General features: G+C 36.4%; 1 protein-coding gene across 10 annotated transcripts; it reads right to left on the bottom strand.

Moving 5' to 3' along the window:
• Positions 1-8,236: 8,236 nt before the first annotated feature.
• EFR3A (EFR3 homolog A) lies at positions 8,237-109,486 on the bottom strand. 10 transcript variants are annotated; one of them, XM_039464555.2, is made up of 23 exons: positions 109,257-109,486; positions 72,222-72,367; positions 67,810-67,937; positions 66,075-66,225; positions 62,701-62,822; positions 58,469-58,618; positions 56,529-56,666; positions 54,109-54,187; positions 51,042-51,177; positions 48,826-48,993; positions 46,487-46,601; positions 45,553-45,604; positions 42,974-43,146; positions 42,585-42,660; positions 37,836-37,997; positions 37,072-37,203; positions 35,725-35,792; positions 34,310-34,437; positions 22,997-23,088; positions 17,488-17,536; positions 16,633-16,736; positions 16,044-16,093; positions 8,237-10,689 (listed from the first exon to the last, which is right to left on the bottom strand). In XM_039464555.2, the coding sequence occupies exons 3-23, from the start codon at positions 67,914-67,916 to the stop codon at positions 10,584-10,586; spliced, it is 2,358 nt and encodes a 785-aa protein (XP_039320489.1). In that variant the 5' UTR covers positions 67,917-67,937; positions 72,222-72,367; positions 109,257-109,486; the 3' UTR covers positions 8,237-10,583. The 10 variants fall into 10 exon arrangements, with proteins under 10 accessions (XP_039320489.1, XP_039320488.1, XP_074243246.1 ...); XM_039464554.2 differs by having other exon boundaries at positions 72,291-72,367; XM_074387145.1 differs by lacking the exon at positions 109,257-109,486 and adding an exon at positions 108,985-109,144.
• Positions 109,487-124,198: the final 14,712 nt, after the last annotated feature.

Here is a 124,198-nt window from a genome sequence, read left to right as displayed (position 1 = left end):
TGGCAGGATTTTCTTTTTGTGGGTATAGCTGAACATTTCATTGTGCATGTATACACATTTTCTTTAACCATTCATCTCTCAAAGGATATTTAGGTTGTTTCCATATGTTGGCTATTGTGAATAATGCTGCAATGAACATAGGAGTGCAGATAGCTCTTTGAAGTCTATTTTTCAATGCCTTTGGATATATATGTGGACCAATATATATGTGTGATATATATATATATATATATATATATATATATATATATCTGTGTGTATATATACACACACACACACACAAGTGGGAGTGCTGGATCATATAGCAGTTCTATTTTTAATATTTTGAGGAATCCCTATACTGTTTTTCATAATGGCTGTGTCAATTTAAATCCCACCAAAAGTATAAAAGAGTTCACTTTTGTGTACATTGTCACCAACACTGCTTTGTCTGTTTGATACTAACCACCCTAACAGGTTGGAGTTGATATCTCCATTGTGATTTTGATTTGCATCTCCCTGATGATTGCAAATGTTGCACACTGTTTAATATGCTTTGTTGACCATCTGAAAATCTTCTTTTGAGAACTGTCTATTTAGGTCCTTAGCCCATTTTTAAACTAGATTATTTGTATTTTTGGTATTGAGTTACATGAATTCTTTATATATTTTGGGTACTAACCAAAATATATAAAGATACATATATTTTCTCACATTCTGTAGGTTGTCTTTTCACTCTGTTGTTTACTTTGGTATGCAAAAGCTTTTTCATTTGATGTAGTCCACTTGCTTATTTTTGCTTTTGTTGCCTTTGTTTTTTGGATCAGCTCCAGAAAAATATTGCCAAGACCAATGTCAAGAAAGTTTTTCATGTACTTTCTTCTAGTTCAGTGTCAGGTTTTATGTCTAAGTCTTTAACCCATTTTCAGTTGACTTTTGTGTATGGTGTGAGATATAGGTCTAATTTCTTTCTTTTTTTTTCAGTGTGGATATCCAGTTTTCCAAACATCATTTGTTGAAGAGGCTCTCCTTTCCCCATTGTATGTTCTTTGTACTCTTGTAAAAGATCAGCTGACCATTAATTTGTACATTTGTTTCTGGGCTTTCTATTCTGTCCCTTGGTTTGTGTCTGTTTTTATGTCAACACCATACTGGTTTATTAAATGAAGCATTTATTTCTAAGCTTTCTATTCTTTCCATTGGTTTGTGTCTGTTTTTATGCCAACCTCATACTTGTTTATTATAGCTTTGTAATATACTTTGTAGACAGGAAGTGTGATGCCTCCAGCTTTGTTCTTCTCAAATTGCTTTGGCTATCTGGGATCTGTTGTGGTTCCACATGAATTTTAGGTTGTTTTTTCTATCTCTGTAAAAAAAAAAAAAAAAAACCAAAGGATTCACATAGGGATTGCATTGAATCTGTAGATTACTTTGTGTATTATGGACATCTTAGTATTATTTCAATTCATGAAGAATGTTTCTCCATTTATTTGATTCTTTTTTAGTTCCCTTCATCAGTGTCTCATAACTTTTATTAAATAGGTCTTTTACCTCTCTAGTTAATTCCTAAGTATTTTATTTTCTGTTACAGATGTAAATAAGATTTTTTTCTTAATTTCCCCTTAGGATAGTTTGTTGGCTGGAGTATGCTAAAGGAAATGTACTGAAGGATGTAAGAGGGATTGGTCTATGTGATTAGCCATCTGGGTTTGTTAACTGGTGGTTATCTGAAGGCAAAACAAATTTCTCACATGTTTAGGACAAGAGGCAGTTTTGTAAATTGGAGCAAGGTGGGAGAAAGCTCTTTTGTAAATTAGAGCAACGTTCAGGGACATAGCTCTCCTATCTCAGTTCCTGAGGGTGGGTGGGCTAAGGAACTGATACAGAAGAGCTATCTCCCTCAACGCTGGCCAATCAAAGAGATGGCTCCTAGGTCCTTGAGGAGACATTTCAGCATGGTAGAAGATTTATGTCTCAAGAAGGCAGGGAAAAGATTTATAGCTGCTAGTTTTGTAAAGTAAATGCTCTAAGAAAATGGAGGTCGGGGCCTAAATTCAGGTTTTGGCTGGAATGAAGAGTAAATTATTTTGTCAGCATTGAGCTTTCTCAGACAAGGACTAAAGTGGGGCTGGCGTCCTTACCCTAAGGATGTGGTCTTGAGCTGTTAGGAGCTATACTGGTGTTTGCTCAAGCCTCTGAGCGTGGGGAGTGGACGACACTGGTGGTGGTGAGAGTTGAAGTTCTCGTAGGCCTAGTCTGAGGCCTCCTTGAGAAGAGGACTCAGAGGAGCCATACTTGATCTCTCTGACCAAAGAGTCTTTATTCTTTCTTTCTGAAACCTACTGATGATTTCCATATTTATGGCTAAAACACCGGCCTTTTTCCGTGACTCCAAACTCGTATATTTTAATAGTCGCTTGGATTTTTTCTTGATAGTCTTTAAACATCTGAAAATTAACTTGGCCAAAACAAACACCTTGATTCCTAGCCCGATGCATCCTCTCCCACTCTGAACTTGCTCTTTCACAGTCTTCCTGCCTTAGTGAATGACACAGCCAATCATCAAACTTAATGTGGACTAACACCGCAGAAACTTTTCCTGTATCTTCTTAATTCACCCCATCAATACACTCTCCTGGCTCTACCTCCCTTGGTCTACATCTCACCAGCAACAACCGGCTGCTCAGGTACGAGAATGAAATAGATCTAGATTCCTGAAAAGTCCTGCCTGGAAGAGCAGTATTTGGACTAGAAGGACTTTACGGAGAGCTTTTTAAAGAGGTGTCTTGCAGTGTCTGCCACGTACAGCTTAAAGTGGTAGTTGGCTTTCTATTTACAGCCATCGCCCAGCTATCTGTAGTTTTCCTTTTTGTGGTTTTAGTTACCTGTGGACAATTCAGGTCTGAAAATATTAAATGGAAAACTCTAGAAATAAACAATTCAGAGTTTTAAAATTGTATACTCTTCTAAGTAGTGTGACAAAATCTCTCACTACCCCACCTCATCCCACCCAGGATGTGAATCGCTCCTTTGTCCAGGATATCTGTGCTATAGACACTACATGTCCATTAGTCACTTAGAGACCATCTCAGTTATGAGATGGACTTCTGCAATATTGCAGTGCTTGTGTTCCAGTCACCCTTATTTTTTGTCTATAGAAGTATATTGTTATAATTTTTCTATGAGCTTATTGTTGTTAATCTCTTACTGTGCCTAATTTATAAATTAAACTTTACCATAGGTATGTATAATAGGAAAAAACACAGTGGTATATAGAGTTTGGTAGTATCCACGGCCTCAGGCATCCATTGGGGGTCTTGGAATATATCCCCTGTGGATAATGGGGGAATAAAGTACATTTGTTTTATGTTAATAGCTTATCAAGAAATTCACCCTGGTTGGCTGACTGGTAAAGGCAGGATTCAGGCATCCCAGATCCTTGGTAAAGATACCGTCTTATAAAAAATTCTGAGTTTATGCTAAATAATCTGCAAGGTAGGTTTAGACTGTGAAAGGCCTTGAGTGTCTGTCTAAAGAGTAAGCATACTGGTTCTTTTAAAACACATTACATTCGCTACTTCTGCTTAACAATCTTTAATGGTTTTCCCTATAAATATTGTTAAGCACAAGTAGTGAACTTATGTTTTAAGAGAAGGTTCTGACAGTTCTTAACTGAATTGGAACTTAAAAGTTCTGCCATGTCCCATTCCCTGCTGTGTCTTGGAGTAAGCACCCACCTCTATCCTGCTTAGCCTCTTCAGTCACTTTTCCTTTCACATCGTTTCCCTTGGGCCTGTCTTGCTAGCTGCATAGGGAAGGGAGGGAACAGTTCCATTCTGCTCCAGAAAGCCAGAGTAAAAGAGTTAGATTTGATGACTTCTAAGGATTATTCCAGGTCTGACATGCTACGACTCAGTGAAAATAGTCTTCATAGCACTACACTATAGACAGAATTTCAAAAAGCTAGAGCTAGCAGGGAATTTAAAGATGATACTTTCCCTGAGATTACAGGATTCTGATGGTAATTTCTCCTCCTACAGTATAAATCAATAATGGGTGGGGAGAAAGACTTTTTTCCCCACCTTAGTTTATATGGTTTCTAGGACATTTTTAGATGTCAAATCCTAATAGTTTGAAAAAGGGAATGGGCAAACGTGAACAAGTAGCTCTTCTAACTTCTTGTGTCTTTCTCTTGGTCCCTTACGCAGCCTCTCTTTCTAAAGCTATGTGTTCTCAGGTGTCTATTTGGGGCCAGCACTTTTCAGAAGTCACAAACTCTCTCCCCCTTGGGATACGCTTACTCATTTTCAGTTTTAATTATTGTCAATATGCTTTTGACTTCTGAATCACTACCAAATCTTTGATTTCCAGGCCTGAATATTCAACCTCATGCTAGTTTCTGTTACTTGGATGCTCCCCAGGTACCTTAAATTTAACACATCCAAAACAGGACTCATGTTAGTCACTTCCTCAGGAAACAGAACGACTGGTGTTATAACAAGGACGGAAGCCCTATAATGTTGGGGAAGGAAGTCTGGCTTCTATTGGGTATAGAAAAGTCTGAGAAGTATTTTAAGTAATGCTTCCTACACTTCAGAAAGATCAATCTGGCAGCAAAAGAAAAAATTGGAAAGGGTGCAGGCTAGGGATGAGAGGCTACTGTAATGTAAAAACGATAAAAAGACAACCCATAAAAAATGGGTGAGAGATTCAGAATACGTATTTTCCACACAAGATGTGCAAATGGCTAATGAGCATGTGGAAAGATGTTCCACATTAGTCACTCGAGAAATGCAGTTGCCAGGGCCTGTGGGGAAGGGAAAATGAGTGACTGGTAAGGAATATGTGTTTTCTTTTTGGTGACTTAAGTGTTCTGGAATTAAATAGTGGTGATCAGTGCTTAACTTTGTGAATGTACTTAAAAGCCACTGAATTATACACTTTAAAATGTGAATTTTGTGGTACGTGAATAATAGCTCAGTAAAGTTTTTCTTTTTAAAAAGGGCCTACTGTAGACTAAGTTGAATACCTCACATCCCTAATTTCAATTTCTTTACTTAGATGATTTATAATTGCCATATTTGAGATGATTACTTTTTATATTTTCTTGCTATCTTAAGGTATGGAATGGGATTCCTAATTTTCAGGTATACTAAAGTTGATTTTATAATCAGAAGTTTACTAGTTTAGGTTAGTTTGTGAATGAGTACTGTCAGCTTTCAGTCTTTTCACTGTTCTCATTTGTTAAATGTAAGCTTTGAATGAACTTGACTCTAGATTCTTTCAGCCCTTAAGTCTCTTCAATCGGGAATTCTACAAGTGCACAGCTATAACATACAGATAAAGTAGGATAAGAAAAGCAAAGGGTCAGCAAATAGAATGGTGCAGGAGGTATCACAGCCAAAACCCGTGAGCAAGATGGAGAAAATATGAAATTATAAACCAAATGCTCCTGGATTTAGTCTTGTTCTTAAATACCAGACTAGATGGTGCTATCTTCACATCCTCTAGTCCCCACCTATCCCTTCAGACCCTGCTGTGATAACTAGTTCCACACAGACTCCAGCTGCCTCATGGAGGCGGAATGACAACACCCACCTGTTTGCTGTACTGCTGTACTTCCCGACTTCTGGCACACGACTTCCCCAAGAATAGGAAGTGTTTCTGAGACGGGGTTGAATGGGACACCTGGGGTAACAGCTCAGCACTCAAGCATATAGTCAAAAAATATGGCAGAGTTAATGACCACAGGGCCACCTTCGACCATGAACAGAAGCCAACTAATAAATGCTTTCCCAATTTTTCATCCCCCGGGTAGTTTTGAGATTATTTTTATGAGACTCCTTAGAATGTCCAGTGGAATGGCTAGTCGGGAGCTCAAGTGATAGACAACCAAGAAATCCTCTAAATTGGCTATTTCTGCTTCCATGTTAGATCAATTCCCAAAGTAATACCTACACACACATTGTCTCAGGGTCTGCTTTAGAGAAACCTAGGCTAAAACCTAAGACAGAGCCTTTCTGATAGTCTGCCTCTGATTCAAATACAGGTAAAAGGCTGACTGGCGCAATACTAAGAGGCAGAGTTTGATGTTCCATCTTGCCTCTGCTTTTTCCGTCATTTGAACTTGGTACTTGAGATAAATAATTTTATGAGAGAACAGGTAACAGGATCACAGCAACTTAGAGTTGGAAGAAAATTATACAGGATGGCAGAGTGCTAAGTTTATACCCATGGCAACAGGTTCAGAAACGTGGAATGGCTGACCTAAACTACAGAGCTGAGAGCTGCCCAGGTTGCTTATGTCCCAGTGTGGTGAACACAAAGATGATTATTATTAATCATTTATTGAATGCTTACTCTGTGTCATGTAGGCATGGCACAGGGAAACTCAGTTATAAGTGATTCACTTACTCACAGCTAACCTTGTAGGGCAGAACTTACCATACTCATTTTACAGATGAGGACTTCAGAGATCAAAGTTCACTTATTGGCCTAAGGTTAGTAAGGTAGTGGTGGTGCTGAATTTGTGAACAAGAGGCTGAGCTCCTCACTGCCATGCTACATTGCTAACAAAGGAGGTTCCTGAACTGCATTCAGGCTACGATGCACATCTTTGTAAGTGATAGAATAAGCAAACTGGGGGGATAGGGTACTGAGAGTATATATGTATAATATATTATATATATGTAAATAAAATAATTATATATGATATATATTTTACATTTTGTAAATGTATATATATATACATATATATACATATATATATATATTTTTTGTTTGAGACGGAGTTTCGCTCTTGTTACCCAGGCTGGAGTGCAATGGCGCGATCTCAGCTCACCGCAACCTCCGCCTCCTGGGTTCAGGCAATTCTCCTGCCTCAGCCTCCTAAGTAGCTGGGATTACAGGCACGCGCCACCATGCCCAGCTAATTTTTTTTTGTATTTTTAGTAGAGACGGGGTTTCACCATGTTGACCAGGATGGTCTCGATCTCTTGACCTCGTGATCCACCCGCCTCGGCCTCCCAAAGTGCTGGGATTACAGGCTTGAGCCACCGTGCCCGGCTGTAAATGTATGTATTATAAAATATATAAATTTACAAAATAAAAAATATATATTTACAACATATATAATGTATATTAAATATGTATTTTTATTTATATTTTACATATATATTATATATGTAAAAACATATTATATAAATAAAAAATACAAATATTTATATATAAAATATATATAAAGATGCTTTTTATTTTTTTTGGAGACAGAGTCTCACTATGTCACCAAGGCTGGAGTGCGGGGTGATTTTGGTTCACTGCAACCTCTGCCTCCTGGGTTCAAGTGACTGTCCTGCCTCAGCCTCTCGAGCGGCTGGGATCACAGGCACATGCCACCACACCTAGCTAATTTTTGTATTTTTAGTAGAGATGGGGTTTCACTATGTTGGCTAGGCTGGTTTCAAACTCCTGACCTCATGATCCACCTGCCTTGGCCTCCCTGCCTGGCCTCTTTGTGTAATGTATAGGGCAAGGAGGTAGAATTGAAAAGACAATCATTAAGACCGATGCAGAGATGGCAACTACACTTTCACAAGCACACACTATGAACTTTACCTTACTACATCTTGTCATGACCAACAGTTATCGTTCTCATACTTTCAATGTATAGGGGAATGAATCCACTTGGTAAATTAATTTTTACTAAAGCTCTTCATTTTTTGTTTTTGAGATGGGGTTGTGCTTTGTCATCCAGACTGGAGTCTAGTGGCATAATTCTAGCTCACTGTAGCCTTGAACTACAGGGCTCAAAAGAAGCTCTTCATTTTTAATTTAAGCAAATATTGAATAAATTTAATTAAATGTAATAATGGCTATTATAAAAAATGAACTTATATACAAGTAATCTGATTTATGTTTTATTGCTTACATATGAATTGGACAGTGAATTTTTACATTTTAAAAAACTAACTTCATTACATTTAATACAGATATGGGTATTGAATAAGACAAATTAGTTCCATTTTCAGACATTTGGGGTAGAGAGAAGTTAATTGCTGGTAAAGTGTAGTATTATTCTAAAAGATAATGAGTTCAGAAGTATTAAGGAAGTATGTGTGTGCGCACGCATATGTATTCAGGTAAACTCCAACAACAGCAAAACTGTATATAAGTGGTCACAGTCAACACAAGTACGGGAAGAACATTTAAATGTTAACTGTTCAGTGTCATGAAAGAAAGAGTGATACAAACAACTCTATACAGCAAAAAGAGAATGATTAACAATTTATTTAAGCACTTTATATATAATCTACAAAAATATAGCAATACAATGAACTTCAACAAATCCTAAATGTTCAGTACCTGAACTGGCTACAACACCGTGTGCAAACCCAGTTCCTGCAGAATCTCCTGCAGACATGGGAGAGTCAGCCAGTGAAAAGATCCATTTCTTGGGAATCCTTGTCAACAAGACCAGTTCAGAAATCCATATAGAAGCCTACTGTGATTTCAAAACAGTAACACAAACCCCAACAAAACTCAAATCAACAAAGACCAAGGTAAAGGTGTGATAAACATTAATTGTAACGGTTTTTCTTTACATGCAGTACATGCATTTTAAAATCACTAAGAAACATGAAATTTTGTAGAGCAAAGTTTGTGTTTCACATGAGTGCAAATGAATATATATTTTATTTTTTATACTATTAAATTATATATATTTTTTCCATACAAAAGCACACAGTGTTAATCTATAAAATGACATCCAACTGGATGATGATTGTTTTTGCATGTCCCCCTGCTTAGATTTTTTAAAATATATATTCAAAAATTAACATCCTTCTTTAAAAATATAGAAGGAAAAAGGGGAAATTTAAAAAAAAAAAAAGAAAAGAAAAAAAACCAACTTGACTTTATTGATTGGTGAAGCATTTTACCTCATCAAGAGGCAAAGTTCCAGTGACAACTGTGACAGGGCCCTTCAGTTCTCCAGTGACGACGACTCCTCCGTCATTCTGAAACAAGTCTTGTTGATCCACATTAAATAAGCAGCCCAGGATGTTTGGGTGTCATTTCATAGGTCTCAATGACCAGACTGTTTTTCAAGATGTTCCACTTTTGTTTAAGTATTCAAAAATTTTCAAGTATGCTTGTCCTATTATCATTTCTCTACTTTTTTCTGTTCCTACTAAAGGTGCCCAAATAACCATAAACACAAACATCCCATTCTTCACTGCAATTTTTTTAAACAAAAACAAAAATTAAAAATTAAACTGTTTTCTAGGCTACAGTTTTTGGTATGTAGGCTGTTTCATGTAAAAAAAAAAAAAAAAAAAAAAGGAATCTGAAAAGATAGAACTATAAACAGGTGACTTTATAAAAATGTCCTAAGAGAATTTTATGAGTTACAAAGAAAGCTGTTCATTTTACCATGTGATAAATTCACTAAGATGTACCTAATGTTATGGGGCTGTCAGTGTATGTGTAGAGTGCACCTGTGATCTTGGTAGCTGAAATCAAAAGTAGCTTAAATTGACGAACTTTAGCACACTTGATTGTTAAAACACAGGCAGTTTTTCAAATATAACTAACTAATTCTAAACAGATGCATACAAGTCAGTTCAAATCTTACAAATTAAAATTCCACCTGCAGAACTTTTTGACTATGAGGATTTAAAACAATGCACAATATACAAATGTAAATAAATGTGCTCTTAATGGAAATCAAAAAGTACAGACTCTTCACAGGTGAACTAGTAGCTGTTTTAAATGTCTTTTTTTCTGTACTAAATATATATCTCATTTAATTTATGGAGCCACAGCAAAATACTACAATTTCAAAGCACAGCCTGTAAACTAATACATCTTATGATGTGAAAATATTGCACGGTTTGGTACTCCAAGAGTAAGCTCTACAGTTCTCAAGCAGAATGGTCAAACTCTTGGCAGGAAACACAGTATTACAAGAACCGGACAATTTAAAGTATGGCGTTTTCAGGGTCATGTTCAAGGAATGCTATACAACAGATGTCCTCTTATTGTGAACAAGATGAGGAATGCCTATCACATATTATTATAGTAAATGAATAGCAAGGTGCCTATCCCAGCTTATCTAAAGCATGGGGACAAAAAGCCACCAAACAGTTTTGCAGCCCCAGGACTAGGAATATATTTGAATGTATCTGTCTTTGCAGAAAACAACAAAATTTCTACATCTAAGCAGCTGTGTAGACGTTTAAGAAATAAACAATTTACACAGTCTCAATCCTCTGAAGGCTTACTTTTTTTTTTTTTAAATTACCTTTGTGAAAAGTTTAAAATATACTACTTAACAGTGGAATACAGTGAAATCAAAGCATGTTCAACTTTAAAAGGCAACAGGAACCTCAAAGCAAATTAACATGGCATAAATCTATCTTCGAAAGTACTCAAAATTATATATAGCTCCAAAACTTCTAATACAGTATGCCAAGCATTTGGTTAAAGATAAGTGCCATCATTATTTTCATGAAGTATGTTAATACACATTAAGTAAACCCTGAAAGCTCAGCTTGGCCGTGATTTTTAGGCTTTACAAATCATATGTTGAAGTCTTCATAAGCCCATCAGTACACACACAGATCTGGAAACTTCATCTCATAGACTGGGACAGATTGGTATTGGGCATGCCCAGAAGTGATGGTCAGTGTTCCTGATGGACTGGGAGGAGGACTGTAAAAGAACAAAGAAGCACTGTCAGCAGATGCACTTACAAGCTGTTCATTCACTGAGTACTCTATCTACTATCTGCAAATATCAAAGTCAGACTCCTTAATTGCAGAGACCAATGCCACTGTAGTTGCTGGCCAGCTACAGGCTGTATGGGAAATAGACCACAGTAGTGTCAAACTGTTTTTAAGTCTAAGCACACATTTTCCTTGGAAAATACGTATTTACAATTTTAAATGTGATTATACTCTATCTGTTTTGGTGAGCTGCTTTGTTTCATTAGTAAAAAGTTATTTCATGTATACAGATATCATCTTTTTAGATGACATTATGGTATTTCATTATATAGATATATCATACTTGATTTAATCCAGTGGACAAAGGCAGGTTCATTTCCATTTTTCATTATGATAATGTTCACAAGTCTATTCTTATACATACATAATTTTATTCTGACCGGTGCCTTCTTGGTTTATAGTCTTACAAATAGAAATTCTGCATCAAAGTGTATTCAAAATGTTGACTTTGGTACATACATATTGTCAGAATACCAGCAATTTACACTTCAGCACTTCATTGTACCTTTTACATTGTAATAATTATTAGATACAATAAATATTTTTTAAAAAATCTTTGCCAATCTGAAAGGCAGAAAGGAATTCACTTCTTAATTTTTATGTTACTATTAATGGTAAGTATTTCATCCTGAAATCATCCCTCCAACCCCCACCCATGGAAAATGTAAACTGCCTATTTAAGCCCACTGCTTCTAATTCTACTCAGGTATTTTTTTCTTATCAGTTTGGGAAACTAACTTTTTATCATATAATACAAATGCTTTCCTCCAATTGATCATTTAATTCTCAACTTTTTTTGCTGCCGAATGCTTAAACACCTTACCCAAACAAGCAATGACTTTTTTAAAATAATTTTTAGTGTTTGAGTTTTGCTAAGAAAACCTTTTCTCCCAAATCAAGATTACAAAAAATACTCCTGTATTAATTCTAGTGTTTTTATGTATTCTTCTAATGAGTTGTCTATCTTGGTAAAGGAAGTGAAGTGGAAATCTTCCCTGGACCCTCCATCACTGGTCAATAGTATTTAGTTGTTCAAACCAGATTAACTGAACAGTAACTCTTTTCCTTGAAAATCTGAAATCTTACCTTTACCACAGTTACCTTCTATACTTGAATTTTCCTCTCTTCTACTTATCCATATACAGGTCCAATTTGATGTAAGTACCAAAGATCTGTCATATGTTTTCCTACTAAGCAAGGCAAATACTCCCTTTTTTTTTTCTACAGCATTATCCTGATTGCTCTTGTATGTAGATCCTGTCACACTGCCCTTAGCATCATTTGTTCAAATAAAAAAAAGTTGATCTTACTAAAATGATAGCTCAATCTACAGAAAACTGATATCTATATTAACTTCCTATTCAAGAATAAGATTAGTTTCCATTTATATAAATATTCTTAAGCATATTTCAGAAATGTATAGTTTCTTCATTTAAGTCTTACATAGTTCTTTGAACTTATTACTTCATGGTTAAGAATGTTTTCATTTTAATTAATAAATGCACAGATACTGATTTCATATAATTATTCTTTAAACTGTGAGAGTAGACATCCTTGACTTGTCCCCAGTTTTAGGTAAAAAGCATCAGACTTTAACCATTACACATAACATCAGCAATAGATTTTCTGTAATTACTCTTTATCAGGTTAGGTTCCCTTCTATTTTTAATTTTCTGTAATTTTTGTCTTAAATGAATGCTGAGCTTTTTCAAACTCTTTTTTTTCCTGCAACTACTGGTGTGATCATGCAACTTTGCTCTCTTATTATGTCAATGTGGTGAATTTTGCTGACTGATCAATTTTCTCATGTAAAACTGATCTTGCTTTCTTCATAGTGACTCCATTTATTTAGGCCATCCATATCATCAGTTTTATACATTTGTTAATATTTTGATAAAGATTTATGTGACTATATTTATGAGGGGTATTTGTCTATAATTTTGTTTTTCTTAAAATATCGTCTTATTTTAGTAGTGAGGCTATGCTGGCCTCATGAGTTAGAAAACATTTCAACCTTTTTTGTTTCCTGAGTATGTATAAAACCAGTATTATTTCTTACCTAAACGTTTGATCAAAGTAAGCAGTAAATTTAAATGCATTTCCTTGCAGGATGCTTTTAAATTGCAAATTTATTTCCAGTTGTAGGGTTATTTGGATGTTTTACTACTTCTTGTGTCAATTTTAGTTAAGTTGTGACTTTCAATGATTTTTGCCCATTTCATCTAAATTGTTGAATTTATTTTTATAAAATTGTTTATAATATTTATTTGTTATCTATAGAGATGATCCTTTTTTCATTTGTAATATTGGTAATCTGTGTTTTCTTTTTCTTCCTTAACACTGTTACTAGAGGTTTACCAATTTTATCAACCATTTCAAAGAACACACTTTTAGGTTTGTTAATATTTTCTATTGTTTGCCTATTTTCTGTTTCACTGACTTCTGATATGCTTAGTTTAGCTTCTGTTGCTCTTCTTTCTCTAATGTCTTACCAGAATTTGTTAATTCACTGCTTTTAGATCTTTCTTCTTTGCAAGCAAAAGCATCTAAAGATATAAAATTCTTCCTGAGCACTATTTCAGCTTCATCTTACAAAATTTGGTATGTGTTTTCAGTTTAAAATATTTTCTAATTCCTCCTGTCATTTCTTCTTTGACCTATGGGTATCTTATAATTTCCAAATATTTGAAATTTTCTAGATGTGTTAATGAATTATAATTTCTTTTGTGGTGAGAGAACATACTCAACTTGGTGACTTAACATGTCAGTTTCCTGACATTTACTTACACTTGTTATATAGTCCCACATTAGTCTATTTTGTGAATATTGTATATGCACTTCAAAAGAATCCATATTCTGTAGTTGCCTAGAATTGTGTTTTTGAAAGGTCACTTAAATTGATTGAGATGGTTCAAATCTTATATCCTTTCTGCATTTTTGTTTTCTTATTATGTTTTAGTACTCTTATGAGAGGAACATTAAAATTTGCAATTATAATGCAAAGAAACAAGAAATTAGGGTGAGAATACGCAGCTGCCACACACATTTCTCTCCAAACTATATGTATCTTGTCCTTTAAATTCTTTGACTTTGTGTGTGGGGCCGAAGAGGGGGTGAGGGAGTGTAGTGTTTTAAGGGCTTTTTCTACTAATTCGAATAAATTGGTTTTCTGTGAGGCTACTTATTCTCACTGCATATTACTGCTTCTTTGCCTTTCTTGTGTTTTTAACCATACTCAGGTCAGAGTAAAAGAAAAACAGTGAGAGTGAAGCGTAATATTGTGGTTTTGTTTCTTTTATGAGGAATACAAACTCTTTCCTCTGTCTAATGGTTAGGGTGAGATAAATTAACAAGAGGAAATGTAACAGATAGGACCTGAAAACTGTGAAGGCACATTTCTATAATGTCTGTTTACTTTCTCCACAAGCTACTACGTACTAAATAGGTGACCCAGTATAAGTTACCTAACTTCTATGTATCTCTGTTTATAAACACGTGAAATGAGAATCATCACTATCTGTTTGTTAGGATCTGCTGCAGATATTAAATAAAAAAACACATTTAGCACAGTGCTTGGAACAACATAGGTGTTTAATAAATGTTAATTAGTAGTAGTAACTGTTCAGTGAAGGCTATTAGTAGTAGTTGTGGTACCAATGAAACAAAATTAGTTATAATACTTATTCTAAAATATTAAATTCATATAGTTATGCTAGTCTGACTACAAGTAACATGGTGATCTCTAGCAACATTCCTTTTAAGAACATCAAGTTATGGTTTTGAATTTTGACTTTGCCACTCACTAGTTGTATGACCTTCAGCAAGTTATTTTACTTTTCTCTAAGCCTTGGTGTCTTCACCTAAAAAGTGAAAAAAACAGTGTCTACCTACCTTTCAGGACTATGGTGAGGATTAGCAAGAATAACAGATATAAACCATGATCATAAGATCAAGTACACAGCAGACATTTAGTATCAAATGTTTGACGTTTAGACATCAAAAGAAGTAAATGTCCATACCCAGCAATTTTAACTGAATCCTAAGTCTAGCACAACAGTCCCCGACCTTTCTGGCACCAGGGACGAGTTTTGTGGAAGACAGTTTTTCCACAGGTGAGGGTTGGAGGGATGATTTCAGGATGAAACTTCCACCTCAGATCAGTTCACAACAGGGTTCTTGCTCCTATAATAATCTAATGCCTGCTGATCCGACAAGAGGTGGAGCTCAGTGACGTTCGCCTGCCCACAGCTCACCTCTTGCTTTCAGGCCTGGCTCCTAACTGGCCATGGACCAGCACAGGTCTACAGACTTGAGGGTTGGGGACCTCTTGTCTAGCACATATTGAGTATTTTTGTCTGATTTTCTGTTCTTAAATTTTGTAAATGAGTGATTCTCAACTTAGAGAGTGTAGCAGGAATGAGGGGGAAGTGTCTAGAGTAAGATATATAATGACAAAAATGTGCCTTGCTTATGAAAGCAGAAAAAAGACTAAAATAAAAAAGCAAGTGGAATAGAGCATTTATCTTTCTCTAATGTTAATACAGGGTTGAAGCAAAACAGAATTAATCCAGTTAAAAATACAAAAGATACAGCTGATATACAAAATATTTCCAGAAGCATAGCTATCCCTACTGGCCAACTGTCATAAAGGTGGGTTTCCACACTGAACTCAGTATAAGACTATGTAAAAATTCCTTCTGTAGATGGAACCTAGAGTTTGCCTCCCCTTCCTTCAGGTGCTACATTTCTTGTTAATGTATAGACAAAGGATAATCAAAGAGCATAATAATTCACAACAGAATGCAAATGAATATTATGTAAAAAAAAAACTAAAGGAAAGTGTAATAATTGAAATGAGTCATCTGTATAGCGAGACTTATTACTGCCCTGAAAAGAACCATGAGGCTGACATATTAAAATGCATTGTTTTGCAGATCAAAATGATTCAATATGAGCATTTTCTTAATTAAACATAAGATTAGAATATGGGTCTTTCAAATTACCCAGATGTCCTTATAAGATCATCAGGAAGAAATGAATAGTCTAAAAAAGATGCTAGAAAAGCTAGGAGACAACTAGTCAAGAAAGGGTATCAGACTCTGCCTAATAAACAGAAATGACTACTAAGCAAAGGATTACCTACATGATCTTATGTTAATCCTAAATAATAAGCATTACTTAAACATAATACCTTAAAATAATGAACCACAAATTCATAAGGGTCTGACAGGTTCTATTAGTGTGTGTGAGTTATTGCTATTATAGTAACAAAACCCTTACCGTATGGTGAGTTCCAATATTTGAGCAAGTCTATCATGAAGCAAATTTGCCTGCAAAAAAGAAAATAATGTTAAGGATTATTTTCTAAGTATCTACATGTAATAATACCAATGTAATTTAAGAAACAAAGGACAAAGTGTAACTGTGACTATTAAGCTGATTAATTATTAAGTATGCAATGCTTTAATGTTTTGGTTTGATCTGTCTTATCTATTAGAATTTAATATAAGGGTTATCTTTTTTCACCTTTCCTAGTCTCACTGTTAAAAACAAATAAACACCCACACAAAATAAAATACCTGCAGCAAGATAACGGAAAACCACTGCAAAAAAGACTATCAAATCAATAACAATCACCAACACTTAATTTGGGGAAACAGTTCTACCATTTATATCAGCTTACATCACACAAAGAAATTATTTAGGCCTCAAAGATATACCTTCAGAGTTTTCAGTCCTTGTCTGATATATTTTCCTATGTTCTGTTGATTTGACTAAAGCTTGGAACTTAGTCAAATCAACAGAACCAAGTAAGAGTTGCGATAAAACCACAGTCCACCTACAATCCCTTCACCATTTGTTCACTTACTTTGGATTCACACTGTGCTGCTATTTCTTCAAAAGGTGCTTTCTGAAATCTCTCTATCACAAGACGCCTCTTTTCCTTTTCCTGTTCTTCCATTCCACTGGTATCTATATAAATGTTCATACTCATTAAAAGGAATACAGAATTTCACAGAACCAGTCAATGACCATTAAGAGCTAATGATATATCATCCAAAAATAAGGGCAATTTACAGGGCTATTTTTACAAGAAAAGAAATCTGTGAAATGCCTTGTTTAAGGCACACACACGAAAGAAAAACTCTAAGGGTTAAAACTCTATCGTATAAGATTCTCTTTCATAGAATACCTTTGTCTCTCTGACCAAAACACAGCAAGGAACAGGAGCTTCCTACAAGTCGAATTACTTCAAGGTCCTTCCTGAGGGACTCTTTTATATAACTATGCACTTGCAGAGGTGAGACACTAAATAAAATACCTGTTAAACTGAATCTTGGTATTCAGTGGAATAACTGAAATACTAATGGGGTCCTTTGGAACTGTGTTATTGTAGCCTTTTCCATTTATTCACCACAATCTCAAAAGGGATTGTTTTGATCTTATGATGATGTATGATCTAGACAAAGTTTGTGAGAAAGTAAATTAATAAATGCCTTTTTTAGTATCACTGCTATAATTCTGTCTTTTCAAGAACATGACCGTGATGGGACAAGACAATTTTTAAGCCTAAAGATTGTAGTTTAAATGATACATTTATATAAAAATCAACAAGTTTTTTTGGTTTTGTTTTTGTAATGCCACCTCTGCTTACTCTGTCACTGAAAAAAGTACCAAATAAAGGTAAGTTAAATATTGGACTAACAAGTGCAAAATATCTCACCAATTGCTTTCTTCAATGCTTCAAAAGTGATTTCCTCAGTGTTACTAACCTAGAGAAAAGTGATTTTAAGTGAAATCCAGAATTAAAAAGGGTCAGTATAAATCACACCTTTACCTAGTTACAAGTTATCTAAGAAGTTTTTCAGATTTGTTTTCTTTGTTGAGTTGGTCTGAGTTTTCATTATATGCCAGAGTACCAAATAATCTACACTTTTTCATTGGTTCTAACAATGGCCTACTGCAGTGGTTCCCCAAAATAAGTCTATAGATTAGCATTAGACTGGAATAATTAGCATACCCTAGACAACAAAACCACCCTTGAATTACAGAACTCAGTCTCCAGTACCGTGATATACAAGAAGATTTGAGTCCCACTGACTGAACACTGTGCTGTAAGTAAACAATGCTCTGAGATAACGAAGGCTTAGATTACACATAATACATTTTTAGCCATGTGATTAAAAAAGAACTAAGTACTCTACAGCCTCTATAAATTTGGTACCACACACAGTTTACAAGTCAAAAGTAAAACTAAGATTTTAAATGATTTAAAAGTTAAGAACCTCTACTTTGGGAAGTATTTCTCTAACGTCAATCACCAATTTATAATCTTTGAAACTATCCTTTTAACTTGCATCTTCCAAGTCTCTTTTGCTTTGAGATATGTAAAAAGGGATGAAATCAACTACTTTATGACAAAAAAGTCAATAATACATTTTATGGCATCAGCACATTTTCAGGAGAAATAATATATCCAGTTCCTATAGTATGTCTGAATAAAAATTAAGAAATGAAATGTGAGTACTTGCCTGGAACTCTTGTCATCCCTAATTTTAGCTCATGAGCTTCTGTTGCTAAGTCTAAGAAGGCAGCGAGACTAACGAAAGCAAAAGACTTCATCCTCTGCACCTTAGCTTCTCTTTAAATCAAAGGCTTTAGCTGGCTGGAAATCAAGCAGCAAGAGTTCCACTCCCTCAGTTTTGCTACTGAGGGTTCGTATTTCTAGTTGAAGTCAGATTAAACTTGGGAATCTTCAGTTGTTTTGTTCTAGATATTTGGAGCAGACATAAGATTAGGCTCTGGCTGGTTGTACTTAGAAGCATTCTAGTTCCCAGTGAAAAAAAAAATTTGCTGTTGTTCTTAGAATTCGCTAGGAGCTTCTGACTTTTGAGAAACAATTACAGTATAGGAAAAAGAACATGGGAGAAGTTGGAAGGCCATCATTCTTATTACATATAATTTTTACTTATTACCTGTCAATCTCAGATAAGCGCTAAAGTACCTTACCCTATTAACTCTTCTCTATTTCTCCCTTTGCTGTAATTCAGAAAATTATGATACAGCTTCCTAAAATCAAGAACCCCCAAGTCATGCCATCAGTGTCTTTTTTTTTTTTAACATCTTCTTTCTTTAAATCCCTTTAAGTCGTTTGTTGGTCCTATTCATTCTACTTTAGAGTAGAGTACTCTTGCCTTCCTGTCCATCTTTGTTACCTCTAGCCTGGCTACTCTAGATCCTCATTCCATCAAGTATGGACTATTAAAAGGATCTCCTGACTGGCCTCTACCTCTAGTCTCTTTTTTCCAATTTAATCTTGTCACACTTGAGAGATTCCTTTTATGAAAGCACAACTCTAATAATGACACTATCTAAATTTCAGTGTTTACCTACTTCCTACTAAATTACATACAAAGCCATCAGCCTGGTATATAACTTTCTATAATTTTGCTTCAATCTTATCTCCCACTCTTCCCTTTTGTGAAATCTTTTTTTTTTAAACTGCTTTATGCTACCATTTAATGATTGACATTTTATACACCACAGCTAGCAAATACCAGCTATGCACATTATTTGGTGATCTACCAAACTATAATCTGTTCCAACTCTAGAGGAAAAACCAGTTATGTTGGAGTTATGGAGAAGTGGTACGAAGGCACCATTCTAAAAGAATCTCAACATTCCCTTTATAATTTGTGACTTTTGCTTTATCTACGATCTATTACCTAGACTATATAATGCCTTTGGGCCTACATAAAATCTGCCATTCATCTTTTTCTAATTATAGTAGTTGCTATGTCATTTCTACTAATATCATAGTAATTTGATAGCACCTAGCACCACAGGGTGTGACTAATATTGACTAGATGCTAGCACACACCCAAGTTTCTCCCGTTATATCTGGAGAAAAAGGCAGGAGTACATGTACATAAAACAAAGATCTCTTATTTGCTCTAGAATAAGTAACAATCTTTTGCAGTCAACTGGTGACTTAATTTTGTATTAAAAATTTAACATATGTTCAAAATTCAATATATATAACATCCTATCCATGCACTTAAATAACCAAGCACTAACAATCAGCTTACAGCTTTTTAGTGTGGTGATTTCAGGTTTTATTCATGTCCATTATGCATATATAAGGAAGCCAAAAATCATTCCTATAGTGCTTTATTCTATTAGTCAAGCTGACAATTTTATCTCAGGAGGCAGAGGTGCCTCTATTCTATTTTAGTCATTTATCTTCTTGAATGTTAATTTAAATTAGGCATCATTATTAAAAATATGTGTATGTACACCTATTTTATGTATGTGTGTGTGTGTGTGTGTGTGTGTGTGTGTGTGTGTGTGTGTGTGTGTAGTATGCATATATATGCATTGGGAAGTATTCCTCTAAAGTCAACCACCAATTTATAATCTCTAAAAATACCCTTTACCTTGAGTCTCTCAAATCTCCCTCTAGCTTTGAGATATGTAAACGATATGAAATCAACTGCTTTATGATAAAAACATTAATAATACCTTTTATGGCATCAGCAAATTTTTAGATGAAATAATGTATTATTTAGAAGAAATAATAATATACATCTTTTTATATATGGCAATTTTTAGAAAAAGTTCACCAAATGATTCTAAGTAGGCCGAGGTTGGAATTGTAATATTAGAACTGGCACCTCTCAAGTGGACCAGGTATTTCAATAGACTACAGTAACAGTTTCAGGTTATCTAGGGAAACAAAAGTTTGTTATGGTCTCCATCTAAACAACCTGACTCTTTTTTCAAAAAAAATAATGTTTAAAAAGCAAAAGCAAATATATTTGAGGATAAATAGGATTATACATATAAAATTAGAAATAATTTTGATCAAATAAAAAAGTAATTTTTATGAGCAATTCTCTTATCTGATTTATTATAAGAAAATAGTTTGATATTTTGCTGCACCATTAACTGGTGAATATCCACCTGATGTGAATTCTTCCTGTCCATCACATGAAAGTAATTAATTAGTTTTAGTCTAGAAGGTGGTATTATTCTGTCTTCTGGTATTTGAACAAACGTCTCTAATATACATACAAAAGCAGATTCCACAATGGTAAATGAGTCTGAAACCCAAATGTGCTCAAGTAAACGTGATACTGAACTGTTTAACTTTTCAGATGCTTGTTGTCTGGCATATTTGACTTATAACTTACAGTAAATGAAAAACAACAGGATCTTTTAAAAGTTAATACAAATATTTACAAACTTTTAATGTAAAGCTTATGTCAAGAATCTTTCCCCTGCATTGAGTCTTTATGCAAATGTTTTTTCAGTTGATTTTATCAAAACAGACTGACTCTTTCCAACAGTTTCAAGTGCTCTCTATACAGTTTTGAAAGAAGAATAGTTAACAAAAGGAGAAAGGTGAAAACACCAGTCAACAAAACATTGTACTTTTAACAAAATTAAGTTTATAAACTAAGGCTTTGGATGAATTTCTTCCCCAGAAAGGTAATAACAGCAAATTCATAGTCATTATAAGACAGAACTAGCAAGATACTCTTCTTATTTGTAAGGAGTGTATAAATTAAACAAATCTGAAGAGGTAAATTTAGGAAACATTGCTATCGAGCCTTAAATTGTTAAGAAACTTTAAACCAGCCTTAATGCAAATGAACACTAAGTACTTCTTCAACTACTCTTGATGCCGGGCTGATAATTTCTTAATAAAACTGATAAATTCTAAATAATGGGAAGCTGGGCAGGGCGCGGTGGCTCAAGCCTGTAATCCCAGTACTTTGGGAGGCCGAGGCGGGTGGATCACGAGGTCAAGAGATCGAGACCATCCTGGTCAACATGGTGAAACCCCGTCTCTACTAAAAAATCCAAAAAAAATTAGCTTGGATGGTGGTGCGTGCCTGTAATCCCAGCTACTCAGGAGGCCGAGGCAAGAGAATTGCCTGAACCCAGGAGGCGGAGGTTGCGGTGAGCCGAGATCGCGTCATTGCACTCCAGCCTGGGTAAAAACCGAAACTCCGTCTCAAAAAAATAAATAAATAAATAAATAATGGGAAGCTGAATGGCATAGAAAACATGTCAGTTAGCTGTACTCTGGCCACCAAATAGTTTTAATACCTGAAGACAAATAAATCAATAGGAATTGGAAGCAGGTAGGAGAGAGGCTGAGAAAGCATAAATTCAGGCAACTTCCTTTCCCTTTCTGTATATGGGTATTCTTTTAATTATGCATATTATACCACTGAGAAATAATAAAATACCTAGGAAGGTAAACAACAGATAAACCACAAAGTGGAGGATGACTTGACATACTGATATTTTGGCATTTTTACTTGACTATGAAAAAATTCTCTGGTGATTTGTGTAGAATAAGTCCTAGAGAATAATGGCTGCTTTTTTCCCTATAACTCAAGACAGCTACACTCTTGTGCTCTTTTCAAACAGGAGGACAGCATTAAATCTATGATGTTTTAAATAAGTCACAGTCCATACAGAGAACACAGTTCACTGACACAGCCTACACTACATCCAATTCATTATATTTATGATCCAAAATGATTAAAATATTTTCCCTCAAAGATGAAGTTTTAAAACCTCTTAAAGGTAGTGAGCATTTGGTTTCATGTGAGGATGTATAGTTCTGTTTCTGTAATTTGCATTTCCTAAACTTTTAAAAATAAACAGGATCTAGAGCAGGTGTCCCCAAACTGCGGCCCCCTGAGGCCATTTATCCAGCCCCCCGCCGCACTTCAGGAAGGGGCACCTCTTTCATTGGTGGTCAGTGAGAGGAGCACAGTATGTGGCGGCCCTCCAACGGTCTGAGGGACAGTGAACTGGCCCCCTGTGTAAAAAGTTTGGGGACGCCTGATCTAGAGGGCCCACTAATTTAATGACGCCTTCTATAAAGTTTCCTACAAAAAAAAAAAACAAAAAAAAAACAAAAAAGAAACAAAACTTATACTTTACAGTTATTTTAATTACACTAAATTATAATGTGAAATCCGATAATATAACATATAATGTTAGGTTTATATATCTTTACAGACAGCTGAAATGAGTTCAGTAAAATAAATTATAAATAAATTCAAAGCTAAATCAGATTAATTTCTACTAATAATTTAGTTGAGGATAATTTAGAGTTGTATTTTCTCCTGTTTGAAAGTGTGGAAGGCAAAACATTCTTTTAAATGATGTTCACTAAGACAGTACTCTACCATAAACTTAAAGTAACTTACCACATCATCAGAAGGAACATTGTTGGATAAAATATCCACCTGAATGGATACGGTGTCCACAATGCTTTTTCTTCTAGAAAGTCGATCTTCATCTAAAATAAAATTGTTTTCCATTATTTGTTAGAAATGTTATGTTGGTTGTCATTTATAAACTCTACTTAACTTCAGATTTCAAACACTGACAAAAATTTAAGACAGTTTGTCTTTTTTCATTCCTTCTAAATACATAAAGTAGTGCGTTCTCAGGCTCTTACATTTTGTGAAGCAGATTAAAAAGTAAAACTGATGGGATGAACTGAAATAAGGTTAATGGTTTTTTATTTTTCAAAAAGGGGCATTTAGAACAGCAACAACAAGAACCATTACTGAACAGTTTAATTTAAAACAGCAAGTCAATGTAACACCAAATGAAGGAAGTACATAATCTAAACTGAATACATTTAGCCTAACTGAAAACATAATATTGCCCTTATATCTCTATTATTTTCATGAAACAGTGAAAGCTGTTAACTAACTCTGGTTCTAGAATGATAGTTTGGGAAGCAATGTCTAAAGGTGTTTATAGTGCATTACAATTTGTGGAGTGAAAGAATTTGCCGTTTCAATTAATATCTCCTTCTCCAGCATTATCCATTCACTCATCTCCATCAGCTGTTGTTCTTTTGCTTTATAATTCGACCACTTCTCCAGACAGACGCTCTCTTTACCTCAGTGCTCTTCTAGCTAAGTTACTTTTCTGCCCCAACTCATTTGTATAGTCTGAACAAATTGCTTTGATTTTTCACTACTGACTGTTCTGAAGTCCTGCAATTATAATCCCAACCCTAACCACTCTTCTGACAGTGCTTTTTAATAAAATTCCATGATCTCTCAAATCACTAAGTTTAATAGCTATTCCTGGCCCATTTCTGCTTAACCACTTCATGAAAATTTGAATTTGTTGATCAAAATGTCCTTCCATACATTCTTTTCTATTTCTGCTTTTCTACTTTAGCATTCAATACTCAACAAATCTAGGAAGTGGTTAGAGACCAAGTTAGGTGTTAGGGACAGTTTGCTGAATAGATATTATACATCCCATGAAGCTTACAGTTTAACAGAAAAAATACAAAATAAAATTACACAAATTATAAAAGTGTGATGGAGAGTACAGGATGCTAGGAAAATATCAAATAATCATGATTACAACTGAAAAAAGGAAGTCACTTTGTATACTCCAATTGATACAATTAGAAGCTTATTCAACCCTTGGAAAGTTCAGTGACTAAGGTTAGCAATCAGATATTCTCAGTCTGCAGCATGGAGATGGTAATTCTTAAGAAGCTTCTAGAAGCTTCTAGTCTGATGTCCACCCATTTGAATGCTACACTGTCAACGATAATAGTTTCTCCTCTTGTAGAAACTATTGCAAAATTTTCTGAGTGCTTTTTATTGTCAGTCTTTGATTCTGAAAAAAACATAGCTCCTAATTTTTCCTCTACGATGCAGAAGAGAATTTAGGAAAGGTGACAATAATGCCAAGTTGGCTACTGTTTAACTCCCAGTCCTAAAAGAAATTTATTCACCCAGGTCACATCCCAGGACCTCTAACTCTCTCAGAGTTCTCAGATACTATTAGGATTACAGTTGGCAACTAGTAGGTGCTCTGTAAATACTTGTGTGACTGAGCAGCATTCTAGCACCTCATTTTCTGAGTTCAACATTTCTAATTTCTTATTAATCAACTCTATTTGACATATTATAAATCCAATTCCACATCTCTAAATAAATCACCTTTATCTCCACATCATCCTATTTATTTTCAAGAGTGCTGTAATTCAAAATCTTCACCTTTTCTTACCTAAACCCTTAGGATAGCTTTCAGGTGAGTCTTCCTTCTACACCATGGATAGAGTTGTTTCTAAAATAGATAATTTTCAGTCCTAACTGTAACTGTTAAACAGACGCAGCCCACTGCTTACTGCGGAGTTCCCAAGGTTTTCGGCCTCACTGACATATTGAATTACAATACATGCAGGGTACACAGAGATCAATGGAAGCTCCTGCTCATATTGCAGGTTCAGAGTGTGCCAGGGCCTGGCCAGCTACCTGAACAGCTAAGGAGAACAATACCCAGACAAACCTATAATGTTCCCCCAAAACTGAAGGGGAGCTCAGGTCTAGAATCGGCCTAACAGCACAGAATTACTGTACCATCTGGCAACATTTCATCTTTTTCTCTCTCTCTTTTTTTTTTCTTCTTGACAGCATCTCTTCTCTGTCATCCTGACTGGAGTACAGTGGTGTGATCACAGCTCACTGTAGCCTCAAGCTCCTGGGCTCAGGTGATTCTTCCACTTCAGCTTCCTGAGTACCAGGACTACAGGCAGGTGTCCACCATGCCTGGTTAATTTTTTTTTAACTTTTAAGTTCAGAGGTACATGTGCGGATTATACAGGTAAATTTGTATCATGGGGGTTTGTTGTACAGATTATTTCATGACCCACATAATAAGTCTAGTATTCTTTAGTTGTTTTTTCTGGATGCTCTCCTCTCTCCACCCGCCACCCTCCAACAGACTCCAGTGTGTCTTGTTCTCCTCTATGTGTCTGTGTGTTCTCATCATTTAGCTCCCACTTGCAAGTGAGAAAATGTGATATTTGGTTTTCTGTTCCCGTGCTAGTGCACATATATGCTCATCATTGCAGCACTACTCACAACAGCAAAGACATGGAATCTACCGGCTAGTATTTTTGTTTTAATTTTTTGTAGAGACAGAGTCTCTTCTTTTTTTCTTTTTCCCAAGCTGGTCTCGAACTCTTGGCTTCAAGCAATCCTCCTGTCTCAGTCTCCCAAAGTGCTAGGATTACAGGTGTTAGCCACTGTGCCCAGCCTGTGCTCCATCTTTCTAATCCCATTCTGTATATACAGTGATTTTACTTTACTGAAGGGACAAAAATTGAAGAATTAAAAGCAATCAGTGAGAAACTGGTTTCTCTCTTACTGACTACTTCTCTACTCCAAGGTAGCCTTCCATGGTTTTAACTAATGCTGTTAGTCAATATTACAGTTTGACCCTTTCTGGAGATGTGAAAGGATTGCAATTACTGTCCTCTCTGTGGTTAGGAGGGGTTCTGTCACAAGTCCTGGCCAATACAGTGTGAGTAATGTGCCAGACAGTGGTAGCCATCAGCCTGGATTCCAGAATGTGGATGATGTATAGTTATGTACAGCAAGTCCAAGCAATAAATAAATCTTTACTGTTTCAAACCATTAAGAACTTGAGGTTGTTTGTTACTATAGCATAACCCAGTAGGGTTTCTTAACCTTGACACTATGGACATTTTTGGCCAGATAACTCTTGCTGTGGGAAGCTATCCCTTGTATTATAAGATGTTCAGCAAGATCCCTAGCTTCTATGCACTAGATGCCAATAGGCCTATCTCATCTCTCTCCGCCCCATTTGTGACAACTAAAAATGTCTCCAAGATTGCAAAATTCACCTTTAGTTGAGAACCAGTAACTCACTCCATCCTAATGACAGAACGTTCTACAATTTTACCTGTATGGCACCACCAAGTTAACTAAGCTTTTTAAAAAACTACTAACTGCATAACTCCCCAAGCTATGCTCCCCTACAGCTTGTGAATTAAAAGGACATTCTAGGCTCTCTAATTAGATCTTATCAACAGTAACTTCAATCTTCCCTAATTAATCTAGTGTTCAACCCAAAGATGCCCGTTTTCTATCTCTGAGCATGCTGTGGGATACCTGCTTTCTAGAAACACATCATTACCTGTCCTTTGCCATCCTCCTCTCTATAAAGATTCTTATCTTTTAAAGCCTATTTGAACATCACATTGCTTCCTTAAAGTGTTAAATATCACTCCAATTATTTCTGCTTGTCCCTCTTTCTTCTGAGCTAAAAAATTACTACCAGTTATTAATGAACTTTCCTTCTATCACCCTCAGCCTTGTACTACTATAGTTATGCACACTGATGTCTGACCTATATATCCATGCACAAAATTTAGTGAGACTCTGGGTTTTGCATGTACCAAACAAAAGTCACTCAGGTTCTGCTGCATGAAGAGTGAAGGTACAGAATCAATACATACTAAACTGCAACAAAACAGGATACATTGTTTTGCAAGAATCTTCAGGACAGGAGTACTTTATATCCTGCATGTGGCTACTGCTGAGTTAACCTAGACCCTGTATCTTTTGTTTTTCCTTCATAATCACATGCTCTGATATAAATAACTAAACATAAAGACATCAATGGAATTGCTACAAGGCAGTATGTGGTCATCCATGCTGATCTGCTTTTAGCATCTAGGCAGATTAACTTTCAAGGTCTCACTGGAAGTAAAAGTAAGGAATGAAGTATAGCCTGCCTCTCTCAAAGGAGACTATGAAAGAATTTCTGGGTTAATTTATAAAAGTTGAGGGGTTGTAGAAAGTCATGTTGAAGCCAATAATAAAAAAGAAAGGGGAGGTATGAGGCAGGAAAGGGGTCAATGAGTAGCAAAATCATTGAGAACAAAAAGGAAATATAGTGTTGTCTCAAAGGCCATCAATAATCGCCTTCCAGGAAAATCCAGAAAAATGCCTTAATCAATTCTCAACTTCTCCGAAGCTTTAGCAATTTGTGCCGAGTGACCTTTCCCTTTTTGGAAGCTCCTCTACCTGCCTTCTCACTCCTGAGCCTACTACCACTCACATTCCAACATTACCTTATTCTCCTTTCACATTCTTGAGACTTTCAGCTTTGGGGCTTTACGTTCCTTCCCAACATGGCCTCTCCTCAGGAAAAGAGAACTCTCTAAATCAGGCGTCCCCAGACTTTTTACAAAGGGGGCCAGTTCACTGTCCCTCAGACCACTGGAGGGCCGCCACATACTGTGCTCCTCTCACTGACCACCAATGTAAGAGGTGCCCCTTCCTGAAGTGCGGCGGGGGCCGGGTAAATGGCCTCACGCCTGCTCTAAATAAAGCCATTCCAACCTCTTTCTTTCCACGCCTTCACTGTGAGAAGTCATCTTCCCTGAAGGCTTTAGCAAAATCCCCTATGTTGCTGCTTTCAAAATTTTCATTATAACTTCCTAACCCTCACACAAAACCCAGTCCTAACTCCTAACTGCCTACAGGATACTTTTTTATTTTATTTAAAAAAAAAAAAAGAGAAAGAGAAAGAAAGAATAATAATAATAATAATAATAATAATAATAAAAAGAATGAAAGAGAGAAAGAAAGAGAAAGAGAAAGAGGGAGAGAGAACGGGGGTGTTACTTTATTGCCGGGGGTAGAATGCAGTCTAAAAATGGGTATGCCTATAACTGTGCTTAATAATGGAGACACGAAAAAAACGAGGGAAGAAAATAACAAGCAGCCAACCAATATTTCATTTAAACCTGTAAGTAGGTGTGATGTGGTACTGATAGGAATGTATCTTTTGTGTATTTAAAGTGGAAAGTTCTATAAATATTAATTAAGTTTACTTGTTCCGGATCTGAGTTCAAGTCCTGGATGCTGTTGTTAATTTTCTGTCTCATTGATCTGTCTAATATTGATATTGGAGGCTCCCACTATTATTGGGAAACTTAATAATAATATATGTGAGTTTAATACTGCCATTTAATGTTAGCTGGCTGTTTTGCCTGTTAGTTGTTATAAATTCTTCATTATGTTGATACTCTTTACTTTTTGGTATTTTTGGTATTTTTTAGAAAGGCTGATACTGGTTGTTCCTTTCTATGTGTAGTGGTTCTTTCAGAAGCTCTTGTAAAGCAGGCCTGGTGGTGATGAAATCTCTGAGTGCTTGCTTGTTCACAAAAGATTTTATTTTTCCTTCGCTTATAAAGCTTAGTTTGGCTGGATGTGAAATTCTGGGTTCAAAGTTCTTTTCTTTAAGGATGTTGAATATTGGCCCCCACTCTCTTCTGGCTTGTAGGGTTTCTGCTGAGAGATCTGCTGTAAGTCTGATAGGATTCCCTTTGTGGGTAACCTGACCTGTCTCTCTGGCTGCCCTTAGTATTTTCTCCTTCATTTCAACCCTGGTGAATCTGACGATTATGTGCCTTGAGGTTGGTCTTCTTGAGGAATATCTTTATGGTGTTCTCTGTATTACCTGGAGTTGAAAATTGTCCTGCCTTGCTAGGTTGGGAAAGTTTTCCTGAATAATATCCTGAAGCGTATTTTCCAGCTTGGATTCATTCTCTTCGTCACATTCGGGTACACCTATCAAACATAGATTAGGTCTTTTCACATAGTCCCATATTTCTTGGAGACTTTGCTCGTTCCTTTTTATCCTTTTTTCTCTAATCTTGTCTTCTCATTTTATTTCATTAAGTTGGTCTTCAACCTCTGATATCCTTTCTTCTGCTTGATCAATTCTGCTGTTAAAACTTGTGCATACTTCACGAAGTTCTCGTGTTGTGCAGCTCCATCAATTCCCTTATATTCCTCTCTAAATTGTGTACTCTTGTTAACATTTCGTCAAACCTTTTTTCAAAGTTCTTAGTTTCTTTGCATTGGGTTAGAACAAGTTCTTTTAACTCACAGAAGTTTCTTATTATCCACCTTTTGAAGCCTGCTTCTGTTAATGGAACACACTCATTCTCTATCTGGCCTTGTTCCATTGCTGATGAGGAACTGTAATCCGCTGTTGAGGGAGAGGCATTCTGATTTTGGGTATTCTCAGCCTTTTTAGGCTGTTTTCTTCCTTTCGTTGTAAATTTATCCATCTGTGGTCTTTATAATTATCGTCTTTGTAATTGGGTTTCTGAGTAGACGTCCAACTTGTTGATTCCCAGTGCCCGGAATCTGAGCAACCCACTGTGCCGGCTAAAACAGTGGTGTTAAGATTGATGGTGCTTCTATGGAGGCCAAGGTGGGTGGATCACCTGAGGTCGGGAGTCCAAGACAAGCCTGACCAGCATGGTGAAACCCCGTCTTAAAAAAAAAAAAAAAAAAAAAAAAAGATTGATGGTGCTTTTCTGACTCTGCACTAAGAACCTCCGCACGGAGGCAAAACCGCCTCGCCGACCACAAGAGACGTGCTGGCGACCCGTGGGGCTCCTCCGCTGGGAATCTCCTGGTGCATGAGCAACAAAAATTTGTCTGAAAGTGTGGTGTCCTCTTGTTCTCTGTGCTTTCACTGGGAGCTACAATCCCGAGCTGCTAGTGATCAGCCATTTTGGTTCTCTCTCCGCCTACAGGATACTTTACTTGCATGTTCCACTTTCAAAGATACTCAACAAGAGGCTTATCTCCAAAACCCACTACTTTTTCCTATACCCCAGATTCAAAACTACTTATAGAGAGTTTCGGTTGAAATAAGTACTTCTTTCCTTCTTCACTTGAACTCAGCTGATATGGCTGGCTATGTCCCCACCCAAATCTCAACTTGAATTGCATCTTTCAGAATTCCCATGTGTTGTGAGAGGAACTCAGTGGGAGGTAACTGAATCATGAGGGCCAGTCTTTCCCATGTTATTCTCATGATAGTGAATACATAGTCTCACAAGATCTGATGGGTTTATCGGGGGTTTCCACTTTTGCTTCTTCCTCATTCTCTCTTGCTGCCACCACATAGGAAGTGTCTTTCCCCCTCTGCCATGATTGTGAGATTCCTTCCCAGCCACGTGTAACTGTAAGTCTAATTAAACCTCTTTCTTTTGTAAATTGCCAAGTCTCTGGTATATCTCTATAAGCAGCATGGAAAAAGACTAATACACCAGCTATATTACTCATCTCCCTCCTAGAAAAACAAAAAACACAAACAAAAAAAACCAAGCAAATGAAGTGGTAAGTAAATCCTATGTGTCCTCTCAGTTTTACACCATCCACTCAAGTGCCCAAGCCAGAAACCTGGACAAAATCCCTGGCTTTCTCCTTGTCTCTCCATGTCAACCACAAGCCTATAAATTCTCTCTCATAAATTTTTCTAGAATCTATCTACTCCATATTCTCACTGATGCCTCTTTATTATGGGCCATTCTCATTTTTCCTAAGAATAATTAACGAGCCATCAAAATAAAGTCACCCCATCTCTGGTTTGCAAAACTATAAGCAAAGTAATACTTCTTTTTTTTTTTCTTTTCTTTTCTTTTCTTTTTTTTTTTTTTGAGACGGAGTTTCGCTCTTGTTACCCAGGCTGGAGTGCAATGGCGTGATCTCGGCTCACCGCAACCTCCGCCTCCTGGGTTCAGGCAATTCTCCTGCCTCAGCCTCCTGAGTAGCTGGGATTACAGGCACACGCCAATATGCCCAGCTAATTTTTTGTATTTTTAGTAGAGACGGGGTTTCACCATGTTGACCAGGATGGTCTCGATCTCTTGACCTTGTGATCCACCCGCCTCGGCCTCCCAAAGTACTGGGATTACAGGCTTGAGCCACCGCGCCCAGCCTGCAAAGTAATATTTCTAAAATGTAACTCTGATCATGTTATCCTCTGATTAAAATCACTCATGCTTCCCCATTGCCTTTAGAACAGAGTTCAAACTAGTTTACCTTGCTTTACAATTCCTAACTCCACTCCCTGAAGTCTATCTTCACTCTGTATTAATTACCAGAACAAATCCTGTTCTTGCCTGCCTCGTTCCTTCACATGTGTCATTTCTGTCATATGAAGCATTTGCCTAACATCTGTTTCAAGCTCAGCTTAGAGACTTTTTCCTCTCGAAGATATCCTTGGCCTGCCAAACCTGGATTAAATAATTTTATGTGCTATCAGGTTACTAAACATCCCTAATCATAGCCATACAGTCATTTTACAATTGCCTGGTTATTTATCTTCTTAGAGAAAAATTATATAATGAAATTAACTTATTTCCTATGCACCTAGAATAATACCAAATCATCTCCTGTGTTTTGTGGTTCAAGTGAACAATATATTTGGGAGAAACTAGGAGCTTTGTGAAAGTAGAGACCTACCCATCTTGTTCATTCCGGCTTTTGCTCGCACAGCAGCTGGCACACTGAGGTGCTCGCTTAATACTCAAATAACTGCTGTATGCGTTGACTGAAGCCACTGGTACCTCTGAATGGGTCAGATGGGGGGATACTACTGTTTCCCTCTCATAAAGCAGTACTTGGCACAGGCCTAAACATATACTATTCGTTTGAATTCTAGGTTGATTAGAGATAAGTAAAATATAGTAATCAGCTAACATTTATCAATCACATTATTATGATGCCAGGCATCAATAGTTCAATAAACTTTAGGCATATCATCGTTCTTTCTCTAGATCTAGTTATCATTGTGTTTCAATAATTCATCTGCTTTTCCCACTAGATTGTATTCTTTGAGGATAGAAATTGCATCTTAACATCTTTCCACCCTATGAAAGTTCTAACAGTGTCTGATATATATTAAGTAGTAGGCAATCAGTAGAAGTTTGAAAAATAAATGATAAAAATAAATCTGGATTTTTCTGGAGCTTGAACAATTGTTGAGCTCCTGAAAAACAGCAAAATCAAATAATTTATGCAACTAACTGGAAAAGCTGTTAGTGGTGTCATCTAATCATTTAATTCAGTTTTAGCCTCACTATCCTCATTTGTTAACAAAGATAATGCTACCTTCCTCACCGAATCATTATAAGAATTACATAAAGAAATGAATACAAAGCACTTATGACAGTGCCTGGCACACAGTGCGTAATAAATAGTAGCTACTATTGTGACGATGATGGGTATTGCATAATACACAACAAACTAAATATGTTCTGCTTTTTCTTTTAATATATTGTTCTTAAATCCCTTGCATTTTTTAAATGAATATCTGATGGATAGACAGCAAAAGGAAATTTAATTACAGATTCAGTATGCCATAAAATATCACTGTTTATTCTGTTTCTGCATTAAGGTAGGATACACATGCCACAGACAGGCACTAAAGTATCAGACTTTACAAATCAGAAAAATCTAGTAAGTTTTCTATGCAGTTATACAATTAAGTAGTCACTAAAATATTCAGAATTATTCCAGTCAATGATAAAGATGCATTATGAGAGAATACATCTTTTTAAGGGGTGGGAGGAATCAGGGAAGTGCAGACCATTTGTTAAAAATTTAAAAAGTGCCAAAGCTTTCATCAAAAACTGTTAAGAGTTAAAGGAACAGGATAAAAAGAAATAACGGGTAAAAATAAACTATGGCTACAAGGAAGAGAAAGGAAAACAATAACTAATAATTATAGAAAATAAGCAGGCCACTGGCTCCATTTTCTAAAAGGCACATTTTTATTAAGCTATTTTCTTAGAGGACAGGTGAGGGAAAGGGCAGGTCAAACTGACAACTGGATTTACCTTTGTACTTGTGCTTGGGTTTATGAGGTTTTTTGCTTGAAGGAAAGAGAGCTAAATCCAAATTATAAGAGTAAAATATTTTAACTGTTTTAAAAAAATCTTTTAAATTATAAATATCTAATAACATTTTATTCTTAGCTCTTGTATTTCCTCAAATAATTCCTGAGGAGCACAATCTTTTATAGTATAAAATTTAAAAGAAAATGGAAAAGCACTCATTAACATCTCAGACTGTTATGAACAACTATTACTGTCCTAAATTCATATATTTTGGATCCATGTTATTTAAAAAAAAAAAAGCCATTTACAAAGACTGTGCTACTTGTAGTGACTAACCCAGAAATCTAAGTGAAATCAAATGGTTCTCTTGTAGAACAGAGATTTCCCCAAAGAAAGAACTAATTCACTTACCAAATTTAATATTTATATAGTCATGACATGAAAATGAGAGCATAAGATATAAATTCTTTGATTTTAGTTTTTAAAGTAAAAATTGAATAAAAGACACTATGCCATTTTGCCTTCAAACAGAATTATTTCAGGCAATAAAAAAATAGAAGGAAATATATAGTTCACAGAGAAAAAGAAATTCCTAACTCAAAAAGTTTGCAGTTTTCTTTGTATAACAATAGTCTGTACTCAATAGCAAAAGTTGCCTGCTTCATTAAGCTCAATAATCACTTATCATTAATCAATTTTCACCAATTCCCATGACTTACATAGAATATCATTTAATAAGATCTCACTTTATAATACTAAATAAAATATTAAGTATATAACCATAAATATTCAAAAACTTGATTTACTTATGGTAAAATCCTATCTATGTCCTTAGATATTTTCTAAAGTTTTCAATAGCAAAATTTAAAAACAGAAGTAAATACTCTTAAGCATCTGAAAATCACTGGGCTATAACAAGTACACACATCAGAATTAATTTTTATTGCTAGTTGGGTAACAAAAAAAATTACTATAACATAAACAATCATTGGAGTAAGAGTTCTAATTATCCTCCTCTTACCTGTTACTTGCGGTACATATGGTACTGACAATCTCTCAACACTATATCCGCTTCCACCTAGTGACTCCGCAATCTTGTTGGTCAGAAAGTACAAATCTTTCTCATGCTTCTCTAAAGATTTTGGAAGCCTGCCAAATTCATCAAAACAACAATCATTCAGCATTTTATTGAGCAAAAATAAGTTACTATGCAAAACACTGCAGAGCAAAAGCCTCAATATTCTAAATATAAACACAACATAAACTGTAGTTAGTAAGAGAAAAATCAGTATATTTTAGGCAACGAATGAATTTGACTCTAAAAACACATAGCATGTGGTCCCATATGCTAACCATTCTGCAGTGCTGCTTCTCCCAGTAACGTTCCAATAGCGAATTGAGCCTTATATTACTCTGTTGATCTCCACTCCTTAAGTCACAAAGAACACTAAATGTAGCTTTTATTGTCATGTTAATTAAAAGGTGTACTGAAAAATGTAGGTCACTGATCGTTAATGAAAACCACATTAGCCAGCTAAGTGTTAGGAAGTACCTGGCCACTCACACTGTTTCACTTTCCTTTCAAACTGCTTGATATTATCTTACGATAATGCTTTCAATACAAACTGCTTTTACAGCGCTAAAGTTCAAATAAAGTATTATTCATATATATACTTTTCTTTAGAGAATAAGGAATAATGCAGCAAATATCATTGATTTTTCCCTAATACATTCTTTCTTCTACCATATTATGAGTATTGTTACCTATTACTGAAAGGGTCTTCAACAGGATACTGTACTCTCTTAAAGGTTTGATCATTTACATATGAGAACATAAAATATGCTATATTTAAGAGACCTATCCCACATTTTTTAAAAAGTGGGGTAAGTGTTCTTATTCCTTTTTTTTTTTTTTGAGATGTCTTGTTCTGTTGCCCAGGCTGGAGTGCAGTGGCGTGATCTTGGCTCACTGCAACCTCCACCTCTCATTGTCAGGTGATTCTCCAGTCTCGGCCTTCCGAGTAGCTGGAATTATAGGTGTGTGCCACCACATCCAGCTAATTTTTGTATTTTTTTAGTAGAGATAAGGTGTCACCATGTTGGCCAGGCTGGTCTCAAACTCCTGATCTCAGATGATCCATCCGCCTCAGCCTCCCAAAGCGTTAGGATGACAGGTGTGAGCCACTGCGCCCTGCCAAGTCTTCTTATTCTTAAAAATTTTTTCAAGATTGACTCTATGTTGTGCATGAGTCTACATCCACAATGTGCAAGGCTTTTTATAACAAAGGAGATAATTAAATGAATTAAATGACAGACACAAAATGAAGATTAGCTTAAAGCACCAGGAATTATTACAATAGTTTACTCGTTTATAATTATTATTGATGGGTTTATGACATAAGTACTGTATCCTTAAAATGTAAAGAATTAACATACATGCACTTATCTCTGAAGATATGCTCTGGTAGAAAATAAGGAGCTTCCATAGTTCGAATTTCAATAACCTGAAAAAAATATTCAAAAATAAAAATCAAAAACTCCCACCCTCAGGACCCTGATATAAAACTTTGTAAAACAGCTTAAAAACAAAAAACTTTGAACACTTATAAGCAATATCATCACGTTGCTTTTGAATTTAAGCTAAGTTTACAGCCTAAATATAAAGTTTATTTTGTTTTCACATCTATTAATTTTAAAAGTAGCAGATAAAACTGACAAAATAATATATAAAGCAAAAAATGATGACACATTACATTCGATTAAGCCTAGTACGATAAAGCAAGAATATCTATTTTCTCAAATACACTATTTTGGGAATCGCTTTACAAATCACCATCTTCCACCTGCTGCATTACCTTTGCAACCCGTGTAGAAGGTGTCAAGGCACTCGTGTGGTCTGGCTCCTCCAATGAACTGTGAGCAGAGGTAGTCTGCTTTTGTAATACTTATTTCTTTAGTGATGGGCATCAAATATTCAATCAAATGTTTGATTTAATGAATGGATGAGTTTGTTTCTTAGACTACACTAAAAGCCTACATTTTATTAAGGACTAAATGATGTGCTTTCAATTTAAGAAAAAGAAAGTTCTCTCACAAATGTCTTTAAAGGTGGACTTTTTCTGCTAGGTAAGTTAGGGGCTTTGAAATGTTTATTAAGTCAGGCAAATCACGATTTAAGAGTTGCTGCTGAAGAAAACAAATATATTTGAAAGACATAGGACAATTCTCTGAGATGTACATTAGTTATTCAACTTTTGGGATCTGCCTCAAGTAGTTTAGAATAAATGACAACAAAAGAGTATAATTTAAGAAACTTTAGATACTAAGATTCATAATGGCTCAAAGGAAAAAACGTCATAGAACAAATCACATGAGGTATTCTAGGAGAAAACCGTATATTCCATTCAACCACTACATTTAAAAATTCTAATAAAACAACAGGCATCTAAGAAAATATAAAAACAGTAGCTACAGTTTTAGCTGTAGTTTCAATTTACTGGCTGAATATTTTTTTTTCTTTTTGTCTTTTTATTTTTTTTTAGTAGAGACGGGGTTTCACCATGTTGACCAGGATGGTCTCGATCTCTTGACTTCGTGATCCACCCGCCTCAGCCTCCCAAAGTGCTGGGATTACAGGCTTGAGCCACCGCGCCCGGCCTGGCTGAATATTTTTATAGAATTATCTTAATTTGATAATCACCAAAGTTAAAAATAATCATCATTGGAATAAAATTAGCCATGTTGTACAAAATTCAAGTTTAAGAACTTTTCTAAATACATTACCTTGCTAACATGCTGGCAAAATGCAGGGACAGCTATCATCTGACTGACAAAGTTGAGATACGCTGCAACCAGTGCCATGATCCCACAACGATGGAACATTGGCAAATTATCCTCATTGATAATTGCACTGTCCTTTAATAAGAAACAAACACATCAGAGATCAAGTTCTTATGCTGTACCAGCATTTTCTCTGATTATACCGGAAAACTGCAGGTAGTCTGGAATGCTAACGAAAATGCCACTTTATCAGAAATTATTTTCTAAAAGAATTCTGAAAGGAAAATAAATGTTTATTTACAAGAGTGTTAAATTTTTCAACTTAAACTCTCTTCCTTAGGAAACTTTTCCTGTTCTCATATACATACACACACATGCATATATAGCCACTGCATACTGTCCTTCTACTATATAACACTTACACAACTCTATTTAAACAACTGCCTGTATGTAATTCTTATTTAATGACTATCTTCCCCACTATACTAAGATTATCTTCCACACTAAGAAGTGAGGGTACAGAAACTGGTTTTTCTTCTTCATCACAGTAACCCTGTGACCTTGAAGGATATTTAGCATACAAATTGATGCTCATTCAACATATGTAAAAAGAATCAATGAAGAATGTGATCATAGTGTTGTATACTTTAGATTAAGAAGTAGATATCTTCCTTTTAAAATTCAAGTCCTTAGATAAAGACAACACTTCAAAGATGGTGTCTGCTTTACAAAAAACTTTTCTGCAGTGATTAGTTATGAAAGCATACCTGTAAAGCAATGGCCAATCGAATGAGATCAATAACTACTTCTTCATTAGCAAGTTCAATAGTTATAAGAGCAAGAGAAGTATAAAGTAGTTCATAGTTTTTCTGAACGTTGTCTTCCTCTTTACAACCCAAATATATGTGACGATATAGCTGTTGCCCATTCTGAGGAGAAAGGACAGAGGAAAAAGGTAATTTTGCTTAAAATATAGAAAAGGCAGAGTTCACGTGCATACACTTTTACAATGGAGCTATATTATTATATAGCTTAACATGGAAATGAAATTTAAGTTGATGATCAGATGGTCAAATTCCAATGACTAACATCAATCAATATGCTAATATACAACTATAAACTAATGTTAGAATTGAAGACAAACCTTAAATAAAAATAACAAGTAAAAAATAGTTCCTGTGCTAACAATGAAAATGTTTTTTAACAGTAATTTAAAAAAAAAAAGCAAATTATGGATTGACTTGAGAAAAAAAGTCAAACGGATGGCAGAATCCTGGGAGATACTTAAGCAATACAGCCTCAGCAATGACAAGTAATACTGTGCTGAGAGGAAATGCACCCAGGCTCTCCTGACTGGGGAACAATCCTTGTGCTGTGGGTTAGCTGTTCAGAGAACAGCATCTGCAGGTTCTGTTATATTTTGGCATGGAGTCTCTGAAGGTGAGTCTAAAGCCTATTAACAGAAATTCCCCTGGTATTGCATAGAGGTTTCCCCCTAAACTAGACTAATCTGAGTATGTTAAAAAAGATTATTAAAGCCCTTCCTAGATAGGTGAAATGCCATTTCCAGTCAAAGTGGTGACATTAACTCAATTAGCTCTCAATTGTAACTGTCCGCTGGAATCACTGGACAACTGGAATGATCACCATGCTCTTGCCCTCCCCACTTCTCACACTGTCCACCCTCCTCTAATATGATGTAACTGGTCAGTGGCAAAGCACAAGCATCAGTATTGTTCAAGCATAAAGCTCCCCATTTGGTTATAATATGCAGCCAGGGTTAAGAACACTCATTTTTCCCATGTTGAGAGACTTTAGGCTTAATATTCCATGCCTATATCTCAGAAGGTTCTTCTGATCATTTTAGGAGAAGAAACTGGACAAGAAGAGCACAGACTCTTCTGAAGCCAGTCTGTCTGTAACAAGTATGTATTCTGCTTTGTTCTCTATCTGATGTGTAGTTCTCCAGCTGTGACAGTGACTGTGTAAGTCTGTTTAAATCTGTGGTATAGTGTTAGTAAGCTTTTTTTTGGCTACAGATAAAAAGCTACCCACCAGATTCCTTTATTTCTGAAGTTGTTATTTTGGCTTCCACCTTTCTGAATCTAGAGTTTGTCTCTCCCGCTCTCACACACACAAATATGGTTTCTATACTTGCGTGGGGAAAAAAAAACTTCATGTATTCAGTCCTTTCAAAACCTAAGAATATTCCTGAATTCTATGGTTCCTAAACATTAACAAACATTAAAGTGGTGCATCCATATGTGAGAATTTAGACTTCAGGTTAAGTAATTCAAGTTTGTTTTTAAAAAGTACCTACTACATATCCACCATATTAGATAAAATAGAAAATCTCCAATGTAATATATAATGTAAAAATACAAATGACTTTACAAATTGGTATGGCATTATCTAATGAATCTGAAGAATATATAACCTATTACTCAGCAATTCCTCTCTTACAGGCCTTGGAGAAATGGGAGTTATACACAGCTCAACACATGTAAAAGCATGTTTACAGTAGCACTATTCATAACACTCAGTAACTGGAAATGATTCAAATGTCTGCCAACAAAACAAAACCTGTGGCATATTCAGATAATGGAATACTAATAAAGCCACACACGGATGAGTTTTACCAAAACAGAGCTGAATTTAAAAAAACTAAACATCAAAGAATACACAATGTACGGTTCCTGTCACCCAAATTACAAAAACTGGCAAAACTAAACAATATAGTATAGTTTACGGATTTAAGGTATATCTAGGTTATAAAACTGTTAAAAAAAAAAAAAAAGTCTGTAAGAGTCCATTTCCATCAAAGTCAGACCAGTGATAGTGATTACTTGTAGGGCAGAGGATGGAGTTATGAATAAGACAGAACAGGTGGGACGCTTTTGGTTATACTGTTGTTCACCTTAAAAGAATTAAAGTAATAATTCTCATATATTTCATAATAAAATACTTTTTTCTACATAATTCCTTGATTTGGTGAAACATTAACAAGAGCTCTTTCACATGGAGAAAAACTATAAACTGAATTGTAGATTCAGTGGTGGCAACTGTTATCTCTGAAGAATACGCTTCACGAGGAAATTACAGGTGAAGTGATACCTCCCAATATTCCAGCACTTGGATCTGTTTTTCAAACAGACTTCATATATAAGATGTCCCTACAAAATTCAGATGGAGCAGTTTTAGGCTGGGTAGTAATCTAAGACACAGTTGCCTGAACACACAATGTTAACATTGAACATACACTGTCTACGCTAAACTAGGATTCTCTTAACTAAAGGGCAATCCATCAACCTGTGGCTACAGAACCCAATTTTTTTTTCTTTAGGTCTTTGCAGAAACCTCCCTGAGTTGCTAGTTAAGGTTTCATATGAAAATCAAACATTTTTACTGATAAAACAAATTGGAAGGTAAATGAAAAATAGGGTCAAGCTATAAAAATAAAATTCTGACAAAGGAAAAAAATGTGAACACATTGCTTCTAAAGAGAAAGACCCAAAAAGGAATGGTTTACGTTAATGATAACAAATGCTTAGCTAGGAAAGTTATTTTAAATTATAAAACAGAGATAACTAATTCAGAGAACAGTTTAAGTATTCAAAAATGTAACATGAAATAACAGTCTAATCTTGCCACTAAATTACAGCCTTTCAAATCGGTTGACTAGCAAAATTAACCACAAAAGTATTATTTCTATAACTCATAATGGATAAAATGAAATCCAGTCTGAATGTTCATGACTGTTTAATTGCATATAGTCAAAAACTCAAAAATCAGTAATCAATTGAGTTTTCAAAATTCATTATATTAGTAATGATTACAAATTCCTCAGTATGGAATCAGCCTAAGTGTCCATCAACAGATGAATGGATGAAGAAAATGTGGCATATAAATATATACAATGGAATACTATTCAGCCTTTCACTAGAAGAAAATTCTTTCATTTGCGACAATATGGATGAACCTGGAAGATGTTATGCTAAGTCAAACAAGTCAGTCACAGAAAGAAATACCGCATAATCTCACTTACAGGTGAAATCTAAAAAAGTTGAACTCATAGAAGTAGAGAATGGTGGTTAACAAGAGGTGGGGACTAAGGGCAAAGAGGAGGGAATGAAGAGATTGTTTATCATAGGTTACAAGGTTTCAGACAGACAGGAGGAGTTGTTAAGTTCTGAGATCAATTTATTGCACAGCAGGGTGACTATAGTCAATATTAGTGTATTGTGTATTTCAAAATAACTGAGACACATTTCAAATATGTCACCATAAAAAAAGATAGGTGAGCAAGAAGATGGATATGTTAATTAGATCAACTTAAATTTTCTACATTGTATACGTATAATCAAAAGATCACACTGGATCCCATAAATGTAATTATAATTTATCAATTAAAAATATTTTTAAAATTTGTTTAAAGATCCTCAGTTATGTAGAATAATTTCTTTCATTAATAAGGTGATATAAAGAAAAAAAAATTGAGACAAAGAAATGTATCTGTTCTATTTATTAACCAGTTTTTTGATATACAGTGTAGCCTAACTTAAATAATTATTTTATTCAAGGAATCACATTAATTTAGGAAGAGTGATATTTTGTAAATTATTTTTCAAATGAAGTTTTAAAATGGAGTTAACTTGAATCGATAGCAATGGTAGAGACAGCAACATTAAAGATGGCAACAGGGAGAAAAACCTGGTCTAGTAAAAAGGCAAAAAAGAACACAGATTACAGGTCTCTGCACCTAGTTTCCTATGGGGCTCTGTTTCCTGTTCCTTGCACCTCTAAAAACAGACTCCCTTAGCCCGCAATACTATATTCCCTATTAGGGCAGTTGGTAGTGTCATGGTTATTGTATCTTCCAATGTTGACTCAGTGTCTGGCAAATACTACGTTCCCATGCTTTGGACTAATAATAACTGCACAGAAAAGTTTACTCAATATGCAAATAACCATAAATATAATTTTCTGAATTCAGCCATTTCCAGTAGACCTACAGAATTTAAATTATCATCATGAAAATCCAGCTAGAACCACTATCAGGGGCAGAGATCCTACCCAACTCATCTTTACATCCCAAACAGTGTAGAACCAATGGCTAATACACAGTAAATATTCAGCATAGTTAATTGATGTGATAGTGATAGCTATTTTCAGAAACTTGAAGCTGTCTATAAAAGAGCCACTAAAAGAGAAATCAGTATGTGTGTTTTGGTGGGAGAGGATTGCCAAGGCAAGAATTACAGGAAGACATTTTACTCAGAGAAGAAATTTAGAACTACTACAGTAGCCCAACAATACAATGTTTAAACACAGGCTGGAGGAGACAGTGCCAGGAATGTTATACTTGAGAGAGGCTGAGGACGGCATCTTGAGGTCTTTCAAATTCAAAATTATATGGCTTCATTTCAAGGTTACAGATCAATATAAAACCACCTAACAATTCAAATGGCTGTAATTTACACTAGGCATTTATTTATGTATGTTAGAAGATGTCCTACCTTTTTCATGAAACTTGTGTCTTGTCTGCAGATTTTTTCTCTTTTTATCTTTAGGTCAGCTACATCTGGTATTATTCTAGCGACAACCAACATATCATTTTTAATGAACAGCACATTTATTTACAGTATCACATCTTACATGGAAAACTATATTTATAATTAGGAGTTTGATAAGCCTGTACGTAATGATTGCTTCTGAAGAGTACATATATGACCTCCAAACATTTGCTATCTTAATATATATTATTATTATCTCAATACCAATTAAATAAAACTCTGGGTTAATAAAACCTAAACATGCTAGATTTGTTAAAATCACAATACTTAAATATACAAATTTACCAATATAAAAACACTATTATTAGAGCCATTATAAAATGGCATATTACCTGATACCTCGAAGCTTTGCCCTATTATCATGGCGATCTATGAGATTATGCATTACTTCTAAGACCAGCTGTCTCAGTTCATAGTCTTCCATGAGAGATGGTGATAACAAAGGATCCAGGAAAGACCCCGGCAGTGCAGTAACAATCGTCTTTGCTTTGTATCCAGAGGTTACCTGATTATTGGGAAGAAAATAAACTTTTGTCATAAGTCCTTTTTTTTTTTGTAAAATTCTCATATTGCTTTATAAGAACCATAAACTTAGGAAAGAAAGTATGGACAGAAGCCTGAAAAAAGGACATAAAGGAAATGTGCAAAGTAATGAAGGATTATACTGAATTTACAAAAACATCATTCATAAGGAGAATAAAGTTAATAGTAGCATACATTTACCATGTGCTAGGCATGATTATAAGCACTGCATATGTATTAACTTTGTCCTCGACGCCGGGCGCGGTGGCTCAAGCCTGTAATCCCAGCACTTTGGGAGGCCGAGACGGGTGGATCACGAGGTCGAGAGATCGAGACCATCCTGGTCAACATGGTGAAACCCCGTCTCTACTAAAGATACAAAAAATTAGCTGGGCATGGTGGCACGTGCCTGTAATCCCAGCTACTCAGGAGGCTGAGGCAGGAGAATTGCTTGAACCCAGGAGGCGGAGGTTGCGGTGAGCCGAGATCGCGCCATTGCACTCCAGCCTGGGTAACAAGAGCGAAACTCCGTCTCAAAAAAAATAAAAATAAAAATAAAAATAAAAATAAAAAAAACTTTGTCCTCACCATACCTCTGTAAGGTAGATACCAGTGAATCTCCATGTATAAGGAGAAACTGAGGCTCAGAGAGGTTAAGGTTAGTACAAAACAGATATAAGGAACTTAAGTAGCAAACTAAAAGTAAGTCCTGCAAATTTTAAGTTTGTAAATTATTTTTTCATGTTAAATTAAGCAGGTAGTTAATAGGAACACATTTTCATTTTGGAAAGCTGTACTTAGTTACTTGATTTGACATTTACAAGTATATCAATATCTTCTAAATTTAAAACTTTTAAAGAGAATATACTTAAATGCTATTAAACCTTTTAAGCATACCATATAGATATTCATTCAGTTGACTATGTGGTATAATCAGGATGGTGACACAAAATAATTTATTTAGAGAATTTGTTTAATATAAATAAAGGCTTAGGATAAAATTAAATTACAGGTGGAAGATTTCAACATATTTCCAGGATTATAAATATACATGAAATAGTTAACATTCATATTTGGGCATTTATTATAGGATGCAGGTAGTTTTATAAGTCAGCTGGGAAGCTGGTGGGACAACTGTCTACTCATTCAGGAAAATCTATGCCTCGTACCACATATAAACATAAACTTCAGATTAAAATTCTAAATATAGAGGGCTAAAATTTTAAAACTGCTGTAAGAAAACATAAACAAATGTGTTTATATCATCAGAGGAGGCATAGAGTTCTTATGTAAGATACAAATGAAAAAGTAAAGAAGACATAGAAAAAAAGCTCATAAATTTGGCCATGTTAGAATTCAAAACTTCTATATGACAAGCACCATAAACAGAATTAAACAGAATTAAAAATAAAACCATACAAGGTATTTCTGCACTTAGGTCTGAGATAGTCCATTTAAAAAAATGAGATCACGTAAACATTTCTAGGATAAATCTGAAAGATATCGATTTGAAAAGGACACATACATGCGAGGAGCACTTGAATCAAATATGAGTACAATTACTAGAAAATACCAGAGCACCTTTCATTCTGGGTGTACCTTTCCTTTTCAGCTATTTATAGCCACTTCAAATTTTAAATTGCAACTATTAATTTTAATAAATTATTTTTCCAATCAGAAGTGATTATTTGGTAAGTATGAGAAAGAAATAGCATATGTTGAAAGAACTTTGGATTTCAAGTCTGAGTTCTATTTTTTCACCCAGCGACCTTGGTGGACCTCACCAACTCCTTCCACTCATAGTCTCTGAGCCCAGGTATTTTCATCTATAAGACAGCAATAGTTTCTGCCCTTTCTATGTTTCATCATTATGAAGATCAAACAAAATGGCAGGAAAAATGAGGAATAATCAGTAAAAAATATAGGCTAAATTTTTTTTTTTTTTTTTTTGAGACGGAGTTTCGCTCTTGTTACCCAGGCTGGAGTGCAATGGCGCGATCTCAGCTCACCGCAACCTCTGCCTCCTGGGTTCAGGCAATTCTCCTGTCTCAGCCTCCTGAGTAGCTGGGATTACAGGCATGCGCCACCATGCCCAGCTAATTTTTTGTATTTTTAGTAGAGACGGGGTTTCACCATGTTGATCAGGAGGGTCTCGATCTTTTGACCTCGTGATCCACCCGCCTCGGCCTCCCAAAGTGCTGGGATTACAGGCTTGAGCCACCGCGCCCGGCCTAATATAGGCTAAATTTTTAAAATGAAGAACATAATAAAATATTAACCATAACAGTAACTTAATTAAGAAAAGAAAGCTTGTAACGTGAAGCTATTCAATTAATCTTTTCAGTAATTTAAGGTTAAGTATTTCCTTTATTTGTCTTAAATGCCTTACCATAAGCAAAGATCTCAACAACATTATCTGAATCCTCCTGGTTCCCAAATCCCTAAAATATACAAAAGGCTGGGATTATTATACTAATCAGCATTTATATTACTTCATTTACTTCAATTACTGGATTTTAAAATTCTATTCTTACTGGCTAAGTAGACTTCATTTTTTATAACAATTTAAGTCACAGCTCATTTTACATGTCAAAGTAAATTTCATGTGAATTAAAACAATCAAATATATCAACAAAAAAATGTGTTATTGGCTCTCAAATAGTCCTATGTGTGTGATGACAAGAAAATTAAATCACATACACAGACAACTGAACAACCCAAATTAAGACACCTTAAATGAGAGAAATTACTATAAACATAATTGATGAGTATCTGTCTTTAACAAATATGAATAAACAGGAAAGAACAATTTAAAAAAATAAATGGTCAAAGAAATTAAGTTGAATAAGATACTATTACTTTCTTATTAAATTAACAAAATTAAAACATTCACAAACAAAAACTTTAGCATGTTATAAAATCAAATTAAATGTATAAAATACGGGGGTCACAGCACATAATCTTTATCACTTTCAGGTCTAAAATTCTAGGAATAAGCCAATATTTCTGACATATTAATTTTTAAAATTTATACAGAAAACTTGAAGCTTCACCCTAAATATGTACGCACACACACCATGTCCAGGCCAAACAAATACAATTTTTAAAGATGGAAAATATGAGAATTTATAAGGTGAAAATAATTCTAAAGGCATAAAAATGCTGATTCAATTGCTTAGCAATCTACTGTCATAATACTTCTAACTGCTTTCCATAGGAATTTTATTACTGATTTAAAAAAACAAACCTTTAACATTTTCTGATTTTCTTTAGGATAAAATGTAACCCAAGATTAAGTTCAAATTTGCAGTCTGAGAACATACCCTAGTTGACTGATATCCAAAGTATGGGTAGATGTTCCAAAAACAGGTACTTTCCCCATAATGAACATCATGATTTCTGACCTCTGATAATCTGGCAGGTTACTTCCAAAAAATCCTATGAGAGTATTAGGATAAATTTTAGAAACTGAAAAAGTCTACTTTTCCATATAATACAAAATTATTTTTAGCCAAAGTTTTCAAGATGTGGTAAAACAATCACTGACAAGTCTTTAAGCTACATGTAACATTAAAGGATATTACAGTTTCATGTGTCCAAAATCATTTAGTTATGTACCATATAAGCTGTGTAGTATAATGGACTGATAGATAAAATAATAAATATATCAAAGTCTTTTTTACATAGTTATAACAGTGACAAATCAGCACTGACTTGAGTTGAATGGAGTTTTAAAAAAGGAAAAATACTTTGGTAGTATTTCTGATGAAACTCTAGTTCATACATTGTGTCTAAATTATTGTTCCAGTACTTTAGCTACACATTGTCTGGTAAAGAAGTCAATAATTAGGTCACTACTCTGGTTTTCCAGGATTGCTCAAATATTTGAGTGTCATTATAGTAAGCCAAGTTTATAGATTACCCCTGTGAATTCAACATACATAATTCAACTGATGTAAAAAATAAGTAAATAACTTGTCATTTTTCTTATCCAGTCTAGTTTCTGAGAATATTTTAAATTTATCTGCTGTAGCTTTTGATACTTACTTCCTGGTCACAAAAGATTTATAAAATTTAATTATCATTTACTCATGCTTTAAAAGTCGTTTATTTCTTAGAAGGATTGGAACACACTATCAAATCATGACTGTTACGTTCGTTTCTTAAAATTCAGTGCAGTCATTACAGAAACTTTCTGCATTTTTACTATTTTTTAAGAATAAGCTCACTTTTCAATGTAACTGTTCAGCTTCTATTACTGGAGCTAATGATCTGTTTATACAAATTCAAACTGTTCTAGTTATTATTTCGATTGGACCTAGGGGTAAAAGTCATTTCCAACAATCATGTACTTTAGCAGTCAAAAACCTCTAACTTTAACATGACTCCATCTCCATAAAGTACATTATTCTAGTTAACACTTGCCAAATACATATTTATGGAATAAGAAACTACTTTGTATTTGGATCCTCAAAACAACCTTACGAGTCTAGGTTCTATTTTTTGTCTCAGTTTCCTCTTGTAGAAATGACATTAGAGAAGAACTCTTACCAAAAATTAGAGAGTTAACATGAGGGCTTGAGGTAAGGGTTATTTCCAGTCTATGCTATTATTATTCCATACTTCTTCCATACAGGCTACTTTATTTTAGCTTTTCAAGCACCCAACTAGATACATTCCTAATCTTGTACAAAACTGGACACTGACTTTCTGTCCCAAACAAATTAGTTATTACCACAAGGACATAAAGTAGTCCGCACTTCTCTTTACCGCAGCATCTAACTACAGTCACTAACTAAGTATAATGTTGCCTATACTTGAAGGATAAGTTACAGTGTTTACCTCTGAATGTGCTAATCTCAGAAGAACATATCACATATGTACTATTCTGGCCAGGAATATTTAACTTGAATTTAATCATACGGAAACACCAAACAAAACCAAATAAGGAACTTTCTATTTTAAAAAAAAGTGGGAGGGGGACTTTACTCATAAGAAATGTCCATGTCATAATGGAAACATTCCTCACTAATGGACCTAACGAAATATTACAACTAAACGCAATATGTGATTCAAGACTGAATCTTGGACCCAAGGAAAAAAGTCAATATAGGACATTACTGGGTCACCTGATAAAACTGAAATATAAAAGGTTGATTCAAGTACTGGATCAATATTACATTTAGTGATGTTGACAATTTTACTTGGGTTATATTAAAAAATACATTTATTCTTTGGAAAAATACATTGAAGTATTTAGTGGTAAGAGGCCATGATGTGTGCAACTTTCTGTATCTTGTGGTTTATTAAAAAAACTTGTGTATGTGTGTATTCTTACATATACATACACACACAAAGACATACACACACAGAGAAAGGAACAGGAAGAGAAAGAAGGGAGAAAGAGACGCAAGAAAGAGAGTAAAAGCAAATGAAAAAGTAAATGGCATAAAATGTTAACAATAGATGAAATTGTGTCCTGCAGATTTAATGGGACAACATAGTGTTCTTATATTCTCATGGTTACTTATTTTCAGAAAATAGTTTTCAGAAGTTTAAGCTATGATTCATCTTTGACAAATGTAATAGTCCAGGACCTTATGTGAGAGCTTTCTAAATCACTGCTTTACATGACAGTTTTGAAAAGTGAAATTGCACTCACCTATTGTTTGGATGATAGCGTTCTGCACAATCTTCTCATCATTGTCTTTGGAACTTGTGTTTAAGTTGGCACTGCCTACAGATCCCCCCTGTAAATCATCTGCTTCAAATTCAACACTGAGACGCAGATGCTTCAAAAGGGTATTGAAGACTTCCAGCACTGTTGGACCTATGAAGGATCACTTATGTGAGAAGATACATGTTTCTAGTATTGCATATCCAAAGTCATGTTATCTTATTTCTCCACAGATTTCTTTTTGTAATTTTCTAAGTAGTCAAAAGTCCATAATTTATAAACTATTTCATTTTTTTTTTTAAAAAAAGAGTAAATGAGAAATAATTAAGAAAGCCCCTTCATTATACCAACAAATTTTACTGGGCATTTATGAGCAACTTGCTATTTGAATCTCTGATTCCACCCTTACAAAATGTGTACATGCATGTAAGAATTACCAAAAACTTTCTGCCTATTTAATCTTATCTGTTCACAATAATGTGCACTAGGCCAATATTTAACTTAATTGTGGGTACGAATCCACAAAATCATATAATATAGCTCACAGAAGCATCAAATATTTATTTTGCATCTTTTGAGACTGAAGAAGGAAGAATATGCTTCAATTATGAGACAAACTACTGAATTTATTAGATTCAGGTTAACTGTGCATTTGTTTTCTGCATTTTGTTCTATAAATTTTCTGCATGTGTTTCTCTCACTGCTTCCGTTTACCTTATTTTAATTAGTGGGTTTCATTTCTGCCTTTTACTCTTGATTCAAGTTTCTTTAGAAAAGGTAGTCATGTTTAAATGCCTCTTCAAATATATAGAGCCTAGCACATAGTACCTAACACACTTAGTAGTGTTAGTAGACATTAATCAATGTGACGATTCAATGTATCATATTGTTTCATTTCGTTTCCAATTAAATCACTTTCCAATTAAATAACCTGTTTTATCTCCTTGAGATAAGTTACAAGACAAAATCGAAAATTCATATCCAAAATACCCACCTTTATTTGACAATAAATGAACAAAACAATACAGTTGGTCCTCCATATCTGCAATTCTGGATTCACAGGTTCAACTAACTATGGGTTGAAAATATTCAAGGGGGAGGGGGGAACACAGGATAAAAAAAAACACAAATAAAAAAGCAATACAGTGTAACAACTATTCACATAGCATTTACACTGCATTAAGTATATTAAGTAATCTAAAGATGATGTGAAGTATATGGGAGGGTGTGCATTGGTTATATGCAAACACTATACCATTTTATATATGGGACTTTAGCACCCAGAGTTCGGTATTCTCAGGGGTCCTCAAACCAATCCCCTGCAGATACTGAGGGATGACTATTTTATTAGATAATATATTTCTACTTTGATTTTCAAGCAAAGAAACCATAACCAGATTTTCCTTCAAACTTCTGCACTTCTAATATGGACTATTCCATTTTCGTAGTTACACGTAGGTAAAATATCCTAATTTTTGAACTACCCCCTCTTATCATTACCCCATGATCAAATCCTGTCAATTTGACATTGTCATTCCTACTGCTCCCATGTAAGGGCAAGTTCTTTCCCTCATGTACACAACAATGGCAGGAACTTGTTATTTCTAATGTGCCCTATTTTGCTGCCAGAAAAATTATCCTATAGCACATTTCTCATGAAGATTAGAGTAAATCTTTAAGGACTATTAATCAGCTAAAGAACTATGTCCACAATTTGGTTATGACCTAATTTTAAAGCTACCTCTCTGACTTCTAAACTAGCACCATACATTCTACCCAAAATGGGCCGCATAAATTTTGCTAGTGCTAATCCATTTTCCCTCCCTTCTCTAAACCCTGGCTTTTTTAAGCTATGTTATCAAAGCCGGTCACATATTACAGTATTAGGTGGAGCTGTCTAACCATAAGTACACCATGAGTTTCTTTATCTGCATTCCCCCAATGTTCAGTATGTAATCCATACTCAAAAACCTTTATTAGAAGAAGAAAGGGAGGAGGAATTGACGTGGAGGAAAATACTTAACTGTGCACTAAAAAAGCCTGAAAATAACTGCATGAACCCAAATTTCAAGAAAAACTTATAGTACACCTAAAATTGTGTAGAAATATTCTTAAAGAGTTCTTCATACACTGTTATAACTACTGAAAGAATACGTTGAACTAGATTAATGTACTATTTTATTTTATTTATTGGCACTCACCTATGGAACCTTTAGCAGCAATGGCGACAGCCTCTAACAGAACCTGAATAATACCTGCCCGAACCCGGGGAGCATCTTTTTTACAAGCATCAAGGTGTCCTAGAATCTCTTGAATCACATGGTGAGAATACTGGGCCTAAAGGAGACAAAACAGTACAAAGATGTATGAACAAGCACATGCACCTTTGCAGAATTCATAAGAACTAAAAGAAAAACACCTGACACATAAATGTCCAACTAGGGAATGGCAGTCATGTTATGATACAATATATAGCCACAATACAAAGTCATTCTTTTGAAGAATAAACAGAGATGCTGGAAAATATTTATGATACTCTGAGTGAAAAGAAGCATATTGTATAATACTTTGTTTAAAAAAATTCAAACTAATTTTTAAAAAGTAAATTAGAATTATATATACAAAGATTAACATTGGCCACCTCTGAGAAAGCAATTTATAAAAAATATTTATTACCTTTACATTTTTCTGTAGTTTCACAAAGGTCATTTATATACTTTTAATTTTATAACAGATCGAAAGTTTGTAAAAAACATAAATTATGACATTCACAGTACTTTTCCCTTACCCAAGCTAAATACGATTTAATATGGACACCTAACAATGCTAAACAGTCAAAACACCCATCTAATCAAGAAATGAAAATATTATCAATGTGTACCTGATAAAATTTAAATCATGGAGATATCAAAAGATGTGTAAGTAACAAAGGCAATTTTATCACATATAAACAAATTTCATCAACTATAGTGAATGTTAGGGCCTAAAACAGAAAAAGCATAGCCAGAAAAATGTTTATTTTTAACTCCAGTGAATATGGTTTTTTTTTGAAGAGTGGCAAGGTATTTTTTTGCTTGCTTGTTTTTTAAACCTACACTTAAATGCCCATGAGTCACAATTGGTCTACTATCCTGCACGAAGTTGTCAAAAGCATCTGTGGCTCTGAATCTCCCTGTCCGTACTTGTCTTCAGACAGGCCCACTCTGCCCTGTTTTCAGGCAGGTTACCTTTCTTTCCTTTGGAATGTGTGGTTTGATAAGAAAGGAGTGCCCTACACGTAATGGCTACACTGCTGAAAAGCAAAAATTCCCCTTCTTCTCTATCAAGACACAGATTTCATCTCTAGGTATTTCTCAAATTTTTGTCATAACACACATCTACTTTTAAAACCACCCAAAAAAAAAACTGAGTTTGTGTTTTCATCTTTACATTGTTTCATTCAAAGCTATGGTAAAATAGATGAATGTTAGGCAGGAAGACACACATACACACAATCTGAAACTGAACTTCTTGCTCAGGAAGCTGCATGCTTCTGGTATGTGAACTTGTGCAATTATTAGTCTTGCCTTTATAGGAAAGGTACCCATTTGATTTACTGTCCAAATGAGGACACCACAGAGAGTGAAGGAAGTATTGTTAATAATTACACACAAAGTATGACTATACTACGCAAACCAGGGTATGTGTTCATTCTACTTATGAAGAACAACTCAATAACGATATCATGTGTTACAAGAATATGGAGTGAAAGGAAGGGAAGTGAGAAGATGTTACACAGTATGTTGAAGTCACATGTACTAAGGTTGCATTTACTTACGGTAAAATTTGCCCTTACACTGATATTTAAGGCAATGTTAACAGATGTATCACTTTTAAGAAGCAACATAATACAGTGGTGATTAAATACATAAACCCTGTAGTCAAATTAGCCCAAGTTCGAATTCTGGCCCTAGGATTTAATAGCTAAATAGCTCTCAGATTAAGAGAGAAATTATTTAATCTCCCTGTAACTCAGTTTCCCTCATCTATAATATTTAAATAATAAAAATTATTCATAGGATTCTTGGGGCAATTAAAGGAGTTAATTTGTATAAAGCATCCAAATTGTGTCTATTGTATGAAAAATGCTCAGTATGCATTAGTTATTATTACTACTTTTCAATTGGTGACTCCTGAGCTAATATATGACTATAACATTGAACATTAACAATAATAACAAAAGAGCATTTCATTCAGAAGTGACCAGAAGCAGGCACTCTTCTAAGTACTTTATACCACTTTTATGCAAATAGCAATTAAAACAATCAAAACTATCCAAAGTTTTAATTGTATAATGACAGTATTAAACAGAAATTCCTATTCTGGTATATACCACCATTTCCAGAAATATTACACATGTTTTTCCAAATTGCCAAGCCCTGTCATAAAACAACAGTAAAATACTAGACTAACACTTTCCCTTGATATACTTGGGGATGGGCTTCAGCCCCACTCCATACCAAAATCGCACATACTCAAGTCAATGGTACCAAAAACAAGACCAGAAATCCATCTCTGCAGTTGGCCCTGCACAGAAAAAATCAGCTCCCCATACTTGGGGTTTTGAATTCTACAAATAATAGATTTTTTATCTCCATTTTGTTGAAAAAAAAAAAAAATCTACACTATAAGTGAACTTGCACAGTTGAAACTCGTGTTATTCGAAGGTCAGCTATATATAAGACTTTCTGATATCCAGATAAAGTGGCAGGAAAGGAAAGTTCCTTAGTTCAAACTCCACAAAAAGGCAAGCATCTGGAAAGGTGAGTACACACTGAGGTCAGCAGCAGTTCCAGGCAAATCTTCAGCTCTCCAGTGCCCAGAGCTACTCATTTAGACAGTTGTATACATGGAGACTAGATACAAAGCTTAGGGCCCAGACAGGAAAGGTAGGCTATCAGATCAGAAATCCCTGTGTCAATTCGGAACCCCTAAAAGACAACACCCTCAATGAATCCAGGGGTAGCAGGACCTGACTGTCAAGAAGTTTGTCTGTGTTGGTCTTGGTGCTAAAGGGAACCATGATGAAATTATTCAGTTCTTTTGATTAGATCTATTTTTCATTTTGGCAAATAAGAAAATAAGTAGCAAAAGAAAATTAATGAGACAAAAGAGCTAAATTAAGAGTAATGATTTCCATCCTATAGCTCTCCAAATCTGTTAGATAATGTGCTTATCTATAAAGAACCAAAATTACTTATATAAATACAGTAAATAATCAAACCTTACCTGAATGGAATACATTATAATTTTAAAGCAGTGAACTGCAAATTCATTGGGATCCCACAGTTTGTGATGATCTAAATGCCTGCAAATAACAACAAAAAATTACTTTAAAATTCTCTATTTTATTATACTTTCTTCCTCTAAAACCTCAACAATAGGAAAAGCTTAAAGTGAGAATACTACCTAAAAGAAAAGCAAGATTTCAATTTAATTCTAAATTAATGAACTTCATGAAACATATGTTGCAATTAAAGCTATTTCTAAAGCAATGCCGTGGACCAGTAGTAGTTTCGTGAACATTTAATCAATAAATATTTACTGATTCCCAGGTTTTTTCAATGTTGCAATTTATTAATTTATTTCTCACAATGAGAAATTTTATCTAACAAGTAAATATGAATGAAAGAGGGTAAATAATGGACAAATACAAGGCTGGAAAACACCAGGAAAACAACTTTAGACTATATCCACAGATTGCCAGATTACTTCTCACTTACCGTATCAGAATTAAAGTTTAAAAACTATCCTTCCATATCAAAACCAGCTTTATTATAACTATCATTTGTTGAAAATATATTTTATGCTAGGCATATATTATCAACCTTAACGGTTAATTTAGACCATGAGTTCAGGAATAAAATGATCGAAATTTGAATTCTGACTTCACTTTCTACCTATATGTCCTTGTCCATGAGTGAGTTACTTGACTTCTCTAAGGGTCAGAAGTCTGACCTGGAAAATGGGGACAGTAACGACATCCACTTCATACGGTAAAAGGATTAAGTAAGATAAAGCATATAAGGTTATTAGCATAGTCACAGGGTGCAGCCAACACTTGACAAGTAATAGCATCTATTTTAAGATATAAGTAAGCACCTCGCTTACAGAGGGCATTTAATATTTAATTAACTAAATGGCTAGTATATAATCACATATTTACTTAAGATTAATTTAATTAATACATGATCAGAATTTTTAAGTTCTATATAGAAAAGAATATAACTCAGTTTGAGTTATTCAAGTACAGCTTATTTGGTAATTTTTTTCTCCAAACTAGCTCTCTAGATTTTTAAGGCCTTATAGATTAGTTCTCAATAAGATTATTAAGATAAAAAAAGGTATTCTGACGTTGTCAGGATGTGTGATATTAAAAAAATAAATCTGCCCTTAGTATATTTAACGTAATCCTGATTAATTTTTAGTAGCATTTCCATAAGCCTTTAAAAAGATCTCAATATTTTTGAGGTGGGCGGAAACAAAGACTGAAAATCTAATGATTCTTTAATTTTTAATATAATTTTGTGATTTATAGATTTTTGTAACTGAGGCTGAACTTGAAATCCTAGGCTAAGAACATCCACCTGTAATAAATAAAGAATTCTGGGCCCGGTGCGGTGGCTCACGCCTGTAATTCCAGCACTTTGGGAGGCCAAGGCAGGTGGATCACAAGGTCAGGAAATCAAGACCATCCTGGCCAACATGGTGAAACCCTATTGCTTCTGAAAATATAAAAATTAGCTGGGTATGGTGGTGCATGCCTTTAATCTCAGCAACTTGGGAGGCTGAGGCAGGAGAATAGCTTGAACCAGAGAGTCGAAGGTTGCAGTGACTGAGATGCCACTGCACTCCAACCTGGCAGCAGAGCGAGACTCCGTTTCAAACAACAAAAGAATTCTGGATGTTACATTTAGAATATTGTACATATTCTATAAAGTCACTATTACAGTCAGAAGGAGAAAAGGACAAGGTGAATTTTAACAAAAGAAAGACTAGCAAAAATGTCTAGAAATTACACCGAATATTATATGGTAGATCTATCATCTAGTGATTGAGTTAGAAACACAAAGGTTTAACAAGGCTTGAGAGAGAATGTGTAGGTGGAGAAACTAAAAGCTCATTAATGTATTTTGCCTGGAGGAAAGCATGTAAGTACCAATGAGATATTTAATATTCTTGCTCTGATTAATCACCATGTAAAAGACTATTTACTCAGATATGTGAATGTGATCTAAGGCAGCCCAGCCATGGCAAAAAGCCAAGAAATAGAAACCTGGGAACAGGAAAAACTGACCATGAAAGTTAGTAAAACAAGATACATCATACTTGGACACTGTTTAAATATTTCACCGCACATATGCATTTCAAGGTCTGTAAATAAATATTCAAGTTAAACAATGTACATGATATTAAGCAGATTATTACACTTCATACTTAAAGGGAAAAAGCTACTTAAGTATTGACCACTATTCAAACATATCATTTGTGACTCAGTCCTGTACTGCTTCCACAATGTTACACTGGTTCCATTAATAACTTCCTCATACAAGTAAAAAAGTAGTTGTCCTCTATAAATAAGTTAACACAGAATTAAATAAATTAATACAGCGAAGTCACAAATAACCAGGAAAACACCAACTACTTACGCAAAAACTGGTCTAACAGCATTATTCATATTCCCAAAAGTTGCTCGTCCCAGTAGTTCTCTGAAGCAGTTTTCAGCCAGCACAGCAGGATTCTCTTCTTTGTCAGTTGCAGAAGGAGAAGAAGGAGGGCCTATGCGACTAAAAGAAAGCAAAATAAAGAAAAACGAACACAAGAATTTTAATATTAGTTCTAATAAACAGAATATACTTTACTTTTTAGAAACGTTAAAATGGCATTTGCTTTTTATCATACAGTAAATATAAAGCTTAATTATAATCTCATGAATTTAACAAATGAATTCACCAAAATGAAACATACGCTCTTTCAAATAGAAGAAATAAACTTGGCTGTGCAACTTCTTTCTAACAGAATGTCTTTTATGTAAGTAAAATACTCAGCAGCTTGCTATTCATTTTCATTCAACTTTTCTGTATTTATAGCAAAATCTTAGTAAGAACACAGTGCCCAGAGACCATCTTTAGGTATTCTTAATTTAACTGTAAATGGGCAAAAACAGAATATAGTGAAAAACTATGACCTAGCCTATAAATAAAAAATAAAATTTAAAAGCTAATTAGAATATCTGTATATGTAGCTGTCTTCAGCAGATAATATTCTGCTCACATCTTGAAACATTATTTTAGGCTAATGAATTTATGAATAATAATTTTAAAAAATGTAGGTGTGGCACTGGGATTATATCATGAAAAAATATAATTTCTTAAGAAATGACAACCAGTGAACTGTGTTTCCTGTATTTTACTTAGGCTAAGCCTGGATTCAAGAGCCACAGTTATGGGAAATGGGTTCCCTCTAGCTAGTGATCCTTGAAATAGTAAATATTTTAGATAAGGAAACTTGCATCTCAGTTACAGTGCCAAGAATAGGAAAAATACAGATAATGATAAAATACATCAAGTTTCACACTTTAGGAAAGGTTCCCAAAGCTGGAGACAGTCACATACAAGGAATTAAGCATGAATCCTTTCTGTAATTAGTGTGAATTAACATGAATGTGCAAGCACTACCATAGAGTTATCAATTACACCTCATTTCTAGACTTTTATGTTGCTATTAAACATATAATCACAAAAATTATAAATAAAATTTAAATCTAGAACTATAGAATTGAATCACTTTTAAATTTGATTCAAATTTTCCTTTTCAAACTGCAACAATCAGGAAAGGATAATAAGCCACTGAAGAATACTGCTTCTGAAATCTTCATTAATTTATATTAAATATATTAAATTTTATATATAATGAATGTTTTATTATTCGTTAATTTATTAACTTGTTATCTCTGTTTATGGCAACAGAAATGTGGGGGATAAGCATGCTTCTAGTATTTGAAAAAGTGGAATAAAGTACAGAATTCCAAGTGCAAGTGAATGTTGTGGAGGAAAGAAAAAAATAAGCATATATCCCAAAATAATATTCAATTCCAAAATATCTTAGGACAAATCAAATATGAATAGTGTCTAACCATTTTGTTGAAAAAATAAAATACAGTGTGGGTAGCTATTATTATAATATCATTATTATTTTGGTTAGTTCTAACTCCCTGTGCAAAAGTATGCTAGATCTTTTACATTAACAGAAGCAGAGCTATAATTTCTGTTTCTTACATTTGCAACTTTAAGTAGTATTCATTAAAACAGCAATCTGGGTATTCAATAATAAGAGGCAAATAAACTGTAAACTTTAGTTAAAAGAAAAAGAAGGCTTAGTTGTATGAATAATAATCTATAGTCTGCTAACTCTAATGTGATCACTACAGACTAAAATTTTTTCATAAAGGTACATATTTTTAAACTCACTTAACTTTATGAGACTACTGTTTACAGAGTATTAAAGCCAAAACATTCTTATCCTAGGCAAGCATACATACATATATATATAAAAGTAACAGTTTCAACACTGACATCTTTTTAAATACCTGTCAACTTCTTCTATCTTTTGCATGTTAAACAGGAGAGATGGAACAATCTTATCCATATGCTGAGGTTCCCAAATGGTGGCCCGAAGTTCATCGTTAACTGTTTTGCGAACCACACCTTGAATTCCCCTAATTCCGGCAATTCGTATCCTATTTTTAAAAAAAAAAAAAAAAAAAGAGGAAGAAAATGAGCCACAAAAAAAGTAAGTTAACCAAGTCTGTTTGCCTAGCTAAGAAAATGAATATCAAGTAAATGCTGTTATATAACAGTAAAATATCTTAACACACAAGTCTAAGAAAGTAAAACCTCAAAAATTTAAGAGACATAGAGATATGCCCCAAAAAGGCTTCCTTTAAATATTGTGTTTTTAAAATCAGCATTTTAAAAATCAAAGGGACTATAAAATACAAAAATACCAATTTTTCAATTCTAAATAATCAACAGCATACATTTTCTTAAAATGATAACGATATTCCATTTCATACCTAGAAGTCTTAAGAGCTGAGTAAAAACAGGATTTCACTGTTCTGAACACCCTTCATGCTTCTTCAGACTTCTCACTGTTCTTCCCTAACGCCCTTCAACTCCCTTAGTCTACCTAGATAGAAGACTAAGCTGGTTCTTTTAAAAGGTATTACAGGCCGGGCGCGGTGGCTCAAGCCTGTAATCCCAGCACTTTGGGAGGCCGAGGCGGGCGGATCACGAGGTCGAGAGATCGAGACCATCCTGGTCAACATGGTGAAACCCCGTCTCTACTAAAAATACAAAATATTAGCTGGGCATGGTGGCGCGTGCCTGTAATCCCAGCTACTCAGGAGGCTGAGGCAGGAGAATTGCTTGAACCCAGGAGGCGGAGGTTGTGGTGAGCCGAGATCGCGCCATTGCACTCCAGCCTGGGTAACAAGAGCGAAACTCCGTCTCAAAAAAAAAAAAAAAAAAAGGTATTACAAACAAGAACTATTGAAATGGAGCACAGATAATCTCAGCTATATATATATATATATATAAAATCATACAATAATCTGATGTGACTTAAAATGTATCAATATAGTGGTGAGAGAATGCTGCCTTATCCTCCCATCCCAGATCATAGCACCAAACTTCCTCAAGCTCTTCCTCACTCTTCTTTAAAAAAGCAAAAGAAAATAAAAATCTATAGGTTCAAGAATGAGAAGAAAAGTGACCAGAAAACAGTTTCTAAAAACTGCAAAAGAATGAAGTCTCAAGCAGAGCTAACTTGGTGGCTCAATGAGTCTCAAAACAGTCAAATATGATTGTTATTTACTTCCTTTCTTTATGCTATCTGAAATACTCACCAATTAGAGGTTTATTCAGTTTACCTAGCACTGTCTTCCAAAAACTGTAAATAGGTTTTTACAGTTTTTGGAAGGCAGGGAGGTGACATTGCTTTACATACCCATGACAAAATAATGCAAGCACCCAGAAGTAGGAGATGGAGAATGGAAGGTGGCAGTAATATCACAGTGAACAGGTGAGAAAAATGAACGGGAAGACATAAAGGTAAACTTTGCCTATTTCAAAGCCATATCTATACATGCTGCTCTTTAAAACATAAATGAGTCTTGAGAGACTCTCATACAGCTATCACAGTGAGCAAGTCTAACATTCTTACAGAAGGTTCCTGCTTTACATACCTGCTGCTACACCTTGGGTGATGAGAAGGTTAAGCACAAGGTGGCATGAAGCACATGAACAAACAAGATGAAACCTGTATCATGCCTTGTGTGACAGCAGCCTAAATGAAGCAGCAGCAGATAATGGTGTCCTTGTTTAAGGTTCAAGGGCAGTGTTCACGGTAACTATCAATAGCTATGATAGCGACACAGCTTCATCTAATCCAGATCTAACATCTAGCCTAATCAGCACATTCTAGCCATGACCCCCTCAAAAGGAATTTTACATTTTCCCTATCACTGAAATAGAACAACTGTCACATCTACATTATAGAAATGTTGAACAGTTTAAATGAGTTAACTCATGTAAAGTGGTTAACAATAACTGGCACATAGTAAGCACTCAGTAAGTGCTAGCAGTTCCTGTTTGTTGCTAACCATCATGAGGATGATGATGAGGAGGAGGAGGAGAAGGATGGTGGTGGTGGTGGTGGTGGTAATTTCTACCATGGCTGAAGTTTCTTCAGAAAATTAGAGTTAGAGATTAAAACCGTGATGTATGACTCTACAAGCGAGAACCAGTTCTTCTTTCATTTTAAGAAAATCCAAATGTTTATCAGCCGCATCTCCTACTGTCCATGTCCCCTGGAGTTCTATTTGATAAGAGTTTGGTAAAAATGAAAGGAACTGATGATGTATCTAAGTTAGAACTTAAAACAGAATATAAACACACTTAAAGAAAATCAAAGGGCTTTTATTTAAGGTAAAGCAAAAATAAACTAAGTATTTTATATTAAATAGCATTATAGTTTACTCATTTGTCGTACAGGAATCCAAATAAAATGCTGGCATTATGGATCTTCAAATATGATATAATATTGGAAAGACCTAGAATTAGCAAAATGTACTGTAAGTTCTTTCATTTGTATATAGAACATTTCAACATTTCTTTTTGGAAGCTGTAATGAAAAAAACAGGTAAAAATATATTCAAAAGACAAGATTATTTCACTGGGGATGATAAATACTTAGAAAAACATACTACATTTTTCTATATTTTGAAAGGAAGCAAAAATGTTAAAATCCTGAAAAAAATTGCCATTTTCTTTAGCTAATCTTTGTATCTTTTTGCTCCATTAAAAACTTATTATCAGCCTTTGAAGACAGAGAACAGTCTCATAAAAAATTTTTAAATGTCCTTTAGAGAAAGAAAAGAGAATTATCCTGGTGATGGAAACAAATAGAAAATTAATCACTGTAAAGTAATTACAGTATTTTTTTTCTTTTTTATCTTTGAGCTTTATATTTCATAATAAAAGAATAATAGCAGGACTTTAAATGGCCGACACTCTGCTGAGCAAAAATTATACTAACAGCATCACAGACAAAAACAAATCTTACACCTGAAATTAACTATTAAGTCACCTTTAAGCTTTCTTTCTCCAAGTTAAAATGACATTTATACTCGTTTTTATTTCATGTAAACCAGCACTGTAGCTTGCATACTTTAACTAAAAGCTAGTTATATTTCTGTACATTCCTTATTTTAAAAGAAAAGTAAAAATTATAAAGCATGCTATATCTTGATTATCAACTGCCCACAGTAACTCTAAATTCTGATTGATTTCTCGTTTTTTAGGTGTCAGATAATAATGCTCAAATTACTTTTTATATTTACTGAAGTCATTTTGACTTTAATTCTTAATTTTAAAGTTTCTCATTTCTGTATTTCTCATTCTACCAACCTATAGACTGAGTTTATGAAGTATTTGATTCCAGATTTTTAGTAGGACACATCTAGAAGAAATGTTTAAAAACGTCCAATACAGTTGTCATGACAACCTCAGATAAATAATGATTCAATAGTATATATTCATTCAATTTATCTACTTTTCACACACAAAAAAAATTATCTAATTTTTCAGTCAACTAACTGACAGCCTACTATGTACCAGGCACTATTCAAAGTATTACCAATACAGCAAGTAGTTCTCAAAACCAAGTCCTCACCCTCCTGGAATTTACATTCCATAGAGGAGCAAGAAACAGACAAAAAAATATACAATAAGAAGATAAAAGAAAACTGGGGGTGGAATGGGAGGGCTGACATTTAATAAAGGGTGGCTAGGGAGGGCTTGGTGATAAGGTGACATTTGGGCAGAAATATGAACAAAGTGAGGTAACAAGCCATGTGGGCACCTAAGGAATTGTTCTGTGCAGAAAGATCAATGTGTCCAAAGGGCCTGAAGAGAAGTGTGACCAAAGTGTTCAAGAAATGGCAAGGAGATTCACGTGGCTGGATTAGAGTGAAAGCATGAAGAAATGATAGATATGACACGATCAGTGGAGCATGAACGGACGTTCTAGGCTATAGTAAAGATGGACATTCTAGGCTACAATAAAGACTGTATTTTAGTGATCTGGAAAACCATTCTCCTTTTGCTACTTCAGTCAGTAGTTATAACTTCTAACAGCAATGGGAAGCCATATTTCAGCCATATTCTGGTTTCCTCTGGTAATCATTATGTAACATATAAAGAGTATTCATCTCTAAATTACTTACTACAGATCCAGATTATAAAGTAAAATAATACATACTCTGTTCGTACTTCTGGGTCACTATGACAGGAATGACACATGGCACTGAATCGAGACACAAAAAAGTCATAACGTCTGTGATAGGATGGTGTGTCTTCTTCAATATTTGCAAATTTGACAAACTAAAAAACAAAAATAATATAAACAATATATATCACCTTCTTGAAAGTATAGACCGAATACATTTACTTTCATATATTGTTATATTAAAAAGCAACATGAAAATAAGAAACAAACAAAATATCAAATATGACATTTATACAAAAGCTTTCTTTTCATGAGATAGGGTCTTGCTCTGTCACCCAGGCTGGAGTGCAGTGGTGCAATCACAGCTTACTAAGCCTTGAATTCCTGGGCTCAAGTGATCCTCGCACTTCTGCCTCCCAAGTCGCTGGGTCAACAGGCATGCACCACCAAACCTGGCTAATTTTTTTATTTAATTTTATTTTTGTAACAATAGGAGTCTAGCTATGTTGCCCAGGCTGCTCTTGAACTCCTGGCCTCAAATGAGCCTCCTGCCTTGGCCTCCCAAAGCACCCAGATTACAGGCATGAACCACAGCACCTAACCCAAAAGAAACTTTTTAATAAACTTTTAGAAATAAAGAGGAGGAAAACAGAAGAAATGTAATCTGTGCTTTCCCTAAATCTTAATCCACAATAATGACAGCGTATTTATCATTGTACAAAGAACATAAGCTTTGAAGTAAGAAAGACCTAAGACTGAATCCCCGTTATATACAGCATTACTTAACTATGTCTTTGGACAAGTTATTTAGCTGCAATTCCTCATCTATAAAATGAAAATAATATTTCTAAGCTTGAAGGGTTTTTGTGAGAATTATGACATAATATATGTAAAATATCTAGCAAATACTGTATTATGTCTTTAAAAAGACATGAACCAATGTTGCATAGTATTAACGTTTATTACCATTATGTATTATTTTCCTAACAAAATTATATATTATCATTTATTGATATTAATAGTAACATTTTTCTTTCTTGAATCAGTAGGTATACAGCCATATTATGATCCATACTTTTCTGTATTTGAAACAGTTGACAATAAAAAAGAGGTAAAAATAAAAAATAGCGCAATTTCTGAAACAAAGGAAAACCAAAATACATTGCCTCTATTACGGTCATACTGAGTTGGCATTACCATGAAGAGGAAAACGGCAACAAATTAAACCATAGGAAGACCATTTATAAATCTTAAATCAGTGCTGGTCATGTTTGACAACATGGGGCACTCAGTACCACTAAGAAAATTAGACCACAAGAAAATACTAAGTACTTAATATTGGTCAAGATAATATAGATAATATGGCATTTCGTTTAATAAAGTTCACTCAAATTAAGGTAGATAACTGGGGAATTTGGTCTTTTGCCCAAATTAACTTATTAAAGCAATCTAAAGGCATTGCTGGCTGCAAGTAAAGAAACTTTTGGAAATGCATACTAAAATTCTCCCTCTGGCTATAAAGCTATTTCCCCTAAACTTTCCTCACCTAATGTAAACAAAACAGGAGAAGCCTCAGTAGCTACCTTGCCTGAAACTAAGCTTGTCACATCATCTAAATGCATTTGGAAATACCCAGTATTTTCCTGCTGAAATAAGTGATAAAAATAATATTAAGAGTTTGAATGAGAGTTTTATTTAACACTCTTGCTACCAGTAATAACTAACAGTGCCATGCACTGTTCCAAGAGCTTCATATATGTCAACTCATGTCACACAACAATCCTGTGAGACTGGTAGTCTCATTATCCTCTTCTCACAGATGAAAAACTGAGGCAAGAGGAGAATAAATAAGTTGCTCAAGATATACAGCTAGAAAGCAGTACAGGTGTAATTCAAGCTGGGACGGTCGGACTCTGGAATCCACACTGTCAGCACCTCGTATACTTCCTCTTCCTATACCAGAAAATAATTATCCATAAACAATAGCAGGTAATACATGATTATTTTATTTTTTGATTAAAAATCTGAATAGAAACATACAGTATTCACGTAGGTTGAATGCCTTAAAGCTTCTCAAAGAAGAAGCTGGAACTGAAAGACTGAAGGTAATACAATGAAGCTAAAGACAAGGGAAGAAATAATATCACTGTATTTTCTTTTTTAATTAGGTATGCTTTCCCCAACCATATTTTAATGAACTATGGTTCAAGATAGAAGAAAATGAATGTGGTGAGCAGAAATAGTTCAGAAGTAGTCTAGGAAAGAATAAAGTTACAAATCCTTAACATTAATGGTAAATTTATTTTTAAAAGGGTGCCAAGACCATTCAAGGGGAAAGATTAAGCTTTTCAACGAATAGTATGGCATAGTTAAATATCCACATGCAAAATGTGGATAAAGTTGAATGCTGAATTCACATCACATACAAAAGCTAACTCAAAATGGCTTATTAAATACCAACCTAAACTGTAAAACTCTTTAAATAAACTATTAGAGTATACCTTTGTGATCTTAGATTAGGCAATAGTTTCTTAGATATGAAACTAAAATCATACCCATCCACCACCCCCTACCACACACACACATACACACCCCCACACACCAATAATAAAAGGAAAAAAAAGCAAGTAGACTTCATCAAAATCAACACTTCCGTGACTCAAAGCATACCAGGAAGAAAGTGAAAAGACAAAACCATAGAACTGGAGAAGATATTTGCAAATCATATATCTGACAAAGGATTCTTATTAAGAATATGTAAAGAACTTTTACAACTCAACAATAAAAAGACAACTGAAAAACAGGGGAGAAGGATTTGACCAGACACTTCTCCAAAGAAAATATACACAACAGTCAGTGAGCACATGCAAAGTTTTACCATTAGTCATTAGGGAAATGAAAATCAAAACCACAATGAGATACCACTTCAGACCCTCTAGGATGATTGAAAGTGTATATACTACTAAATGTATGTACTTTGTAGTGTGTATACTATACCCAAGAGAATGAAAAACATACATCCACACAAAAACCTGTACACAAATCTTCACAGCAGCATTATTCATACCAGCCATAAAAATGGAAACAACCTTAATTAATGAAAAGGCACGAAACTCAAAGGAAGTGTAAGACACAAAGTTAACGTTGCAATAAATGAATGACCAAGAGAAAATAAAAATGACAGGTGTGCATTCATTTACAGGCAAATATTCTATTACGATCAGTTAATACCACATATTTCACAAGAAACAACAGAAAAAGTGAGAGACAAATAATTCTAACTATCTTAATTTGTGTTGACTGTTGAATTCAGGAAATTTGTCTTTACCAGGTAAGGACATTCTAAGAAGCGATTAATTCTAGATATTCTAATTAAACAAAATTAGTAACATTACAGTTTTACTCACAGAATTTGTTCCAAGAACTTGAAGCTTTGGTTCCCCCGATTCCAGCAGCTTTGCCACCATATGAAGAAAGCTTTCTACAAATGGCTTAATGCTTTGAGAATGGCAAGCCATGAGAAGTTGGTCCAGTGCCTCCATAGCAATCAAAACATACCTACATGTAGAAGAAAAAAAAATGTCAAAGCATTTCTACCTCTCTTAATTCTCCTAAATGCTTTCCATTGGAAGAATTGACATAAGTCTATTAAAATACACCAAAGAAAGAAACGCAAATTTAGTAACTCCTAAGTAATGTCTTAATTCTCACATAGCACTAATGATCTTGCAGGTTATAAAACAATCCTTATATTGAAGCATACAGAAAATATACTCTGTATTCCTCCATTTCTCCTTAACTATCTGAGCTTCTTTAACATTAATTTTGTGTATTTTTCTTTGTAAATACGGACATTTTCTATTTTCCAGACTTTTAACCATATTTACTTGTATCTAACCCAAAATAATTAGTAATATGACAATTTCCAATATAATCTACTTATATGTGTAAATATGAGTAGATAAAACACTATCAGCAACAGAATATTATTTTCAAAGTCTCATAAATATTACTTTACAATTCATCAGATTTTATATTTTGTAGTTAAAATTCAGACAGATACCAGAGGCTAGGAAGGGCAGGTAAGTGGGGCTGGGTAGGGGCTGGCAGGGTGTGGTATGGAGGGATGAAGAGAGGTTGGTTAGTGAATACAAACTTACAAAATTAGATAATACAAATAAGTTCTAATGTTCAACAGCACAGTACAGTGACTGAGGTTAGCGACAATGTACTACATATCTCAAAGTAGCTAGAAAAGGACTTGAAATGTTCCCAACACAAGAAATGACAAGTAACTTGGGGTGATGGATAGCCCAAATACCCCGACTTGGTATTTACACATTCTGTACATGTAACAAATCCTCACATTTTAAAGGGTAAATCTAAAAAAAAAAAAAAAAATTAAAATTCAGTCTGTAGATAACTTTCATTCAACAATCAACCATAAAGCTATCTGTGCCACGACTTAATAAAATGTTCTAAGTTATAACAATGCAGAAGTACAGAAAGCTAATGTATCACTTGGAGAATACTCAAATAAACTTGGATCATAAAATGATAGAATAAGAAAGTATTTATAATCCAAATTGCAAAGTTATTATTGTTCGAGCACAGGGAATATAGTAGGATGGTGGACTTCTACTTATCAGTAGGAGTATATCTAGTAACAGTTTCAAATTAGCATGCTGGGATTTTCTGAGCCTTGATATCTAAGTCTAACATGATTCTCTCTTACTATTCCTCTGAGAGGTAAAACTAAAGCTGTGTGAAAAAAAATCATCTGCTTTACAGGATCTTTCTGTTTATTTTCAATTTAGAGACTGATTTTTAAGTTACAGTGTTGCACTGATAGACTAAGCAAGTCAATTTCTACTATCCCATTAGAAAAATCTCAAAAATCAATAGAAGCAAGCTAAAGGTAACTCAGTTAACTAATGTTAGTCTATTCACAAAATCTGACCACCAGGGGAGTAATAAAGGCCACAACATCTATAGGAGTATTATACATTTCTTTGTATATTACAATGCTTTAATCTGCTATATATTATCTTTGTGTCACTAAATGGCAAAATAATCTATAGAATGATTTGTCTAGGAAGAATTTTCCAAAGATACGATTTTAGCAGCGATTAGTTTCCTTACCCAGAACGATGTCTGACAACATCCCTGCTCAACCTTTCTGCCAGGTAAGAACCAATTCGATCCAGTTTCTCTGGAGCAGATACGGCATAAAATGTTAATTTCTCCATATCAGCTTTCACAAGGCCATCCTAAAAATAATAAGAATAACAAGATAAATAGATTATCTATATTTTCATGCTTATATTTTTAAGTGTTGCCTGCTTTACCATTTCCCCTTTTTGGATTTGGGATTAAACCATATTTATGTAGAACCCTTCTGTATATAACCTCCTTAGTGCTAATATTCACCATGATGGATACATAGAACTTTGAAAAAGTTGTTTAGAATACCCCCTTTATGCGAAGCACAAAAATAAATTAGACTCTACTGTCTTCCTTTATAGAGACATAGCTCAATTATCTGCAGCATGTATGAAATGGGATATAGATGTAAAAAGATTTCAAACAAAATTTATTTCAACTTAAAAACTTGAATTATTATTAAGCCTGTTTTACTCATTTACTTATACAATAGTGAACATATTGCTTTTTTTAATGATTCAGAACTCAGTGATGTCATTATAAGGTTTTGTTGTAATTAATAAATGAGAAAGGGTTCAGAACTGCAGAGTCTATGCTTATTTGATATATTTTAAAAGCAACAACAGGTCCCTGATGTGGAAATTATAAAACGGTCACTTGTCTCTGCCATCTAAAAGATGATGTGCAACAGGTCCACAAATTCTCCCCAGTTACCATATAAATTTCTTGGCCATAAACCCAAGTAAGTGTGCTTAGGAATACTGGAATAGGTGAGAAGGGAGAGAGAGAGAGAGAGAAACTGTTAGATGGTGAATCTACAACAAAAATTGTGTAAATTTGTGTTTTCATCTTCAACTGGTCCCTCAATGTCCTTTGGCTATTTTGTTGTGTCCCTGGTTGAGTCACCCCCTCATATTTTCCACCTATTCTGTTTTCCTCAAACTTGCTACTTTGGAGCTTCTCTCCTCTCTCTGACAGCAAATAAGCTCTTCTCTTTCTCAGCGAAGGTGGAAACCATCAGATTAGTATTAACTGGCAAAAACATCCCTGCTTTCTCACTGCCTGCTAGGTCAGTAGATCTTAACCAGAGGTAACTGAGCCCCTCCAGGGCAATGTCTAAAGGCATTAAGGGTTGTCATGGATGGGAAGAGGTGGGTACTGGGAGCTACAGGTAGAGGCCAGGGAGCTTTCTAAATATTTCACAATGCACACAATAGCCCCCAAAAGCAAATAATTACCTGAACCAAAATGTCAACTGAATCTAAGTTGGGAACCCTGCCCTAGGCAAAGTGAAGAAATTCAGTGTTCCTGTCCAGGGGGAACTGGTTTGCCTCTGCTCTGTCTTCTGCGTACAGTCCCAGGATCTGGCTTCATCAGTTAACCTCTCTTACTCCTAGTTCCTTGACCTCTACCTCTTTATCAGTTCATCCACACCATCATTTAAATACAATTGTGTATCACCTATATTTTTAATCCCTTACTTTTAATGAGGAACAATCTATATATAAGTTACTGCACTGATATACAGTATATAATTGGAAATATGACAGCTGTGTACATCTGTGAAGGCACCACTACAAACAAGATACAGGTTGAGGATACCTCATCCAAAATGCTCGGGATCAGAAATGTTTCAACTACGGATATTTTTTCAGACTTTGGAATATTTGCAGATAATTAACAAGTTCAATATCCCTAATCCAAAAATTCAAAATCCAAAATGCTCCAGTGAGCATTTCCTTTGAGTGTCATGTCAGTGCTCAAGAAGTTTTCAACTTTGGAGCATTTCAGATTTCAGATTTTTGGATTAGGGATGTTCAACATGTACAGAACATTTTCATCATTTACAAAAGATTTCCCATGTCCTGTGCAGTCTCTCTCTCTCCCTCTTCAGGCAACCACTGCTCTGCTTTTTATCACTATGAATCAGCATGCATCTGACATAAATAAAATCATACAGTTCACAAATCATATCTTTTGTGCAAGACTTCTTTCACTCAACTCACCTCTTTGCCCAGGAACCCTTCTCAGTCCATCTGGGGATAATTCCTACTCATTCTTTAGGTCTTAGCTTCCTCCAAAAACATGTTGCACCCTCCCAAAAGCTCCACCACCAAGACTGGGTGAGATGTTCCAACTATATGTTCTTTTAGCTCACAGTACTTATCTCCACTATTATATTTTATCAGGTTATCTTTTCATTGATTAAACAAATTTTGAGTGCCAACTATGTGCTGGGTACTATGATAGATTAGGAAAGTAACAGTGAGCAAAGAACTGCTCACTTAAGTCATTTAGTCCTCATGAGAACCTTATGAGATTGGTACTATTTATTACTCCATTACATAATGAGAAACCAGAGAAACCAAGGGACCTGCCCAAGATTATCCAGCTACTAATTTTAAGAAATTGTTTATCTGTCCCCCTCACTAGATTTTTCTTTCAAGGCAGGGACTATGACATGTTTGCTTCTGCATTTGGGCACCTACCGTCTAACCCATTATGGACATACCACAAGATTTGTTTTAATAAATTAAAAATAATAAGTATGTCAAATTGAGTAATGTTTGCCATATGTATTCAAGGTTCATGTAGATCTTTTCCTTTTTTAAAATCTGATCTTAAAGATTGCTATTTAAATAAATCTTATATTAATTCTTGCCAAAAATAAGGATACTTTCTTTAATTTACCTGTGGTCATTCAAATGATCAAGTATTCAAAGCTCCCTCACTGCCTACAAGTTAAAGTGGCTGAAGTAGAGGCCTTGCTTGTCATTGACAATTCTCTAAAATTTGGCCTCCACCTTACCTTCAGTAACGGCATGTCCCAGACTTCTCAGGAAAATAATTATTTGAAAAATTCAGCCTATTAACTAATAACATCTAAAATTTCAAATGAGAACTCATGTCAACACGATTACCGCACCTACACTCTACGATTAGGTTAGAAAAACCTTCACCTCAAGTCGATGGATAATTTGCTCTAGACTTCAAATATATGTCTTGCTTTCCAAGTCTTTTCTCTTTCTCCTCATTTGCAATAAAAGAGACTAATCTTGTCTGCCTCTCCAGATAGTATATATCCTTCAAAGCTCAGCAAATCTCATTTCTTCTGCGAATGCTTCCCAGAGATTGCCAACCCACAGTGATACCTCCCTGCTTTAGAGACAAAAACTTTCCACCTGATTTACTTTGCATTTTACTTACTAATGTATGCACTGTAATTTCATATGTAGTATGTTTCTGCTTTATGTCAGTTACTGGATGGAAAGGTCCTTAAAGGCAAGTACCATATCTTAGGGTTTTTTATATACCACAAATTATCCAGGATATCTGGCAGCCAATAACATTTAATTCATTAATCTCCTCTACATAACTGAATGTTTAAATAGATTTGGTTAAAAATGAGATATATTAACATTAAGTTAATGTTAAGATAACCAAAAGCTTCATATAGTCTGTTACATTTTAAAAGAAAGCAAATTTTGGAAGCCAAAAGCCACATAACTTTCTTTTTTGTTTATATTCATTTAACATGAGACTACAGAAGTCTTAGAACAGGCGTCCCCAAATTACGCCCGTGCATGCGGTCCCCTGAGGCCATTTATCTGGCCCCGCTGCACTTCAGGAAGGGGCACCTCTCTCACTGGTGGTCAGTGAGAGGAGCACAGTATGTGGCGGCCCTCCAACGGTCTGAGGGACAGTGAACTGGCCCCCTGTGTAAAAAGTTTGGGGACGCCTGTCTTAGAAGGTTGAGGCAATGTGAAACAAAATCACCCCAACCAGTTGCTTTGGAACAGTAATATTCACAAATAAAATAATTGTTATAAAAATTAAATAGTATTTAAGTAAAAAGAAAAACTCTGCCTGAAACAGTCTTTCTTTACTTCTCAGTTCTCTTCTAAAAACGGTGTGATCAATCCCTATTTATTCTTTGGATCTTAGCTTAGAATTTTCCTCCAGGCTTTCTTCTCCTCAGCCCAAATTGGGTATCACTCCTGCCTACTTCAGTAGCAACTCATACTTCATTCGTCTATTACAAGATTTTTTCCACAACAGATTGTAATTACCAATTTACTTATATATGTGCATAGTGAGAGTAGAAAACCTTATCTCTGTTCACACTGGTATCATGAGCACTGAGTTTAAATAATCTGGCACTGGTTCATAAATTTTTAATGAGACAGTGTTACTTAAATTAGATACTATATAAACTATAAAAGAACATCAACTGTCCATTTTTCCGGATTTGTGCCTCATCTACTAAAAGAATCTGAAAACTAGACAAGCAAGCATGGGTCATTTAAGAGTTAAAAAAAATAAAAGTATAAAAAAAGTAGTATAAATGATGAGATATAGAGGTAAAAGTAGAGAAATGAAATTAGGGAAACCTTAGGGAGGTCAGCGGGGGGCAGAATGGGTCAGCAAAGAGAAGGATCAGTAGATGTAGATCAAATTACTTTTGGATCTTCAGGGAATATGTTGTCCACCAGGCGTTTGTAGCGAGGACGCAAAGCAGAACAGCAGCAGCATACTCCTGTTAAAAAAAAGAAATCAAGAAGTACAGAGATTATTAATACCATAAGCTGACCTTGAAATTCGAGTTTCTGAATATTAATGGACTATATAAAATACAAAGTTCAAATTGCCACAAATAAAGACATACAAATGTAATCTGTGATTAAGAAAAGAAAAAGTTAAATTTCTGATCCTTACTCCAAAAAACACACAGCTTCTAAGAATTTTTGTGTAACATGCATTCACATCCTACCAAATTCATCTGACAAAGCAAAAACATCATCCATGCCCCCTTTACCTCATTTCTGATCTGATCTCCCCACAATTCTGGCATACCCTCACCCACCTGTCGCAATCCACTCTACTCCAGCCACACTGGTCTCTCTGCTGATTCTACCTAGCTAGGCCCCCTCCTTTGGATCTTAGCTCTCACTGTTCCCTCTGCCTGGGAATCTCCAAATATCTACTAACAGCTATACTAACTATGTCATCTTCTTCAGTTCTTCATCTAAGCCTCTCTGACCACCTTTACCGTGCTCTACCTTCTTTTTCCCATAGCACTTATCACCTAACACATTAAATAAACTTTCTATTGTGTTTACTGTCCTCAACTGTGCCCCCTCACCAGGACATAAACTCAGATGAAGGCAGGGATCATTGTTTTGCTCACTGATAAATACCAAGCAACTGAAATAATCTGAAAATACTTCAGATCAACATTAATACTGACACTGAAATAAATTAAAATCAAATATGCATTAAGCACACAAGCACTGAGCCAGGTCCTGTACTGCAATGAAAGAAGCTTATAACCTGAAAAGAAGATTAAGTGAGTACTTAGTGTACACTAATGCAAAGCCAAATATAGTAAATTCAAATTGTTACCATGGCAAAGACTGGCAATACGTCTGAAAAACAAGTTCTAATGCTTCAAGTTTTCTGTTAGAATGGGAAATTTTGTTATTTTTCAATAAGAAAGATTCTTACTAAGCTATTAAGCTTCACTTACATTAGTAAGTTCTGATGTTATACACTACACATTACTTTTAGTTTAAAAGAGCTTGAAAAATAAATGTAACCTTGGAATGCAAATAATGTGCAGTTCCCCCTTTAGGAAACAGGTTTCCCAGGAGAGACAGAAAAGCAAATGGCAAAGTGTCTAGTGAGCAGCCATGGGGTTAAAGAACATGGGCTTTGGACTTAGATCTGAAGGGAATCAGTCTTCCCACTGTCCAGCTGGGCTGGATGGGTGATTTTGTCTTACTACACTTAAGTTTCCCAATCAGTAAAAATAGATGTAATAATGCTTGCTTCATAATAATTGTGGGAATTAAATAAAATTAAACATAAAGCTCTTAGTAAGCACTCAATAAAGTGGTAGCTATTATTAGTAATGCAGTAAGATGAGTATTACAACAATCAGCATAATCAGATGATGATCAAGTGCCCTTAAGATAGTATTCCCAATAGTGTAAAAAGCTTTTCTGTAAACCAATCATTTAAAAATCACAATAAATTTTACCTATGGTTCACAACCTTAACTATATCAGTAGCAGGTGTAACAATTACCATTTTCTGAAGATGAGTGTGCAGCACTGTACTAAGGATGTTACAGCATTATTCACTCACTCACTCCTATGGCACCTCTCTGAGGTTACTATCATCCCCACTGGATAAATTAGGAGACCAGCTTAGAGAGGCCAATTTTGTCCAGCAACACCCAGCTGCGGAGGATTTGAGGAACTGCAATTCCAACCCAGACCTGAGGACTTCAGAGAGTAACTGCCACACTAAACTCAAATAACAGCAAATTTCTAAATTACTTTAAATATTTCAGCTTTCTATAAATCACGACCAATGAACATAATTGCAGAAACATGTATGACTAACAGATGAGGGATGCACTGCCATATAGGAAAATAAACGATCACAGTGACTTTCTCAGGAAGGCCCAGCACAAAACAAAAACACCTTCTTGACCACTTACTATGAATAAAAAACTACCCATAATCAAGAAGGTATATAGGTTAAAATTTCTCATTTATACTTTTACGTTTTTATAAAATTGTATCAAAGACAATATAAGGTCAAAATTAATCACAAAAGAAATTACTATAATAATCACAAAAGAAATTGCTACAATAATCACAAGAGAAACTACCATAACAGGCTTTTAAATAAATAAAGATACTGTATTTATAAATATCACAAGAACTAGTAAAATAAAATCATTGGACCTACTCAAGTATAGAAATGCAGTTGATTCCCTTGTTGAAGTAAATTCATAAGGCTTTTCAAGTTCAGCTGCAGGCACCTGAACATAGTCCTTCATGTTGTATCAGACTATTTTCTAGTCATTCTTTCTCATTCTAGATCCTTTTACCTACTGCTCAGGAAGTGCCCAGTTCACTTTACTTCTAATTAATTAGCAGAAGGCACTAAAGTACTGTAACTTACCTAACTTGTCATTGACATCAAATATAAAGCTATCAAGAACTTGATAATATCCGTATCATGTTCTGCTATCAAAGCCAACCAGCTTAAATATGATACTATTAAAGTACTTATATTGCTGGCTTAATAAAAGTAGGTTTTCACACAGGTTAAATAAGAAAGCAAGCCTACTTATACTCCTTTTACTTAAGGCATTCCTTTAGTTCCTCCCATCCTAGCTTCTGATCCCTTCCAATAAACTCATTTGGGTCCTAAAACTAATGTTTTTGACCTCTTCCCAACTTCCTCTTTCCCAAAAGAAATAAGAGGGATGAGCATATCACAGAAAGTCTCCAACAATTGGCAAGTCTAAGTAATATAAATTCTTCCTTCAAATTTAATTCTATATTGCAGCTCTTCTTCTCAATTGTATGTATAGTGCCTTCAGTGTTTTATAACCTAGGAAATATTCAATAAATACTATTATTAGTAAAAATAAATTAATTCTAGCACATGAAGGAGAAAGTTATCCACTATTCTGCTATAGCATGTGGAATTCAGAACTCTGATTATGATACACTAGAAAAATACGGAATAGGAAGGCTCAAGGGGGATAACTTCAGGGAAATAGAATTCAGACACAATGGACAAATTATGACCAAAAAATTGCCAGGCTAAGTATTACAGTAGTGTTCACATAGGCTCAGGAATAGTCTATTCAATATGGCTCTCTGAGCCTTAGTCAGTGAACAGGAAAATCCAACTACCTACCTCTCACAGTTAAGGGTATTACATTAATAATACATAAAAAGTGCCTGGAGTGCAGAAGCCACCTAAACACACTTAATACGCTCTTTTTTTTTTTTTTTAAATGAGTAAACGATACATACTACTGAAGTAACTTTTCTTTAAAGACATCTGTGATACTGTAAAATATATATTTGGTTTTCCCATTTCCTAACAAATAGCTTCTAATAGCCTTATGATCTCCAAAGTGCTAACTGTCTGTGTATACTAACAAGTTGACTGATGGCTGGGGGCTCAAAGATAGCTTCTGGTGTGGGCTAGTCACAGTAAAGACCAAGGCATGATGAGAAGCTGGAAACTTTCAGCCACAACCCCTAAGCTCTAAGGATACAGGAGGGGCTGATAGTTACGTTGGTTATGGGTGGTCAATGATTTAATCAATTGTGCCTTTAGAGTGAAGCCTTTCTAAAAATCCCTAAGGACTGGGTGTGGATGGGCTTCTAGGTAGCTGGACACATGGAAATTACTGGAGGGTGGCTCACCTGGTGAGAACATATATGGAAGTTCCTCACCCCTTCTCCCATATTTGGACCTATGCATCTTTCCCATCTGGCTGTTCATCTATCTCCTTCCTAATAGCCTTTGTAATAAACTGGTAAATGTTAAGTAAAGTATTTCCCTAAGTTCTGCAAGCCACTCTAGCAAATTAGCTGGACCCAAAGGAGGGAGTTTGTGGGAATCCTGATTTATAGCTGGTCTGTCAGAAGCAAAGGTAAAACAGCCTGGGGCTTCCAACTGGCATCTTAAAAGAGTATGTATGTATGTATGTATGTATGTGTATATTGCGTGTGTGTGTGTGTGTGTGTGCACATGCATGTGCATGGAGCGGTGGCAGGGGGAGGCAGTCTTGCAGGACTGAGGCCTCAACCTATGGACTGTGACACTACCTCTAGGTAAATACTGCCAAGAACTGAATTACATTAGAGGACACCCAGCTGGGGAATTGCTGGCTTGGTGTGTGGAGAAAATCTCCCATACATCTGATCACAGAAGCGTTGTGTGTTGTTGTGAGAGTATAGCAGAAGTAAGCAGTTTGTTTTTTCTACTCAACACCCCAAGAAAATTATCCTTAGCCCTCCTAATATCATTCTCATATAGATTCAGCAATGCCTCTTGGTCCCTACACAGTAGTGATGCCAATTAACCTCTAGAAGAGGTCAATATTGACCTCCTTCAACAGCTAATTTCCAATCCATCCTGGCTCAAAGAGGCATTCATAGAAGGACCTGAGCAGCTGCACAGAGAACCTCAAAGCAAAACTGATAGTGTGGATTAGGTAGGCGGGCACACAAAGTACTGGGAATCAATATTATTAGTGGTTGGTTGACCAGTGAGTACTTCTGATTTGTGATAACATCTGCTTTCCTATGCAACTCTATAAATTTGGGGGCTTGGATTATTAAAAAAAAAAAAAGACCTCTTTAAAAATAAGCAACTTACATTTTCAAGAAACTATATTATTCTACAATAAATTAACTGGAAATACTGATGTCTCCATTATCAAACACTACCATGCCACTGGCTACTTAGGATAAAGCTATCCTCCAAAACAAAAACACTAATTTAGTAACACTGTCACTGGGGTTGAAGAATGCTTAGATTCTATTAACATTATGAAAACTGACGGTAGGACTTTGAATTTTATTCCATAATCTATAAAAGCATACAACAATAGTATCTACACCTTCTATGTAGCAATTCTCTCATTTAATTCTTACATGTAACATATTATAAATTCACTGACATAGTAGGGCTTACTAGATTTCATACTTTTAAATGACAGTGTCTATGATTACTGGATTTTGGTCCTTTATGCCCGCATTATATATTTCTATCATAGCACCTATAACAATCTACTGCACTTATTTACATATGTGTCTGTCTTCACCACCAGAAGATGAATCCCTCAAATGCAAAATCCATTTATCTTACTCATTGTTTTGCATGTCAGGCATAAAGCAGACATTTATAAAAATGCTTTTTGCTAAACGAGGAAACAAAATATAAAGTGAGTTTTAACATCTGCTCCTATATGCTATAAAAATCAATAAAGAAAGTACATCGTCCACCCTAAAACACTAAATAAGTGCCAGAATGATATGATTTTCCAACAAACAGAGGACAATGTCATATGAATCACGTTGAACAATTCATGTTTTACTTTTAGGTCTAGCAGAGGCCATCAGTAATCAAGGTGAAAAGAGCTTCTATTGAAAGATTTTTAAAATTAACCACTTCAAGAATTGTAGCTCTGTGGTATCCAAAACCCTTTAAAAGAGTCTGTCTCACATATATTCCTTCCAAGGTTAAAATCAAAGTCAAGTTACTTATTCAGTTGATGTCAGAACAAGACATTTACTCCATACAATCAAAAAGATTTAGCAATATTACAGTTCCACTCATACATACCCTTTCAAGGTACCAAAACAACTTACATATAATACATGTGTGTATATATACGTATGTGTAGTATGCAGTAAAGTTAAATATGTATGTATACTGCATATTATCATACTGAAAAAATTAAATATTACTACTCAGCAGAGCTACCCAAAGACAAGGGCAATACACATACACACACACACACACACACACACACACACACTCACTCACTCACATGCACGCATGGGCGTATTACATATAATTCTGTATTTATATACCTATATATACACCTGTATTATATATAAAGCCTATAATATAGGTATTATTTTAGCACACTATGCTACAAATGACAACTACAAGGAATTAAAAAGGTTAACTACATACTTGAAAAGAAAGGTTTAAAAATAAAATTTTAAACAAAATCTGGCCATTTTAGGACAAAGGCTATCCAATGTCAAATGGACTGCAAGGCCATAAGCACCACAGAGGTTCAAAGGAGAGGAAACAACTTCCAGCTAAGTAAAAAGAGGTTTTACCAAGGACATGGAACTTGAACTGGATACTGAGAACTCCCCTGAAGAGTGACTAGAACCAAACTACAGGAATAAACTAGATACAGTGAAGGACAACTGTAATCAAATGCAACAAGACAAGCAATGCTAAGCAGGATGGCACCTGGAAAAAACAAAACACATATTCTAGTGACCCAGAGCTTTGAAAGAAAAGTGGAAAAACATGAAAAGAGTTTGGTGACTAATTAGATGAGGTCAAAAGAAAGGGAACAAAATAATCTTATCCTCAGAAAAGTGTTCCTTTTAAAAGGATTTTAATCCATTAAAGGAGTATTTTATTACACGATTGTTTCCACGTATAATCGTGTACCTTCTCTCCTTTCATTCTCAATTTCACTACTTGTTTGTAATTCCTAGGCACATAAACCTTATGGAAAAGAGGACAACAAAGCAATAAATAGAATTAGAGCTCCAATTCTGTTTCAAAGGATGGTCTTCCTCTTACACTGCAATACTTTGCTCTATAACAGACATAACACAGACAAAACTCTGGTACACTTCTCCAAACAGTTCTGGGAAACTGTAGAAAAACAAACAAACAGAAAAAGCATCTTTTTGTCCTGAGGCAATTGACTGGCATATACTCTACAGATGATTTTTTTCCACTATTACAATTTTTAATGAAAAACATTTTTAATTTTAGACATTATCCTATTTATTAGTAGTGTTATAGACTTACACTTATATTTAACTTTACTGCATATTATCATGTTTATTGGAAAAAAATTAAATATTACTCATCAGAGTTACCCAAAGACAAGAGCAATAAAATACAGAATAATCTTGGCTTTTGGAAAATATCATTCTGAGAGATTTCACTGGAAAAGCTTCTAGAATCATTTGAAAAAAAAAATTAACAAAAATATTAAAATTATATAATATAATTCCCTTTTCATTTCATCTGATCCTGGCTTAGTTTGCAAAACAAGAAACAACCCAATGGATGAAAGAGAAACTAGAGCTGCAACCAGAAGAGAAAAGTACTCATACCTCTATCCCACCACTGTAGAACAGTGCATGGCTCATCCCTATTTCCAAGACCATATCCCTGAAACCTGCATGTCACAGACCATCTTCAATGTCTCAGCTGGCAGAGTCTTGGCAAGGAGACTACACCACCCCTGTGTCCCAATCTACAGAGGTAAGTCATCAGATGATGCAAAAATAAAAACTGAAACAGTATGTGATTCCTTTTTTTAATATATAAAAGATTGACTAATGTCTTCTACAATGTCAGTAGTACTCTTAGAATTAAAAAAAAGAACATTTTCATTGTTGTATTTTATTTTTAAAGATGAAAGCAGTAACTCTTCTGTAATGCAAACCATGGTACTATTACACTGAAATTTACTGTGCATAATTAATATGTTTTAGAGGAGATAAGTAATTATATAGTGGTCTAGATAAACGTTAGGGATCATGATTAAGACGGAGAAAAACAAAGGAAAGGTAAAAGGTAAATCAGACTATGCACAATTCATAATAGAACTGAGAGTCAATTTATAATAGTACTAAGCACTAACATGTTCTAAGAGCCCTACTAAAATGCAGTCTAACAAAAGCACTTGCTGGCAAAAAAAAAAAAAAAAAAAAAAAAGTGTTTCCCTATATGTGTAGGGAAACACTTGGCAAAGTCATTATGGAGACAGTTTCCACTTCTAGAGTGTATTTCAACCAATCAATATCTTTGGAGATTTCTATAGGAACTTAGTTTCATTTCTCAGAGTAAATCTTGGTAAATACACAAAATAACAAAGATAGACAACATGCATAGCAGTATTTTATCTTAAAAACTGAAATCTGTGTTTCTGGTAAGAGCTTCCTTTAATACTAAGAGGAAAAAAGAAACTTAAAACTTACCCTTTATTAGCCAATTCTAAGCTAAATACTTCCTATAAAGGACTTTAAGCAACCTGAACAAATATTCATGGAACACCAAGTAACATTGTTAAATGTCTTTTTGAGAACTGCTTTTGTTATGTCAATGCTTGAAGACAAGCTAATGACCCAGGAACTGTCACTCATTTCAAAACCAATTTAAAAAAACAAATTGTTTCCAGAAAACTAAAGCCTTCTATAGTTCAAAAATACTATTAAGGTAAATTTAAAATTCCACATACAAAACAGAAAAATTCTCATCAAAAATAAAAACACCTCAGATTAGGAGGGTCTCTGAAATGCTCATAATTAGAAATCAAAATACAGAAAGAACCAATATCAGTACAACAAAAACTGGGATTGTGGCAAGAATATGTGAAAGCAAGAACCCAATGTGCAAATCACTTACAGTTTCAAGCTTCAAAGGAATTTATATAATTTAGCATTTTGAGAGTGGCTGGGGGATGCTATTATAAATTATGTCAGAACCAGTGGCACAAATTTTGAGCATCCCCAGCAAACCAGGAGCTAGGATAATCCTACTAATTCTCCTGTGTATTGGAACATGTGTAAAGGGATCAAATATTCAAATTTTCAGTTACAGCTGAAAATGAAGAAAAGCAGCAACAATCCAGCCAGGGCAGATAAGGATTTAAAAAAAAAAAGAAACATGGAAGACTGATTAAACAAACAAACAAACCCTAAGCTGTCACCTGGCTTTTTTTCATATACAGTAACTATAACCATAATTCATGATACTATGTATCAAATAATACGATTTTTATAGAAAGCTCATTTACTCAACATTTGTAATTAAAATGCTTTCTAAAATGTCTGCTACATATAAGGCACCAAGTGAAATTTGCAAATATTCATACGACTGGTTCCTGATAGAAAGAAGTTTACTATATATCAAGATTGTAAGAAATCAACATTACAGAAAAACAAAATAAGTAGTTCCTTTACTAAAAACAAAGCTAGGTGCAAATAAAATAATAATAGCAAATGACTGGATTTACCCAGTCTTCGGGTATAATTATATATACCTAACTATACTAATTTGTCTGTCAAACTCTTAACATTAACACATCTCTAAGGAACAATTACCACTACTTCTAAATCCCTAACAAAATCAACATTCATAAAACTCTCCTCCTTTTACTGTTTGTATTTATTCTTTAATGGTACAAGGTTACCTCAGAATAAATCCAACCTAAGCAAACAATGTTTTAGTGCTTCTCTAAGGGTGGCCTATGAGCCCTCTGAAGAAGAATCTCCTAGAGTACTTTTAAGAGTGAGACTTTAAAGACTCCCTGGCCACTACCCAGGACCTTCTGCATCAATCCCTGGGATGGGATACTAGAATTTCTCTTTCTAAAAATAAGCCTCCCCTCCCACCATGGCCAACATGCACACCCACATTCATTTGGGAACCACTGCTCTAGAGAACCACTCCCCTTGAATAATGATGTACAGAACTTAGTATATGACTTTTTCTTATTGTGTAGTTAAGGTATTTGGCACACAGTCCTTATCTAAGTTATGCAATAGATAAATTATAATACAGGCTGCACCTCATAAGATCATCTTATATATTACAATAACTGAATCACAAATAGCACTATAAAGATCCAAGAGAACAAATGAGTGAGAGAAATAACAAATGCTATGACATTTAGAAAAGACTTCACAGGAGATGCTGATGTGATAAAGACCTATCACTGGTTACAGGGAGCTGGTATTGTAGCAGGAAAAGCCCCAGGAAATGGATCTCCCAAACACTGAATACAGAAGAAAAGTGTTTATTACAGCTGGGAGCTGAGGCAATGATTTGCCCAAATCCAGCTCATCGAATAAAGGAATGTTCTGCCTTTATATAAGCTTATACTTTAGATGTTACATGTGGAAGACTCTCAGGTTTATAGCTTTAGAAATTAACATATGAAAAGGGTCTCGGTTTACAGCTTCAGGAATCACTTATGAAAGGGTTCCAGTTTACAGTTTTAGGACTCATATGTGAAAAGGTCTCTGTTTACAGTTTCAGGAATCACATATGAAAGCGTTCCAGTTTACAGTTTTAGGACTCATATGAAAAGGTCTCGGTTTACAGCTTCAGGAATCACATATGAAAGGGTTCTGGTTTATAGTTTTAGGACTCATACGTGAAAAGGTTTCTGGTTTGATCTTGTTTTAAGTAAAAATAGTGTCTTCCAGAGAGTTTCCCCAAGACCAAGTGTGTTATTTTCAGGAAGGAGATTCAGGAGGCGCCAGCTGGCTTGCTCTCTCTTCTATTGAGATGCACAGTGGATGACAGAGGGGGAGGGAATCCCAGATGCCTGGGTCTCCTTCCTCAGTATTTCCACTAGTAATTCCCCATTACTTTCAAATGTTGCCACCAGGCCCTACTGGGGAGTAGATTTTCTAAGTAACTTGTATAAATAAATACTTAGCAGATTCATGTCAGACATAAATCAGGACTAAATGGTCTTTAAAATCCTAAGACAAGTATTTCAAGTATAGTAAAAGCAAAGAGGAATTATCATGATCAAATTTTCCACATTTTTTTCTAAAACATGACCAGACCTTTGAAATTTTCTCTTTTCTTAAGACTGTGCTAATAATGTTTCTCTGTATTTCATTCCATCATGTTCTTAAAATTATCAGTCCTTGGGATTTATTTCACATGCAAGGGCTAGAGAACAGGTTATCCATTTGGATAAACTATTCCATTCACCAGTTCCTATCTTCCCTAGAGAAGACTTCCGCTATAAGAGAGGAAAAGCAACTTAATTTACTCATGAGTCTGGAAAAAGGAGCATAGTAGGCTCTAAAACTTAAGCACCAAATCTGTATCTGCACCATCTGCACAATGTCCAGGACAGGGTAAGAGCTCAATATTTATCTGTTAAATGAATGAATAAACAAACTCAAAAGTTTCTCCTTCAGATCTGCATTCTGCAATCCGCTCTTTCTGCTTACAAGCATACCTGTTCTGGAAGTGTGTATATTTCTCTACAAGGCCTCTGTGGGGTTATAGAGAAGTTTGAATCAATGTGCCTTCCTTGCAAATGGCTTCGTCAACGTGTTTGCTCTGCTAACTTGGGGTGTCCCTCAGATACACCACTGGAAAGTTTAGATTTGAAGGGAAAGTAGTAGAAAGACTGGTAATAGACAATGGTCAAGATGCATTCTCAAACCCAGCTTTACCAATAGTAAAACTTGTATCAGATTGACTTTTATATTTCTCTATTTCAGTTGCTTCCAAACTCAGAGAGGGAGAAAGGTGAGTTTGTTACCCTCTGAAAACCAAAAAATAGATGTGCCTCAGAAATATATATGAATATATGATTGGGAAAAACAATACTCGATCTCACGTATTCTTTTAACAAGCATTTAGTGAAGCCTGCCATGCTGTAGGCACTAAACTAAATGTATGGAATACAAATATAGGCGACAATCCCTGGACAATCCCTGGCCTTTTAGTAGCTCGGAATCTGGTGGGAAAAGATAATCACATACAGAAAGAATTATCTCAGTGATAACAACTATCACAGGTTGCTATAAAATGATAGCTAATGGGGTACCTGACCTTTCTGCAAGAAGTAGCGACTAAATTAAGTCTTGAAGTAAATGCAGGAATCAGGCAAAAAGGAGGGGATTATCATTCCCAGGCAAAAGAGCCACATCTATTAAGGCTCTTTAGAGGTTTAATCAATGTGGTTTTAATTTGCAAGTATGCATAAAGTTCTGCAACATGAGAAAAATGCCGAGGCAAACTTGCAGGAGGCTGACTTGGATCCAACTAAAGAGGAGGAGATAGCAAAGTCTGGACAATTGGTTGGATGGTGGTGTCACTGACCAACAAGGAAGACAAGAGGATAAACTTTGGAGTAAAAGGAGGATATCAAGAAGAGAGAATGAACTCTGTTTTGCACATATTAAATTTGCGGTAAACTTGAAGGTGGGATATCCTGTAGCAGACAATTGATCTAAACTAGAAACAAATTTAAAAACCAAAAGCATTTAGCCGGGCGTGGTGGCTCAAGCCTGTAATCCCAGCACTTTGGGAGGCCGAGGCGGGTGGATCACGAGGTCAGGAGATAAAGACCATCCTGGTCAACATGGTGAAACCCCGTCTCTACTAAAAAAATACAAAAAATTAGCTGGGCATGGTGGCGCCTGCCTGTAATCCCAGCTACTCAGGAAGCTGAGGCAGGAGAATTGCCTGAGCCCAGGAGGCGGAGGTTGCGGTGAGCCGAGATCACACCATTGCACTCCAGCCTGGGTAACAAGAGCGAAACTCCGTTTCAAAAAAAAAAAAAAAAAAAAAAGCATTTAAGCATTTAAGTAATAGCAAAATTAGCTGAGGTCATCAAAGGTGAAAAAGGGAGACTTAGATAATCCTGAGGAAAGAAAACATTTAAGAGATGATCAGAATAAGAGGAGAAAGAGAAGACCTCTGAATACATAGAAACTACAAAAGGATACTTAGAGAACAGAAAGAATAATTTTTCAAATGCTGTACTTTTTACAAAGGCACCAATTATACAGATAAAAGATACAGGTACTTTTTAAAATGCTTTAGTAATGAGAAAACACCAGAAAAAGAAATTAAGAACATTTTAAAGTGCAAGTAAACAGGAAAATATGATTTTACAATAATATAAAATTTCAAAATGGACTAAATATTGTGACCAAAATAAATCACAACAATGGCAGTGTCAAAATACTCAGATTGAACATCATTGTTCTATAGATGACATCTAACATGGAAAAAAGAGAGACTGATAACATAGTTTACAACAAGATTATAACTTATTATGTAGGTAATATTAAATTTCCTTTACAAGGATTTACTAATTTATTGCTACTTTAATCAGCTTTTGGCAAGATAAAAGTCTTCTATCTAAAATGTAAAATTTAAGATTACATTGTATAATTTCTAGTAAATGCTGAAGAATAAAATAATAGATTCTAATAAAAACAAAAGGAAAGTTTGAAGATAAAGATCTGAAGAAAAAAATCTGTATAATGTCTGAAGAAATCCCACCCTTCATTTAGCCTTTAATGTTAAACATATGAGAAGAGCAGAGATTACTTCAAAACTGAATCAAGAATTGGGCAATGGTCTTGTTCTAACAATACATACAGTAACAGAAGTTCCACATTTAAGGCATTCTTCCAAGAGAGACACTCAAAAAACACTTTAAGTATTTCATGACTAGTCAACCAATCAATTAGGTTTATAAGATACTCACTACATGCGAAGTGCCAGGAATGTAAAATGTATGTCTTCAAGAAGTTCCCAAACTAGAAAGACTAAACTTCAAAAAATTCTAGTTGTCAGATTTTATTTTTCATCGTCAGAAGACAATTTTAATATTCTAGCTGCAGAATTCCTATCAATGCTTGCAAAATCAGGATGAACAGGAAGTTCTAAAAGGATGCAAATTTACAAGGCTTTCGTGGTTTATCACATCTGTATCCGTTTTTTGTTTCTGTGTAGTTTCCAAAAGCGAAGGGCTCTTCTCACGCGTCTTTTTATACTCACTGTTTAATTTTTTTTTCTAAAATAACACATAAACCATAATTCAATTTCCAATAAGAGATAAAAGAAGTTGTAAATTGTAAATGAAGAAACTCAACACCAACGAATTAACTGATAGCTGGTAACTGACTGGCAAACACATTCTGGTTCCTGAAAGAAATACCCTGCTAAAAATCACTTCATTTTGTATATGAGTACATGTATGACCACCTTATAACCAACTAATGCCAAAGCGATTTTGCCGCTATGCTCACTTCTGTGTCTAAAACCATATTAGCACCAAGTAATCACCTAAAATAACAATATTTAACTTTTCATGTGGCAATTTTTGTATGTAGGGTGTGACAACTCTTTAATGGTCAGAGTTTTCAAGTTTGGGGAACAATAACCTAGAGGAAGATTTCTAGTCACTGCCACGAAGCTCTGTATTTAGCATTTTGCTTAATAATTTTACAGCTTGGATACCAAGCAAATAGGCAATGTTCTGAGTGTCACATTACAAAAAAAGGCAGTGGCAAACTAACATGTATAAAGAATAGGCCAGGCTTCTGCTCATGTTGTCCCTGCCTTCAGCTAACTTACCTCACAACCTCAGCCCAGCATTATTCTTCAAGTTTTCCTTAACCATCACCTGAAGATGGGCAGGTGCTACCCTCTCTCTGCTACCATGACCATTGCCATTTGGGTTATAGATCAATTTTTCTCAGAGGTCTGTGAGCTCCTTAAGGTCAGAGCTGTGGTTTATTCATTCCTGAAAGACTCAGAGGGTGAAATGTTACATAGAGAAAGAATCTGGAAGTGACTGATAAGAAAGTCCACAGTTATAATGTATATCTTTCCCCTCTGTGAAAGAAAAATGCAACCTTGGAAATGTGAAGTCCTCTCTAATATATTGGACTAAAATATTAAATCATTTTTAAATTTCGATCAGTTATAGTCAAAATGCTATAATTAAAAAAAAAACAAAAAACAGCATTTGACTCCACACTTAAAACAAATAGAACATTTAAACTGATTATCATAAAAACTAGCTGGACATGGTGGTGCACACTCATAGTCCCAGTTACCTGGAAGGCTGAGGAGAGAGGATCACTAGAGCCCAGAGGCTTCAGGGAGCTACGATAACGCCATTGCACTGCAGCCTGAGCAACAGAGCAAGATCCTGTCTCAAAAAAAACCCTCTAATGTTTTTTTTTTTTCTTTTAAAAAACAACCTACAGTTGTGTTTCTTGAGCTATAAACAAATTTTGGCAGTCAGTAGATATATACCTTAAAATGTAATTTAGTATTTGGCACCACATATATGCCATTACAGGTCATTTTGCATCACTGTGCTGCAATAAAGCTTTGGCCACACAAAAAAATAAGATAAAAAAATTTTTTATTTCTTCAATTTTACCATTTTTGATGTAGTTCTTGTGTTTAAAATGTGCTACTTTCACACATACACAAAGTAATATTTCAGTTGGTTGATCTTAACTATATAGCACCTCATAAACACTTAAAAATAAGTTAAATTTGAAATCATAGGCAATACAAATCGTTTTTTAAAGTCACCACAATACATTCTGAAACTCTGTGACCAATATACTGCATTTCTTCATCAATTAATTAGCCTTTGAGACAGCCATTCATACTAATATTTGAACTATATCATTTATAATTTATAAAACATAAAGCTAATAGTATACTTTTTTCCTAGTCTTGTAACACACAAAAGCTAATAATAAACTATAACTCTATAATAGATTTTAACTATTATATTTGTTGACTGATCTGGCTTTAGCCTTGAGTGTGCGATAACCGACCTTTTTGTATTTATTTTAAAACTCAAAAAAAATAAAATAAAATCGTCTAACCACAATGAATACCAACATTTTCCTGGCATATTTATTATTGTATATACTAATGTTCTGTTTTAGGCCTTAGCAAAATTTGTGAGGGGGATAATTATTTTAACTGTGAAAGAAAACACAGGATCAAGGACAAAGTACAGGAAGGAGATCTTTCTACTAAAACCCAATTTAAGGTAATTTTACCTCAAAGCACTCATTATACTTAATATAGCATAAAGAGTAAACTTTTAAAAATTATAATCAGGTCTTTAGGGAGAGAAGACTTTATTTAAAAACAATTACTTCCCTCCACCACAGGAAACAAATTACTTATTAACAACTTCCTCATTCAGATTTTTACAGAAGCCAGTATATTTGTATCATTTTTATGCTTTTGTGTTCTCATATTTAATGTCCTCAAGTCAAATCAAGAGAATTTCTTCATAATCGTTTTTACATAATTCTCTGGATGCTCTTCATTACATATTCTTGATCAGAAATGGAATGCAATGTATTACTTGCCTGCAGGAGCTAAGCAGGTATCTTACTGTTAATTAAAGGAAAGTTTGGCCCCGCTTCATACATTCTGCAAAAATGAACTGTTGTTGAATTTGACTAACTGCACAGATTGTGGTGTATTTGAAGGCTACTAGGTACAATTTATAATACATAAAAAAATCTTCATTATTTTAGTTACAAAATGCTTAGCACAGGATATATCACATAGTAAATGTTAAAATATCAGATATTACTCAAATATTTAAAGAATATCATGTGTAAAAGGGACTAGTCTGTGATACCCTCAAAGGACATCCTAGATGTAAATATATTCCTGAACCTCAAACCAGAGGTTAAACTAAGGAATCTCTCTGAGGTTCCTTCTATCTCTAAATGCATATAACATTTCAATTCAAATTCAAACAAGCATTAACACATACTTACAAACAAGCATTAACACATAACTTCTGGGGATAGTAGTATATAAGGCACTGTGGAAGATGAAGGAAAGAACCATAATGGAAAATATTATTTAACAAGAACTTATGTGCTTGAAAGGGTAGAAGGACCCACCTATAAACAATATAAATATAAGAGAAGTGAGAAAAATAGAAATCTAGAAAAGCTCCTCAGAGGGTAGAACAGATTATTTCTTACAGAACAGAAAATGGAAAGACATTTCTGAGGTGGATTGATTAGGAAGTTTCTTTTTTCAAGTAATCTGAGCTCTGAGCTAGCCTTTGAAGAAAAGGAAGAAAATGAATAGCGGGAACAGAGTATTCCAGAAAGGCTGAGGGAAACAGGATGTTGTGGAGTAATAAAATGACTAGCCCAGCTGAACTGTAGGTTTAGCTCTGGGGCCTAGAGAAAAACAATCAGAGAGATAAATCAGCAGTAGCTGTACAAACATATATAATAATACATATGTCTCTCTCCTCAAAATTTTAGATGACCTTATATACACACATGGATGGTAAGCTTGGACTTTGTAGGCACTGTAAACAACTCAAAAATGTTTGAGTAGGGCAATAGTATGATGAAAACATTGTAATTATGTGATTAGTCTTTTTACTGTGTCAAAGGACAAAAAAATTACTTGGTGAAAAAATTAAAGATAATTATATTAACAACTATGAGGAAAAATGCACAGTCAAGGACAAAGTATGGTAGAGAGATCTTTCTATTAAAAATCTCTTTTAAGACAACTTTCCCTAAAAGGATTTACTATACTTCATACAGCATAAATACAACTTTACAAAATATAACCAGATTTTCAGATTTCTACTGAGAATGCTTTCATTTATTTAATTAGATATTTATTAATGTTATTTCTGATTATATACAATACTGAAGGGGGTATGCAGAAATAATTCCTTTGGCATAAAATACTAATGAGCATACTTTGGTCCTCAGTTCTCTACACTGGTCCTTAGTTCTCATGAGAAACAATCTAATAAGCATTTATTTTATAACCTAAGAAGTATCTGAACAGCAACTCTTAGCAAGATACAGCAATTACAGTGAAGTATCAGCGACTCAAAACACAAGCTAAACATCAAAAATGCCAACCACAGTGCTGTGGACTTTGAAATTTTAATTGCTTCAAAAAAGAAGAAACTAAATGTACCAATGCCAATTTCAAATTGTTTCATTCATCTTCACTTAGCTCTGTTATCACTTCTTTGTAAGCCAAAGGACACTACTTCCCACTGAAAGCTGAAGTGACTGATGTTTTGGTAAGAAGCAGTTCTTCTCAGTGCACACTGGCAAATAAGGTTAAGCAGGGGATTGTGACTTAGCTAATGCTAGTTCCCAACTTTTCTCATTTTAATATTTTGATATATTCCTTCTGAATTAACTTGCTATTCAGGTGACAAGAAAGCCCACTGAAGTTCTTGGTAAATAAAACACTTTATGCTAAAGTGAGATAAACGCTTAAAGTTCAAACCTAGACTCAGAATAACAACATTTTATTCTTCCTAAGAAGTCATCTGAATGTGGCATTTCCAATTTGTCAAAAAAAGAAAGAAAGAAAGAACACTGATATTTTCCCAGATGCCTTTAAAAAGGTTGTGACGTTTATACAGAGCAAAATGAACACACTAGAAAGAATGAGTATAAAACATTATATGTCACACAAATATTGAGAAATAGAAAAGATAATTAATATAGACTATTTAAAAAATAGGTCCCTCAATGCATACTCACAAAAATTCAAATCACTTATTTTACACTGGTCTTGGAGGTGAACCTATGAACGATTTCTACCTTTTCAGCCTTACTTCCCAATAGAGCATAACATTTTTCACAGCAAAACCTGTGAATACTCACAGCTTTCAAATCGAGTCTCAAATTTTAATTCCAATGTATTTGCTCATACCATTCATTCTGTGGAGAATACTGTTGTCTCAATAGAAAGTGGTATTGGTAATAAGCTTTCAGTAGTAACTCAATATGTATTCCAATCACAAAAAAAGCTCCTGGAGATAAAATCTATTATCAACAATTTTAAATACAACTTATGATACTGAGTTGGTAAAGAAAGCAAGAAACCAAAAAACAACCTAAGAATTCCCAACAAATTGTTGAAACAGAAGGACAATGAGTGAAAACATGAAGCATGATTATGAACCTAGAAAACCATGGCAACAGGTTAACGAGCAGGAAAGTGGGAGAGTTTTCAGTTGTCACACTAAAGTACATTAATTTGTGGAAACAAGGCTGTCCATTTACTAGTCAGAATAACTGGAGGATTTAAGAGAGAAATTAAGAGTAAATGTGATTTTAAGAAGCAATGGACAAGTTGTGGGTTGAATTGTGTTCCCCAAAAAGGTATGTTTGAGTCCTAACCCCAGTAAAGGCTGAATTTATCTTATCAAAAATGCTTGAGACTGGAAGTGTTTCCAATTTTGTATTTTTTCAATTTAAGGGTATTTGCAGAATACATACTAGTTAAGCATCCCTAATCAAAAAAAATCTGACATTCAAATTACTCCAAAAAGCATTTCTTTTGAGTGCTCAAAAGTTTCAAATGTTGGGGCATTTTAGATGTTCAGGTTATGGATATTCAACCTATACCTGCCATTGTGATTTTATTTGGAAATGGAAACTTTGCAGCTATAATCAAGATTAGGTTATACTGGATTAGAGTAGGCCCTAAATCCAGTGACTGGTATCCTTATAAGGAAAAAGAAAGATACGGAGACACACAAGAAGGCTGCATGAAGACAGAAGAGAAGACTGGAATTATTCTGCCACAAACCAAAGAACTCCAAGGATTACATAAATACCAGAAGCTGAAAGAGGCAAAAAAGCATTCTTCCCCAGATCCTTCAGGAGCATGATCCTGCCCAAACCTTGATTTTGAATTTCTGGACTCTAGAACTGTGACAGAAAAATATTCTGCTGTCTTAAGCCACCCAGTTTGTGCTACTTTGTTATGGTAGCCCTGGAAAACTAATACATGTAAGATTTCATACAACGTGTGCACCAGTAATTCTATATTTAGTAGATATGTACCATTCCTGAAACCAGTTCAAATACCAAAATGACTTGAAGTCAGCCTCCAGAGGATTTACTCTTTCCTTGATATTTCAGTCACTTAAAATCAAACATTCCTCCCTCATCTCAATAGCAACATACAAAGTAACTAAGACAAGGAAATAAGAAATTTTTGTTCAATTCTATCAATTTTTTTCAAGTGCTACATACACTTCACTTAAGTTTAGGTAAATGAATGTTTGGTCTTAGCAAAAGGAAAAAAGACTATACCATTAATTTACATCAAAGTTTAATAAATAAGCACAACTTAAAAACTGAAAATGCTGTAAGTAAAAGTCTATTTCATTGTCATGTCTGATACATATCTGTTACAAGTTAAACTGTGTCATCCCCCCACCAATTCACATGTTAAAGGCATAATTTCTAGTGCCTCAGCAAGTGACCATATCTAAAGAGAAGGGGTCTTTGTAGCAGTAATCAAGTTAGGATAGGGCCATTAGGGTAGGTCCTAATCCAGTATGACCAGCATTCTTATAAAAAAAAGAAATTTAGAGACAGACACACAAACAGTCAGAACTCCAGGTAGACGGCTATCTACAAGCCAGGGAGATGCCTGGAACAGATCGCTCCTTCACAGCCCTCACAAAGAACCCACCTTGCCAACACATTGATTTCAGAGGTCTACCCTCCAAATGTTTAAGTCATCCAGTTTGTTGCGCTTTATTGCAGCAGCCCAGCAAACTAATACATCAAATTCTAAATCCAAGTGTTTTTCAAAGGCACAAAATCTGGTTTCATGGATATTGTGCAAACACAGTGGAAAACCAGAAGAAGACTTAACCAAATGGCAACAGGGTCCAATCTACTCCAGGAATTCCCTGCTCCTACCTATCCCTCATTTGCCAGTCTGATTCTTTCAAAATGTATTCAGCAAATATTTCAGTGTCCACTAAATTCTAGATTTGGTCTTATTTAATCCTCAGAATGACCTTAAGAGGTAGGTATTGATATTTACACTCTACAAATAGAGAATCAGAAAGACAATAATTTGCCCCAGACCATACATGGAGCATGGATCTGGTTAAGCACCTGTAAGCCTGTACGCTTAACACTTTACATACTGTACTGCTTTCCTGAGATAGTTCTTTTTGAAAAACAAAAAATAAAAATTCTGAACTGGCTACTTTGGAGACTAAAGCAACATAGTCAAAACATTGTGAAGCTGCCAAAAAAACTATATAATCACTGCCACTGCTCTCCAGAGATACAAAACTTAAGTCAGATGGTAGAGAATGGGGAAGTGATACCCTGCTTGAGAATCTGTCACATTACAAAACTTATCACTTCTAGAAATTATTTTCTTTTCCTATCATAGGTTACTCTGAGCAAAAAAAAAAAAAAAGTCCCTAAGAATACAAGAACATGTAAGGTAACAAAGGAAAAAAACAAGCCTTTTATGCTGTTAGAGTGTCTACATGAGAAGTTATTGGTAAACTCCCAGCATACCAGACCAAAAGCAAGAGCTATAGGGAGGACTTTGCCACATGCACATCTTAGGAAAAGGACACTTTTACTTTACAAATTCACAGCCAAATGGCCATTTGGCTGTTTAGGGTCTAGAATGTCTTATAAGCTTTCCCACGCACAGTGCACCGTGTACTGAAGTTTCAGCTTATGGTAACAGAGCATTCTGGAACAAGTGTCCCCAAACTGACCAAAGAAATAATGGAAGTATTTTTACATAACCTTTCACAAAATTCTAGCAGCAAATCCATACCTAAGCAAAATCCAGTTTTAAAGCTAAGGCCCATTTTTATTTTGTAAAACTAAGATGAGAACCCTCTGCTGTACTGCAACTTCAGCATACAGAAAAGTCCATTTACTCTTTCCTGAACATATTAAGATGCTTGTCATTATAATAGTAATCTGATACTGAAAGCTTTCAGTTTTTTTAACTTAAATATATTATAAATATATATATATAAAATCCAGAAATAAAAATATCTTCCTTACAATTAAAAGGTTAAAAAGAACTGGGATTTCAGTCTTTCACTTTCATAAGTCTCCTAATAATTACCAGTGTATCCTAATGAACCAAAATCTAGCAGGAAGAGAAGGTGGAAGTATCTGAAAAAGTAACCGTCCAGATGATTTCCCAGGGATTTTGTTTAATATAAAAATCAAGTCTCTCCATATGCTTAGAACAGGTAAATTTTATGGTATGCATATATCTCAATAAAGCTGTTTTAAAAAGCAATTATTTCCTTCTGTATACTTACTGTGACCTTAATAAGCATTAGTAATACTAAGGTTACAGTTTAAAATTCTACTACCCTATCGTCCAAAATGAAAAGCTATCTATGACGGGGGAAGATAGCTTTAAGGTTTTCTGCAGATTTTTAACTAAAGTTTAATCACTGACAAAGGAAAGTATCTACTTAAACTAAGGCACCATAGTTTAGGAAAATAAACACATAAATCAAAAAATATTAGTTTGTTACCACTATGAACATAATCTATCACAGGCAATGACTAGGATCTTTCTTAGCTAACCAAGTTGGTTTGAGTTATTTTAATTAAAATTCCTCCAAATAATTCACAAGTAGGATATGAGTTATCTCACGCAAAATTTAAAACAGCTTTAAAACCCTGACTACTTAAATTTTTTTAAAAAATGTATTTCCTATTAGTCATGGAGCAACAAAAGTGTTAAGTCTGTGGGAGTGTCTGTAACTTCCAAAATTATTTTTAGAAGAAATACATTTACTATACCAACAGCATTGATTCTTCTTATAGATTTCATAACACCCATAGCATCTATGCCATATGTTAAAGACTTTCATTTGAACTGAGATTAGATTTTCTGATTAAACAGTAACTGAACAGATAAGTAGCACTCTAATTACATATCTAAATAGAACATATAGTTTAAGTGATTTCTCTATCCAACATTTGAAGATAGCAACATATGGCACAGGATTTGCTGAGCAGGACTAGTTAAGTAAAATATTCGATTAAAAAATTATTCTACTAATTTAAACATTCAAGGTTCAATGCCTGATACACTCTCTCCAACTTCCAACTAAATCCAAGAAATCCCAAACATTTTATACTCACTCCATACATGAAATTACAGTAACACAAAGTCAAAAGCCCAAGACTGCTTTAAATTTTAACCTATTCTGAACACACACTGTGGTCACGGCATGTACAAGATATTTTTACATTAATCATATACCTGTAAGAAGAAAATAAAATCTTTTCTAGTCAATATTTTTAAATGGCTCATAAACCAAAATCTGACTCTAAGAATTCAATGTATTACCAAATGACTAAATTACTTCAAGTTCAAAGATAAAGGTTACTACGACCGATGTAGGGGGGAAGAAAACAACGAACCAATTTTTTGTAGCACTGTACAAAAAGGACCTGGAAATCTATATACATTTGTAGAATTCATTTTATTACTGCAATTATAAAAATAAACTTAATTTACTCTTACACATTAAAAGATTCAATAGAAAATTATCTCACCTCTATGCAAATACTTAAAGTCAACTTTAATATTTTCAACTTTAGATGAAAATATTAAGAATGGTTGAAACAACTGCCAATTTTGGCAAAAGCAAAGCATCCAAACCACACTTAATTATACTCAACCCTCTCTAATCTTCTCTGAACCACTGTACAAAATGCTTTTAAAATTGTACATTCCTTAATCAGCAGGTTGCTGTACTCTGTCAAGACAGGATGAACATTATTTCTATGTTGCTGAAAAGAGAGAAAAGAGCCTGTTTACTGTGTCAGACCAAGTAAATGCCCAGAAGCCAATAGATGGGGAGGAAAGGAGAACAGTATTCACTGTAGAAAGGGAAAAAATTTTACTGAAAACCCCAAGAGCTAACTGATACTCTCAGGTGACAGCTTAAGTCTAATGCCCCTCAGTTCCTTGTGTGAAATAAAGCAGCTTCCCAGCAACTCGGCATAAGCATTACAGCTGCTGTCTGCAAATCATTTAGTTGTTTTACAAATACACATCATTACGATTTTCAAGATAGCAAGGGGTTGATAAATTACTAATAGTTTAGTTCTCTATTATTTATTTTAGCTTACATTTGTGGAGCCACCCTAATTTCTACTTGCAAACTGCACAATTTACAGTTTACATCCTCTCACCCAATTATAGTTTGACAATCACCTCCCCCAGCTAGAAAGCTGTGAAAAGACAGTTAAGGCCAGATGTATAGGACAGAACTGCCATGGCTAAGACTCAACAATTGTTCTTAAGTCCCAAAGCTTAAAACAAATTGTTTCATAAATTACCTTTATTGTCATGGTATCAGATCAAACTGTAAGAGACTGTCCGGTGTTTCTGTTTCTTGCTATATTGGAATATTCAAATGCTACTAAAAATAAGTGTGAGTCATTTGAGTCTTGCATAACTCTTATCCTGCAAACATTGTTGCAATGGTATTTGTTTAAAAAAACGACCCACCTTCTCCCTCTTTGGTTGCTCTGCCTCACTCCATCCTTAAATGAACATGTTCCTCAAGAGTTTGCCCTCAGCTTCTTTAGCCTCTGTACAGCCTATCCTTTGGTAATTTTATGTACTAGTGTTCCTACAAACATAACCTGAATGTCCTTAAGGCACTACACTCATCATATCCTAAAATGGACTCATCTTCCATCTCAATTTCCCCAAACTGCTCCTCCTTCAAAAAGTCCCTATACAAACCAGAAACATTCACACATACGATAAAGCCAGAAACCTGAGTAAATCCTTACTCCCCTTTCTCCCTCAATCCTTTAATCCAACTAATGCTATCAATTGTATTTCCTCAAGTGTTGATTCGTTCACTGCAGTCCTTACTAAAACCACCATCCAAGTTCAAAGCCCATCATTTAGACTACTGTATTTTAATAATCTCTAAGTGCTCTCCCTCCAGCCTAATTTACATGTTTACATAGCAACTTGTGTTTCTTTTCTTAGTGACATCTATTACATTTCTTTGATTCACTTTACAAACACACACTGAATGTGTGCCGTGGTCCAGACACTGTACCAAAACTACACATACAACAATAATGGAAGGAAAGCAGAGGCCCTCTAAAGCTCCCCATCTCATCACTGTAACTGCATGCTGAGCCCTTTTCTTCCCCATCAGACCAAACTCCATGAACGCAAGGATGACATCCCTACTGGTGTCCATGTGTCCTGTATGAGGATACTAATGTATCCCCTCAGTGTCTAGCATAATAAATGACATAGTAGGTATTCAATAAATGTATCAATACAAGACTAAATTACCACGCACGTGTGTGCACATATACACAGCCTTAAATTCTTCACCCTCCATAGCACTACTGTCTCACTTCAACTGCTTAATGGTTATTTCCTCCTGCATGACTCATCTCAAACATTTTCCTCAAACTGGCATTTCTCCTTTGACCACTATCTCTGTAGCGTATTTTAAGGCACTCAAGTTTAGAAAGCTGTCTTCCACGCATCTTCCCCTTGTTCTCTTCTTCTAATCAGAGATGCAGTCTCTCCCCTGGGCCCCCAACAGCACCATTCTCATGGTGCTTGCCATTTCTTTCTCCTTGATAGCTATTTATACCCTTGTATAAATAATGTAAACTTTGAAGCTAGGGACCGCTTTATTCACCTCTTCATACTCCAGCCAGCAGTGCCTTGCAAATGTAAGCCCAAATATATTTTCTAAGAGAACTCCAACAGGAAAACAAGAAAAATTAAAAGAACATTTGTGATTCTAGGAACATACTGACAGTACCTATGACTGAAATGACTACAAGAAGAGATTATAAAATCTCCAATCCTGGAGATCACGAGAGCAAAACAGGTAAGACGCTACCAGCTGAATAGCTTTTATTTCTGCCTCTAGGTTCCCGAGCTATTGACTGCAAAACTGATTAAATTCTTGTCAGAGGGCATATTCTAATGTCTATTACTATAACCTCAAACCTTTTAAAAGAAGCCAACATTATTTCCCTTACTGAAACAAAATGAAGACTGTCACACACACACACACACAAAAAAAAAAAAAAAAAAAAAAGAGAGAGAGAGAGAGAGAGATAAAAATAGAACTGCTCCACTATTCACAATAGTAAAGACATGGAATCAACCTAAATACCTATCAATGACAGACTGGATAAAGAAAATGTGGTCTATATATACCACAGAATACTATTCAGTCGTAAGAAAGAACAAGATCATATCTTTTGTGGGAACAAATGGAGCTGGAGGCTATTATCCTTAACAAACTAACACAGGAACAGAAAACCAAACACCATGTTCTTATTTATAAGTGGGAGCCAAATGATGAGAACTCATGGACACAAAAAAGGGAACAATGGACACTGGGGCCTACTTGAGGGTGGAGGGTGGAAAAAGGGAGAAGAGCAGAAAAAGTATTGGGTGCTAGGCTTAGTACCTGGGTGCAATAATATTACAACAATCCCCTGTGACACAATTTTACCTATTAACTAACGATAAATGTACCCATGAACCTAAAATATAAGGGAAAAAAAAATAGAGCTGCTCCAGCTGAAGCTGGTCAGGTAGAGAGGGCCATCTGCACAGTCTTGTCAGCATCCTTCCCACACAACAGTCCTAATTATACTTCATTGAAGAAACGTTGAAAACTTGGCTCTAAAGGCAGCTCAAGCTTCCCTTGTGCCACCCTCACTGACCGTATTCATCAATGTGGGTCAAGAGCAACATGGAATCTTCAGGAACCAACAATGAGGATGCTGTGCCAGGTGAAGGAGCTTCTGTACAGGTATTAGAAACAACTGTCCCTGGAGCAGATACCCCCGTCTTTGGAAGACCACACAAAGAAGCACGATGGAACCAATGGAAAAGGGGTCATGACAAGTCACTTAAGTCTGCTTCCAATTTGAGTTGTGAAAAGTAATTGGACCTCTGAAATTCACATACTCCAGCCCAGCTAAGAAAATAGGAGAAGCCACAGAAACTGTGCACCAGAATCTTAGGTGTTACGCATTTGCCTGGAATGTCCTCCCCGCTGTAGATATCCTTCTAGAGCCAGCTGCAGCAGATGGTGGGATGATAATGCAAGAACTGATAACCTGCTGATTCTAACAACATGTTCATAAAGCATTTCCACCTCTAAAGCACAATTACATAAATTCTATTGCATCTAAATGTCCCCAGAAGATATTATCTTCAACCACTTATAGGGTTAACAAGCTAGTAAAATTATTTTTAACTAAATTTAAAAACCAATCTAAGATGTTATAAACGGGCCGTTCCTTTAGCTTGTCACAGTACCTTTTGCAAAGTTCATGAGATTCCAGGAATTGACAATGCCAACCTTGGAAACCTTACATTTCACTCTGCTCAGCAGGAGTGAAATTCATTCAAAGCTAACTGCAACAACAGCACAAGGACCTTGGTAGCTAACTGCCAAGACAGCTGTTCAAAAACACCAATTAAATAGCAGGGATGTGAAGAACAGTTAGCATTATCCAGTAAACTACTGCAGCAGAAATACCCTGGAGTTCAGGTAGTAACAATAAAAAAGTACAGCTGAATAACTCACCAACTAAGAATAAAAACAAAAATAGCATTTAGGAGGACAGAATTTCTCTTAAAGACCATAGAGCAAATGGCTTAATGCCCAATTTAAGAATACGGAAAACACTAGATTCAGAAGTAAAACAAAATTTAAAAAAAAAAAACCTGACTAGTGTTTCCTTCTTCCAGAAAAATCAGAATCACACTATCTAGTAACACTTAAAGTCAGAGAGCAATAAATACATATGCAAAAAATATGATACCCTACATGGAAAGAATAAAATATTAGTTCCTGTTTGCTTTAGAATATACTTGAGAGCTGCCTCATTTCAAGAACTGAATAAATCTGGCAAATACAGATGATGAGAGAATTTTGACAAGTCTGACATGTTAATAACAGGAGAAACTGCCAACATTCATTTTGTGATCATATTTCCCTAGAACTGTATTCAACTCAACACAGGATCATTCAACAAAGAAAAAAAAAAATCTGTCAGTTCCCAATAAACTGATCCCCCACATCATGACTCATCTTAACCTTTTAGGTTTTCATGATTTAAACCACCATTTAATAAGGCAGAAATTATTTCCTCCTCCTCCTTTCAAAAACAATACATAAGTCAGATGAAAAAGGCCCCAGTCCTGTTTCTGAACAACATAATCCACCAATGATTGCTCAAAGTCTTTCACAGATTTTTACATGATAGCAATCAGACAGCTAATGCACTGTTTTCCTAAGCCAGTATGGTCAAAACTATTTGATCAGTAGGTAACTCGAAGTTCTTTTCTACAGACTAAACAAAAAACAGTTCTATGCAGTATTTTAATGTGTCATTTCAAGTTTAAAAAAAAAAAATTACAAAAACGTTGAAAAACTTATGTTAAGCTGTAAAAACATCTTAAGCATCTTATTCCGACTGTAGAATGCTAACTGTAAAAAATACAGAAAACACAAATTACAAAGAAAAAGGATAGATCCCCAAAAGTGAACTTACAGAGTCAATGGTATAAGAATTGTTAGTGTATTTGATAATATACTGCCAAGTCTTTCCAAAAATATTGTACCAATTTAAACTTTTGCCTTTTCTACTGTACTTCACTGCTTCTGCATGTTATTAAGTCTTTTGGTAATCTGAAAGACCAAAAATGTGTTCTAACCACATAGGATTCATAGTATTTTGCTTTCAGATTTGTACAAATGCTATAAATAATAATTTTTTCCTATTTGATATTAATTTTGAATCCTTCTTCATATAGTTAGCCGTGGGTTCTGTCTGATCTCTCATCCCTTCCACGTGCCATGCAGGTTGTAGGATGCATGTCGCTGTGAGCACACCCACCCATCAGATGACCTGGGTTCTAGCACCACACCATCACCTAGCTGAATGGCACAGTTAATTTACTGTGGGCCTCAGAAAACATACACTAAAATGAAGGTCTCAAAAACAGAAGTTTTTCTCTGACCTTCTCCTGCCGTCCTGTCTCTCAGCCCCATTCTCCCCCAAGGCTAGCTTTAGAAACCAGAATTGTTTTTTCCCCAAGGTGGGTTATAGAAACCAAAACTCTTTTTCCCCAAAGCCAGTCATAAAACCAAAAAATATTACTCTAACTTTCCCTCAGCCCTTCTGTGTAAAAACTGATCATAAAGAAATTACCTGACTTACCTTGTTTGACTGTGGGTCACAAGACTCCAACCCAGACAGGGTCTTGCCCTATACCCAGAAGAAGGGAATGCATGCTCAGAGAATCCAAGAAAATTCTAGATGGGCCTTGCTGAGTTTCCCCATTCTGTCTGTTAACATTAGATCATACGTATTTTGGCCAAGATTTCTATATACTGTCCATAGTTTGTTGAACCTAAGCATAAAAATGGGCATTCTCCCCTGTATCTTCGGGCTTTCATTCTGAAGGCTCCGTGTGTATATACGTTATATAAATTTGTATTCCTTTTCTCCAATTAATCTGCCTTTTGTGAGTTGATTTTTCAGGGAATCTTCAGAGGGCAAAGGGTAACTTTTCCCTTGACCCCAAAACTACTTTGGTTTCACCTTCCCCTTAACGATTGGATAAAACGTCCTTTTAAGTTTCAAATTCCAAAACTTTCATTTTTCCCTCTCTTAAAGTTCCTCTTCTGGTGATCTTGCAATTCTTAAATTAACTCTCTTCATAGATACCAATTTTAGAAAAGCCTTACTGAATATCCATCTATATATCAAATAATACTTTAAAGATTTCAGTTAGGCTAACAGAAAAGGTAAGAAAAAAAAAAAAGAAAAAGAATGTTAAAAAGATTAGGGAGAAAACAGACAAAAAAGTAGAAAAAAGACATACTTAAATTAGCATCACATATTTGGCAAATAATGATATTCTTCCACAACCTCAGTTAGGATGCTTTACTCAGAGAACTGCCACTGTGGTGATTCACTTCATTTTTCCATCTTTGTATGCCTTTGAATTACTTCAAATTACATGCAACTTTGGGTGATAACCTGCATTTTCCTGGGGAAGAATAATCATGGCTTTCATCAGATTCTCAACAGGGTTCAATTCATTTAGCAAAAAGACTGAAGATCCCTTAACCTAGACAAACAGCTCATGTCCTATATTCTGGTCTATGCTTTCTTCCCTGAAGCAGCTGGGGAACATACTGGCATTTTCTGTGCCCTCCTCTTTATTTCTGAGAATATGTGGGACCTGTTTCCCTCAGTGGTACCAATAAAAACCTCTCTACTCCCACTATAGGATGAAGGGGTGCTCACTTCCTACAGGGACTCCTCCAGAATAGATGGTCCCTGACATATAAAAGGGAGCCTGTAATGAAACTGGTATCCATACAGAAACACTGTATGATTCAGAGGTACAGAGAAAGTATCTTAGTGATTCTTTAATAAAGAATAGAATCGTGGCGCGTGCCTGTAATCCCAGCTACTCAGGAGGCTGAGGCAGGAGAATTGCCTGAACCCAGGAGGCGGAGGTTGCGGTGAGCCGAGATCGCGCCATTGCACTCCAGCCTGGGTAATAAGAGCAAAACTCCGTCTCAAAAAAAAAAAAAAAAGAAAGAAAGAAAGAAAAGAAAAAAAGAATAGAATAGAATCATGCTAATATCTAAAGATAAAGAGCAAAAAATAAATATGCAAATAGGCAAATCTGTTTGCTTACAAAGAATCAGATTCATTCACTGAAATCCATCCCACTACAGAAACACTGCAATTGATAACTGGATCATTCCATACCAGAGTTGAGCCATGCAATTAGTAAAATGTGGTTTTATCTTAAAAATCAGTGTCTTCATTTGACCCATGGAAAAACAGGGCCTCTGCCTTGCCTTGCAAAACACAGAGAACTCTCTCTCCTTTTACAGGGGTATGTGTGGGTAGGACAGTGCATGGCGTAGTGATAACTGAAAATCACTGCCCTAGAAAACCAGAGTAAGGCTGGGCACAGTGGCTCTTGCCTGTAATTCCAGTACTTTAAGAGTCTGAGGCAGGTAGATCACCTGAGCTCAGAAGTTTGAGAACATCTTGGGCAACATGGTGAAACCCTGTCTCTACTAAAATACAAAAAAACTGGCCAGGCATGGTGGCACAGGCCTGTAGTCCCAGCTACTTGGGAGGCTGAGGCAGGAGAATAGCTTGAGCCCGGGAGGCAGAGGTGGTAGTGAGCCGAGATTGCGCCACTGCACTCCAGCTTGGGCTACAGAGTGAGACTCCATCTCAAAAAACCAGAGAAAGATTGCTGCAGCTGTTTTTGCTTCAAGTTGCCCATTCCATGTCACCCAATGTCAGAGTTTAGGTAGACTGAGTTCCCCAGAAAGCTGGGCTTCCACCTTCTATCTGTCCAGCTACTCAGCTAGTATAGTTCTGGGAGTTGCTTAGAGCTGTTCAGAAATCCTGAGATGGAAAAGTACAGTACTGAAGGAGGGAAACCTGCCCACCTTGACTCCCTGAAGGAAACTGACAGTCAATCCCAGGCCAGGGTCTGGCAAGACCCTGGTGTACTCCAATAGACTGCTACTGACTGGATCAAGCCTGTAGGCTACTTGAACGTCTGGACTGAGAAGGCAATCTCTGGGGAGCAGGCTGGGGACCCTGCATGGGAAAGCAGGCCAGGCTGCGGGCATAGTATAGTCTGTAACAGGCGTCCCCAAACTACGGCCCACGGGCCACATGCGGCCCCCTGAGGCCATTTATCCGCCCCCCACCCCGCCCGCCGCACTTCAGGAAGGGGCACCTCTTTCATTGGTGGTCAGTGAGAGGAGCACAGTATGTGGCGGCCCTCCAACGGTCTGAGGGACAGTGAACTGGCCCCCTGTGTAAAAAGTTTAGGGACGCCTGGTCTATAACATTTAAATATTTAGACCAGTCGTTTTCAACCAGGGACAATTTTGTCCCCCAGAGGACATTTGGCAATGTCTAAAGACACTTTTAGTTGTCACAAGCTTGGGGAGGAGGATTACTCCTGGCTTCCAGTTGGTAGAAGCCAAGGATGCTGTTAATGTCCTAAAATGCATAATACAGCCCGTCACCCCTAACCTGTCCCAGACATCAAAAGTGTAAAGACTGAAAACCCCTGATTTAGACTATGATTTGAAGACCTCCATTTGTATTCTTGTCTCAGACCTCAAATATGGTACAGACAGGCCTGCAAAGAACCCAGTCATAAACTATATATATATATATATATATATATATATATTTTCCCTTCTTCCTTTTTAGACACAGGGTCTTACTCTGTTGCTCAGGCTGGAATATAGTGGTGAGACCACAGCTCACTGCAGCCTCAGCCTCCTGGATTCAAACCATTCACATGCCTCAGCCTTCAAATAGCCAGGACTACGGACATGCACCACCATACCTGGCTAATTTTTAATTTTTTTGTAGAAATGGAGTCTACGTTGCCCAGGCTGGTCTAGAACTGTTGGCCACAAGTGATCCTGTCACTTTGGCCTCCCAAAGTGCTGAGATCACAGGTGTGAGCTACCACTCCTGGCCAAATTATAAAACTTTTAAGACACTATCTGTATGAAAAAAAATAGTTCCGGTTATGGTATCCAAAGAATGACTTATCCGACTCCAGTTACTATTCAATCCATTCTACATACAAGCCAGAAGGGTGGGAGGGTGAGGAGGAACATGGAAGATAAAGAGAGGCCGGTTAATAGGTAAAAACATAGAAGAAATAAGTTCTAGTGACTGATAACAGAGTAGGATGATTATAATTAACAAGGTACTGTATATTTCAAAGTAGCTAGAGGACTTGAAATGTCCCCAACACAAAGAAATGATAAACACTGGAAGTGATGGATACCCTAAATACCCTGACCTGATTATTATATGTTGTATGAATTTAACAAAATCTCACATGTACCCTACTCCAAAAATATGTGAAAATATTATGTATCAATTTAAAAATTTTTTAAACATTCAATTATCTATTTATTAAACATTTACCAAGCACCTACTATGTAACCAGCCACGGTGTTAATCAAAAGTGACGGTGTTAAACTGATGGGATTCCATTCAACTCCTGCCTAGCTCAGAGCACTAGACTATGAAAAAAGTGCTGGGAGTCAGAGATCAGGCCCATCTAGTTCCAATCCCAGCTCTACCACTTACTGTCATTAGGAATGTAACTTTTCTGAACTTCAAACTCGCTATCCTCTAAAACAGGTCAAACAGGGCCTCCTTCAAAGTGGAAGAGCTAAATAAAATAGTTCAGGTAAAGCACAAAGTATATTGCCTAGTTCACAATCGGCATTCAATAATTAATTCCTATTACTAATAGAAAACTGTAAGTCTTCATAAAGTAATCAATAAGTTGGAAACTGCTACTAAGCCTATAAAATAGCCACTGTAACTGTGATTGTAAGAGCACATAAACCCTCAAATTCTGGCTTTCCCTTTCTCCAGCATTGTCTCCTACCACCTACACAATCTTTAATGCAGCCCCATGTCCCCCCAACCCCTAAGTGGGGACACACCGAAAGATTAGAGCTGGGCAGCAAAGGGCAGTGTCAAGCCAACACTGAAAAAAAGAAAATTCATCAGCTACAACTCTGGCAGGACACCTAGATGGTAGGTAGAAGAAAGGAGGAAGGCAAGGAAGGAAGGAGATTGCGGGGTGGGAAGGAAGCAAGGGGACAATGAGGAAAGCAAGGAAGAAGGGAAAAAGGAAGAGAAATGATGCGAATATGAATGAATACAAAAGGCTAATAATCCAGTAACAGGAAAGCAGGTAGGTCAAGTTTGGATGTAATGTGTCTCGGAAAGGAAAACACTTCAGTCAGTACTGCTCTTTTACTATTCATTCTGCACTTCTTTCATAAGACTGAATTAAAAAACAAGTTAAATGAAATTAGCCTCATCAAGAAAAACAAACATGGAGTAACCATATTATTACTACAGCCTCAGAAATCTGCCTAGACGTCAATGTCAGTAACTAAATGAGAAAAGAAAGCATTAACCACACATAATTAATGCAAGTATAGTTTAATAGCAAACAATGTTTGAGAATTTGGGTTATCCCTAGCAAGTATAGAATAACTTCTCATATAAAATAAAAGAGCACATTTTATTGTACCTGCTTTGAGGCAAGTTATCTATGAACTCAGGAGCCACTTTCACATAACAAGTTTACTAAAAGTTTAAGTTTGTGGCTATATAAATAGGAATCTACTTAGCACACCAGTGTAATCCACAGTTCTTCCAAAGATTTCTGTGACAAGATAGAGCATTCTTGTAAGTTCACAGAACGATTTAAATGTTGACCAAACTTACATTTGTCTTAATGTAACTGAAGGGGAAAAAAAAAATGTAACTAAACTATTTTTGATTTAGTGCTAGAAAAAAATGAATGTTACTCTGCTCACTGCGATTACTGATTACAAGGGCCAGTTCTCTGTTCAAGTCGTGGTTTTATTCCATGGAAACTCACAGAAGGCTCAGCTTCTCAATATACACAAACTAAAATGATTAAGAAGCTTTAACAGTCCTTCCAACTCAAATTCTGATTCAGAGTTTGAAAATCTTTTAAAATGAAATGCTTCTTAATGATCCTTTGAATGAAGAATGAAATAAAGGCCTCTAGAAAAATGATGTGTCAAATTATAGGTTCACTCATTTGGTGACATAGTCTTGAAATCTGTGCCCAAGGACTGTTTCAGACTACAGGCTTGTAAGAGGACCACAAAATCGTTCCCGTGTCCTCGCAGTTTCCTGTCAGGCAGCCTTCCAGGTGATTGCTTTCTCAAAGAGTCTATGGATCTCCAAAATAATTCCAGTGAAGTAGTTATTAATATTCATGAGATATATCATTGCTTAGCCAGTGGGGTTATTGCATGCTCCACTGGATTCTACTTATTAACAACAGTTTCAGTTACTGAGTACCAATATTCCAAATAAGCAACAAAATAGCAAGAGTAGAATAATTCTGTGACTTACAGGGTTGCTCTCAGAATTGCAGAGTCTGAAAGACCACAGTGATCACCTCCAAACCTTTGATTTTAATTAAAACTCAAACAGATTAACTTATCACTGAGCCTCTCAACCACTTAACATTAAAACAAACAACCCACCCAACAGAAACAGCTTATTTGAGCAGTTTTCTTCCTAAAAGCCGTGAATTTCCTCCTAAACTCCTAAGGAGAGTGAGAATTTTGCCATCTCTGTGTTGGATAAATATTTGACAAATAGAATTTCAAAGAAATATTATTGTCCACTGCACTATCCCAGCAATTTTGGCAGCTGTGACCGCCAAAGGAGAGAAAAGGCAAATATGAACACTACTCACCTCACACTGGTACCCCCAATCAATCCACAGCACACATTTATTCAGTCATTAAAAAAATGACAGCTATTACCATGACAAATATTAAAAATGACACATAAACATTTCATTGTCTTCCAGTCAGGTAGTGAAATCTGTATTTTCACTATGCAAACTCCACCATGGCCCATCCTAAAATCATTTTGCAGAGTAAACTAAAAATCTGAAAAGAAGAAAGTTTATTATATCCACTCTGTGAAGCTAGATAACCCTAGAACAGAATTAAACATTTTATTTCATAGGATTGTAATTTGGGCATGCTACCAATAAATTCCACTTGAAGCCTCAACTTTCAAGAATAGGTGCTTACTTCCTCCCCTTTGCTTTCTCAGAAAATAAAAGATTAACATAGTGCCAATCCGAAATATTCACTGAAAACGTGAGCATGAATTTAGAAGTAACAAACTAGCAGGCTGGGCGCGGTGGCTCAAGCCTGTAATCCCAGCACTTTGGGAGGCCGAGGCGGGTGGATCACGAGGTCAAGAGATCGAGACCATCCTGGTCAACATGGTGAAACCCCGTCTCTACTAAAAATACAAAAAATTAGCTGGGCATGGTGGCGCGTGCCTGTAATCCCAGCTACTCAGGAGGCTGAGGCAGGAGAATTGCCTAAACCCAGGAGGCGGAGGTTGCGGTGAGCCAAGATCGCGGCACTGCACTCCAGCCTGGGTAACAAGAGTGAAACTCCGTCTCAAAAAAAAAAAAAAAAGAAGTAACAAACTGGCAATAATAACAATGAAGATGACTGTAAATAATATTCCTCCAGCCAAAAGTAATAAAACAGAAATATAAACTGGACATATTTACTGGATACGAAGTCCAAGAGCATGAGTTAAGGACACACAGTAGTGTGTAAAGAAAACAAAATCCATAGTACCCACACACGTATAAGGAGTTAAAAGTAATCTCTATATCAGGACTATTTAAAGTTATGCCACAGGAAAATCACTAAATCCTTAAGAAGATATTTAAATATCTTTAATATCGATTTAAATTTAATATCCTTAAATATAAAAAAAAAATCAATCTTTCTAGAGAAATAACTTTTTCCCATCACTAGACAAAACGTGCGTTTGAGGCTGACCTGAAAATTCAGTGTCCTATATGGCTACAAAAATAAGGACAAATAGAAGTAGTTATGAATTCTAGGAAATATATTCACGAGTGTGTAAAAACTCTATGGCATTGAATACTTACTCAAAAGAGTCCTACTTGAAAAGAATTCTCAAATCAACGCCAAGCTGCATCCTCTCTACCCAGGATCAGGAGCTTCCCTATTTGCATGTATCCATACAGACCAGTGGGTATAAAGTCACATTGCGATTATCTGGGTCACTTTAAAATAGGTCATTAGTAGTATTTGTATCTCATCTGTCTAAAAATCCTCCAACATCGAGTGACTTTTAAACTTTGAGGTCCCTTGGTAACCCCAGGAATGCTAATCAGACATGCAGACGCCGGGGCCCAACCTCCAGACTCTAATCCCATGGGGCTAGAGAGGGACCCCCAAGCCGGCATTTTTAACCATCCGCCCGGGTGAATCCAAAGTGTGGTCCAAAAGCCACTCTCGAGGCGCCTCTGCCTAACAAGCTCCCGACTTCAGCCGCCCGGGCCGCGAAACGGACGCCGAGTTAGGCTGTCGCGGGTCTGGGGGCCGCGGGCAGGGGCTCGGGGCCCCGAGGTGGGAAGGGGCTGACAGGCGCCCGGCAGTCATTTTCAGTATTTGCATAAAGTCCCACGAAGCCGTGTGGCGGGCTGGGAAAAGGGCTTTAACTTTGAAATCCCACGGGTCTGGGTTACCACTGGCTCTGCCGCCTCCTCACAGCGCGTCCCAGCCGTTCCCTTCACGTTCGGGCCTCAGTTTCCCCATCCGTGCAACGGGCTCACGCCATCCCCGGAAGGCTAAGCCGAAACGAAACTAACTCCGCCGCTCGCAGGCACTTCCTGGCTCTGCTCAGCGCGGCCCGGCCTCCCCAGCCGCCCCGGGAGGACGACCCGGCCCCCAAGCGCGCAGAGCCGGCCGCCGCCTCCCAACGCCCCCGGCCCGGCCCGGCCCTCGGCCAGCCACTCACGGGTAGGCATGGCGACCTCGACCGCGCTCGCCGCCGCACGGAGGCTCAGCGGGGCCGCGCAAGGTGTGCCGACGGCACCATGACGGCCGTTGCCGGGCTGCGGAGGCCCGGGCGAGGCGAAGGGCGGAGGGCGGAGGGCGGAGGGAGCGGACGCAGACCCCGCGGTCACGCAACCCAGCGGGCGACCGCTACCGCCGCCAGCCCGCCTCCCGCCGGCCGGCGCGACGGACGACGCACGCCCGTGACGTCAGCGCGCCGCCGGCGTCCTGGCCCCGCCCCCGCGGACGGCCGGGCCTGGCCCCGGACCGCTTGCCGCGCGGGGGGAGTGGGTGGCTGGGGACAGCCACGTGGAGGACAGCTTCGGGCGCCTTGTGTTTTCAGAGCCTGGAGACCTGCGTGTCATTCGTTTTCCTTGATCTGTGTTTGGGGCGCATCACTTTGCGTTTGTGAGGATGTTGGCTTTGAACGCACGGAGTATCTGTGGGCTTGTTCTTTCGCAGTCGGTTTAACTTGCAGTGCGTTTTGCCTAATCTGAAAGCGTGGTTTATTTGAGACGCACTAAGGTCATTTGGGGTGATGACTGCTCATTTTTTGAGAGGACAGAAGATGTAATTTCCTTCTGTTCTTCTGGTGACTTTCAGAGCGACCTTAGCCCTCAGGAGTTAGTCTCCTCTGGAGAGGGCAGCTCTGTGCACTTGGCGGAGCTACTCTTCTTGACTCTGGGAGTCATCAAATATTGAAGTATCTAATAGTCACCGAGCTGAGCAGACACCGGGAGCCAGACGCTGAGCAGCGCACGGACACTTTGCTAGGCGCGGTGGGCTGCGGGCAGCCCCGATGGAGAAATAAAAGCCAACCGCACAGATCTAACACAGGGTTCCTCAAAGTGGGTCAGGGTGGTCCAGGATCCTTTGTGCCTGGATCCCCTGGGGATCTGTTGAAAAGCAGATTCCTACGTGCTGAGCCAAACCTACGAACACATATGCAGATGATTTAAATACAGTTTTAATTTTGAGAACCTTTGTCATTAAAGGTAGTGCTAACTTTCTGATTAAGAAAGGATATTATGGGCCAGGTGCGGTGGCTCAAGCCTGTAATCCCAGCACTTTGGGAAGCCGAGGCGGGTGGATCACGAGGTCAAGAGATCGAGACCATCCTGGTCAACATGTGAAACCCCGTCTCTACTAAAAATACAAAAAAACTAGCTTGGCGTGGTGGCGCGTGCCTGTAATCCCAGCTACTTAGGAGGCTGAGGCAGGAGAATTGCCTGAGCCCAGGAGGCGGAGGTTGCGGTGAGCAGAGATCGCGCCATTGCACTCCAGCCTGGTTAACAAGAGCGAAACTCTGTCTCAAAAAAAAAAAAAAAAAGGATACTGTGCAGTACTGGGTGGAGAAGATGAAGATCAGAGCCAGGAAGCGCTGAGGAGAAATTAGTCTTGACTCGAGGTGGACTTGGAAGAAAGCAGAATTTGAATTAGCAAAGACCTAGGGAGACTGAAAGAGGCTAGAGAGAGGGCGGAGGGTAATTTAGATTGAGTCATAGCCTCCGGGAAGAGGAGAGTGTGTACTCTACCTATAAAAGAGACTGTCCAGCCGGGCATGGTGGCTCACGCCTGTAATCCTAACACTTTGGGAGGCCCAGGCGGGCGGAGGGTGGATCACCTGAGGTCAGCAGTGCGAGATCAGACTGGCCAACACCGTGAAACCTGTCTCTACTAACAATACAAATAGTAGCCAGGCATGGTGGCTCATGCCTGTCATCTTACTCGGCTACTTGGGAAGCTGAGGCAGGAGAATCTCTTGAACCCGGGAGATCGAGGTTGCAGTGAGCCGAGATCGCACCACTGCACTCCAGCCTGGGCAACAGAGCAAGACTGTCTCCAAAAAAAAAAAAAAAAAAGAGAGAGAGAGAGACAGAAACTGTCCCTTGCTAACAGTAAAGACCAAACTACCAAGTGCTTGGCCAACATTCACTCATGTTTCAATGCACTGTTGCATATTTTATCATCTATAAAATCTTTCCTGCTCCGAGTTTTCTCCCCAAGACTTTGGCATTATCTTGATTCCTCTCTGCTACAGCTCTTTCTCCACTGCATCCTAAATAAACTGTGATGAGTGCTTGTGTTTTACCATGGCCTATATGCTTTTCAGAAATTGGCAAAAGCCATATTCTGTTCATATTTATGTAGCCTTGCCTGGCACATAGTTGGGGGCCAGAGCATATTAAGTCATAACTATATAAATAAAGTATTTTATTCAACAGTACAAAAACAAAAACTATAATAAATAAAACTAGCTAATAAACAACTTTACATTCAACCTTGGAATGCCTTTTAAGAAACTGCTCTGTGATTTTTTTAAAAAGCATAACAGTAGCATTAAATTATCAGAAGCACGGCTCTGCAGGGGGAATGGTGTGTTAGAGAAACGGTGGAGGTAGGCAGCCAAATTGGAGGGCTTCAATACAGAAGAGAATGTTAGGTGGTTAGTCTTGCTGGTGGCAGTGGAAAAAGAAAGAGCCAAATCTTACTGTAGAAAAAGAATCCCTGGGATTTGTTGGCTGCTGACTTGGGAGCAATAGAGAGGCATCTGTTAGTTATGTAACTCCAAGGTTGGAACAAGGAAAGTGGTGGTGCTGGAGAGCAGTAGACGAGTCAGGAAGAAATGCTGTTTTAGGGAAGGGATGTGAAGAAAGTATGAGTTTCTCCTTGACATATTGAGCTTGAGGTGACATCAGAGGGAGACATTTGAGTGAATAAATCTGAAGGCAGCTGGGCAAGCCATGATGAGGGTGGGCTGAGGGATCGCAGGGTGGGAGATTTGGAAATCTTTGGCCCTGGGACAGGAGCTGAAGCTGGGTGTCAGAGAGAGCCCTTTGAGGGAGGATGTGGAGCCAGTGAAGGCACACAGAGAGACGAGATCTAGAGGGTACAGTGCCCCAGGAGCCAAGGGAAGACACGACTCCAAAAGGACACACATCCCTGCTTACATTACCTTGAAAAAGATGCAGATCCCAAAGGCCCTGGAGTTGTCTTGCACATACGGTTTTGTTTTTTTTTTCTTTTTTAATCCTCTTGGTCGTTTGGTTTTGTATTGTTGCCAGAAATAAAATCAGCAGCCAAAGATTCTGAGGAAGGACAACTGAATGTCAGAAATAATGGTGTCATCATGTTTCAATTATATATACAGTACCGACCTTTTTTTTTTCCTAGTTTGTGCACATAGGATTTAGGTAGCAATGTTACCATACCCCTACCCCTCTCTATCCTATCGTCTGGGTCAGAGTTCTGCCTGTGTATCCCCCTAGTCAGCCCCCACTTCTTTTTTGTTTTTTTGAGACACAGTCTCACTGTGTTGCCCAGGCTGGAGTGCAGTGGTGCAATCTCAGCTCACTGCAGCCTGTGCCTCCTAGGTTCAAACAGTTCTCCCACCTCAGTGTCCCAAGCAACTGGAACGACAGGTGCATGCCACCACGCCTGGCTAATTTTTTGTATTTTTAGTAGAGACGGGGTTTTGCCATGTCTCTGGTCTCAAACTCCTGGCCTCAAGTGATCTGCCTGCCTTGGCCTCCCAAAGTGCTGGGATTACAGGTGTGAGCCACCACGCCTGGCCCCCACCTCCTACTTCTGAGATCAGTGAGTCTGCCATCATCTTTGGTACTTGGTCTAGGAGGGTTAGCCCCTCCAGGCCCACTCCTTCTGTCCCTTTTTACTAACACCCTTCCCCTGTCTATCCCCTCTGTGTCAGTGCTCCTCTCTTAGAGCCCAATCTGGGCTGGCAGGAACTGGGATGTAGCCATCTCCTTGATGCCCACACTGCCCAGCTCTTGTCCTGCACACTGTGTATGGTAGACATGGAGACCAGCCACCAGATCCCTTTAAGAGAGGACGCACCGCCTTGATGTTTGAGCCACTTTCGTGTTTGAGCTCGGTGTTGGAGGTGATGCTTTTGCGAGGGTGCAGGGCAGGCAGAGTGCCCTTTCTAACATGCAAATCTAATGATACCTCTGATATGGTCTGGATGTTTGTTCCCTCCAAATCTCATATTGAAATTCGATCCCCCGAATCGGAGATGGGACCTAGGTGAAACATGTTTGGGAGATGGGGGATGGATCCCTTATAGACAATTTGGTGCCTTCCTCAAGGTAATGAATAAGTTCTCTGTTAGTTCCTGCACTGATTGCTAAAAAATTTCTGGCACCTTCTTCCCCTCTCTCACATCGTGATGCCTGCTTCCCACCCACCTCCACCACGAGTAGAAACTCCCTGAAGCCCTAGCTAGAAGGAGACACTGGCACCTTGCTTCTTACACGGTCTGCAGAACTGTGGCCCAAATAAAGATCTTTTCTTTACAAATTTCCCAGCCTCAGGGTATTCCTTTATAGAAATGCAAATGACTATGACCTCTCACCTGCTAACACTTGTCTATGGCTCAGTAGAATGTTCAATCTACAATTCAAACCCCTTAGCTTAGCACAGGAAGCATTTCAAGGCCTGACATTGAGAGCTCTTCCGTTCCCCCACATGACAACTTATGCTCTGCTTTCCCTGGCCCTAATGAGTGTATAATTCTCAGAAACCTCTCTGCTGTAGCGCTCTTCCATTCATTTGCCCACGCTCTTTGCCCTGCTAGAGTGGACTTTCCTCTCCCCTCTTCTAGCTAACTTCCAAACTCCCTGTGAGTGTTTAGTGTAAGTAAGTATGCCCTATGACCTGGAGATCATCTTCTGGGTATACATCCTGGAACATTTCTCACCAGGGTCCATAAGGAACATGCATAAAAAGATTCACTGAAGTGTTGTTCATGGTAATGGGGAGTTGGAGGCCACCTAGGTGTTTGTCACTTGCAGAACGTGGTAGATTCATATGTACTGTGGGTGCACATCAGCAACAGGGCTTGATCTTAAAAATGCAGAACTGGCCAGGTGCGGTGGCCCATGCCAGTAATCCCAGCACTTTGGGAGGCCGAGGCAAGCAGATTACTTGAGCTCAGGAGTTCAAAACCTGCCTGGCCAACATGGTGAAGCTCTGTCTTTACTGACATTACAAAAATTAGCTGGGTGTGGTGGTGGGTGCCTGTAATCCCAGCTACTTGGGAGGCGGCAGGAGAATCACTTGAACCCGGGAGGTGGAAGTTGCAGTGAGCCAAGACCACGCCACTGCACTCCAGCCTGGGCGACAAGCGTGAAATTCCATCTCAAAAAAAAAAAAAATGCAGAATTAAGAAGCATCAGTATTTATATCACAGTATTTGCGTCAATTAAAAAAAAATGTACATAGAAAACATGTTTTTTTTTTTTTTTGACATGGGGTCTTGCTCTTGTCACCCAGGCTGGAGTGCAATGGCACAATCTTGGCTCACTGCAACCTCTCCCTCCCAGGTTCAAGCGAGTCTGCTACCTCAAACTTCCAAGTAGCTAAGATTACAGGCTCCGGCCACCACACCCAGCTAATTTTTGTATTTTTTTTTTTTAGTAGAGATGGGATTTCACCATGTTGGCCAGGCTGGTCTTGAACTCCTGACCTCATAATCTGCCTGCCTAGGCCTCCCAAAGTGCTGGTATTACAGGCATTAGCCACTATGCTCAGCCAGAAAACATGGATTTTAACAATTACATATAAGCAGATGAGGGGAAAGGGAGTGAGAATAGGGAAATATGGGGAAGAAAAAACAAAAAAAAGGGCTTTGAACAGAATGTGTACAATGAATAAGGTGTGCGATTGCTGCAGTCTTTGCAACTGACTTAAAAAACAAAAAGGAACAAATTATTTTCACATGTCACTAAGTCCAAAAAGACCTTCCAAGACCTCTAAGCTGGCTTTTAGGTGCCTCTTTCAAGATCCCAGAGCTAATTTGCATATCTCCATCCTGTCTCTGAAGGGCCGTAGTGCTTTTTGTGGTACATAGCAGGTAGCGGGGATTCTCAATAAGTGGGGTGGATTCTAAGAAGGGCTTCTGAGGCCTGCATGTCCAGGTGGGGTAAAGAACCAAGGTAATATGGACATTAACTTGTCCTTATTTATAAGGACAAGAGTCAGGACTGGAATATTTGTTACCTCATGACCTATATATTAATCATCACTAATAGTACCTGTTTATTTTGTTTAAACTCTTCAAAAGCCAATGTTGAGTTGAAATCAAGAAAGACATTCACTAGCACTTAAATAGGAGAGTACTTTCTTTTTTTATGTTTTCTGGCACATTTTCAGAATACATGCCATTAAAATAGTTCTTTGTCCCTTCTTTTATTCCTTCTCAGAAAGTAAGAGATCAAAGTAATATTAGAAAGGTCATTGTTGACATCCTATTAGAGCATCAGCTTTTAGCTCAAATTGTCCAAAATAGCTCTGTTTCCAGTTTAGTCCAGTATTTGTTCCAATTTCTAAATCCTACACTGAGATAATTCATTTTTAATTATCATGCATTTTAGTGCTTCAAAGGTAATTGCCAGCCAATTTACAGTTTATAGGAAATAACTAATCAGGCTATACATTTACTCCTCCTAAAAGCTTATTCCAAAAAAGTCATAATGATGCAATTGGATGTTCTCATTGCTTAGTTTTTCTTTCTCACAATAGATCAATAATATGCCCTTTCTGTTTCATTTCATTCCATTTCATTTTGCCATTGATTAATTGTAACTGAGGGCTTTCCAGTTCTTATGAGGCATAAAAGAAAAACACAGCCTTTAGACTTAGAAAACCTCAGTTTGAATTCTGCTTTTCCCCCCAAAGGAATTGAAAACACTTATGAAAACATATGAAAAGGATAAGTCTTGCTAAAGTAAATTAAGATGCAGACCAGGTCTAAAGAATCCCTCAGCAGATAAAACCAGTTAGGCCTAGTAAGTGAACTAAGCCTTCCTTGATTTGCAAACATAAGCAATACTTAACTTGAGCTATTTATTGAAAATGTTGAAATTAAAGAAAAACAGAACTTAAGCTCAACCATTCAGAAGTTACCAACAAATGCATATAAATAGGAACTTTCTAACAGAATAAACCAAGTATGACGACTATATAATTATAACCAATCAAATATTTGCTTTGCTTTACTTCTCTGTCTATTCTATAGAAGCCTTCCCCTGGCATTCCCTCAGAAGTCGTTTCCGAGCTGCCCTATTCAGGCATTGCTGTTTGTGCAAATAAACTCTTTAAAATTTTTATTACGCCTCAGTTTACTTTTTTTTTTTGAGATGAAGTTTCACTCTTATTGCCCAGACTGGAGCACAATGGTGCAATCTTGGCTCCCTGAAACCTCCTTCTCCCAGGTTCAAGCAATTATCCTGCCTCAACCTCCCAATTAGCTGGGGTTATAGGCATGTACCACCATGCCTAGCTAATTTTGTATTTTTAGTAGAGACAGGGTTTCACCATGTTGTTCAGGCTGGTCTCGAGCTCCTGACCCCAGGTGATCTGCCCACCTTGGCCTCCCAAAGTACTGGGATTACAGACATGAGCTACCAGGCCTAGCCAGTTTACCTTTTAACAACCTCTAATCCAGAAGATCATTACCGAACCTTTTCTGCACCAACTAGAACACTGTGCAAGACAGACACTCACATCACGCCATGAGCCAAACGTCTCAGTCATCTCTGCTTTATAAAGAGAATTGCAAATAGAAAGGGAGCAAAATCTTGAGATAATCAGGTTAAGAGTTCTTGATTAAATCAGACAAAGCAGCTGGAAACCCTTCCTTAGAAACACTATCATTTTAAACAATTAGAGGAAAGCATTAGCTCTCATTGTTATTTACTAAAATGTTAGCTAGCTTTAGCATTTAACACAGAGTGTAGGGGAGCTGCAAAAAGGAAAGGAAAAAAAAAACAACTCTTAAATATGGTCGCATTCCAGGCAGTGAGATCTTTTACAAGCCTTTTATGACAATGGGAATCAAATCTTATTTACTGCTCTATCTCCTGTACATGGAATATTTTATTTAATAAATATTGGAGGAAGAGTGGGAAACATAAACAGAAGAGAGGCCACCATATATCAGCCAACCCCTGCTGGTCTCCCAGCTAAACGAAGATTCAAAACTCAGCCTAGCCAAAACCCACATAAGCACTATCCGCCTGAGACCAGCTCAAATTGTCAACACACAGGAGCATGAGCTGAGATATTGCTGTTACTTTAAGCCACTAAGTTTGGGAGTGGTTACTTATGTATCCCCTAATTACTATTACTAGTTTTTACTATACCTATCGCTAATAATTACTGGTGTATAAAAGTAATCATGGGTGGTATAATTTATCAAGCTGTTTGTATGTGCCAACTATCACGCTAAGTACCATAAGTACATTTTCTGACATAATCCTTACAAAACTCTGAATGGATAAGCATAAATATACCCTTTGTTTTAGCATGAGGAAACTGAAGCATGGAGAAATTAGTTTCCCCAAAGTCACATGAATTGGTCATGAACCAGGAATTTGAACTCAGGCCTGTCTGTTCACAGACCCAAGATCTGCACCACAGACAGTATGCAAAGTCATCTGAAGAGCAAATTAGAAGGTGCAAAAGGAGATGCATACTTACACTGGGTGGATTTAGAGGCAATTATTGTCTCTTTTCCAATCTGTTTTGCAGAAAGAATGTCAAACCCTCCAGAGGAAGAATCATACTTTCCATCTGTTTCTAATTTCTTAAAAAATGCCAGTAGGCTTTGTACTGAGTCTCCTTTTAAAGGCTTGAAGCTGAATTACAATCACCATGTAATCGTTTGTTTTTCTCTCATTTGGGAAAAAGAAGTAAGAAACTGTGACTGTTGACTATTGGTTTCAAACTATATGGTTTCAAACACATTCTAATTATATCAACTTTTATCTGTCTCAGAAAATAAACTTTAAAATATTGTAATACTTGTACATGCAATATATGTGTGTTCTGATGAGAAATCTTTGTCCATACATTGTTTCATCTTGATCTTTAATGTAGCTAGTTATTTATTAAAGATAAATGCATGGTCATTTATTCCAAACGATGAGTGGGGGGAGGACAGTTATTAAATTGGACTCAAATTTAGCTGTTTATCACTACAAATTAGCTATTATCACTACTAATTATGTCTACCTTGAATTGACAGGGATAGAGGGACAGGAGGTGGTGGGATAGGGAGTAATTAGAAGAAAAGCCGGAACAATTTATACCTTTAAAGCAGAAACCCAGTTGCAAATAAATTCTATTTACATCTAATGAAATAAGGGAAAGAGGTAGTAGACCTGCTTGGAAATATGAGAAAATCTATCTTGCAAGCAGATGGCTGAAACTCGTATGGATAATTCTGGTTGTCGTATCATATTGTTTTGATTAGAGAACCATGGCCATTGTTATGGGTGGCACTTTACGTGGCCTATAAGTCTCTTTGTGTCCTAGATTTTCAACAAAGTATTTGTTTTAAAAGAGCAAGAATTAGGCCTAGCCCAGCAAAAGAAATTTTCAATGTTTTTGACAAGTGCATGAATCAAACTGCCTTGCTATATCCAGCAACAAGCACTGAGGTCACAGGGAAGTGATGGGAGCATCTGAGGGCCAGTGTGTTACTATGGGGGTTTCTAATGTGAAAACAAGAGATGCTCAGAGCTCAAAGAGTTAAGTTGTAAAATCAAAACACCACATTAGCTCAATTCTAAGAGGTAATTTTTTTTCTCATTTAAATGTTTCTGGTATAAGAATACACCTGACATTTGCTGTCAGCTGAAACTCGCCAGCTATGGAAAGGAAGGTATAAATTTCTGCACCCTGGCACTGTAGCTGTCACTGTCTGACTCAACCATCCCTAGATCCAGGCAATTGTCCCAACAGTCATTTTCACTGGTGTTGTCACATGTGATTGAATTTTGATGTAAATTTGAATTCAATCAAATCTAATTGTTGCTTAAATTGGTTCAAAAATACCACACTAGAATGCAGCATTTAAACAAAAAGTTATTGTGTGTGCAGGCAATGAACCTAAAGTCAGTAAAAAACGGCTCTCTCTAAATCATGGATCTGTTTAGATTATAGATAATAGAGCATAATAATAGTTAATTTTCAAAGCTAGGAGAGTTGCTGTGACTGAATCATGCAGCAAGCAATCATTCATCACACAGAGTTCTATGGCTAAATACTTTCAATTAATATTGATAGGCCAGGTGCAGTGGCTCATGCCTGTGATCCCAGCACTTTGGGAGGCCAAGTGGGGCAGATCACTTGAGGTCCAGGAGTTTGAGAACAGCCTGGCCAACATGGCGAACCTCCCATCTTTGTTTCTTAATGAAACAGAAACAGAAGGCTATTTCTATAGCCTTCTTGGAAATGAATGGAAAGGAATCTTTACCATTCCAAAATGGAAAGGAATCTAATTTTCCAACAAAAGAATTAGTTGATCCAAGGAAACCTATGGACTTATAATATATGGCAAGTGGAATTTCCCACTTTGCTCTCAAACTTAGTTTTGAACTAATTGTCCAAAACCCAGTGAAGTTTGTGGACTTTTAAATGGCACCGCTACAGGCAAGCTTGGTAGGATGCGGAAGTCTGAGCACAAGGGACCATTAGATGACTCAGATAAACAAGCACAGCATGAAGAATGAACTGTGGAGGTAGAGAAGTGAGAAAAATGTCATTGATGTTGTTGATATGACTGTTCTCCCACCGTGGAGGTAAAGTAATACAATTTTACGTAACTAGGCAGGTGACAGAGCTTAGACATTTAATAAGTCAGTTCCAAAATTGTCTAATTTAATTGCAAATCTTTTAAGACTAGTTTTTCTCCATGGTCATTTATTCTAATATTCAGTAAAGTTGTTCTTAATATAGTCTGGCCTGCTTTATTTGTTTTATTATAATGTTAACAAGAAAATAAAGCATATCTTCTAAATCATGTTAAGACATATATTATGTTAACAAATTTAGTATAATCTCACATAGACCAACTACAGTTTCCAACTGCTGTTATAATGACACAGGCTAATGAAAAGCAGTTTTTGATAGCATTAACTAAAAGTCTTCGCAGGTTTCAATGATTCCAGCTGGAGAGTAAAGGCCAATCTCTCTAATGAAAATTATGTTTTAAGAAGACATGCATGCTAATTAAAAAGAAACTGTAAAATGCAGAAACATATTTTTAAAAATACTAGTTATGTCTAATTCACCTCTCACCCACTCATGGATAACATTTTGCCTCATTTCTTCTGATCTAAATACTCTTCCTTTAGTGCCAGGAGAAAGTAATGTCATGAACTTCAAGGAACTGTAAATGTGGAAAAGACAACAGAATTAATATGAAATGTATTTTCATTATTATTCTATTAATATCTCCATCTCTAGCTTATAAGTTTCATGTAGGCAGCAATCATATCTTCATTTGTTCACTATCGTATCTGGGGCATCTATTAGCCCCTAGTGCCTGCCACATGATAGAAGTTCAATTAATCGTCATTAGATACATGATATGAATTAGTCAGAGTTCTAAATTTCATCCAACAGAAAGCAAGTCTGACTGATTCAAGCCAAAAAGGAATTCAGGACATGATAACTGGGTAGGTCATAGAGCAGTCAGGAAAGCCTGAGGCTTTGGCTCAGTAGCTATAGACAAGTTACATGAGACTGGCCTGTGAAGCATTACCAGGCTGCTGCTTGTAACACGGATACACGATTGTCACTAGCACTGTTCACTGACACTGGACCTTGCTCCTATTGCCTTTGGTTACTCGGGGTGCCTGCTGCTGCTGCTGCTGCCTCCCAGCACAAGCAGAGATTCAGAGAGGCCCTGCCCTTTTTTTTTCTTTTGCATCACTACTTTCTTTTTTCTTTCTTTTTTTTTTTTTTTTTGAGACAGTTTCACTCTCGTTACCCAGGCTGGAGTGCAATGGCGCGATCTCGGCTCACTGCAACCTCCACCTCCTGGGCTCAGGCAATTCTCCTGTCTCAGCCTCCTGAGTAGCTGGGATTACAGGCACGCGCCACCATGCCCAGCTAATTTTTTTGTATTTTTAGTAGAGACGTGGTTTCACCATGTTGACCACGTTGGTCTTGATCTCTTGACCTCGTGATCCACCCGCCTCGGCCTCCCAAAGTGCTGGGATTACAGGCTTGAGCCACCGTGCCCGGCCCGCATCACTACTTTCTAATTCAAAGTTTGGTGTGGTTAAACCTGGTAGGTAATGTTGAGGTCAAGTGCCTAGCTGTAACAATGGTGGGAAAGCACAGAGATGGCATATCAAGATTTGAGCAGGAGATGGGCTCTGCCTTACCAGGTAGATTTTCTATACACAGGAGGCTTTACATGCTGGACAGCAGAAAATCATGACAAATGCCCACCCCTTTCACTGTGCAACGTCAGCACATCCACTCTGTTTCCCTCACATTTTCACTGTCAGCAGAAGAAAACCACAAAATAAGCCAGTCAACAAAAATATCACCTAATATAATGCAAATATGCCTCATAAACTTGAAAATATTATCATCTTCTCCCATGAAGAAGCCAACGCAATGCCATTTAAGTTGCTGAATTCCACTCCAAGTCTAGAGTGCCTGAAGCTTCCTTCTTCTTATTCCACTCCAGTCACAATCCTGTCTCAAAATTCTGCATTCTGTGGAAGTAAATGCTGAAGTTAACTAGCACTCAACCACCTTATAAAACATAGCAGGATGGAGAAGAAAGAAGAACATTAGTCAATATAGTTGTGTGCATGCAAGACAATGAGGAAAAAGTGTCAGATGCTGAGAACTATTTACTGTAAGTGTTTCTAAGGTCATGCTTTGTGTTTATGCATTTGTGAGTTCTCTGCTACACATTTCCTGTTGCCTTTCACCTCCCGTTACTCAACGTGGGGTAATCAATGCCACCTCTCTTAGCTTGATAGAAATAATCACCCCAGCCAACACCTTAACTCTTATTTCTCCCTGCTCCTCCAGTGAAAGAACCTGCATAGGGAGGTGGCAGCTCAGCTTCCCATTTAAATAAAATAGTGTTGTAAGTACTAGAGGGAACATTCTTCTCTTAGACACTAAATTTCCTAAAACACTGAAGTCCAGAGTTGTGGTAATGAAATGCAATGTACTCTGACTATAGAAGAAACAGCCTATATATTACCATCTGGCTCATAGTCATATACCATATTTTATATGCATAACTGCAACTCCATCTTTTAAGACAGTGTAAGAACTCCAGGAGTGCTTCGGAAATAGGGTGTATGACAAGATTAGTGAATCCCATGGACTTAAATGTCTGTTATTTTTTCACGGTAGAATAAGATTCTTGTTCTGAAGCAACGTGGAGTGTAATGCTTTGCTGATGAATAAGGCATTTAGAAATTCTGTGGACCTTCTGGCAGAACATTTCTGGGCAGGGAAGACTTTTGTTTCAGGTTCTGGAGTGCGGAAGGCCAGCTTGCTCCAGGGAAGGATGGAAAAGCAAAGTTTTGGCATTTTAGATTCCAGAGTGGAAGGTGGGTTGTTCTTCATCTGTGGAGAGCTCAAATGTTGGATGGGTAAAGACAATAGCTTGTCCTCTTCAGAACGAAGGATCTAATCACTCCAAGCAGAAATAAAGTTAGAAATGAAAGGTAATATCCAGAAACCTCATTATCTCTTCCTCGCTCCCAAGACTCTGCCCCTATTTCTCTGCCCCAAGGTATACTCTACCCCCAGATCTCTGCCCCAAGAAGGTGTATGGAGCATTTAACAGGGCTGTATACAGGGCAAGGAGTAATTGTGGCCATTTTAGCGGATAATCTACCACACAGCCTTGCCCTCCTAGACATAGTTGGGGTTGAGAACCTGCAGTTTTTTCTTCTTCTTCTTCTTTTTTTTTTTTTTTTTTTTAACTGAGGTAAGTTCCTTTTACCACATAACAGAGACAAAATAAAACATATGCCTTCTGTAGGCAAATTAGCCCATAGCAAAGAAAGGGGAGACAAAGGGGCTGAGCTGTGAATTCCCAAGTCTCTCTTTTAAACTCCTCCAAATGCAATCCTCCCTGAGAGTTAAGTGAAAGCTGGGAGAGCCCCGGTGTGTTACTGTGATGGTGCTCCTTCTGCTTGGAGGGAAACAACAGATACAGAGCAGAAATGTTCCCATTTTAACAATAACGGTAAACTACACCCTTTGTTTTCTTTTGAATGAATAGGCTGAAACTATCCAGAGGATGATGTTAAATTGATCCTATGGATTTGTCCAGCCAAGTCTTTCCACGCTTGAAAATGTGATTTCAGTCTACTACAGCAAGAGTTAATTTATTCTTCCTCTATCAGACAAAGAGAACAGTGGGAAAAAGCATAAAAGCTCTCAGAGACCATGGGGGAAATATCTTAGTATTGCTAAAATGAAGAGGAAGAAGGCAAGAAAAAGAGCAGTCAATTCAAAAGCCTGCAGGGTGGCCAGGCACAGTGGCTCACGCCTGCAATCCCAGCGCTTTGGGAGGCCAAGATGAGCGGATCCCTTGAGGCCAGGAGTTTGAGACCAGCCTGGCCAACATGATGAAACCCTGTCTCTACTAAAAAAAACAAAAATTAGCTGGGTGTGATGATGCACACCTGTAATCCCAGCTGCTCAAGAGGCTGAGACAGGAGAATCATTTGAACCTGGGAGATGGAGGTTGCAGTGAGCTGACATTGAGCCAATGCACTCCAGCCTGGGCAACAGTGAGAATCTGTCTCAAAACAAACACACAAACAAAAAGCCTGCGGGGCCAGACAGTAACAGATGAAAGAGAAATTAGAGCCCATGGCAAACTGAGGATCCAAAACTGTGCCCAGATGGTCAGCCGTTACTCGTGTGTAGCCCACCATTGCCATGCGGAGACTGTGAGAAGAATTGCCAGATTTTCCTATTTTCCGTGAGAAGCTGGGAATACAAATTTCCTGTGAAATTTCTCAATTTTTAAACAGTAATACCTCATTTCCTTTTGAGTCACTGATTGCACATGTCAGTGCATGTCAGGTAATCTGCCCGACAGGC

The sequence above is a fragment of the Saimiri boliviensis genome, chromosome 15 (assembly GCF_048565385.1).
Source record: "Saimiri boliviensis isolate mSaiBol1 chromosome 15, mSaiBol1.pri, whole genome shotgun sequence".
Taxonomy (NCBI): Eukaryota; Metazoa; Chordata; class Mammalia; order Primates; family Cebidae; genus Saimiri; species Saimiri boliviensis.
This window is presented reverse-complemented; position numbering and strand designations above follow the sequence as displayed.

Coding starts and splice junctions, on each gene's coding strand:
- EFR3A (XM_039464554.2), bottom strand. Junction 42,661..42,973: donor GCAAAGCTTCGAGGTATCAG/GTAATATGCCAT, acceptor GGTTGTCGCTAG/AATAATACCAGATGTAGCTG. Junction 17,537..22,996: donor ATGTTCCTTCTGATGATGTG/GTAAGTTACTTT, acceptor ACTTTTCTCTAG/GTTAGTAACACTGAGGAAAT.